Raw genomic sequence first — 108,709 nt, forward strand, 5'->3', positions numbered from 1 at the left:
ATCCTCGGAGTCCATGGACAGGGGTGGGGTAGTGGTGGCGGCCCCTACTAGAATTGCATGCAGCTCAGGGTAGAAGCAGCATGTCTGGGGCTCTGTCCCGGAGCGTCCGTTTGATTCTTTGGTTTTCTGGTACACTTGTCTGAGCTCCTTAAGTTTCATGCGGCACTGTGTTGTGTCCCTGATGTAGCCTCTGTCCCTCATGGCGTCTGAGATTTTTTGAAATGTTTTGGCATTTTGTCTTTTGGAACGTAGTTCTGATAGCACGGATTCCTCTCCCCATACAGCGATCAGATTCAGTACCTCCCGTTCGGTCCATGCTGGAGCACTTTTTCGATTCTGGGACTGCATGGTCACCTGTGCTGATGAGCTTGCCTGGCCAAACAGGAAATGAGATTCAAAAGTTCCCGGGGCTTTTCCTGAACACCTGGCCAGTGCATCCGAGTTCAGAGTGCTGTCCAGAGTGGTCACAATGGTGCACTGTGGGATAGCTCCGAAGGCCAATACCTTCGAATTGCGTCCACACTAACCCTAATTTGAAACGGCGATGTCTATTTCAGCGCTAATCCCATCGTTGGGGAGGAGTACAGAGATCGGTTTTAAGAGCCCTTTATGACGAAAAAATGGCTTCGTTGTGTGGACGGGTAGAGGGTTAATTCGGATTTAATGCTGCTAAATCTGACAAACTCGTAGTGTAGCCCAGGCCTCAGAATATCCAATAGACATCCCAAGAGAGTGCCCTAATCATAGGGCTATAGGCTCAGTCTCTCTCCAACTGGAGTTGTTCCACTTTGTATTAATAATATTAAGGGGGGGGGCAGAGAGAAGGGGAGAGAGCATTCATGCAAGGGAGAACATTGTGTCTATAACCCAGTGATCAGGATACTCAACAGATGTGTGGGAGATCCCAGTCCAAGTCTCTGCTCTGAATTAGCCAGAGCAGGGACTTGAACTTAGATCTCCCACAACCCAGCTGAGTGTCCTAATCACTGAACAATTGGATATTATGGAGGTGGGGTGTGTGCATGCCTCTCTCGCTTGAAATTCTATCCTAGACAAATGTTTTGTTGAAATCAATATGTTTCCACAAAAAGTTTTTGGTTTTGACAAATTGGATTTTCCTATGAAAAATGTTTTGTAAAAAATTCCCGAGTTCTAATCCCAGCCTTCTTTCTCTCTCCCTATTTTTAAAATTATGTTGTTGGATCCATCTTTTCTACTGGGCTCCATAAATCCACTTTAAAACTCAAACACCTAAATTTTATATTGCACTCTAAAGTATATTCAAGCTCCAAGGCTCAAGATTTAAAGTGAAAGTGGTCAACTCCCTGAGGAAAAACAGGTGAACCACATAATAGACTTTATTGAATAGGTAAAAGTAACAAAATGCCAGAAACTTGTGAGGATTCTCAAGAAGAATGAATTTTAACTATGAATCTTGACGGAACCTTTATTCACCCACTACTGGTAGTTATTCTCTCACTACAGGTTTTATTTTTTCAGCTTTAAGAGTTGAGAGTGTGTTTAGTGCTCATAACAATAAAGACTAACAAAACCTTGAGACTTGGATAGCGCAGAGAGGATTGTGCCGCAAGCTGCAGCTGCAGCAACATGCAGGGCATGCACACAGCAAGCACATCCAGCCACTGGATGGAAGAACACTAATTATCCAAGTCTGTTCTTGTGTCTGCCCTTTAATAGTCAAATACAACAAGTTTGAGTAATTTATACAGGTTGAACCTCTCTAGTCCGGTACCCTCAGGACCTGACCGGTGCCAAACCAGAGAATTTGCTGAACCACGGGAGGTCAATATTGTAGTGTACAGGTCTCTTTTTATTTTTATCTCGCTGAGGCAAATAAACGGAACAACGCTTGCAACGCTGCCTAGCCAAGGCTTACCAGCTCTCTTCATAACAAAGTGTTAGTGTTATTACACACTTTTACTGTATTGGCATTCTGACTTATGTTAAGTAGTTCCTTATTACAAACAAACAAAGTTCTTTACAACATCTGAAAACAGTTTCCTAATAAAATAATTTGTAAATGAATATATTTTCCTGTAGATTTCAATACATACATTTACAAAGAAACCAAATTCTGATGGAAAAATTACAGATGCAAAAATATCAATGAAGGAAGATATATAACATAACAATATTAAATAGGAAATTACTTTCAACGTACGTCTTTGGGAAATGTAGGTAAGAGATAGGTTTAATAAAGGGGGATGGAATAACTTGCTCTTGGGTGTCACCTTGTATTTCATTTAGAAGTGTGGTTGTGCAGCCTAGGAAGAAGTAGAAGTAACAGTTGCTGAGGTTTCAGACACCGATACTTTGTTCTTTTTCCTCAGTTTACTTTTCACTTTGTTCCATATGTTTATTTCATACATTTGCATTATAAATGCAACAAAGATGATGCCTCCTACTAATACAGCTGTTACTGTGCTAACAAGATATCGTCCTGGGAAGGCCAGAGGAGCATCATCAACATAAATCTGCAACAGAAAACATTTAACATATCCTTACATTGTCTTAGTCTAACAATTAAAATACTAACACAAAGTTTTAACACTTCCTATTTATTATTTGTTAATAGTGTTAGTGTCCTCAACAAAGAGAAAGAAAAGGGAGATTGTTCCCTGGGAGCAGAAAATCATAGGACCCAGTTCTGCTCCATTGAAATCAGCAGAAGTTTTGCCATTGCTTCAATGGGACCAATGTTGGGGATTAAATTAGACAAACTAAAGAGTTCAGATATAATATTTTGGACTATATAAAAGTGGTCTAACTTCAGATTATGCACATGCCTTCTTACTTTGATGTAACATATCCTGGGTCTGATTCATTCCTGACATGACTCCACAAAAGAAGTTATACCAGGGATGAGTTTGGTTAGTATACTCTAGACTATCATCTTCTGTGAAGCATTATTTTGCATTTGTTATGCTCAGGACAGTCTTTTGTACAATATAAAAGGAAATACTTTTCTCCTACAGAGAACACTGATTTTAGATATTATTATAAGGACCATTAAGTCCTTTAATGCAGTGGTTTTCAAACTGTGGGTCACAACCCAGTACTGGGTCATGGAATGTAAGGCACTGGGTTGCGGCGGCTCTGGTCAGCACCACTAACCTGGCCGTTAAAAGTCCTGTCAGCGGTGCTGCCCAGCTAAGGCAGGCTGGTTCCTACGTGTTCTGACACCGCGCTATGCCCTGGAAGCGGTCAGCAGCAGATCTGGCTCCTAGGCGGGGGTGTGTGTGCGCGAGTGTGCACGCATGTGTGCGCGCGCACGGGGCTCCACGCGTTGTCCCACCCCAAGCACCAGCTCCGCACTCCCATTGGCTGATTCCTGGTCAATGGGAGCTGGATGAAGGCAGTGCCTGCAGGCAAGAGCTGCGTGGAGCCACTTGTGGTCCTCCGCCTAGGAGCCGGACCTGCTGCTGGCTGCTTCCAGGGTGCAGTGCAGTCCGCAGTACTAGGACAGGCAGGAAGCCTGCCTTAGCACCCCTGCTGCACTGCTGATCGGGAGCCACCCGAGGTAAGCCCACACCCCAATCCCCAGTCCTGAGCCCCCCCAAACCTGGAGCCCCTTCCTTCACCCCAAACCCCTCATCCCTGGCCCCACCCCAGAGCCTGCACCTCCAGCCCAGATACCTGACCCCCTCCCACACCCCAACCCTCTGCCCCAGCCCTGAGCCCCTCCCACACCCCAAACCCCTCTGCCCCAGCTCCACTGGCTCACGGGCATCAACAATTTTCTTCAACTAGGTCGCCAGAAAAAAAAGTTTGAAAAGCACGGCTTTATTGAATGTAATTTGCCATGGCTATGGCTGTAAATATATTCTAGCAATTGCTTCCGTGAAATAAGAGTCCACACTTTAAAAAAAAAAACAAAAAAAACAAAAAAAACACAGCAATCCTTTTACATAAAACTCCATGCTTTCATCCTTTTACTAGTTAGTTAATGTTTGTTAAGATCTTTGAAGTTGTGAAACAGTCTCTCTTAAACAAGTATAATATTTCTTTACACTCATCTCTCATAAAAGTGGTTTCCTTGGCTAAATATTACATTATCTCTTCTTTCATCATCAGCTTCCTCTTAGAAATTCTGCTTAGCCTATGGTTCATCTTGACCAGCTACATAGAGGTAAAATTACATTTTGACATGACCCTACTAGGACTTTACAATGTGTTACCTATCTTACTGTAAAAAACATACCTATTTTTCCAATGCGTCATTGATGCCTATCAAATCCAAACTATAATTCTTAAAGTTATAAAAGCTGTTGCTATCTAATCTGCCCACGTAAGTATTTCTAACACACTCATGACCATAATATCCAAGCACAAATTTATGGTTAGTAAATAAAACCATCTTTCTGGGTATTCCATCCCTGAAATTGCTTCATTTCTCTAACCATCTGCATTGGAAGACCTGCAAAACTGCCCTAAAAACTTAGTTCTTAATCAAGCAGTGCCATGAACTGAACTGCGTTAGGAACATAGCAACAGATTGTACTCATGATCTGAAACCCTCTCTGCTTTGCCCTTTCTTCCTGACTGTCATCACCACCACCACCAGCCTCCTCATTGCTCACCAACCTGGTCATCTTTGATTCTTTCCTTTCTCTTAACCTGCACATCAAGGCTATGTCCAAACCCTGCCACTTCTGCCTCCATCACATTTCCAAAATCTGAACATTTCTTTCTGCGCTAATGCTCTCAGCATCTTCCATGTTCATTACTGCAATCTCTTTTTCTCTGGCCTCCCTCATACTCAAATCAGCCCCCACCTCTCCCCAGTCTGTACAAAAAGCAACTGCTAATGTCCATCTTCCTTGGCCACTGCTTTGACCACATCATCATCCCTTCTTTGGATCCTTCCTACCATGGGGCCCTCACTTACAGGGGTGCTGGAACAATTTGTATAGTGCGGGTGCTGAGAGCCATTGAACCAAACTGTCAACCCTGTATATGATGGAAACCACTTCAAGCCAGGGGGTGCAGCAGCACCCCCAGCACTCCTAGTTCCAGAACCTATGCTCACTTAGCCACTGAATCAAGTTCAAGTTTCTTGTTCTTCCTTTCAAGACCAGCTATGGATCTCCCTCTCCCTACCTATCTGCTCTGGTCTCTGATTGCATTACTCTCTGCCTCTTCCAGTGATGCCAGCTTCAATGTCTCATTCAGCTTGTCAGACAGATTTCTATACACCGTCTTCCATTTTGTTCTTTAAACAGGGAATGCTCTTCCTGAGCTGATTCATAAAGCCACTCCTCATCCCTTCTTACAAATCTCTCTCCTAGACCCATCCCTGTCACAACACCTACAACAAATATTCCAGCATAGAACAGCTAGGTTCAAAACTCGGGGGAAGCACAGTCAGACGATGGAGTGGGGATGTGGGGGAATGTACTTTTGTAAATAAAAACAATTATGTAGAATTTCTGCAGAATCATAGAAATGTAGGACTGGAAGAGACCTCAAGAGGTCATCTAGTCCAGTGCCCTGCCCTCAAGCCAGGACTACGTAATAACTAAACAATTCCTGATGGGTGTTTGTCTAACCTGTTCTTAAAAACCTCCAGTGATGGAGGTTCCACAACCTCCCTTGGCAATTTGTTCCACTGCTTAACTACCCTGACAGTTAGGAAGATTTTCATAATGTCTAACCTAAACCGCCCTTGCTATTACTTCTTGTTCTATCCTCAGAGATTAACTAGAACAATTTTTCACCTTCCTTCTAACAGTTTTCAAGTACATAAAAGTTTATCATGTCCCCCTCAGTCTTCCCTTTTCCAGACTAAAGAAACCAATTTTTGTCAATCTTTCCGCATAGATCATGTTTTCTAGATCTTTAATCATTTTTCTCTCTTCTCTGGACTTTCTCCAATTTGTCCACATCTTTCCTGAAATGTGGCACCCAGAACTGGACACAATACTCCAGTTGAGGCCTTATCAGCATGGAGAAGAGCAGAAGAATTACTTCTTGTGTCTTGTTTACAACATTCCTGCTAATACATCCCAGAATGAAGTTTGCTTTTTTTACAACAGTGTTGCACTGTTGACTCATATTTAGCTTGTGATCCACTATAACCCCAGATTCCTTTCCTAGCTAGTCATTTCCCATTTTGTATTTGTGCAACGGATTCTTCCTTCCTAAATGGAGTATTTTGCATTTGTCCTTATTGACTTTCATCCTATTTACTTCAGACCATTTCTCCAGTTTCTCCAGACCATTTTGAATTTTAATCCTATCCTCCAAAGCACTTGCAACCCCTCCCAGCTTGGTGTCATCCACAAACTTTACAAGTGTACTCTCAATGCCATTATCTAAATCATTGATGAAGATATTGAACAGAACTGGAGCCAGTGGGACCCCACTTGACATGGGCTTCCAGCTTGACTGTGAACCACTGATAACTACTCTCTGGGAATGGTTGTCCTACTAGTTATGCACCCACTTTATAGTAGCTCCATCTAGATTGCATTTCCCTAGTTTGTTTATGAGAAGGTCATGCGAGACAGTATCAAAAGCCTTACTAAAATCAAGATATACCACATCTACTGCTTTCCCCCCATCCACAAGGCTTGTTACTCTGTCAAAGAAAGCTATTGGGTTGGTTTGACATGATTTGTTCTTGACAAATCCATTATGACTGTTCCTTATCACCTCCTTATTTTCTAGGTGTTTTCAAATTGATTGATTGATTATTTGCTCCATTATCTTTCCAGGTACTGAAGTTAAGCTGACTGGTCTGTAATTCTCTGGGTTGTCCTTATTCCCCCTTTTATAGCCTGGCACTATATTTGCCTTCTTTCAGTCCTCTGGAATCTTTCTCATCTTACATGAGTTTTCAAAGGTAATTGCTAATGGCTCAGATATCTCCTCAGTTAGCTCTTTGAGCATGCTAAGATGTATTTCATCAGGCCCTAGTTTAAGACATCTAGCTTGTCTTGGGGTATGTCTTCACTACCCTCTGGATCGGTGGGCAGCGATCGATCCAGCAGGGATTGATTTATCGTGTCTAGTCTAGACGTGATAAATCGACCCGAGTGCTCTCCCGTTGACTCCTGTACTCCAGCACCGTGAGAGGTGCAGGCAAAGTTGATGGGGGAGCGGCAGCAGTCGACTCACCGCGGTGGAGACACCATGGTAAGTTGATCTAAGTACGTTGACTTCAGCTCCTTTATTCACGTAGCTGAAGTTGCGTAACTTAGATCAATCCCCCCCCACCCCCACGAGTGTAGAGGAGGGCTAAGTAATTTTTAACTTGTTCTTTCCCTAGTTTAGCCTCAGATCCTACCTCATTTTCACTGATGTTCACTATGTTAGATGTCCAATTGTTACTATCCTTTTGGGTGAAAACTGAAACAAAGAAGTCATTTAGCACTTCTGCTATTTCCACATTTTCTGTTATTGTCTGTCCTTACTCATTGAGTAACAGGCCTACCCTGTCCTTGGTCTTCCTCTTGCTTCTAATATATTTGCAGAATGTTTTCTTGTTGCCCTATATGTCTCTAGCTAGTTTAATCTCATTTGGTGCCTTGGCCTTTTAAAATTTTGCTTGTGTTGTGTGTTCATATTCCTCCTTTGTAATTTGACCTAGTTTCCACTTTTTGTAGGACTCTTTTTTGAGTTTCAGACAATTAAAGATCTGCTAGGAGAGCCAGGATGGTCTCTTTCCATACTTCCTATCTTTGCTGCACAGCGGGATAGTTTACTCTTGTGCCCTTAATAATGTCTCCTTGAAAAAGCACCAACTCTCTCAAACTGTTTTTCTCCTTAGACTTGCTTCCCATAGGATCTTATCGACCAACTCTCTGAGTTTGCTAAAGTCTACCTTTATTGTGGTGTTTTCCCTCCTACCATTCCTTAGAATCATGAACTGTACCAATTCATGATCACTTTCAAATTTCCACTTTCAAATTCTCAGCCAGTTCCTCCCTATTCGTCAAAATCAAATCTATAACAGCCTCTCCCCTAGTTGCTTTCTCCACCTTCTGAAATGAAAAATTGTCTCCAGTGTATTCCAAGAACTTGTTGGATAATCTGTGCCCTGCTGTATTATTCTCCCAAACAGATGTCTGTGAAATTAAAATCCTCCATCACCACCAAGTCCTGTGCTTTGAATGTTAGTTGTTTAAAAAAAGTCTCATCCACCTCTTTTTCTTGAATAAGTAGTCTATAGTGGACCCCCTACCATGACATCACCCTTGTTTTTTTTAACCTCTTTTACCCAGGGACTTTCAACAAGTCCATCTCCTGTTTCCATCTCAAACTCAGTCTGAGTGTATATATCTTTGATATACAAGGTAACACCTTCTTCCTTTTTCCCCTGCCTGTCCTTCCTGAGTAAGCTATACCCTTCTACACCAAATATTCATGTGTATTATTTCACCAAGTCTCTTATATACACCCTCTCTCCCCTCCCTTAATATATCACTTGTCTTCTTTGACTGTGGAGCAGGGATTATGTATCTATTGAATAGATTTGTATATCACTCAGCATAATGGAGCCTTGATCCTGATTTGGGCCTCTAGGCGCTAATGTTGCCCCTCTGTAAGATAGGGATAATGATATTGACCTTTTCTTAAAGTGCTTTGATATCAGCTGCCTCAGCAATAGCATTCCACTTGGAGGGCTCTCTGCAGATGTGGGCATCTGCAAGTGGGAATGTAACCCCTGTGTCTAATAGGGAGATATCTCTTTAAAAGACCCATTGCGGGAGGTAGGAGTGAGTTGTGTCTGGGTCATTGTTGCTAGGCAGATTTAGCACTCCACATCCAGAAGCTTCTGGATTTGGGTGTGGAAGTTTTGGGTATGCTCCAACAGGTTCCCTGTTGCTGGGGTCAGACTCCATGAGGGCAAGCAGTCAGGGCAGCTGCTTTACAAAGGGACATGTCCCCTGTGTGAGCTGAGAGAAGCTGAGCCCAGGAGTAGAAAGCAGGCTGTTGCAGCAGGTTAGTGATATTGTTAATCCTCAAACAGGGAAACATGGGCAATGTTAATTATAGCAAATTAATTATAGGAAATTGGGAGGGAAAAATAACTTCTATTTTAGTTGTATGCTTTGAATGTTGTTTTGATTTTAGCCAAACTGTTCTAGTTAAATTGTCTCAACTAGTCTGATTCACCAACTTTTCTTTAAATGTAGTAATGGGGAAAGTGTCATTTATATTTTGCTATTCTCAGTTTTGTATTTTCTTTTAACATGGTTTTCTTTAAATCTATACACTTAACTGAGTGATTGGTTAATCAGTTAGCTGACTAGCTAACAGTGCTTTCAGCAGAAGAAGAGTCTGCATAGATTCCAACTAAGATTCCTAGAAGCAAGTGGAGGGATGTGTAGATTTGGTGATTAAAGACTGAGACTTAGGTGAACTAAACCTAACCCTTTGGGGACTGAACTGTTCCAATCTTAATTTGTTTTCTTTATTTATGTTTATGTATAACTGTGAAGATAATGGCTATTTTATAATCCACAGACATGTTATGCTGTAAAAGTGAGATTATTTGTTTCTTTATCATAAGATTTTATAAAGTTATTTAATTAAATTCATTTCTTTAGTTCCTTTTGGGACTTGAATGTGGGGAGATTCACCCTTTGCAATCCTTGCTGAAAATCCTTAGAGACTGAACTCTGGGTCTGTAGTTACTTTTCTATGGGAGTTGGGGTTTTTAGGCATTGGAGAACGGCAATGAAGTGAACTCTAGCCCACCCAAGGGTTACAGGAAGGGGACTGGAGATTGTTTTAATTTGCATTCATTAACTTTCCATGTCTTTTGTAATCCCTTTTGAAGTGTGAATTCTGGGAATGGATAGGCCAGGCACCATACTGATCAGGGAGCCAGGACAGAGTGGCAGGAGTCTCAGACCTGTTGCAGAGAAGTAGTGACTTAGTACGGATGGGACAGTGTTACCATTCAATATCTGCTTTCTTCCTCTGGCTTAGGACCACCAAAAGTGGAATGGCCAGCTATATCAGGAAGCTGAAACTCACTTTTTTTGCCAATATCTACTTCCTGTTAATTTGCTCAGTCACTTGGAATCTGGTCATCCTCAGCTGCCATCGTACAATTCCTATATACCTCCTTTGGAGAGCTGCAAGGCCCAGCAACTTCCACAAAATGCTGTGGAAATTTTGGACTCCGGGACACATCTGAGGAAGACCAGTTGTGTGAATGGCAGAATGTGGGGGCAGTATCCCTGTTCTACAGAATGTGTAAATCCAAGTTTAGCAAGTACACCTTTTGTGATAGCTCTTGTCTTTCATTTGAAATGCTGTGATCATTTTTTTTAAAGTGACATCTGTTGAAATTATGGGCTATTTACTGTACCTGAAATTCATCAAGTAGATTACAAAAGGAGACTCCAGGAATAGTTGCTACCCTGAAATGAAAAAGCTCAGACCCCTGTGAAAACAAAACAATAGCAGCATTGATGGAATTTTTGTTTTAAGAACAAAATTTGTTTCATTAAAGAAAATACATATTGAAGGCCCTGTTGAGCAGAAACATGTACAGAAAGCATTTTCAGCTGGTTCCTTGAAACTCTTTTGCAGTTTTGCATGCAAAGTTGGCAAAAGTAAGAGCAACTAGTGAGGGACAAACCTATCTTGCTTGCAGATCAAGTAAGGCAGGGGATTAAATTGGGGCCATCGGGGGGCCAACAATCTTCCTCTAAGTGTGTGATTTCTTGATTGTGGTGTGCATCAACCTTAAATTGATAAGGACTGGGGAGCAGACCATGAGGAGCGCTACTGCAAACTGCATGTTTTCTCCATAGGTTGCTCCTAAAATCCAGAGGGTCATCTTCATTTCCCTCCTTATCAGAGAAGACTCAGCAGCAGGACAGCATGGGGGCAAAGGGAACAGAATACTCTTGCCTACTTCCAATTCCACTTCAGAACAGCTGATGTGGAAATCAAAAGACTGGGTATTTCCAAATCTCATTAGCATACTAGAACAAATTAGTGTTTTTTACATTTTGAAGGTGCAGAGGACATGGGTTCTGCTGCTCCAAAACATGTAGAGCAGATTGCTCTCAGAAAGTGGCATCTCTAAGTGGATTTACTCGGAAATTAGGCCATAACTGGTCCCCTGAATACTTCACTAGGAGACGCCAATGTTGGTTTCTAACTTCTGAAAGAAGTTAAATGAAAAACCAAGTGCTAAATTTAGCCCTGGTATAAATGGCCATAAGTTCATTGGAGTTACACCTGTGCTGAATTTGGCCCATAATCTTTCATACAGAAGAAAAGCGTAGGACTCTCCCAAACACACCAAAATCTTTCAAAATTTAATTTTTAAGCAGTGCTTAATATTGTTTATTTTAATATTTTGATTGAAAACTTTAGAAGAAAGCAAAAAAGCTAAAATACGCAAAGCATATTTTTAATAAAATGCTACTGTATTTTAATAAAATTATTTTAAAAAGCATTTTGGAAGAAAGGGCTGCTAGAGTACTAGAAAGGAGAGTGGTTTGAGCATTTTCCATCAGAATGATTTTTCAACTGAAAACAAAAATAAAATATTATGCCAATATTTTTGATTTTCCATAGAAAAAATGAAATGACATTTTTTGGAGTCAATTTAACCAGATTTAGAATATTTTGTTTACTGAACTGACCCAAAATGTTTCACTTCAGATCAGTTAATAAAATATTTAAACTGCATTTCCCTAGCACTTGGCCTTATGGGAGTTGTAGGCTGGGTTCCCTGGAAGACTACATCTCCCACAATGCAATGTGGATCCAGCTCACCGAGCTAGGGAAATGAATTTAACGTTGATCTGACTTGAAAGAAGCTTTCGGGTCATTTCAGCAAAACCAGATGAAACATTTAGACTTCAGAAATGTCAAATGTTTTGATTCTATCAAAAATGAAAAATGTTGAAATGAAACATTTTGAAATTTCTGCAGTGAAAATTTTCAGAATTTCCATTCAGCAAAAAATACAGAAATATCAATGTTTCAGCCTATTTTAGGATTAAAACAAATGTTTTCAAAATTTTAAGGCCAGAAGGGACTGCTGTGATCATTTAGTTTGACCTCCTGCATAATACAAGTCATAGAACTTCCCCCAAAATTTCTTATGGGATGGAACTGAAATTCCAAATTTTGCTCAGCTCTAATATGCAGTTTTGATATTTAAAAGTTTAGGCAAAATATTCCAAAGTGGCTTCTAAAGACTATACCCAGAATTTTGTATACCAGGAGCAATTTAGAGGCTTACTAAAACTGCTTAGAAAACAATCTATGGATAGATTAGATTAGATAGATAAAATAGATTAGATTGATAGATCAAATATGCCCTTATTTAGTAATCAGTATTTTTTCCAAAGGAACATATTGGTGACTGCATATACAACAGGCTGGTTAAGTAAGTGATGGTAAGATCTTGAACAAGACATATAAAGTAACAGTCAAAAGGATCATATGTGAAACTACCACCAAATACTTTCTCTACTATCTAAAGTATCAGCACCTTTAAAGGCTACATATGGTATGTTCATAAGGTATAAAAGACAGTTTATCCAAACTACAGATGGGTCTGATCTATGAACTGGTGTGCTTGGATCTGGGTTTTATACAGAAAGGAAGTTTGGATTCAGATCAGAACTTCCTCAGAGTTGAATGGTGTTTGGATATGTAGTTTCGATTCATGCCCATTTTTGTCCAAAATATTTCATAGATTCATAGATATTTAGGTCAGAAGGGACCATTATGATCATCTAGTCTGACCTCCTGCACAACGCAGGCCACAGAATTTCACCCACCACTCCCACAAAAAAAAAAAATTATTATTTATTTTTATCTGAAAAAAAACCCCAAAAAACAAAAGCAAAACCACTTACATATATGTTTAGGGCTAGGGCTTCTGGATTATACAGTGTATTGTTGAGTTTATCCGCTAAATATTCTCTCATTTTTAACATGCTTGGTGTTTCGTTGGTACCTGTAAAACAGTAGAATAAGTCAATTTTTTCTTTCCCCCACATTTTTAAATAATTCCATTTTCTATATTACAGGTAGTTGGTAATATAGGTTCTGTGACTAACAGACAGCCAAGGGAAGAGGAGTGTTTTAGCCCATTTAGTCTAAAGGCCTACCCTTTGTGAGATGGTGAGAGCTTCCTGTGAGATGCTAAATACCATGACCTTCCATTAAAGAATGGGAGCTGGGGGCACTCAGTACTGTGAGAGGTTCTCAGAATCTTGTAGGATCCAGCCTTTATGTAGTTTTGATCACTCACCTATCCTTGAGTTTCTGAGCATCACAGAGAAAGGATAATCAGCACAATTTTTAGCCTCCTTGCTAAAAATAAATAAATAAATAAAAATTCTCCCTTTTCTTGAAAAATTTCCCTGTATCCACAAAAACATACAGACTGGGGATTCCAATTATATAATATTACAAAAAGCAAAATAAAGGAACATACTTTAAGGTTGCTGTGACAGATAGTGCAACTGCATGCAATATCTTTGGGGACCATATTGTATTAAGTTTACAAATGTTTATGTATCATTGTAGGCCAAAGATTGTATGCAACTCCATGGGGCAAGATTATCAGAGTTCCTCTAGGAACTCAGAACAGGTGTGTGTGTGAGATCACAACAGTCCCACAGATTGTAAACAGCTCCAGAGGAGTACTCTCTAATGGGGTGGTTTGCATATACTGGTTTAGGGCTGAGTTTAAAAAGACTTGTGTGTCTCTCTTGCATTTAATTCAAAAAATGGTCAGGACCTTGGGTCCTAGAGAGGACCCCAGCCCTTGCTGAAAAGTTGGAAAGACTTTGGCTTACTAGGGCCCCATAAAATTGCTAGTTGATTCCTGGAACGTTCAGTGCGTGTTTAAATCTGTTCATTGATTCTGTATATGTTTTGTCTGTGATACTTTTGGCTAAGAATAAATGTACTTTGCTTTGGAAGAGCTGTGTGGTCACTGGTAAAAACATTGTCCTTGGACAATGCTGGCCATTAGGTGACCTGGCCTGCTGGGGATTTCATAGTGGATGGCATGGGCTGTGCAGCCTTAAAACCCTTTGTCAGGAGGGAGAAAGAGGCATCAGTTTCCACCTCAGAGACGTGATGGCTGGGAGCCTGAAATCTTACGTGAGTGCTCTTGAGGGACCATGGAGCGGAAATACAGGTGCAGTTATCCTGAAACTCTGACAGTTGCTACAGATGACAACTTCAAACTAGAGGGTTATTGTCAAGGTTCCCTCCCCACTCTGAACTCTAGGGTACAGATGTGGGGACCTGCATGAAAGACCCCCTAAGCTTATTCTTACCAGCTTAGGTTAAAACTTCCCCAAGGCACAGATTTCTTTCTTGCCTTGGGAACCAGCTTAGGTTAAAACCTGGTACGCTGCCACCACCAAGCGATTTAACAAAGAATCCAGGAAGAGACCACTTGGAGAAGTCTTCCCCCAAAATATCCCCCCAAACCCTTACACCCCCTTTCCTGGGGAGGCTTGAGAATAAACAAGATGAGCATAAACCAGCCTTGGATTTTTAAGATCCTAAAAACCCAACTAGATTCTTAAAAAACAGAACTTTATTAGAAGAACAAAACAAAGATAAAAGAAACACTCTGTAAGATTAGAATGGAAGATAATCTCACAGGCAGTCAGATTCAGAACATAGAGAATCCCTCTAGGCAAAACCTTAAGTTACAAAAAGACACAAAAACAGGAATACATATTCCCTCCAGCACAGCGAATTTACAAGCCAAAACAAAGAAAACCTAACGCATTTTCTAGCTAGATTACTTACTAACTTTACAGGAGTTGAAGGGCTTGCATCCTTGATCTGTTCCCGGCAAAGGTATCACACAGACAGACAAAAGCCTTCCCCCCCGCCCACCTCCAGACTTGAAAGTATCTTGTCCCCTCATTGGTCATTTTGGGTCAGGTGCCAGCGAGGTTACCTTAGCTTCTTAACCCTTTACAGGTGAAAGGATTTTGCCTCTGGCCAGGAGGGATTTTATAGCACTGTATACAGAAAAGTGGTTACCCTTCCCTTTATATTTATGACACGCCCCGCAAATCACAGATAGGGTGAAACACTGGCTGTGATTTCTTCCTGGAGCTCTAGGAAGAAACAGAGTTAATAAGACACATACATCTCCACATATACTACATCTCCACATATACTACAACTTGTATAAAGACTAACAATATTTTCCGCATCTCAAGGACGATTTTAGCCAGTTGATTCTGGGAAGCTTTCATGGGAAAGTGCATCAGCCACTTTGTTAGAAGCTCCTGAAATGCGTTGTGTGTCGAAATCAACATCTTGGAGAGCTAAACTCCACCAAAGAAGTTTTTTGTTATTTCCCTTGGCGGCATGAAGCCACTGTAGCGGAGCATGGTCGGTTTGCAGGTGGAAACGCCGTTCCCAAATGTATTGGTGTAGCTTTTCCAGAGCGTAGACAATGGCGTAACATTCCTTTTCACTGATTGACCAGTGGCTTTCCCTCTCAGACAGCTTCTTGCTGAGAAACACGACAGGATAGAATTCTTGATTTGGTGCTTCCTGCATTAAGACTGCTCCCACACCACGCTCGGACGCATCTGTGGTTACTAGGAAAGGTTTGTCAAAGTCTGGGGCCCTTAGCACAGGGTCAGATATGAGTTTCGCTTTAAGCTGGTTAAAGGCCTTCTGACACTCTTCAGTCCACTCAACTGCATTTGGCTGTTCCTTTTTGGTTAGGTCTGTCAGTGGGGCGGCGATTTGTCTGTATTGTGGTACAAATCGCCTGTAATATCCGGCCAAGCCTAAGGAGGATTGGACCTGTTTCTGTGGCTTTGGGACAGGCCACTTTTGGATAGCATCCACTTTGGCCTGTACGGGGTTGATAGTTCCTTGACCCACGTAGTGCCCATCTTTAAAAAAGGGAAGAAGGAGGATCCTGGGAACTACAGGCCAGTCAGCCTGACCTCGGTCCCTGGGAAAATCATGGAGCAGGTCCTCAAGGAATCAATGCTGAAGCACTTAGAGGAGAGGAAAGTAATCAGGAACAGTCAGCATGGATTCACCAAGGGCAAGTCATGCCTGACTAATCTAATTGCCTTCTATGACAAGATAATGGGCTCTGTGGATGAAGGGAAAGCAGTGGACGTGTTGTTCCTTGACTTTAGCAAAGCTTTTGACACTGTCTCCCACAGTATTCTTGCCAGCAAGTTAAAGAAGTATGGGCTAGATGAATGGACTATAAGGTGGATAGAAAGCTGGCTAGATTGTCGGGCTCAACGGGTAGTGATCAATGGCTCCATGTCTAGTTGGCAGCCGGTATCAAGCGGAGTGCCCCAAGGGTCGGTCCTGGGGCCAGTTTTGTTCAATATCTTCAAATGATCTGGAGGATGGTGTGGATTGCACCTCAGCAAGTTTGCAGATGACACTAAACTGGGAGGAGAAGTAGATACGCTGGAGGATAGGGATAGGATACAGAGAGACCTAGACAAATTGGAGGATTGGGCCAAAAGAAATCTGATGAGGTTCAACAAGGACAAGTGCAGAGTCCTGCACTTAGGACGGAAGAATCCAATGCACCCCTACAGACTAGGGACCGAATGGCTTGGCAGCAGTTCTGCAGAAAAGGACCTAGGGGTTACAGTGGACGAGAAGCTGGATAGGAGTCAACAGTGTGCCCTTGTTTCCAAGAAGGCCAATGGCATTTTGGGATGTATAAGTAGGGGCATTGCCAGCAGATCGAGGGATGTGATCGTTCCCCTCTATTCGACACTGGTGAGGCCTCATCTGGAGTACTGTGTCCAGTTTTGGGCCCCACACTACAAGAAGGATGTGGAAAAACTGGAAAGAGTCCAGCGGAGGGCAACAAAAATGATTAGGGGACTGGAACACATGAGTTATGAGGAGAGGCTGAGGGAACTGGGGATGTTTAGTCTATGGAAGAGAAGAATGAGGGGGGATTTGATAGCTGCTTTCAACTACCTGAAAGGGGGTTCCAAAGGGGATGGCTCTAGACTGTTCTCAGTGGTAGCAGATGACAGAACAAGGAGTAATGGTCTCAACTTGCAGTGGGGGAGATTTAGGTTGGATACTAGGAAAAACTTTTTCACCAGGAGGGTGGTGAAACACTGGAATGCATTACCTAGGGAAGTGGTGGAATCTCCTTCCTTAGAAGTTTTTAAGGTCAGGCTTGACAAAGCCCTGGCTGGGATGATTTAATTGGGGATCAGTCCTGCTCTGAGCAGGGGATTGGACTAGATGACCTCCTGAGGTCCCTTCCAACCCTGATATTCTATGATTCTATAAGGTAAGTCACTCTGTTTAGGTCTATTTGACACTTCTTAGCCTTAACGTTAGTCCTGCCTCCCTTATGCGCTCAAAGACTTTTTGTAGATGTTCCAGGTGTTCTGCCCAGGAATCCGAAAATATGGCCACATTGTGAAGGTAGGCGACTGCATATTCTCCCAATCCCGCTAGGAGACCATCTACAAGTTTTTGGAAGGTGGCGGGTGCATTCCGCAGCCCGAAAGGGAGCACATTAAATTCATACAGCCCAGCATGTATGATGAAGGCTGACGTTTCCTTGGCAGATTCATCTAGCGGTACCTGCCAATACCCCTTGGTTAAGTCCAAGATAGAGATGCACAGGGCCCGTCCCAGTTTCTCCAATAGTTTATCTGTGCGTGCCATTGGATAGTTGCCTGGGCAAGTTACAGCATTTAAGCTTATGGTAGTCCATGCAAAAATGTATCTCCCAATTTGGTTTGGGAACTAGAACCACTGGAGTTGCCCAAGCACTGCCAGAGGAGCGGATTACACCCACCTGTAGCATATCCTGGACCTCCTGTTCTATAGCAGTTTTAGCCTGAGGAGACACCCGGTAAGGTTGGGCTCTAATTCGGTGAGCATTACCTGTGTCAATGGAGTGGTATGCCCATTCAGTCAGTCCTGGGGTGGCTGAGAACACTGGCTCGTAGCTAGTGCACAGCTCCTTGATCTGCTGTCGCTGCCTACACCCACAGGTCATGGAGAGGTTCACCTCTTCCACGCCACCAGCACTTTTCCCTTCATAGTAGACACCTTCAGGCCACTCAGCATCATCTCCTCCCTGGGCTGTAAACTGACAAACCTTTAATTCTCTGGAATAAAAGAGCTTTAAAGAATTAATATAGTACACCTTAGGCTTTTGGTTGGAGGTGGGGAATGCTATGAGATAATTAACAGCTCCCAGGCGCTCTTGGACCGTGAATGGCTCTTCCCACAACGCTTCCATTTTATGGGCCTGGAGCGCCTTTAAGACCATGACCTGGTCCCCTACTTTGAAGGAACGCTCTCTGGCATGTTTATCATACCAGGCTTTTTGCTCTTTTTGAGCATCTTTTTGGTTTTCTCTAGCAAGGGCTAAAGAGGTTCGGAGGGTGTTTTGTAGGTTGGTTACAAAGTCCAGAATGTTAGTTCCTAGAGAAGGTGTAAACCCCTCCCATTGCTGCTTCACCAACTGTAATGGCCCCTTAACCTCACGGCCGTATACAAGTTCAAATGGTGAAAACCCTAAACTGGGATGTGGTACAGCTCTGTAGGCAAAGAGCAACTGCTGCAACACTAGGTCCCAATCATTGGAGTGCTTATTTACGAATTTAAGTATCATGGCCCACAAAGTTCCATTAAACTTCTCTACCAGGCCATTTGTTTGATGGCGGTAAGGGGTGGCAACCAAGTAGTTCACCCCATGAGCTTCCCAAAGGCTTTCCATGGTTCCTGCCAGGAAATTAGTTCCTGCATCTGTAAGGATGTCGGAGAGCCAAGCTACCCTGGCAAAAATGTTTGTCAGTGCCTGGCACGCACTTTTAGCCCTGGTGTTGCTTCGAGCTACTGTTTCCGGCCATCGGGTGGCAAAATCCATGAAAGTCAGTATGTACTGCTTTCCTCTTGGGGTCTTTTTCGGAAAAGGACCCAGAATATCCACAGCTACTCACTGAAATGGAACCTCAATGATGGGGAGTGGCTTGAGAGGGGCTTTGACCTGGTCTTGGGGTTTTCCCATTCTTTGGCACACCTCACAAGACTGGACGTAGGTAGAAACATCCTTGCCCATTCCCTCCCAGTGGAATCACTTTCCCAAATGGTCTTTGGTTCTGTTCACCCCAGCATGGCCAGTAGGATGATCGTGGGCTAAGCTTAAGAGCTTTACCCGGTACTTAGTTGGAACTACCAACTGTCTCTGAGGATGCAAGTCTTCCTGGTGTCCACCAGAAAGAGTTTCCTTGTATAAAAGTCCTTTTTCTACAACAAACCTGGATCGATTAGAAGAGCTGAGAGGCGGTGCGTTGCTCCGTGCCACAGTACAAGCTCTCTGGAGGCTTTCATCTGCTTCCTGTTCGGTCTGGAACTGTTCCCTTGATGCTGGAGACATCAGTTCCTCATTGGATTGTGGACCTGGGCTTGGTCCCTCTGGAAGCGATGCAGGTGATGGGGCTGTTTCCGTTGACTGTGACCCGCTCTCCGCTGGTGCACTATGTTGGGGTTCAGGCTCCGGCTGAGCCTCTTATGTAGGGTTATCGGCTGCCAGTGCAGGTTTGGTGGGGCCCTCTGGTGTTGGGGTTGCAAGCACTGGATTCAGTGCTGGCAATGGTTCTGGTTGTTCCACCGGTTCCAGTTCTGGGACTGGCTCTGTCTGGGTCTCTGTGACTGGATCCACTACTGCTGTTGCAGATGTTGGCATGGGGTCCGGTTCCATCACCTCTGACTGGGTCCTGGTAGAATTCTCCAGAACAGAGCTAGGTGTGACAGCTTGCTTAGCCTGGCTGCGGGTGACCATTCCCACCCTCTTGGCTAGCTTCACATGATTGTCCAAGTCTTCCCCCAACAGCATGGGGATGAGATAATCATCATAGACTGCAAAAGTCCACGTTCCTGAGCAGCCCTTGTACTGGACCGGCAAGTTGGCTGTAGACAAGTCAAAAGAGTTTGACTTGAAGGGTTGAATAGTCACTAGGACCTCTGGGTCGATTAAATTGGGATCCACTAAGGAAGCGTGGATAGCCGACACTTGTGCTCCGTTGTCCCTTCACGCTGTAAAGCTTCTTCTCTCCCACACTCACAGTTTCCCTCTGATCTGAGGGTATCTGGGAGGCATCTGGGCCTGAGGACCTTTGGTGGGACCCTGGTGTAATGAACTGTAATCTGTTGGGGTTCTTGGGGCAGTTGGCCTTTACATGCCCCGGCTCATTACATTTAAAACATTGCCCAGCTGACTGGTCACTGGGGTGAGGTGGGTTGCTGGAGAACAGTGTGGTGAGACGATAAGGTGTCTGGGGTTTTTCTTGGGGTGTAGTCGGCGCTTTGGGTTGCTCCTGGTAGTAGGGTGTGGTCTGAGGGTGTCCCTTCTGGTACTGCTCAAACTGCGATCAGCGTTGTTTCTCTCTCCTCCCTCCACCCATTTTGTTCTGGTTTGCCCTGCCTCTCTGGTGGTCTGGGACTGCTCATATTGATCAGCATAAGAAGCAAGACTTCCTGCTGAGTCCATTTTCTTATCCCATAAATGCTGTTTTATGTCATCCTTGGACATATTCAGGAATTGCTCCTGTATCATCAAATCCCGCATTCCTCCAAAGCTAGTTACATCCTGTCCTTTGAGCCATTTATCAAACAGATCTGTCATCTGGTTTACACAAGCCACATTACTTAGTCCAGGCCCTCTCTTAAGGGCTCTAAATTTTACTCTGTAAGTTTCAGGCATAACTTGAAATTGTTTTAAAACCAAATCCTTGAATTTATCATAGTCAGAAGCCTCATCAATAGGCATCTTGTTGAATATGTCCAGAGCTCTTCCAGTCAATTTTGCGACCAATGTGGTCATCTTGTGAGCGTCAGAAATTTTATGGAGTGTGCACAGTCTCTCAAAGGTGAGAAAATATTCAGCAATATCACTGGATTCATCATACTTTGGACATAGTCGCTCTCATTTGTGGATTGTTGGGAAGGATTGTTAGGGTTATTCGGTATATTCTGCAGAGCCCTTGCCTTCTCTATCTCCAGCGCATGCTTCCTCTCCTTTTCCCTCTCCATTTCTTTTTCCTCCATAGCTCTCCTGTGGGCAGCCTCCTCTGTCTTAGCCCTGGCTTTTTCTTTTTCTTTTTTTTTTCCTCCATAGCTCTCCTGTGGGCAGCCTCTTGGGTAGCATCTTCTGTCTTTGCCCTGGCTTTTTCTTTCTCTATGTCGAGTCATTTTAATTCGACCAGTCTCTGGTGTTCCTTTTCTTTCTCTTCTGCTTCCAGTCTGGTTATCTCCAGTTTCTGTTGGGCATTGATTTCTGTCATCTTAGCCCCTCTGTTTTTAACCTAGCTATTCTGGAGAGTGAGAAGAAAAAAACCTGGCTTGTAAAATTTGCCGTGCTGTAACCTGATACCTTTGTCTCTGATAGCTGTTCCCAGCCTACAGAAAAATCCTTTTGTTAAAACCACTAACACCTCTGCCCCCAGGCAAAGAGACAGAAAAAACTCTAACTGCTTTCAATTAAAAAAACAAAACAAAAACAACCTCTTCAGGTCTGTGCTTTTGGTTCAAAATTATCTCTGGTTCAAAATGATCCCACCTCTCTGCCACCATGTCAAGGTTCCCTCTCCACTCTAGAGTACAGATGTGGGGACCCGCATGAAAGACCCCCTAAGCTTATTCTTACCAGCTTAGGTTAAAACTTCCCCAAGACACAGATTTCTTTCTTGCCTTGGGAACCAGCTTAGGTTAAAACCTGGTACGCTGCCACCACCAAGCGATTTAACAAAGAATCCAGGAAGAGACCACTTGGAGAAGTCTTCCCCCAAAATATTCCCCCAAGCCCTTACACCCCCTTTCCTGGGGAGGCTTGAGAATAAACAAGATGAGCACAAACTAGCCTTGGATTTTTAAGACCCTAAAAACCCAACCAGATTCTTAAAAAAACAGAACTTTATTAGAAGAACAAAACAAAGATAAAAGAAACACTCTAAGATTAGAATGGAAGATAATCTCACAGGCAGTCAGATTCAGAACATAGAGAATCCCTCTAGGCAAAACCTTAAGTTACAAAAAGACACAAAAACAGGAATACACATTCCCTCCAGCACAGCGAATTTACAAGCCAAAACAAAGAAAACCTAACGCATTTTCTAGCTAGATTACTTACTAACTTTACAGGAGTTGAAGGGCTTGCATCCTTGATCTGTTCCCGGCAAAGGTATCACACAGACAGACAAAAGCCTTCCCCCCCGCCCACCTCCAGACTTGAAAGTATCTTGTCCCCTCATTGGTCATTTTGGGTCAGGTGCCAGCGAGGTTACCTTAGCTTCTTAACTCTTTACAGGTGAAAGGATTTTGCCTCTGGCCAGAAGGGATTGTATAGCACTGTATACAGAAAGGTGGTTACCCTTCCCTTTATATTTATGACAGTTATACACTTTATTGCTTATATAGGCTAAGCTGTATACCGAATAAGAGCAGCATATTAAACTGCTAGGATATGTGTGCCACCATAAAGATTCCTCTGCCTGCAGCACCAAATGGGAACTCTGAGGGGTGGATTTTCCTCTCACTTACACAGTGGAAATCAGGCTTTCAGGTTTTCTGATTTTCAATAGGGTTCTTCCCTCTGATGGCTACAGCATTCCCTGAAATGTTGGAATTGATTGGCTATGTGGCAACACAAACCTTCAAACCAAAGCTTATGTGATTTCTAAGGACCCAGCAGGATTGTCTGTTGAAGCAGGTGTGGGAGTGGCAAGAATGCAGTCTCTGTCTTGAACCTGAATGTCCTGGCCTCGTAGAGCACCACCCTCTGAGGATCCCACGTGCTTTCCAGGCCTGAGGGAATCCACCCTGCCATCCATGTAGGTGGGGGAAGGGATAGCTCAGTGGTTTCAGCATTGGCCTGCTAAACCCAGATTGTGAGTTCAATCCTTGAGGGGGCCATTTAGGGATCTGGGGCAAAAATTGTTTGGGGATTGGTCCTGCTTTGAACAGGGGGTAGGACTAGATGACCTGAGGTCCCTTCCAACCCTGATATTCTATGATTCTAGGCCAACAGGAGATAGGAAAATAAGATTCATTACAGACAGTTCCTGCTACTTTGAGCCCTCCTGCTCCTCAGTCTGTCCCTGATCTTCCCACCACTCAGACTTGCAATCTCCATGCTGCCTTTTACTCCATCATGTCACCTAGGGCTAGGCTGCTATTGAATCCTCTCTGTTCTCCATCCCCACCCCTCAACCTCTGCTCCCTGTCTTGGTCATCTCTTCATTTGAGTCCTGCAGCCCTCTCTTCTCTGGCCTCAGGGCCTCTGCTCTTGCTCCCCGCAGCTTAGCTAAAATGCTGCTGCTAAAATTACCTTCTTCCCTTGCCACTCTGCTCATGCCACTCATTTTTTTTAGATCCCTGCACTGCCCTCCCTGGCACTCCTGCATCAAGGTCAGACTTCTCTTCACCTGCTAGGCCCTATCCAGCTCCACTCCCTCCTGCATCTCCTCATGCTCCCCCCTCACTCACCCAAGCCTCTCTCCTTACCACCCCTTTGTATCCTCCCCATCACCTCTATACCCCCTTCTGTGCAGAAGTCTGTCCGTAGTCCCGTATGTCATGTGACTGCACCTCCTCCTTTTACACCCTCCTCCCTGGAGCTCACCACTTCCAACAGTGCCTCTGGAGAGATTCTTACATACATTGTTACAGACAAGCAAGAAGAAATGCCAGAGAGTTGAGTGTAAGCTGCGTCACCTGATATTTCTCTCAATTTCTTTTAATTTATAATACGGTGCCTCAATTTTAATGAATAATAATAATATTTTTGTTGCTCATTAGGAATACATGCTTCTTTATAGACAAAGAGAAAAATATGGTTCCTGCCCTGAGGAGGTTAGAAAATAAATTATATTGATACTCCAATGAATAACAACAAATCATAGTGAAGTAGGAAAGCAAGAGAAATAACAGAAAACAAGGGAAAGGGAATAATATTCTTGAAGGAGCATTATTTTATTATTTATATACAACAGTTCTCAATCAATGCTCAGAAGGTTGGTTCCCAGGTATTTTGCTACTATATATGGCCCAAACAGAAATGATTTATGGCGATTTTGTTCAATTGTTTCTTTTAGAAATGGTAATGGATTAACCTAGGCAGCATATATGGTTGATTATACTCTGGGTCCTAATTTGGACAAATTTAAATCCTTCTGTTCTAATATTATGAAGGTATTTTTTATTTGATTACAATTGCTCTCAGAGAACCAAATCAGAGTCAGGACCCATTGGACTAGGCACAGTACAAATACACATAAAGCCAGCGTCCCTGCCTTGAACAGCTTGCATAATTTTTAAATTTGAAGATCCATGGGTGAAATCCTGGTCTCATTGACGTCAGTGTGAATTTTGCCATTGACTTCTATTGGATCAAAAATTCAATAGCTCCAACCCTGCAGTACCTTGTTCAAGTAAAACTCCCATAGTCTTCAATGTGTCTGTGGAAGGAGACTGCCCAATTGGGTCCTATGAGACATTTTAAATGTTAGGGGGTTGAATCCTGCTCCCATTTAAGTCAATGGTAAACGAGTGGAAAGAACCAGCAAACCAGCCTGGCTGGGGTTTTATATTTTCCTCTTGCATCTTTTACCCTGTCTTTTTAACAGTGGAACGTCTTGGCTGAGAGAAATCAGACAATGCTCAGTATCACAACCCTCTGCTGTCCTACTTGACCACTGAGACAGATCTGGTACATACATCAGGGTCTAAGCAGGAGTCCTTGCCTGAATCCATTAAGAAAATAGATGAGAAAGGAAAGGTAAACTTCCAGCAGAAATGCCCATTTAGAGAGAATTTTTACAGATCTTAACATTTGTTCTTAGCCTTGTCTGTTATCAAAAAAACTTTTCTGCAAATCCTTTATCCATACCTGCAACTTCCCAGTTTGTCCTATGGTTAACCTCTGTGACTGTTACAAAAAAAGGAGATACCAGTGGTATATATTCATTCTCACTGTCAACTCTGAAATGGACTGGAAGTCTTGTAACTGGATACTTCATCCTCAAAGCCTAAAATTGAAGGTGCATATTACTATTTAGTTAAATTTAAAATAAGATTGTGTTGCTTCTTTAATTCACTCATTAAACATTGAAGCCTCACCTTAATGAGGGTGTCTATCCCATTCAGATGAACAAAGGTTAACGGGTCTGAGAGCTCAATTAGCCCACCCTGATGCACCTGGAGGATCTGTCAGAGTTGATTTGTTATTAGACCAAGCTGGGGATAAGCAGATAAAAGAAGGAACTGAAAGCTAGCAGGGAGGATCCCAGACAGAGAAACCAGGAGAGAAAAGGTAGTGAGTTCTCTCTGTCTGGGAAGGGCATGGGGAAAGCAGATGGAAAAATCTACACGGATGGAATTAATCCCAGCGGTGGACCCTGGAAAGGCAGCATGGCACAGAGGAGTCCTGAAGGAGCGGTGCTCAAGTAGAGAAAGAAGAAGCTGGGAGGGCCTAGAGAGAAGCTAGAGGCCTGGTTAAACAGAGGAGAGGCTGTGTTACGCTCAGGCTGCTGGGAAGCAGCACAGTGGGAATCAGAGATAGGATGTGGCCCAGGGAAATAGCAGAATGGCTGAAGAAGACCTAGGTACTTAAGACAGGGTCCTCTAGGCCAGAACACAGAGTTGAAGGTGGGCTTGAGTTCTCCAACCAGCCCTGAAGAAGGCATGTACAATCCTGATCCAAGGACTGTTTAGCCCAGGGTAGAGCCGAAGATGGAGCGTCAAGAAAGAGCTAAATAGTAGCCCAAGAGGGGGCAAAAGGATAATTTATATTACAACCATTTTGGACTTTCAGTTGTACTTTTGTTACACCAGAAGGGGTGCAATTAAAATGTGACTTGGCCAGAGGATGAATTGTGAGATGAGACCACCACAGGACCAGAATGACTGTTGGCAGGGGAGCACTAGAGCAGAAAGAGCTGCGACATCATGCCCAGCTAGGAGGGGGAGTGTTAACAGAGAGTCAGCTCTTCCACACTCACATACCTACAATGATGAGCTGGGATGTCTCCTTAAGAGTCAGATTTTTTGCCCCTGTTTCATCCACACAATTCTTACTAAAGTCAGGAGGGTTGTCTAGACATAGCTAAGGGCAGAATTCAGTCTTAATAAACATTTATTTTCAAGCTTGTCTTGTTACAGTTCTCACCTTCTCCTTGCAATCTGAGAAAGCAACAGAAGAGGAAAGTTTCTTGTTGTCATCGCAGTTACATTCTGCTCGAGTTGACTTGTTAGCACACTGCTTGTAGGCTCCAGAATTCTGTAGATGGGACATAAAAACAGTTTAACTCACTTTCTTACCTACATTCTGAAAACCTTTTTTTTTTGTTTGTTTTTTTTAAAAGAAAGAACATGAGTAAACAAATGCAATTACTTATCTGGATTTATTGGAGAGATCTAAAATGTAAACGTGTCATTTGCTAGAGACCAACCTGGGTATTAGAGAAGGTCAAAATTCAGAATTTCAATTCTGTGGGAAATTCTGAGGTTGCAAAATATGGTTCCATCTCATACGGTTTTGAAAAAAATCAAAATCTCAGAATTTTCCCTGAAATGCAATATTCCAAAAATATTTAATTAATGTTTAATTTCATCTTAACCATATCATTTTGGCTTTTATGTTACATTATATGAACTAGAGCTGGTCAGGAAGCGGAATTTAAGTTTTTTAAAAGTTTTTGAGTTTGGGGAAAAAATGTTTTGTTCTATACTAGGACAAAAAGCCAAAATTTTTTCACAAAACTGAAATCCTGTGATATTTTGTTTCAGAAACATTGAAAAAATGAGTTACTTACCTGAGCCATAACTGTTGTTCTTAGAGATGTGGGGGCAGATGTGCATTCCACTCAGATGTGCACATGCCCAGCATGCTGAAGACAGAGAACTTTGTGCATGTGCTCTCATGCCTTTTTCTGGCCTCTCCCAAGGCTATTTAAGAATGGAACTGCCCTGACCCTCCTCAGTTCCTTCGCACTGGAAGGGATAGAGAATATGCCATGGACTACCCATCTGCATCCACATCTCAGAGAACAGTCACAGTCCAGTAACTAACCGATTTTTCTTCTTCAAGTGGTTGCAGACATGTATTTTGCTCACTTGACTCACAAGCAGTAACAGAAGGGGGTGGGATTCAGAGACTATTTAAACAGCAACTGCAGAACTGACTTTCCAAAATTTCTATCTAGCCTAGATGCAGTCATAATAGGGTAGCGTAGAGTAGTGTTTGGTAAAGGTATGCACAGAAGACCAGGTAGTGACCCGGCAAATGTCCAATATGGAAATGTCACTAACAACCACGACTGAAGCCACTTGGTTTCTTGTCGAATGAGCCAATATCCTTTGTGAAGATGTGGCCCATTGAGGGGCCTTCACAAAAAATCCTCTCTTCTTTGAAAAGAACTCTCATCTCAGGCCTGACAAACTCACTAGACCAAACACGTCTAGAAGAGCATTTATCCATAGGGATAACCTGCAAGGCATTTACAGATAGCTTGTAACTAGACCAATAATCACTGAGAGAAGTATGTATGGGTAATATTTAAGGAAAATGTAACTATATGGAAAGCATGCTTTATGGTCTTGGAGTGAAGTTAGTTACCAAGGGATAATATGTCTTCGTGAAGGCACATTCAAACAGGTGGGAGCTTTCACCCCTCCCTGGCTAGCCAGTGATGCAAGGCAACTATCAATGGAAAATCATCAGAGACAATGGTAAACAATTGAAACCACCTAGATGTAAAAAGGAACATTACAACAGACAGGGGATCACATTGCCTAGGAGTAGAGACAAAAGACTATTTCAGTATAACACAGATTAGGAAGAGGCACTGTGGATTCATTCACTGAGGAAACATCTTGTAGAGCTGGGGTGTTTTCATGAAAGACTGGATCCTGGTTCTTGTAAAGCCACCCAGTTTTGAACACTGGCGTTTTCTGGCAATTTATCTATAATTTTAGACATGGCGTTCCAATTTAGGAAGGCATATTTCAATAACAGTGCCTGCTGATTACCAATGTGCATCTGTAATGACAAGGTAGAATAAATATTCCTTCCCATTAAATCTAGCCCTTTAGACGCCTTATCTTCAGGCATCAGCTTGAATCTCTCTCGTCTCAACCTCCCATTTGCAGCTATTATGAGGAGAAAGTTTGGGGTGGAATGGGAGTAGAAGCTCTCAAAGCCTTGCTTAGGGACATAATATTGCTTATCCATATGCTTCGTGTGTTTCAAAAGAGCTTCATTTACAGGGAGAGCTCCTGCAGCTAATGATTGGAGAATGTCCATCAATTTATGGGTATTCTCCTGAACAAACTCTGTCTAAATGCCCAAGGCTGTAGTCATTTGCCTCAGCAGATCCTGATAAGACTTACAGTCTTGAGCAACATGAGAAGACAAATATGACATTGTGGAATCATCCAGTGAGGAAGGAAGAGGAGCAGTGGAATCTCCTATGGCAAAACTTGCTCCTGCAATATTGGTTCAGACTATAATAACTCAGAGGGAGCATGAGTCTCCAGTCTAGCTGAGTTGGGAAGTGGGACAATAGGAGGGTTCAGTGACTTTGCTCTGCAATGAGCAGAGGATCGGGTCCTTGAAGATTGAGAAGCATCCCAAAGGTCACCCTCACTGTAGTAGAGAGGAGACTAATGAGCTCTTCTGGGTTTGTTCAGCACTAACTAGGCACACCTGTAAGGCTTGCTGTGCCTGGAAGAGAGGAGCTTAAAAGGGGAAAACAAGAGAAAGACATTATAAATAACTTGAAGTGGAGTCTGGTGGGAACTCAGGGGAGCCACAGGGGCCCAAGCCCCTACCCTTACTGTGGGAATGGTGCTGGTTCTGGTAACAATAGTGATTCCCTGGAGGCCTCAAAGACTTTCAAGATTGGTACCTGGAGAACAGAGAGAGGCAGTAGAGGACCTTGAGCTCGAACGCAAGGAATCTTCCAAATAGTCTGATGACAACAGAGGAGCCACCCCTGTGGAGTCAGCAAGCACTTCAAAACGTGGGCCACACTGGTATTAAAGATGGTATGGTAACCAGCACCTTGAGTACCGGTAGGGATACTGAGGCTGCACAGACAGTTGGCACTGGAACGAATGTTAATATTGAACCTGTAGATCTGGTCTGCACTGAAACTGCACAAGGCAACATTGCCATCAATGCCAAAGGGATCTCTTTGTACCAATAAAAGGGACTGATTTTGCCTCTGCACACTGATTTTTAAGCAGTGCTGAAGGCATCACCAACAACAGAGCACAATCTGAGATCAGTTCAGGCAGTCCTGAGGCTGCAGAAGAAACCACCACAGCTGAATGCTTGTATTAAAGGAGAGACAGAGACAGAGAAGCAGAGCAAATCTGAAGCTGCTCGATAAGCCCACAGAAGAGGGAAAGATAACTAACAGGACATTTTTCTTTACTTTGCTGTTTTAAGTCTTCCAGGGCTGGAGCTAGGAAACAAAAGCAAAAACATCCTAGGAACAACTTGGGTTAGCCCTAAAAGAAATAACCACCCAAAGCAGTGCAGACCAAAGCAAGTTCATTTTCATCATCTGAGTCAGATGCCACCTGCAGAAGGTTGATTTTCTTTTTTGGTGGTTTGGATTCTGTAGTTTCTGCATCAGAGTGTTGCAGCATTATCTCCCATAAATGTAAACAAACTTTTTTGTCTGAGTAATTGGCTGAACAAGAAGTAGGACTGGGTGGAGTTATAGGGTCTAAAGTTTTGCATTGTTTCGTTTTTGAATGTAGTTATATAACCAAAAAAAATCTACATATATAAATTGCACTTACACGATAAAGAGATTGCACTACAATACTTGTATGAGGTGTACTGAAAAATACTATTTCTTTTGTTTGCCATTTTTACAGTGCAAATATTTGTAATAAAAAATAATATAAGTGAGCACTGTCAACTTTGTATACTGTATTGTACTTGAAATCAATATATTTGAAAATGTGGAGAAATATCCAAAAATATTTACTAAATTTCAATTGGCATTCTATTGTTTAACAGTGTGATTAACTCAAAATAATTAATTGCGATTTATTACTTTGAGTTAATCATGTGAGTTAACTGTGATTAATTGACAGCCCTAATTTATAGCGTGGGATACAAACATTACAAGATTAATGCAAGAAGCAATTAACAAGCATTTTAGAGTCTAAACACAGCCTTACAAGTTTAACACCCGTCTTGAATAATACTAACAAACATGTAAGTTGGTCTGGATTCCAGCTATGAATTTGTCAGTGCTCAGCTGACACCTACAGCCTTGGCAAGAGCTGGCACCAGTGCTAGCAGCATCACACTAATTAACTAGTAAGAGTACTACTACTATTATCTATAACTACTTAGCGTTCACAAAGAAGCCACTGAGACACCAAAATGTGACCATGCTGAATGCTATGACTCAAGCTGTGGGGAGTGTCACCCTTAAATAGCTTTGAGAAGGACCAAAAGGAGGTGTGAGGTGCATGTGCTGCCTGACAGGTGCTGCTCAGCAAAGTTCTCCCTTTTTGGTGTGCTGGACGCATGCACACCTGAGTGGAATACATCTGTGCAACCACTTGAAGAAGAGCATAGTGTTTCCAAAACAAAATTTATTCCCTAGAATCCCCCACTGTAGAGAAGCTGGGGATGCTGGAAGGTCTGCTAGTGGCTATTGAAATAGACATGATCCTTGTCAGTTTCACTTCTGCTCACCATTGAATAGTAGCTGTGAAACTGACCAGACCTGTCATGGAGAGCGAGAGAGACCCCCATTCCCACCCTACAATATCCAACAGACCAGTAACTGGGCACTCACATGTCCCTGTTCCAAAGCAGGCAGAGTAGGGACTTGAACCACATTCTATGTGAGTGCCCCAACCACTTGGTTACTCTGGGATGGGTCTCTTCCTCCATTCACCTCACCTCATTTTTCATCAGAACTTCCATCCTGGATCTGAAAAACCTTCCCAACAAAAATTTAATCAAAATGGATATGCTTCTGAGGAATTGACATTTTCCATTTAAAAAATGTCCAGCAGGTCTAGTGCTATTCAGTTCCCACTGTCCTTCCTCTCTATTGTTGCAGAATCCACAGTTGTACACCGCAGTTTCCATCAAAGTATGCTAGTGGTGCTATAGTGCTCCACAAGCCCTGCTGTAGATCCGGTATATAGGAAAGAAGATTTTACCCTGAGCAAGATGAAAAAGATGAAGCTGGCATATCACTAACTGTCCTGTCTGTAAACTTACCTCTCTTTGATCTTTTGCAGTATTGATTATTTAAAGTGACTTATAGAAAACTGAACAGAATGTACAAAATGAACAGTATTGAAAGCATGCATGATCCCAGAACATTCAGCAGCAGTGAAATGATTACAGAAGACTTACTTTTGATCCTTCAAAATAATCTCTCATTCTAGGTTTGCTGGGGTCAGCATTATAGAAGTTATCAGTGAGTGGAAGAGCTATTCCCAGTTTAGATGGAGGCCTGTAGTTTACCTGTGTATAATACAACAGAAGAGAGATGGATATGGAATAAATATACATTCAGATGTAGTCAAAAGGATGATACAAGAGTTTCTTAACATCAGAATAACTGGCAGAAGAAATGCATATGGTATTAATACCACAGAGGACACAAAACAGACCTGTTCATTTATTTTTATCACATTTCCATGTCCACTGTTGTCCCAAATGGAAAAGTATCTATCTCCTTAAAATATATGTATTATAATGCTTAATAAAATGAATTATAAACCAAGTGGACTCAATTTTCAAACATGGGCATATAAATGGAACATTCAGATCCTATATTTGAATGTTCAAATTGACACACACACACACTTGACATGTCTATATGCTGATCCTCGTAAGGGATTTGGTTGTCTTATTTAGGCATCTATGTTTGAAATATGGGTCTAACAATATGCAAAGTTTTGTATACTTTGTATCTTAAATACAATTAAGATATTACAGAATTGTCCAATATTAAGTCTGATCTAGAATATTTCACATGATTAAAAAGCCATGTTAGAAAATGAACCATTCAGTCATATGAATTGGCGATGTGTATAAGATAACCAATGTTAAGAAAGAAGTATTCAGTGGTCAAGTTAATAATACCATAACTCAGTGACTTGGTTCTCTGTCTTGCCCCTCTCCCTGCTTCCAATCCCATTTCAGAGCTCCTGTATCTGTGGGGTTTAGGAATCTTGAGAAAAAACAAAATATTCTGGAGGAAAGTAGAAGCCTTGAAATCATAAATTAACATGTAGTGAGAGGATCTGCATGATTGGAATGTTAAAAGCAATGATTATAACCTATTTAGAAAACACTGAGTGGGCAAAAGGGGAAGGGAGTGGTTTTGTATGCTAAAAATGGCATTACCTGTTTCCAAGTCACTGACAACTTGGAAAAAAATGCTCTTGAATGCCTAGAGATCAATGTCCTAGCAGATGATAATGCACAAGATAGGATACTAATTGGTGTCTGCTTCAGACCACCAGATCACACTAGAGAACAGGATGACCTACTCCTGTAGTGCCTATCTACAAAGTGTCTGGAAAAAAAGATGCGAGTTTCATGGGGAACTTCAATTTGAGTCTCATGCTACCAGTACTAAAACATCCTTGGAATATCTAAATATTATAGATGACAATTGCTTAACTCAAACAGTGCTGCATACAACATGGGGGAATTCTATGTTAGCCCTCATCTTGACAAATAAACAGGGATTGATTACAGAACTAAAAATTAATGGAAGCTTAGGTACAAGTGATCATAACTTGATCATATTTGCAATATGCAACAGAAAAAAAGTCCAAATCAGTAAGACTTGGTGCTCGAAAAGGAGCAGTTTCACAAAGCCGAAAATAATTATGAACCAAATCAGCTGGGAGGAAGAATTTCATCAGAAAAAACAATGATAATTGGAAATTGTTTAAGAACAATTATATATTAAGCAATTCCCAATTATTGTTGTTTTTTCTGATTAAATTCTTCCTCCAAGCTGACATATATAACAAATGGAAGAAAAAGGAAGTCAACAGTAATAAATATAAATCAGAATCTAAGAATTGTAGAAAACTGATAAGGGAAGCCAAGGGACACAAGGAGAAATTTATGGCCAGCAGAGTTAAAGACAATAATACAATAAGTTTTTTTTAGTAAAAAACTTCTTAAGAACAAAAAGAAACCTAACAATGGTATTAGTCCATTATTAGATGGAAATGATACAATTATTAATAATAATGCACAAAAGATAGAAGGATTCAATATATATTTCTGTTCTGAATTTGGGGAAAGCAGATGATATTGTCATATCATATGATGATAATGATGATACTATTTCCATTCCACTAGCATCTCAGGAAGATGTTAGACAGCAGCTACTAGAGTTAGACATTTTAAAATCAGCTGACAACTTGCACTGAAGAGTTTTAAAAGACCTGGTGGGGGAACTTCCTGGACTGTAAATGTTGATTTTCAATAAGTTTTGGAACACTGGGAAAGTGGCAGAAGAAAGCTAACATTATCCCAATATTTAAAAAGTGTAAATGGGATGACCTGGATAATTATAAGCCTGTCAGTCTGACATCATGCTCAAATAAATTGGTTAGTCTCTAAGGTGCCACAAGTCCTCCTTTTCTTTTTGCGAATACAGACTAACACGGCTGCTACTCGGAAACCAGTCTGACATCAGTCCCAGGCAAGATAAAGGAATGGCTGATACAGGACTTCACTGATAAAGAATTAAAGGAGGGTAATATAATTAATGCCAATCAACACGGGTTTATGGAAAACAGATCTTTTCAAACTAATTTGATTTTTTAAAAAAAAAAGAGATTACAAGTTTGATTGATAAAGCTAGTTGTGTAGATGAAATATACTTAGATTTCTGCAAAACATTTGAGATGATACCATGTGATTCTTTGTTTAAAAAGAACAGAATGATATAAAATTAACAAGGCACACATTAAAAGGATTAAAAATTGGCTGATTGATAGATCTCAAAATGTAATGGTAAATGGGGAACCATCATGAAATGGATGTATAGTGCGGCCCCTCAGGAATCAGTTCTTGGCCCTATGCTATTTAACATTTTTATCAATGACCTGGAAGAAAACAAAATCATCACTGATAAAATTTGCAGATGACAGAGAGATTGGGGGAGTGGTAAATAATGAAGAGGACAGGTCACTGCTACAGAGCAACCTGGATCATGTGGTAAACTGGGTGCAAGCAAACAATATGAGTTTTAATATGGTTAAATGTGAATGTATACATCTAGGAACAATGAATGTTGGACATACAATATGGGGGACTCCATCCTAGGAAGCAGTCAATCTGAAAATATATGGGGGTCATGGTGGACAATCAGCCAAACGTGTCTCCAAGGTGAAGCTATAGCCAAAAAAGATAATACAATCCTGGTATGCATAAACATGGGAATCTCAAGTAAGATTAAAGAGGCTATTTTACCTCTGTATTTGGCACTGGTGTGATCACTGCAGGAATACTGTCTCCAGTTCTAGTGTCCACAATTCAAGAGGGACATTGATAAATTGGAGAGGGTTCAGAGAAGAGCCATGAGAATGATCAAGGGATTAGAAAACATGCCTTACAGCGGTAGCTTCAAGGAGTTCAATATATTTAGCTTAACAAAGAGAAGGTTAAGGGTGACCTGATCACAGTCTGTAAGTACCTACATGGTGAATAAATATTTGAAAATGGGCTCTTCAGTCTAGCAGACAAAGGTTTTACATGATTCAAAGGCTGGACGTTGAAGCTAGACAAATTCAGACTGGAAATAAGGCGTAAACGTTTTTGGAGTGAGAATAATTAACCATTGGAACATCTTATCAAGGGTCATGGTGAATTCTCCATGACTGGCAATTTTTAAATCAAATTTGGATGTTTTATAAAAAGATATGCCTGAGTTCAACAGTAATTATTTTGGAGGCGTTCAATGGCCTGTTATACAGGAATTGAGACTTGATGATCACAGTGGTCCCTTCTGGCCTTGGACTCTACAAACATTTTGATTTACTCAGCCTAAACATACTAAATATTGATGGCATATTTGTAACAAAATATTATATTTTTGGATCCAACTTTCAAGCCCTGGACTCTAATTTTACACACACATTTTTGTGCACAACTAAATCATCTACAAAAATATGTTGACACCCGGTTATGTATTCACTTCAACTTTTGTGCGCAAATAAGCATGCATCCACTTTTTCTTGTGAAATCAGTGTCTCAAAAGTGGTTTCACAAAATGGGAAGCTGAACATTACTCCCTTTGGATATAAGTTTGCTTACTACTTATCTTTCTTACCGGCAACTGTTTTAAGAGTTTGAAACCATATGGGTCTTTTGGGTCCCCATGAAGCCAATTCTGGGCAGAGATTGAAACTGGAGAAATGTAGTGCATTGATTTACTGTACGAACAGCCACTCTTCAGTGTTAAGACAATTGTTGACACACCACAAACAAGTGATGCTTTTGTGAGAACAACAGCTATTGAAGATTTACCCTGTGGAAGTTCATATGGTAAAAATAAATGAGTACATCCAAAACATATACAATATACCATTGCAACAGTGGTGGGCAAACTGTGGCCCAGGGCCCATATTCAGCCCTCCAGATGTTTTAATCTGGCTCTGTAGCTCCTGTCAGGGCCTGGGATCCGGGCTTGCTCCGGCTCCTTTGCATAGGGGCAGCCAGGAGATCCCACATGCTGCCCCCAACCCACGTGCCGCCCCCGGAGCTCCCACTGGCTGAGAACCACAGCCAATGGGAGCTGCAGGGGTGGTGCCTGTGGATGGGACAGCGCACAGAGCAGCCTGGCTGTGCCTCTGTGTAGGAGCCGGAGGGGGGACATGCTACTGCTTCTGGGAGCTGTTTGAGGTAAGCACCTCCCAGAACCTGTACCCCTGACCCCCTCCCATGCCCCAACCCCTGCCCCAGCCCTGATCCCCCTCCTGCCCTCTGAACCCCTTGGTCCTAGCCCAGAGCACCCTCCTGAACCCCCATCCCCAGGCCCACCCCAGAGCCCTCACCCCACCGACACCCCAACCCTTGATTTCATGAGCATTCATGGCCTGCCATACAATTTCCATACCCAGATGTGGCCCTCGGGCCAAAAAGTTTGCCCATCTCTGCATTACAGTGAACATAGAAAATAAAGCTAGAAATAGCCTATAGCTCAAACAGTCTTCTTCGGAAATGGTCTGTACCATTAGACACAGCAGTGCTTCATAATTTGTTCTGACTGGTTTGCTGGGTGGAGTTCAAGGGGATGATTTTAACCTATATGACTTGATACCATTTTTCTGGAGACTTTTGTATTAATTTAGATGGAATATATGGGGCCAAAAAGTCAAAGTTGTTAACATGACCCACTCACCGTTCAACATTAAACAGTTTTAAACAAGGTTCGGGATTTGGTATACAGAGACCTCAGCCTGCTTAGTACCAGGGCAAACACATTACAAATCCTTTTTAACCTTTTATTAAAAATACAGAAACAGAAGGGAAAATAGTTAAAGCATTTGAAATGTAAAGCATTAAATAAAGGTTTCCTTTTAACAACATCCCTTGTTCCCTTTCCCTTTAGTGGGGGAGAATCTTTAGAAGGACCCCCACCACCTTTGTCTGACAGTCCCTTAGATGGAATTAAAGATGGTAATAATTGTTCTTTTGGAGAAAAGAGAAGAACTTAGTTGTGATGGGTTGGAGCTGTTGTTAAAGTCCAAACCCCTTTCCTAGGAGACAAAACATGACAAACACACACAAGAAGGAAAAGAAAATAACAGTAAAGATGGAAAGTGCAGCTTCTGTCCCTGGTGTTGAATCTCACTTGCAACCACACTGCTGAATAAACAATCTTATCAGCCACTTGGAGACCTGGCATACTTGTTCCCGTACTGGACAATGTAGGATATTGCTTTTAACTGCCTTTCTACACAAAAGCTTATAGCAATGTTGCAAAATATATAGTCCCAACTGGCTAAACCAAATGCTTATTCAAGAGAAGAAAAAGAAGACAGATGAAATTAATGAAAAGATTTAGCCAAAGCCGGTGGAAGTGGTTTTGTCATCTGGGTCCCTCTCTCTGGCCCAGTCTGGCCAGGACATCTCAAGATCAGGCTGACAAAAGCACAATGGTGTCACGCTAGATTCCAGGAGATGGTGGGGATAGCACCCATGATGGTGAAAGCTCGCTCCTTCCTCTTTCATAGAATCATAGAAGATTAGGGTTGGAAGAGACGTCAGGAGGTCAGCTAGTCCAACCCCCTGCTCAGAGCAGGACCAACACCTACTAAATCATCCCAGAGAGGGCTTTGTGAAACCAGGCCTTAAAAACCTCTAGGGATGGAGATTCCACCCCCTCTCTAGGTAACCCATTTCAGTGCTTCACCACCCTTCTAATGAAATAGTTTTTCCTAATAGCCAACCTAGACCTCCCCCACTGCAACTTGAGACCATTGTTACTTGTTCTGTCATCTGCCACCACTGAGAACAGCCGAGCTCCATCCTCTTTGGAACCCTCCTTCAGGTAGTTGAAGGCTGCTATCAAATCCCCTCTCATTCTTCTCTTCTGCAGAGCAAACAAGCCCAGTTCCCTCAGTCTCCCCTCGTAAGTCATGTGCCCCAGCCCCCTGATAATTTTCGCTGCCCTCCGCTGGACTCTCTCCAATTTGTCCACATCCTTTCTGTAGTGGGGGGCCCAAACCTGGACATAATACTCCATATGTGGCCTCACCAGTGCCGAAGAGAGAGGGATAATAACTTCCCTCGATCTGCTGGCAATGCTCCTACTAATGCAACCCAATATGCCATTAGCCTTCTTGGCAACAAGGGCACACTGCTGACTCATAGCTAGCTTCTCATCCACCGTAATCCCCAGGTCCTTTTCTGCAGGAACTGCTGCTTAGCCAGTCGGTCCCCAGCCTGTAGCATGCATGGGATTCTTCCGTCCTAAGTGCAGTACTCTGCACTTGTCCTTGTTGAACCTCATCAGATTTCTTTTGGCCCAATCCTCCAATTTGTCTAGGTCACTCTGGACCCTATCCCTACCCTCCAAGTATTTACCTCTTCCCCAAGCTTAGTGTCATCTGCAAACTTGCTGAGGGTGCAATCCATCCCATCATTCAGATCATTAATAAAGATGTTGAACAAAACAGGCCCGAGGACCGACCCCCGGTGTACTCCGCTTGATACCAGCTGCCAACTAGACATCGAGCCATTGGTCACTACCCGTTGAGCCCGACAATGTAGCCAGCTTTCTATCCACCTTATAGTACATTAATCCAATCCATACTTTTTTTAACTTGCTGGCAAGAATACTGTGGGGGACCGTATCAAAAGTTTTGCTAAAGTCAAGATATATCACGTCCACTGCTTTCCCCATATCCAGAGAGCCAGATATCTCATCATAGAAGGCAATCAGGTTGGTCAGGCATGAATCGCCCGTTGTGAATCCATGTTGACTGTTCCTGATCACCTTCCTCTCCTCAAGTGCTTCAAAATGGTTTTCTTGAGGACCTGCTCCATGATTTTTCCAGGGACTGAGGTGAGGCTGACTGGTCTGTAGTTTCCCGGGTTCTCCTTCTTCCCTTTTTTAAAGATGGGCACTATATTTGCCTTTTCCCAAATGTCCAGGACCTCCCCCGATCGCCATGAGTTTTCAAAGATAATGGCCAATGGCTCTTCAATCACATCAGCCAATTCCCTCAGCACTCTCGGATGCAATAGATCTGGACCCGTGGACTTGTGCATGTCCAGCTTTTCTAAATAGTCCTTAACCTGTTCTTTCACCATTGAGGGCTGCTCACCTCCTCCCCATACTGTGTTGCCCAGGACAGCAGTGTGGGAGCTGACCTTGTCTGTGAAGACAGAGGCAAAAAAATGATTGAGTACTTCAGCTTTTTCCACATCTCCTGTCACTAGGTTGCCTCCCCCATTCAGTAAGGGTCCCACACTTTTCCTCACCACCACCTTGTTGCCAACATACCTGTAGAAACCCTTCTTGTTACCCTTCATATCCCTTGCTAGCTGCAACTCCAGTTGTGTTTTGGCCTTCCTAATTACACCCCTGCATGCTCGAGCAATATTCTTAACTCCTCCCTACTCATCTGTTCAAGTTTCCACTCCTTGTAAGCTTCCTTTTTGTGTTTAAGCTCACCGAAGATTTCCCTGTTAAGCCAAGCTGGTTGCCTGCCATATTTACTATTCTTTCTGCATGTCTGGATGATTTGTTCCTGTGCCCTCAATAAGGCTTCTTTAAAATACAGCTAGCTTTCCTGGACTCCTTTCCCCCTCATATTAGCCTCCCAGGGGATCCTGCCTATCAGTTCCCTAAGGGAGTCAAACTCTGCTTTTCTGAAGTCCAGGGTTCGTATTTTGCTACTCTCCTTTCTTCCTTTTGTAAAGATCCTGAACTCAACCATCTCATGGTCACTGCTGCCCAGGTTGCCATCCACTTCCCCTTCCCTTACTGATTCTTCCCTGTTTGTAAGCAGCAGGTCAAGAGGAGAACAGCCCCTGGTTGGTTCTTCCAATAGTTGCACCAGGAAGTTGTGCAATTACAGTTACTGGTACAGTTGTGCAGTCAGCAATTACTGTGTTCACTTCCGTCCATCTGAATTCCCTCCCTCAATCTTATTTTTTTGAAGAACACCAAAAGGGATGACAGGTGAAATAGTCCATCCCCTCATTATTTTGTCCAATAGGACTAATTTCTGACACACGATTTTGGTTAATTGATTTCTGGTTCCACACTTCTCTTGGTTACCATGCATGATCTTAATAAAGTCCCTGACTTAGATCAGTAGGCCTTTTTGTTTGGACTAATTCAGTTTGTCTCCCTTTTACACCTTTCCCATCAATATTTGTATAGCTTATTGTGACAGTTTATGAACTTGCACTCACTTCTCACAGTTGAGCTCACAATTGTGATACATGTATATGTTTAATTATCACAACAGCTGCCTCTCTCTACATGTAAAAGGACTATGGTTGTGATCAGCAGGGTACTCAAGCTATCTGTTTTAGACAGGAAGGGGAACGGTGGGGGATGGCAGGAAATGCTCTGTGAGGCATCCTTGACTCAGGAATTCACTCTCCCACTTAATCTACCACAGCCCATGCTTGTTAATTTTCCGGACATGCTGTAAAGGCCATTCTTTTTGAACCAGGATACTTTGGGGAAAGGGGTGAGCTAGGATTATGACATGATAAAAGAGGGGATGTTCTGATTAACAGAATTAATGTGGGTACATATAGCATATGAACTTGTGTAGACAAGTCATTATCTCACTAGTGCTGATTTTATTTTAACGTGCTTTTGTTGTGCTTGTGAAAGAGCCCACAGCAATGGAAGGGGCAGTGAAAGAATAAAAAGAAAAACTTTACAAAGGGGTAAGTTTTTCTTGAGTTGCTCCACATTACCTGACAAATACTGCCTTTACCCCAACACCAAACACACGGAAAGGAAAAAAAGCGAGTGTCAAGGTGAAACCTGATGGGTTACTCTCCCATCATTAATCTAAGATTTCCATGCTCTGGCATGGCAGTGTCACTTCCCCATGGGGCATTCACACTAATATTAATCGGTCCTAAAGCCTACATTCTGATCTCCATTAATCTTTCACACCTCATAGGCAATATGCTCATGTAGACCCACAAACAGACAACTAGGATAACAAGGTCTCTGCCCTGAGGAAGTTAGAAAATAAACTGTATTGATAATGAATAATATGAATGAATAACGAAGTACACTGTGGGCAGAGATGTAAGGAAGAACAGAAACAAGTGAAAAGGAATACTGCACTTTGAAGTAATTTTATATTATATATACTAGATAGATAGATTCTTGAGCTATACTCATTCCATAGGTGGAACTCACAGTGACATGTATGAGAACTTCACACAAGGACTGAGGGTCAACAGGCAATAGATATTCACAAAATTTTGATAAAATGTTGAAAATGTTTCATAGCAAAGTCCTTTAACAAAGATATTCTACATGACCCAGTCACTACATAAGTGTAAATTCTCTCAATGTATAATCATTTGCTCTGTCCCCCTTTATCAAAACTCTGCTAAATAAAAAATGAAAGATACTATTGTAGGAGCCGGTATGTTACTCACTACTTGTCTACTCTTACTTGTTTGAAAAAACTGTTAGTGACAGAGAATTTCATCGTGTAACTATCAGTGTCATCCCAGTAATCGTTTGTCTTCACTTTAAATAGGGATGGATTTCCAACTACTAGCTTCATTAGTGGCATGTGAAAGATTGGATAGGCTGTGAAATCAAGCACAGAAATGAAGATCATAATTACTTGGAGCCACGTGCTCCCTTACTATAGGAAAAACTCAAGTGAGGAACAATTAAGCCCAAGACTCAAAGTTTGAACTCGGAGTTGCCACCTAATGCTCCACTCAAAGGGAAGAGATTTGTGTCCATATGGAGTGAACAGGGAAGAGTTATCCCCTACTCACAGCTCTGTATGTTCTCTTCCTCAACCTTAGGAGTTGCTTCTTAATTTGGCCGAACAGGTCAACTAACCTGTTACTGTAATGTGTCCTCACACAGATGAGTGCAGATTTTTGTGGGAACCATATCTCAGAATTTCCTGACTTTTTCCTCTCTGGCCTCCCTGCATCTCATCCCACTCTTTCCAGTCTGGGCTGCTGTTAAAATCATCTTCCTGTCTCACCATTCGATCATGTCACTCCCATTGTCTTTGAATCAGACTTCCTCTCACAGTCTAGCTTCTCACCCTCATTCTCAGTGCTCTGGCACAATTCTATGCTGGCCTGTATCTCAGCTCTCATTTCTCACCAATATCGTTACCCTCAGCAATGCAGCTTTGGTATGCTTCACCCACCTTGGCCTTTGCACCTTTTTCCATGCCACCTTTTATGCTTAGAATATCATGCTTCTTGTTATTTTCCAAACAATCATTCTTCATTCCATTTCTTTGTTAAAACAGAATTCTGCCACAAAGCTTACCAACATTAATCCATCAATGCAATATGTGTGTGTTAAAAGGAAGAACTCTGCATCACTTTGAAATTTGACCGTCCTCTGCTAATATATTGCACTATGATGGGATTTTCAAAAGCACCTAAGTAATTTAGGAGCACAAGTCTCATTAAATTTCCAATGGGACCTGTATATCTCTCGGAGTGCTTTGGAAAATCCCACCGGATGTTACGTACCCCTAATTAGGATGTAAAATCCTTGCCTAGGTACTGTGCTGCTCTTTGTTTTGTACATCATCAACCACATTATCATATGGTTAAAATTTTCAACCTGGGATTGAATTGCAGATTTAGGGTCAAATCCTGTTATGAAATACACCCATGAAACTCCATTCACTTACATAGGCATGTATGGGAGAGATCTATACCGGGGATTCTTATAGTTATTTTTTTAATGGCTTGAGCTGGCAAACATTTATATATGTAAGTAACATTATTTATGTGAGGACGCTCTTCACATGACTGAAGCTACTTCATGTGCAGGAACCAGTCCTAAAGTACTGACACTAATTTTCTAACACTCTCATCAGTGGTTAATTTTCTTTGATTCTTACTGGGCATCAAAAGGCAGCTAGTCCCTGAGGATAGACTATGCCCAGCTCCCTTGGACCAAGAAGGTGAGTCTAATGTACCCAGTTAAAGAGGGCTGAGCTACCCCTGTACCTATAAAGGGTTGGTAGTGGGCAGGAAGAGGAGGGATTGGTTGACACAGGCTGTGCCTGGGGAGGGAGAGCCACACTGGAATACAGAAAAAAGAAAAGGAGTACTTGTGGCACCTTAGAGACTAACCAATTTATTTGAGCATAAGCTTTCGTGAGCTAATGCTCAAATAAATTGGTTAGTCTCTAAGGTGCCACAAGTATCTCCTCACTATATTTTCCACTGAATGCATCTGATGAAGTGAGCTGTAGCTCACAAAAGCTTATGCTCAAATAAATTGGTTAGTCTCTAAGGTGCCACAAGTACTCCTTTTCTTTTTGCGAATACAAACTAACACGGCTGCTACTCTGAAAACTGGAATACAGCTAACTCCTGGTAGGTACCCTGGAACAAAGTAGGGGTTGGTGCCCTGAGGCTGCTCAGAACTGAGAGCCTGACAGAGGGCCCTGAGAGGGGTGGAGCAGCAACCTGAAAGCAAAGACTGAATTAAAATTGTTTTTCTGTTTATTTGATGGTTTCTATTAAGAAAGTAAGCCTCCTTGCAAGACAATGGGCATGGCAGCATATATTTTGGAGGTGGGGAGAAGCCTGGCCCAGCGACACTGGGGATTAATACAAAAGTGGAAAAATCACCCATACTGTACTGTTTACATGAAAAACTGTGTTTAACCATTCTGGCCCCTGGTACTTCATGTTCTCTTTCCTGTTATTATTTTATTCCATTGGTTTGATTTAGTCATACATCTATTTGGCCAACTATTTTAAAAGTATGGTCCAAAAGTCAGGGTATCATCTGGTGCTTATATGTAATTGAAAAATCAATGAAAACACATTTTAAAAGAAAAAAATCAGCTTCACCTTTGCATTAAATTTCTTCAACCATATTTCTCCAAGCATGTCAAAAGCTACTTGTCTTTGCTGAGAACAGAAGGCCAGATCCAACGTTCATTGAAGTCAGTGGAAAGACTCCCATTGACTTAATGAAATTTGGATCATGCCTTAAGTCTATAGTGTGACATTGCACTCCATTTGCTTTATGAAAATATGCTTATGAATGTGAATATAATATAACTGGAATATGCTTTATGCAAAAGGCCTCTTGTAAGGTATCATTACAAAGCTTATAATCTGCTGAGTGTGTTCATCCTAGTTGTATGCATGTATCATTCTTGTATCTGAATCTTGAAATATGAAGTATAACTCTGAGGTCCTATTGTAATTATACAAAGTGTGGGCCATTAATGGTGGTTTAGAATCTTGATGGCTCCCATTGACTAGGACAATTGGTTGTAAATGGCTTATTTACCTGCAAGCCTTCCTGTGTACATTTGAGCCAGCCCATGGGTCATGAAGAATGAGGTCTCACAGGGACATGGGATCATGTCAGCTGATAATGAAATCCATCTTAAATCTAGTACTTTTCCATTTAGAAGGAGGGGTGGAGACTCAGACAAAATATTCCCACCTTGTGCCAAAGCTATAAAAGGGGGTGGAGCAGGACAAAGGGAGGGCCAGTCAAGAGAAAACCCCTAGTTAACACCTAAGATGTCTGCTGGAACTAACAAGGACTGTACTAGGGGAAAGGATTGGGCCCAGACTACGAAGAAGTCTAGTCTGTGAAAGAAGCTTATTGGAACATCTCTGAGGGCAAGATATTACCTGTAATCAGTTTCTTAATGTATTAGGCTTAGACTTGCACGTTTTTGCTTTATTTTGCTTGGTAACTTACTTTATTCTGTCTGTTATTACTTGGAATCACTTAAACCAGAGGTGGGCCACATCCGGCCCGCAGGATCCTCCTGCCCGGTCCCTGAGCTCCTGGCCCGGGAGGCTACCCCCGGCCCCTCCCCTGCTGTCCCTCCCTCCCTCCCCTGCAGCCATGTGGCCAGTGTAATGCTCTGGGCGGCTGGGCAGCGTGGTTGCAGAGCGCGGCCTGACCCAGTGCTCCGGGTGGCGCAGCTGTAGCGCCACCAGCCACTGGTGCTCCAGGCAGCACAGTAAGGGGGCAGGGAGCAGGGGAGTTGGATAGAGGGCAGGGAAGTTTGGGGGGTGATCAGAGGGGAACAGGGGGTTGAATGGGGGCAGGGGTCCTGGAGGGGGGGCAGCTAGGAAGAGGGGGGGGTTGGATGGGGCGGCAGGGGGCAGTCAGGGGCAGGGGTTCCGGGGGTGGTCAGGGGACAGGGAGAAGGGGTGGTTGGATGGGGCAGGGATCCCCGGGGGGCAAGTCAGGAATGAGAGGGGGGGTTGGATTGGGCGGCAGGGGGCAGTCAGGGGTGGGGGGTCCAGGGTGGTCAGGGGACAAGGGGTGGCGGATGGGGTAGGAGTCCGGGGGGGGCCGACAGAGGGGTTGGATGGGGCAGGAGTCCCGGGGAGGGGCCATGAGGGGGTAAGAAGCGGGGAGGGGGAGAAAATCGGATAGGAGGCAGCGGCCGGGCCATGCCTGGCTGTTTGGGGAGACATAGCCTCCCCTAACCAGCCCTCCATACAATTTTGGAAACCCAATGTGGCCCTCAGGCCAAAAAGTTTGCCTGCCCCTGACTTAAATCCTACTTTTTTATACTTAATAAAATCACTTTTGTTTATTAGTAAACCCAGAAAAAGTGATTAATACCTATGGGAGCAAACAGATGTGCAAATCTCTCCATCAGTTTTATAGAAGGCGGACAATTTATGAGTTTACCCTGTATAAGCTTTATTCAGAGTGAAATGGATTTATTTTGGGTTTGGATCCTATTGGGAGCTGGGTGCTGGAATCAGGTAACCTGCAGAGCTGTTTTCACTTAAAGCCTACAGCTTTGGGGGTGTGGCCCGGGCCCTGGGTCTGTGTTGCAACAGGCTAGCATGTCTGGTTTCACAAGGCGGGATTCTGGAGTCCCAAGCTGGCAGGGAAAACAGGCTCAGAGGTAATTTTAGCACATCAGGTGACAGTCCCAAGGGGGTCTCTGGGACCGAACCCTTCAGATATAGGAAGTTTTAAGTTTTAAAATTAACCCAGTCATGAGTGCAAAGAAAAACCATCTGTCAAAATGTTGTAAATGTTACAATGGCCATACTAAGGTGCTTGGCTTTGGGTGTGAGGAGAGAGTGGAGGTAAATAGAATATGGTTCAAAAATTTCCTTTTGTCCAAAAACAACCATGTATAATTTCAGTTTATAATTCCACCAAGTGGCAGGGGCTTGAAATGTAGGACATTGTCTTCATTGGAGTTACTCCAAATTTACATCTAACTGAAATCAGTATCTGGCCATTATCATGTAAAATTCACCCAAACCAGCCTCATATCTATTTTACATTTTGTGTTCAGACTATATAGCTCAAGAAATAAACACAAAATTCCAAATGTCTCACCTGTATCAACAGGGGTTACTCTGAATCCAAAATTGAAGGTTTGGGTAAGATCCAAGTATTTAATGGCATTCAGTGGTAGATCATCATCAAGCACTCGTACCCAGTATCTACAGGTGCCTACTATAATCTTCCATTTTCTTCCATTCGTAGTGCCAAAGTCATACACAAACCACATGGCTGAGCCAAAGGTTCTGTTGAAAGGCACTCTCTCAGGCATGGTAGCATCTGCTAAAGCAGTCAGATTATCCAGAACTTCAACAATCAGGAAGCTGCTAAAGCCAGGAATCACCACAGTCTTCTCAATATCAGAAGATTTAAATGGAGTAGTAACAACGTTCGGCCTACCATTATAATCTAAATTAAGAAAACAGAATAATTACATTTTCTGTTCAATAATTTTTAGCATGCAAATCTAGGGCCAGATTATGGCACCCTTCGGCCTGGTCTACACTACGAGTTTATGTTGGATTTAGCAGCGTTAAATCCGAATTAACCCTGCACCCGTCCACACAACGAAGCCATTTTTTCAACATAAAGGGCTCTTAAAACCGATTTCTGTACTCCTCCCCAACGATGGGATTAGCGCTGAAATTGACATCGCCATTTCGAATTAGGGTTAGTGTGGATGCAATTCGAAGGTATTGGCTTCCGGGAGCTATCCCACAGTGCACCATTGGGACCGCTCTGGACAGCACTCTGAACTCGGATGCACTGGCCAGGTGTACAGGAAAAGCCCCAGGAATTTTTGAATATCATTTCCTGTTTGGCCAGGCGAGCTCATCAGCACAGGTGACCATGCAGTGCCAGAATCGAAAAAGAGCTCCAGCATGGACCGAACGGGAGGTACTGGATCTGATAGCACGGATTCCTCTCCCCATACAGCGATCAGAACTACGTTCCAAAAGACAAAATGCCAAAACATTTCAAAAAATCTCAGACGCCATGAGGGACAGAGGCTACATCAGGGACACAACACATTGCAGCGTGAAACTTAAGGAGCTCAGACAAGCGTACCAGAAAACCAAAGAATCAAATGGACACTCTGGGTCAGAGCCCCAGACATGCCGCTTCTACGCTGAGCTGCATGCAATTCCAGGGGGGGCCGCCACCACTACTCCACCCCTGTCTGTGGACTCCGATGATGGGGTACTCTCCACCATGGCTGATGATTTTGCAAATGGGGAAGATGAGGAGGAGGAGGACGAGCTTGGGGAGAGCACACAGCACACCGTTTTCCCCGACAGCCAGGATCTTTTTATCACCCTGACTGAAATACTCTCCCAAGCCAACGAAGCTGGAGAAGGGACCTCTGGTGGGTGTACCTTTTTAAATATAATACTTGTTATAAAAGCAAGCGTTTTTTAATGATTAAGTAGCCCTGAGGACTTGGGATGCATTCGTGGCCAGTACTGCTACTGGAAAAGTCTGTTAACGTGTCTGGGGATGGAGCAGAAATCCTCCAGGGACATCTCCATGAAGCTCTCCTGGAGGTAATTTAAAAGCCTTTGCAGAAGGTTTCTGCGGAGAGCAGCCTTATTCCGTCCTCCATGGTAGGACACTTTATCACGCCATGCTAGTAAAAAGTAATCTGGTATCATTGCATGACAAAGCCTGGCAGCGTATGGTCCCGGTGTTTGCTGGCATTCAAGCAACATCCGTTCTTTATCTCTCTGTGTTATCCTCAGGAGAGTGATATCGTTCATGGTAACCTGGTTGAAATAGGGGAATTTGATTAAGGGGACATTCAGAGGTGCCCATTCCTACTGGGCTGTTTGCCTGTGGCTGAAAAGAAATCCTCCCAGCAGTTAGCCGTGCAGTGGGGGGGAAGGGCACTGGCGCTGAGCTGTTTGCGTTTGGTCTAGCAGGGATCTTCCCTGATACCAGCCAGGTGGTGGGGGAAGGGGAAAAGCGATCATCCCAGAGAATTGGATGGGGGGAGGGGGTTAGTTTGGTTTCTGCTGCTGCACGTTAACAGGAAAACTGCAGCACTAAATGGCCAACTCAACGGGCTTTGCTTGGTATGGGAAAGGAGGGGGCTGCTGTTATGAAGGTTGCAGAAGCTGAAAGACTATGGCTTACCATGGCTGCCTGCAAGCCGAATTCTGTTGCCCGGCCCTGCGTGTGTGATCTCTAACACCAAAGCCGCAGGCACTCAATATAAGATGCAAAATGCGACCTTGTATCAAAATCACATGTGCTATGTAATGTGAATAGCGTTGTTCACCGTGAAAGAGTATAGCCATTGTTCTGTAAAACGTATCTTTTTAAATACTTCACTCCCTTTTTTTCCTCCAGTAGCTGCAAATGTTTCAAGCCTCCCTCCTCTGTCCCAAAGGCTATCCCAGATAAGGCGGCGAAAAAAAACGCACGCGCCATGACATATTCTTTGAGCTCACGCAGTCATCTGGCACTGACAGAGCTGTGTGGAGGGACACAATAGCAGAGTACAGGATGGTGGCCGATGAACGTGAGGAGAGGTGGCGGCAGGAAGATCAGAGGAGGCATGAGGAAACGCTGGGGCTACTGTGGGATCAAACGGACATACTCCGGCGTCTGGTGGAGGTTCATGAACGGCAGCAGGATCACAGACTGCTGCTGCAGCCCCTGCTTAACTGCCCTCCCTCCTCCCCAAGTTCCATAGCCTCCTCACCCAGACACCCAAGAATGCGGGGTAGGAGGCTCCAGGCACCCAACCACTCCACCCCAGGGGACAGGCCAAGCAACAGAAGGCTGGCATTCAACAAGTTTTAAAGTGGCCTTTTCCTTCCCTCCTACCCTCCTTCCACACCCCACCCAGGCTACCTTGTGAATTATCTCTCTATTTTTATAATCAATTAATAAAGAATACATGTTTTTTAAATGACAGTGACTTTATTTCCTTTGCAAGCAAGCTGTGATCAAAGGGGGGTGGCTTACAGGGAATTTAGAGGCAACCAAGGGGGCGGGTTTTCATCAAGGAGAAACAAACAGAAGTGTCACACAGTATCCTGGCCAGTCATGAAACTGATTTCAAAGCTTCTTTGATGTGCACCGCTTCCTGCTATGCTCTTCTAACCGCCTTGGTGTCTGGCTGCGCGTATTCAGCGGCCAGGCGATTTGCATCAACCTCCCATCCCGCCATAAACGTCTCCCCCTTATTCTCACAGAGATTGTGGAGCACACAGCAAGCAGCAATAACAATGGGAATATTGGTTTCACTGAGGTCTAACTGATTCAGTAAACTGCACCAGCAACCCTTTAAACATCCAAATGCACACTCTACCACCATTCTGCACTTGCTCAGCCTACAGTTGAACAGCTCCTGACTACTGTCCAGGGTGCCTGTGTACGGCTTCATGAGCCAGAGCATTAAGGGGTAGGCTGGGTCCCCAAGGGTAACTATAGGCATTTCAACATCCCCAACAGTTATTTTCTGGTTTGGGAAGTAAATCCCTTCCTGCAGCCATTTAAACAGACCAGAGTTCCTGAAGATGTGAGCGTCATGAACCTTTCCCGGCCATCCCACATTGATGTTGGTGAAACATCCCTTGTGATCCATCAGTGCTTGCAGCACCATTGAAAAGTATCCCTTGCAGTTTATGTACTGGCTGCCCTGGTGGTCCGGTCCCAAGATAGGGATATGCGTTCCATCTATAGCCCCACCACAGTTAGGGAATCCCATTGCAGCAAAGCCATCCTCTATGACCTGCACATTTCCCAGAGTCACTACCTTTGATAGCAGCAGCTCAATGATTGCGTTGGCTACTTACATCACAGCAACCCCCACAGTAGATTTGCCCACTCCAAATTGATTCCCGACTGACTGGTAGCTGTCTGGCGTTGCAAGCTTCCACAGGGCTATTGTCACTCACTTGTGAACTGTGAGGGCTGCTCTCATCTTGGTATTCTTGTGCTTCAGAGCAGGGGAAAGCAAGTCACAAAGTTCCATGAAAGTGCCCTTACACATGCAAAAGTTTTGGAGCCACTGGGAATCATCCCAGACCTGCAACTCTATGTGGTCCCACCACTCTGTGCTTGTTTCCCGGGCCCAGAATTGGCGTTCCATGGCATGAGCCTGCCCCATCAACACCATGATCTCCAAATTGCGGGGGAACGCAGGTTTAGAGAAAAGTGTGTTCATGTCCTCATCACCACGCTGCCGTCGCCTCCTCGCCTGGTTTTTCAGGTGCTGGTTCTGCATACACTCCACGATAATGCACGAGGTGTTTACAATGGTCATAACTGCTGCGGTGAGCTGAACGGGCTCCATGCTTGCTGTGCTACTGCATCTACTCCTGCTTGGGCAATCCAGGGAAAAGGGCGCGAAACGATTGTTTGCCATTGCTCTGATGGAGGGAGGGGCGGCTGACAACATGGCTTACAGGGTTGGCTTACAGGGAATTAAAATCAACAGAGGGGGTGGCTTTGCGAGAAACAGAATGGCCCCCTCAAGGATAGAACTCAAAACTGGGTTTAGCAGGCCGCTGATTTCACGGAAGGAGGGAGGAGAAAATGAATACAAAACAAATCTGGTCTATCTTGTTTTGATCCACTTCATCTATCTTTATACATCTTGCTGGCAGCAGACTGTGCAGTACGACCGCTAGCCATCGTTATCTCCTGGGTGCTCGGCAGAAGACGGTGCAGTATGACTGCTGGCCATTGTCTTCTGCTGGCTTCAGATTAAAAGACAGTGCACTGCCGGTAGGACTGAATCGCCATGAGACAAAACTTAAAAGGGAAATGACCTGGCTGAGTCACTCCCATGTTTGCCCAGGCGCCCCGATCTCATTGAGGTTGGTTAAAAGAGCACCCAGGACTACGTCGACAACGGCTACCAGTCATACTGCACTGTCTGCTGCCAAAAGGCAATAAACTGCTGCTGTGTAGCAATGCAGTACCGCATCTGCCAGCACCCAGGAGACATACGGTGACGGTTAGTTGAGCGGGCTCCATGCTTGCCGTGGTATGGCGTTTGCACAGATAACTCAAGAAAAAAAGGCACAAAACGATTGTCTGCCCTTGCTTTCACGGAGGGAGGGAGGGAAGGCGGGCCTGACGATATGTACTCAGAACCACCCGCGACAATGTTTTAGCCCCATCAGGCATTGGGATTTCTACCCAGAATTCAAATGGGTGGTTGAGACTGCGGGAACTGTGGGATAGCTACCCACAGTGCAACACTCCGGAAGTCGACGGTTGCCTGGTACTGTGGACACACTCCGCTGACTACATGCACTTAGAGCATTTGTGTGGAGACACACACAATCGACTGTATAAAAGCACTTTCTACAAAACCGACTTCTATAAATTCAACCTAATTTCGAAGTGTAGACAAGACCTTACTCAAATTGAGCAGTACCTTATTCCTTCACTGGTATGACCATATGAAATTAACATATTATTCAGTGTGACTCATGGTGTCAGAATCTGGCTCGTAATTTCAATAAAGAATGCTCATAAGTAATAGTTTAGAAATAAAACCTCATATTGGATTTCAAACATCTGTGTTAGTTATAACTGTGACACATTTTATTAAACATAGGCTCTGATTGTGTGAAATGCCGTGTGCCTCCTTTTACCATGACATAAGAACTGCACTACCAATTCTACTCCAGCACGGGGTTTTGATCCCGAGGAAATCCTTGGGTGGTTTGTGTACAGCAGTAGGAGGCAGCATCCAGCCCTAGGTTTACAGAAGGGCATTTTTGGGTGGGTAAATTTTCAGCTTTCAGTATTGATACAAATGACCATTTCTGGAATAAGTTTAAGGGTGGCAATACACTCTCTTTCAGTGGCACCATTTCAATTGCTTATAATTTATTGTATATAAAATTTCTTTAAGTATGTCATAGTCATTTTTCCTCTTGGAAAACTAAGTCTATGGCATTTCTTAAAAAAACAAAACAAAAAACCCCCCATTTTGAGTGGAGTTCAAGCTAGACTCCATTAAAAAATTATATATCTATATCTATATTAAAAAAAACAGACACTTTTTTCCATGCTTGTATAACTCCAGGGCAGTTCTTCTGAACTGGTTGTAAAATTTCAGTTTCAGCCTGAGGCTGAGAAAAAAACATGTGGACTTACAGACTCAAAGGAAGTCTTTAGAGGGAGTGAAAATTGGGGTTTAGAATACAATGGCTTTTCAAAATATGTTAACGGTGGATGTAATATTGCTCATTTGGCTACTCTGAAAGAAAAATGAGGAAGTCTGCAAACAACTCAGAATTCTCAGCACGTTTGTGCTTGTAACACTCTCTCCCTCCACTCTTTATATGTCACTTGTGTCCTTAGATCTTCAGGGTTTATATATCTTCATATGTGTTTGTATATCATCTAGCACTATGGGGCCTTTGGACACTACATAATATAAGCATTACATATGAATATTTCTTACCAATAATTAACAATGAAGGAAGAGAAAATTGTCTCAAATTTTGTTAAAATACAGTTCTGATTTCATTGTTAAATAATGGGTATATATACTTTTGTTCTTCTTGAGTGATGCACATGTGCATACCATATCTGAGTCCTAACAGCGTTCACCATCACCAGAGCCTAAGAAGAAGCATAAGAAGCAGGGGAGACTGTTGGCACTGAGGTCTACTAGGCATGGGGATAAGAGTAGAGTGCAGTCTAAGTACTCCTCTGCTTTGGTACCGCAGAAGATGGAACCATTGATTCTGGTGCCTAGGGGGGTGCCATCAAGTCCGAAGCCAGAAGGAACTCCTTCCACATCCGTGGCACCACACTCTGACACTATCTCAGCACCGGCCATGCCGGAGGCATTTGTGGTTGCAAGGGATCTCCTGATCCTGTCGGTGCCAATATTGCCAGCAGTACAAGAGCCAGTGCTATTGGTGCTGTGGACACAGGAGAACTAGCAGGATCATAACAGAGCGCGGTACCATGCCAGCCTCATGTACCCCGGATGGCTCTTACTTTGGTACTGTGAATGAGAAAACCCATGATGCTCACTTCTCTATGGACCTCTCCTCCTCTGCACCAATTGCTGGCACCATCTGGAATGGCACCACTGTGGTCAGCGAAAGGAGAGTCCTCTTCTTCCAAATTAGAGGCTGGGTCTTACATTTCCCATTCTCAGAGCTGCTCCTGCTCCCCCTCCTCTAGATGTTTCCACCCTTCCTTGCTACACAGGTCCTGAATTCTCCAAGTTAAAGGATTTGGCCCTAAACAGTAAGCTCTTTGGGGCAGGGACTATCATTTATTTTGTATTTATACAGAGCCTTGCAGAAAGTAGCTCAGTGAGGTTGTTGCTTTTAGGTGCTACCACACTATAAATGTTAAGTAATAATAAACCCATATAATTGTCCCCCAACTTTTCTATGGAAGGCAGATATGTAAGTAATGAAATAAGTTATCAGAGAAGGCAGATGGAATTTAAAAGTTGATAACTTGAAATAAAAGTGAAACTAGCAAGTTTTAAATTATTTTTTTAATCCTATTAACTAGAAATACCACTATTAGAGAACATTAATGTATGGCGTTTTGGGGCAGAGAATAGAGCAATTTGAAATCGTCACCTGTCTGATATTCAGACATTTCAGATTTTGGAAAAGAAAGGAGATGTTCTCTACCTGTACAGTAACTGGAGTTCTTCAAGATGCATTGTCTCTATGTGTGTTCTGCTTCAGATGTGCATACACCCAGTATGCCTGTGGTCGGAGATTTTTGCCAGGAATAACTAACTGTTTGGTCCACACATGCATCCTAGTTATCATTGTGCTCCATTCCAAGGGTATAAAGGGCAGTGTTGCAGGACCAATCGCCACTCCATCACAGTACCCAGCATAAGCTAAGGACTCTGAAGCAGAGGTGAGGGAAGATGGGTAGAAGAACATCAACAGGGACAAGACATCTTAAAGACTACCAGTTACTGTACAGGTAAACTCTCCGAGCAATTGTCCCTATGGATTTTCCACTGAAAGTGCCACCCAAGCAGTAAACTAATTATGGAGAGGGTGTTCAGCATCCTGTCTAGTACAAATGAAGTACTGCCCTGCCAAAAGAGGATTCCAATCCAGAAGTCTCTAGACTTCTAGCCTACTGCCTCGAGAAGGTATGAATAGAGCCCCAAATAACCTCTTTACAAATATCTATAATAGAGATACTTTTCAACAAGGCTGCAGATGTAGACTGAAGTCTAGTGGAGTGAGCTCTAAGAATAATCTGGGTGGGGAGGGGTCTAATGTCATGATTTTATAACATGTTCTTATTCACCCTGAAACCCACTTCAATACTCTGAGTGGAAACAGGTGAACCTTTCTGCAAATGAAATAAAGAACATCTGGGAGGTTCTTAAGGACTTTAGTCTTTGGAAATAAAAGGCTAATACTCTCTAATGAGTGAAATCTTGCTTCTTCAAGATTGGCATGAAATTTAGGGTAAAATATTGGTCATTGAATATCTTAAGCTAGAATTTGGATACTATTTAGTCTTAGCTGACATAGTAGCTACTAGGAAAGATGTCTTCACTGCAAATGTAGAAAAGAACGTCTTGCTAAAGCTTAAACAGGGGACTCAAGTGCTAGGAGGACCAAATTATGATCCCAAAGTGCAGGTAATTTACCTTAATAGGAAAAAAAGTTTCTGTAACCACTTGATAAACCTATGTCATTGGGCGAGGGAAAAAAAAAAAAATCAAGAAACCATCTAATGAAGGGGAAGCTGCTAATAGCTGCCAAATGCACTCTAATTGAACTCAGTGACAGCCCCCTATTTTTTAGGAATAAGTAATCTAAAACATGAGATAGCTGTGACTCAAGAGGAAGCAGACCAAATGTAGAACCTCTTTCATTTCCCTTGTAGAAGGTTTTCTGCTGTTAGAATGTCCTGTACTATAGAACCATGGAGACTGACATGAGGGCATTTGCTGTGGGTGGAATTGTTCATCCCTATCCTGCCTGGACACCCAAGATACCCTTTCTGACTGATAGTCTAGGAAGGGACTCCTAGGAAAATAAGGTAGTGTGTTCTCATCTCTGTGTTGTGAATCTGATAAGAGACATCAAATTCAAAAGTGGGGCATGCAGTAGAAGGTGGAGTAATTTGTGGTAAAGTCTAAACTATGGTCAGTACTGAAGATTCAGTTGGTTTTGATGACAGTCTTGTGACTCATATTGACAGGTGCATGTCTCCTGACAAAAGAAGGGATTTCAATTCCTCTGGAGATCCTGGGGTAGAATAAATCTATCTGGTGCTGGTGTCAATTGAGGAGAAGGCACTTCTATATTAATCCTACATGGAAAGAGGTAACTGGTACTGGTAGTGGAATCATTGATTTAGCCAATACTGAATAACTCTTCAGAACCGACCACTTTGCTGGTGCCCAGGACTTGCTTGCCTGTCAAAGCAAAGACAAGGACTCAGAGAAGAATTTGAGATATCTAGCCATGAAGAAATAGAAAAGAAATTCAGTTTTACACTTTTGGAGAACTAACCCCACTGAAATATGAATTCCTTTATCTGCAGGTTAAATATAGTGTACATTCAGACAGCTAGAATGGGGAATTTGTAAAAGGTCATATATAACAGGTTATCTTCCAAAAAAAAGGACCTCATTACTGTACAGAATCAATAGTATCTGTAACTTACGTTCAGGAACAAGCTGAAGCTTAACTTTGGTGATGTCTGGCGCCTTCAGTACATGTAAAGAATTACCTACAAAAGGGCTTCTACCTTCAGATTCAAAGGGAAACCTCTCCAGAATGTCTACGACGACAGAGGATAAATATTGTGGAGGATATCCATGATGGAAAACATTGACTATTGTAGCTGATCCGAATGGCCTACATGGGCAGGAAGCATATATTTGTTATGACATTAGACAATTGGCTAATTAAAGAATTTACACATGCTTAAGTCCAACCCTATTCACAATCCTACTTAAGCACATACATAAATCGAATTGACTTCAATAGGATTTAAGCATAAGTTTAGACAGTTAAGCATATGTTTAACCACCATTCCTGAATGGATATGCTTTCATGAACTGGGGTGCTAGTCAGGTCTATTAGAGTAGAAATTACCCATGTCTGTTTCCAGCACAAAGCCAGAACAGTTGGACTGTGTACAATGTTGGGTGCGAGTTGCAGAGATAGAATTCACTTCCTAACCTGCAGGCAGGCTGTGGAGCTCCAGTGCAACCCCTCTGAAGTTGATATTCCAGCCCATGGACTACAAAAACAGTCACTGCCACTCTGTTCCTCTTCTACTATGTTCCTGCCTCTGGAGGACTTAGTGCAGAGGCTCTCTTACGATGGTAGCTGTTTTCAATCACCATGTTGTTTTAACACACATGGTGCTAAAAATGCTGCCAGAGCCAGAGAAACATCTACACTAAGGTTCCCCGTGGTCCCAGCACTACTGCAGCTGAACTGGTCTTAGAAATGGTAGGAATTTTTTTTGTAACAACTCCATAATGTAGACAAAGCTTGAAGTAAATTCTTGGTGCATCAGAAAGCTGCAGCTGAAAAAAATCAATCCAGATGCAAAGGGAAAGAAGAGTGAAAGAGGCTGTACTGATGATTTCTACTGTTATTTCTGAAGAAAGACAGGTGACTGCTGGCAAGGGTAGAGTGGGGAAGCTTGGTTTGCTTCAGAGCTCAAAGCATATTTAAAATATAACTGCTGATTGACACAGTTGATTTGTTTCTTTACCTATGCAGCCCTTTGCCTGTCTGCTGAGACAAGCAAAGAGTTGTACTGGTGGCGGTTTGTGTCAGGTGGGTGCCTGTTCATTAGTACTGCCACAATGTACTTCACACAGCAATCAGAAGGTAAGGTTTAGCTCATTAGACAGAGAAACTGTTTCTAATGATATTGAATACTCTAGTAGACATTTATATACAACACAAAGTCAACACAGAATTAGGTTATGACTGTCTGCTGCTGTGGAAATGAGGCACTGGGCTGAAGAAGCAGAGCTGATGTAAACTGGCAGAGCAGTATTAGGACATTTTCATGAGCATTACATTCATTTGCAAAATTTAAAACCAAAAATAATCAGAAGCAATACAGGAACTAGACCAAAATGAAGCTTTATGTGGTCTCAACTATCTCTAAAAACCCTTCACACCAGTGTTGGGCTGATTTAACACATGACGTTAGTGTACACAAGAAGGAAGTAAATAAAAAGCTGCAATAAATCCAAGCTCCATTAAAACACACACACACAAATGTAAGGGCTAGATACTACAGTCCTAAATCAAATAAAACTACCACTGAACCCTCACTGGACTTACTCGTCTCCTAGTAAACACCGCTTCCTTCATGACTTTGCTATTTTATCTAGACTGTTTGCTGCCGTCGTTGCTTCACTGGACAATCAGAGGGCAAGTGGGTCAAATTTCCAATGTTTGCTGTTAACCATCTGGCAAAGAAAGGCTTTCCAAAGGCCACTGAGCATCTATTAGACTTCAGTGCAAGCTTTGCTTGCAGACTGGACCCATCCTTTGCAGAATGGAAAAAGTAAAAATTGACAGAAAAATCTATATTCAGCTAAAATCTGCCCTTGGTTATACCCAGGTAACCCTATTAAAGCCAGTAGGTTTGCAAAGTATGATTGAGGGCAACTCTTTGCCTAATGTTTCCACATTCCTAAAATGATATTTAAAACATTTTAATAAAATACAAACTATGAAAAAAAGTATTTAGCAATGCCCTTTTAAATGATTAAAACATGAAAATATTGAATGCTCTTTGATACTAATAATATATCAAGAGTTAATCTATTTACCTATATTGTAACACTTTGCCTTTGTGCAGATCAGAAAATCTTGACTTTTGAATATTTCTTGATTTTCCATTCAATGGGATATGTTCAAAAAATACCATTTGCTGTTCAGTGATGTATTGTGGAGACAATGGGCCATCAAAACCTATGTCATCCTCCTAGAATGAAGGGAAAATGTTGGTGATTATCCTTTTTCTTTTTATTGTTTGCCTAAACAATGTAAAATAGAAAATTGAGCTGATGCCTTGAAAACTGATTAAAAGACAAATTAGTAAAATAAGCACATTTAAAATCTGTTTTTTCTCCTCACATAAAATGTTACAAATATTTTCTAACACCTACAGGACTCTCTAAAAATAGATACTACCCCATTAAAAAGGCAACAGTAACCAAGCTTAAGAGAGTGGTATTTGAGGTACAGCAGTCATTTCCTTTGCTAAGTAAAGGGAAAACTGCAGCATCCGAGATGTGTAACTGTCGGCAAATGTTTTTAAATGGCAACAAAGGTATTTCTTTTGAGTTCACTGATTTTTTTTAAATAGTAAGAAAAAAACCCAGTAAGTACAAGGACTATATTATTGGACAATTACTTGTTGCCCATTTGATTTAACAGGTATTATGCCAACTTCTTACTGCATCATTATTAGCACCTATGGACCAGGGTCACATTTCCTGCAATATTTATAATTGAAATGTGATTATTTTTTTAGGTTAGCCATGTTGCTTAGGCCCATAGACTGATCAGATTTTACCTATGAGTGACTAAACTCCACTCAACCTCCTGCTTCTTATTCCCGCATCATGCGCTTCTCTCTATTACTGTGAAAGAAAGCTCATTTCCTCATAGTTCTTACCTTCATACCTTCTCTTCTTTTGGTATTATTCAGTACATTATTTTGTCTCACCATATGCATGGGAATTGCTCTGCTCACTTAAGTAAAATGTTACTATTTAAACTCAAATTCTACAAAGCATTGACAAATAATTTGCGTGAAAGATACTATATAAAAAGAAATGCAATTTACCAGCACCCGCTCTATGTGTGAGCAGCACTGGGTGATTCAGCTCTCTTCCATTTAAGGTGAAATCCACTTATGTGTGAAGGGCACACTCAAAGCCCTCTGCTCTATTCAAGCACAGCATTGCACCATCTGCTAGTGGGGAAATGCCTGTGCAAACTTGTGCTGAACCCACAGGATGGTCAGACGACGCTGTTTGAGATGGAATGGAGAGATGGACTACTAGATCCACACTCAATTGTGCTCAGCATAAAAGAAAGAAAGGTCTGTGACTTATTCCAGGTTGTGGACTAGAAATACCCAAACAGGCGCTGCACAGCATCCTTGCAGTTGTCCATCCACCTCCTCAAATGAAACCCAGTTTCCTTGAACTTTGTGCACTGGGAGGGAGGAGTGGTTTTAAAAGTATTCTACAACAGTTTGATAATTTGGTTATACAACTAACCTGCATTAGAGTGATAACATCAAGCAGTCTTATTTCCAGACTATCAGAGACTGATTCATTCAGAGAAATTATATTTAAAGACCCCAAGTGGTCGTAGTACAAATTGAAAACATTGTGTGCTGATGTCGTAAGCTTTGTATATCTTTCTAAACCTACAGAGAGAGAACATAGGACAACAAGTTGAAAACGTGCACCTGCACAAGCAAAACTTGGTAGCATAGTGAGTTTACGTTTATTGCAATAGGGCTGAAGGGTGCTGCCGGCTTCTGAGGGAGCTGTGATGGCTCAGGATGAAGCCTCTGTTTTCAAAAATCTTTGAAGAAACAAGCTTATGGTAAGTTAATAAATAAAAACGGTTTAGAGCAAAATCACAAACAAATGTAATTGAATGATTATCTCCTAAGGCACATACTATTTAAGGTCCTGATCCTGCACTGAGCACTGGGATAGGCCCTTGTGTCCATTATCGTCAAAGAGGTTCTGCCTGGGTCAAGGGATCCATGCATACATACTCATCGCAGGCTCAAAGCCTCAAGGCTCAGTCCTGCAATGAGTTAAGTCAATGACAAAACTCTCACTGACTTCTATCATAGTGTAGAGCATACCATTATTGATGCTCAGCCCAATCAGATTATCTGCTTTGCAGTTTTAGATGTGTATGTTAATGTTAGTAACACAAGGAGTTTTCCAACCAAATGACAGTTCATTCAAAACTTAACAGAAGATATGAATTGAATACATTATTTTTTGTAGCAGTTTAAAAGATTTCTTGAATCCCGTCAGCCAATGTACTGTAAAATAATGTAACAAAAAACTAGCTTTAATTGTTTTTTCCGGAGCATGGTTAGCAAAGCAGCTGCCCTGGGTCAGTTCCTGACCACTGCAGAATTAATTCTGAATTCCTCACCTGCCTTAGCAAAGAAGATGCTTCCCTTGTCTGTCACAAATGCAATTGAGTGACTATAAACACATGTATTTGTTTTTATAACTATTTCATTCTCCAGAGTGATTAACAACATAAAAGTGTTGCCTCCATCCTCAGAAAACCAGACCTATGGAAAAGAAACAATTGTGACTGTTGAACTGCTATCTGCATTCACAGCTTGTTCATAGAGTATTATAGAGACAGAATCTTTTTCAAATTAACATTTGCTGGAAATAATCAAAGTAAACACCCCAGCCCCACAGTTATAAAAATGCAATACATTTTATTGCATACATACATGAGTATTACAGAAATACCAAGCTGTCTCAATATCTACAACTTGATGTTTTTAGAAAATAACCCCTATCTGGTATTACAAGGTTTCCCTGTAACTAAAATTTGTTCATAATTAACTATAACTCACTACTTGAGTATTTCCTCCCTCCCGCCCCAATTAAAGGCCTATCCTTACTTAAGATGAGCAGTACCTCACTCCACAAAGTCACACGTGATTTAAATGAGACCATTCACAGACACTGTTCAGTAGTAGCAAGGGCTGCAGAATGAGGCCCTGTGAGAAAAGTTATTTCTTCCCACAGTTAGAAAATGCATGACAGTTTCTCATTTTCATCTTGCTTCTGCTGCAGTCGATAGGAGTTTTACAAAATTTCCTCAAGGGGAACAAAACTGGATCTTTCATTCCTAAAAATCACCATTAAAATTATACTTCACTTCCATATATATTCCCATAAATGCACACCTGGCTTCCATAAACATAGAGAAAGTGACTTCCTGGATGAAAAAACATTCCAAAAGGCAAAAACGTAGGGTCTGGAAACCAGAATACTGGAAATTTTGTTTGCCTGTTCAATTTGTGGTCTGTTATCTTGTACACTGAGACCACTGCTTTATTCTAAAGAGAAAAAAAATATTAACTATAGACATGTACAATTTTTGCACAGTCATTAAAACACTAGCATACAGAATATCATAAGAGAAAGAATGTATAGCACATTTAAGTAGTTATAAATTTATGTCATACACAGTAATACACAGAATTTAGAGAGAGAAACCTGCACATTATTGTGTAACTGGGCACAAATTTTTGCTTTTCATTGACTGGTCAAATAGAAACATTCCCTAATTTCTTGTAATTGAAGGGAAAGGCTTTTGTGGCATTTAGAAAAGATTAAAACTTAAGTTCTGAAGAGGGAGAAAAGGGGTTGTGAATAAAGCAGAGTACTCGGAACCAGGAGAGCTGGGTTTCCAGCTGTGCTGCAAGACACCCTGGAAACTGCAATAAAATGTTAGATTTTCCTCATCAAAATATAGTTGCTCATGAAGAGCCATTTGCACAGATAACCTTTTTCAGTGCAACGCACCTAAAGAAGGACCCATTTTATATACAGAAATAAAGGAGAAATATACCTTTACTACTTCACACTTCTGTAGCACATTCCATGCAAGGATTTCAAAAAGGGCCTGCAAACACTAAGGTGAAGTTCATCCTTGTGCAGAAGTCCAATACCAAGCCAATGCACCACTTCCATCCAACACAGGCCTTGCCCTGGACTTCTGCACAGGGGAGAATGTCACTGTAGATTAATAAATTTTTATTATCCTCATTTTACAGATGGGGAAACTAATGCCTAGAAAGGTGAAGTGACTTGTCCAAAAAGCAAACCCGTGAAAGAGTCAGGGACAGAACTCAGATCTCCTAAGTTTCAGTTCCCCTCCTCTAATAATCACTGATACAGTTTGGCATCCTTTATCCAAAAGCCATGGTCTTGGACAGAACAACAGAATGGCATGGAAGGATGGGCAATGTAATTTAAATTATAAATTAAAGTTCAGATGTGTTAGGAGGCAGAAATTATGCCTGCGGTTCCATACTGTACCTGAACATTTATAAGACCTATTCCAGTGTTCTGCTGATAGTCAACAAGAAATGCCACTACTCGTCTAGAAAGTGTCTTTCCACCATGAAATCTACGGGGTAAGCAACTGTACCATTCTGTATATGGATCATTACTATAGAAACAGGTAGATGCCTAAGAGGAAGGAAATATGGGATTAGGAACTCAATATGGTGAAAGTTTGTATGGGTTTTTATATAGTGTATCATAAGCTTGGTTTCAGAACAAAATGGAGGATCAGATCCTCAGCTGGTGTAAACTGGCTCAGCTCCATTGACTTCAATGGAATGCTTGTGAGCATTAGACTAACAAAACTGCACAAGCCTTCGCACAAATCCCTTCAGCAAGACCAGATTTAGTCTTACTCGGGTCCTGGATTTCTTCTTTTGGGCAGAAACTGACAACCATCTGAAACCAAGCCTACCTCTATATTGGATCTGTGATATGGACAAATGGGAACTAGTAAGTAAGTGGAAGTTAATGAGAATTTTCCTGGAGGATTAAGGAAGCGGCTCAAGTAAACAATTGCAACTTTAGACCCTTTGATCTTCAACTAGATCCGCGTAGACAGCCCTGTGTGCCCATGTGGAGCCTAATTGACTTTAGTGGGATCCACATTGGTGCTGGGGCCACCAATGTCACCCAATGGAAGTATCAACAGGGTCATAGTATGAGCTAAATGTTATTGCATATTAATTTGGAAAGCAATTTTAAAGCTAGGAAACTAATTAGGGGAGATATAGCGTGCCAACTTTTTACTAATGAGCTGTGACATCAAGACTTTACATGTTCAGACAGAAAAATGGCAAAGAAATAGGAAGTTAAAAAATATAGACTGATATCAGTGGGAATACTGTTGCATTAGCACTGCAGTTACGATCAACCAATGCAAACCTTACCTGGTTTACTGCACTACCATACCTGGCTTAATGTCTTATCTTTGTTGAACAAGAGGCTAATGTAATCCACTAGGGGGAAAAAAAAAGGTATTATCTAAAAGTCAAAGTCAGCATGAAATAGCTGTAATATAGTTTTATAAAAAGACCAATATGGTTTCATCTTTATGGGACAGATTTCCCAGAATCAGGGCCAGTTCTTCAAAACAGCTAAGTACCGAACATACTCAGCACTTTTGAAAATAAAAGCTTATATCAGCTCATATAATGTGTGTGTATGCGTATGAATATAAAAAAATAAATAAAAATGTTATACTCCCCACACACCACCAACTCTGTTCCTTATTCAGAGGGGGAACCTGTACAAGCTGATTTGGGTTTAGGCAGGCTGGAAAGGGAACTATCACCTCTGTGGTATGTGCCACATTTCATCCAACTCTATAGAGACTCTTCCATGGGTTCTCTTTAGGGTTCCAGTTCCACCTGATTCTTCGTCCCACCAGAGTCTAGGTAAGTTACATTGTGTCCCCCTCCACCATTTGAAAATCCCCTTCAGGGTTCTGGTTAAATAACGTCTTTGGTTGAGGGAACTCCTAGAAGGCTGCTGGGAGTTTGGCTCTGCACTAGTGGAGAGACAGGAAGCCTTTAAGTGGCAGTCCCTCTCCTCAGGAGAATTCTTCAAAATCTGTGAGTTTGAGGATCAGAGCAGTAAAATAAAGAAATTTGTATTTTTTAGATATGAAAAGTATTTTTCAGTTGACGGATAACCGGAAAGGCTATAAATGAAAAAGTGAAAAGCTCTGTTGCTAAGCTAGAATCTCCTACAGCTAAGCCTTCATTTCACCAAGTGAGAACAGGAAATGGCTAAAAGGTCACACAGCACTGCTAAAAGACAGTTAGCTACATGGGGAGCAATTTTAGGATAATTGTTTCTTTCATTTCCCCTTGACGAAGAGGTTTGGAGGGGACGTGGATCTACAAGAAGATACTGTACGGTAGAACCTCAGAGTTATGAACACCTCAGGAAAGGAGGTTGTTTGTAAATCTGAAATGTTTGTAACTCTGAACAAAACATTATGGTGGTTCTTTGACTTAATACAGCTTTGAAACTTTACTATGCAGAAGAAAAATGCTGCGTTTAACCATCTCAATTTAAATGAAACAAGCACAGAAACCGTTTCCTGACTTTGTCAAATCTTCTTTTATTTAAAAAAAAAGTTTAAGTAGTTTACGTTTATCACAGTACTGTACTGTATTTACTTTTTTGTTGTTGTCTCTGCTGCTACCCGATTGCATACTTCCGGTTCCAAATGAGGTGCGTGGTTGACCAGTCAGTTTGTAACTCTGGTATTCATAACTGAGGTTCTACTGTATTCTGTTCCATACCTCCTGTTTTAATCCTTTTTCCTCCACTCCCCTCTCTTATGCTAAGTAGTCCACTGAATGAATAAAAGGAGAACTGGGAAATGATAACCAACTGAACAAACAGGTAAGGTAAATGACAAATCTGGTATATGGACAAGCTTACTCTATAGACTGCATTTACATGGAATAGAGTTTGTGAACTGGATTTGTGGAATGCTGATTTCAATCTGCCTGTGTAAAATAGCTGTAGCTCATGAAAGCTCATGCTCAAATAAATTGGTTAGTCTCTAAGGTGCCACAAGTACTCCTTTTCTTTTTGCGAATAAAGACTAACACGGTTGTTACTCTGAAACCTGTTTACACAAATACACCTGTAAATAGTTTAAACCAGTGTGTAATCGTCTGGGTTAAATTTTTGCTCCCTTTTCAAAGCTTGAGTGAATGGGCTTTACACAGGGAGGTGGGGAAGAATTGTCACCCTAACCTGGAGCCAGGTTTCAGAGCAGCCACTATGTGCCACTACAGCAGTGTCTGGGTTATAAGAGCAGCTGCTGCTTGTTCTGTGTCCACTAAATAGCGTTCTGATCAGTGGATCTGTGAAGTCTATAGATTCACTGCCCATCCCAGCAGGACCGCTGCATTGCCTTGCAGAGAACTGCTGCACAGCGATGCTGTAGGGCACTGAGAAGGCACAGGTTTCTCTTCCATGCAGCCTCTCTACTGCCTATCCCTCATGCAGCAGGAGAGGTTACTCACCTTGGGCAGTAACTGGAGTTCTTTGAGAAGTGTGTGCCTCTGTGGTGCTCCACTTTAGAGGCACATTCGTCCCTGCACCTTCGGTTGGAGATTTTTGGTAGCAGTGGCTGTTCTGCCCACACATGTCCTACACATCCTTGTGTCCTGCATCGAGGCTATATAGGTCTATGTGGGCAAGCTGCTCTCATTTCCTTCTTTATCACAAAGGCAGCTCCGAAGCAAGGGGGGATGGATAGTGGAGCGCCCACGGGGACACATATCGAAGAACTCCAGTTACTGTACAAGGTGAATAACATCTCCTCCTTCGAGAAGTGTCCTTGGGGGAACTCCAATTTAGGTGACTCCCTAGCAATAACCCTTTAAGAAGGTGGGAGTTTAAGAACAGAGTCCACCACTGAAGAAAGAACTGTGTTGCCTACTACCCCATCTGATCTTGCAGCATGATTTAGGGCATAGTGGTTGGAAAACGTTTGCATCAAGGAACATGTTGCAGCCCTGCAGATTTCAGCAACCAGAATGTCTTTGAGTAGAGCTAGAGATATAGACTGTGACCTCGTAGAGTGTGCAGTCACTTTTAGAGGAGGTGTAACCTCAGCTAATCTGTACAGGCAATAATACATCCAAAGATCCACTTACAAAGTCTGTGAATAGAGACAGTTTCTCCCTCAGACCTATTTGCAGTAGAAACAAAGAGTCTAGGGGACCTCCTGAATGGCCTAGTTCTATCCAAGTAAAAGGCTAATGTCCTCTTAACATTTAGTGCATTAAAAGCAGACGACTGTGTAGACTGTGGCTGAAGGGAAAAAAAAAAAGAAAGGTGAATAGTTTGGATGATATGAAATTCAGAAGACCCGTTAGGTAAGAACTTTGGATGAGGTCAAAGATTACTTTGTTCTCCAAGGAAAAGGTAAGGGAGCATCTGCCATTAGAGACACCCGCCACCCCAACGTTTAGAGTAGAAGTGATGGCCACCAAGAAGGCAGCCTTTGTAGACGGATGTAGCAGCGAGCATGTAGTTAATGGCTCAAAGGGTTGTTTCATGAGACAGTTAAGAACTAGGCTGAAATCCCAAAGCTATGTAGGAGCTCTAATCTGCAGAAAAAGATTGATAAATCCTTTTAGGAATCTCGCTGTGGCTGGATGAGCAAATATTGAAAAACCTTCGACTGGCACATGAAAAGCTGCTATTGCCGCTAAATGAACCTTGATGGAAACTCCTAGGAAGGCCTGAATTTTTCAATTCCAGTAGGTATTCCAAGATTGAGGAAACAGATGACTGAACAGTAGAAAGATGGCACCGCTTCTCTATTTCTGAAGAAAAGTATGTCTAGTAGATTCCTTTCTGGTATTTAACAATATCTTTTGTACTTCCAAAGAACATGTGATCTCTAATCTTGAGAGCCCACGGAGGAACCAAGGTTGCAGGACATTCAGATTGGGGTGAAGTGTCTGACCCACATCCTGAGACAACACTCGAGGTTTGATTGGGAGCTGCCATGGAGTGTGAGAGATAAATTTGATGAGGTAAGGAAACCAAACTTGTCATGGTCAAGTTGATGGAACTCCTTGCCAGAGGATGTTGTGAAGGCCAAGACTATAACAGGATTCAAAAAAGAACTAGATAAATTCATGGAGGATAGGTCCAACAATGGCTATTAGCCAGGATGGGCAGGGATGGTGTCTCTAGCCTCTGTTTGCCAGAAGCTGGGAATGGGTGACAGGGGATAGATCACTTGATTACCTGTTTCGTTCAATCCCTCTGGGGCACCTGGCATTAGCCACTGTTGGAAGACAGGATACTGGGCTAGATGGATCTTTGGACTGACCCAGTATGGCTGTTCTTATGATGCAATCAAAATGACTTTGGCTTGGTCCTGTCTGATCTTGATAATGGCCTTTAAGAGCAATGGAGTTGGAGGATATGCACAGAAAAGACCCTTTGTACATGCAAAGAGGAAAGTGTCTCCTAGAGGTTGGTGATTGAGTCCTGCCAGGAACAGAATTTCCTGCTCTTTGTGTTGGCTGACGTGGCAAGAAGATTGATCTCTGGAAATCCTCAAGCTACAAGTATTATGTTAAGGATTCGAGAGTTCAGCTCTGTGATACATAAAAAGGGGGGAGGGTAGCTCCCTTTTATGGACACCCAGCCATCCAGTTAGCTACAAAAAAAATCCCTCTTAGTACAGTAACTCCTTTCCTAACGTTGTAGTTATGTTCCTGAAAAATGCAACTTTAAGCAAAATGATGTTAAGCAAATCCAATTTCCCCATAAGAATTAATGTAAATAGGGGGGGTTAGGTTCCAGAGAAATGTTTTTCACCAGACAAAAGACTATATATGTAAAGGGTTTAAATTTTTTTTTTAATATATATATAGATATACATATATACACACACACTATAAGTTTTAAACAAACAGTATAATGCTCTACACAGCAATGATGATTGTGAAGCTTGGTTGAGGTGGTGAAGTCAGAGGGTGGAAGAGGGTGGGATATTTCCGAGGGAATGCCTTACTGCTAAATGATGAACTAGCACTCGGCTGAGCCCTCAAGGGTTAACACATTGTTGTTAATGTAGCCTCACACTCTACAAGGCAGCAGGAATGGAGGGAGGGGAGACAACATGGCAGACAGACACAGAGACACACACCCTGTGTGTGAGAGAGAGAGAGATGCGCATTGCCCCTTTAAGTATGCTGACCCCACTCTAAGTACATTGCCTTTTTAATTAGATCAGCAAGTTGAGGCAGCAGCTGCTGCCAGCAAGCTGCCTCTGTCCTGAGCCCTGTCGTGTCCCCCCTGCTCTACAGAGATGGGGTAAGCGGGGCGCAGGGGGGAGGGGGACACCCTGACATTAGCCCCCTTCTCGCACCCACCCTGCACACCAAGCAGGAGGCTCCCGGGAGCAGCTCCAAGGCAGAGGGCAGGAGCAGCACATGGCAGTGTGGGGAGGGACAGTTGAACTGCCCAGCAATTGATAGCCTGGGGCGGCTGCCACACAGGGAATTTAGGGGAGCGGGAGGCTGCCGGTCCACCCTGGTTCCAAGCCCCCACCACTAGCTCCAATTGGCTGCTCTTCCTGCAATCAGTGGATAAAGCAGGCAGCTGCCAAACAACGTTATAAGGGAGCATTGCGCAACTTTAAACAAGCATGTTCCCTAATTGATCAGCAACGTAACAACAAAACAATGTTAACCGGGACAACTTTAAGTGAGGAGTTACTGTAGTTGTTCTTTACTTGCTTTACCTGTAAAAGGTTAAAAAGTCTCCCTGCATAGGTAAAAGAAAGGGAGTGGGCACCTGACCAAAAAAGAGCCAATGGGAAGGCTAGAACTTTTTAAAACTGGGAAAAAACTTCCCCTTTCTCTGTCTCTGTTGTTCTCCCGGAGAGAAGGGAATGCAACTATGGTGTAAGAAGCTTGGGGACAGGTATGAAAAATCATCTGAATCATACCTAGAAACTACTCAGTTGAAACCCCCAGATATGTAAGTAGATCAGGAAATGTCTAGGAAGACACAGTTAGGTTTATTTCTTTATGGCTTGTGGACTCCTCAGTGCTAACCCAAAATGCTTTTGTTTTGCTCGTAACCTTTAAGCTGGTCCTCAAGAAGGTCATTCTTGATGCTGAATTTTTGTAAGTGGGTTTTTTATATCTAGCAATAGCCTGAGTTCTCAATGTATTTTCTTTTTGTTTTTAATAAAATTTACCTTTTTTAAGAACAGGATTGGATTTTGTGTCCTAAGAGGTTTATGCATGTTTAATTAGCTGGTGGCAACAGATGATTTCCTTTGTTTTCTCTCTCAGGTCTTCCCCAGAGGGCGGGTGAAAGGGCTTGACAGTACCCCACAGGAAGAAATTCCCAAGTGCGCCTTCCAGGGTTCTCAAAGGGGTTTTTGCACTTGGGTGGTGGCAGCATCTACTCCTCCAAGGTCAGAGAAAAGCTGGGGGTTTAATACAAGCCTGGAGTGGCCAGTATTAATTTTTAGAATCCTTGCGGGCCCTCACCTTCTACACTCAAAGTGCTAGAGTGGGGAATCAGCCTGGTAAAGCTCCCATATGTAATTTAGGGAGAAATGTCTGCTCAGGTCGTTCACCATGGTGTTTTGTATACCCAGGAGATAAAAAGCCAAGATTGGCTATGCACCAGTTCCAAAGCTTTATTGCTTTGGTGCAGAGTGAAGGGAATGCACTCTGCCCTGATAATTGATATAATACATGCATGCTATGTTGTCTGTCATGATCTTGATAGATTTGGTTTTGAGTAGGGGAAGAAAGCGGAGGCAAGCATTTCTGACCACCCTTAATTCTAACAGATTGATGTGCAAGGGCTGTTGCTGTTGTGATCATTTGCCTTGGACTGTGTGGGACCCTAAATGTACTGCCCATTCCCAGAGGGAAATGTCCAATGTTAATATGACTACAGGGGGATTCTGGTTGAAAAGGATTCCTCCACAAACTTTGGATGCATTCATCCACCAGGTGACTGACTGTAGGACCTGACTGGGTACAGATACCAGACTGAGTTTGTTGGGTACATTAACAGTCCTGAGACACCAGGATGTAGCATTTTTGTTATCAGCCCTCTTGCATGTGGGAGGGTGGGGATGTTGGTGGAGTTTGCCAGATGGACTTGGTTGGCTCCAGGAAGGCTTCATTAATTGGCAGTGCCATCTGTGCTCAGGCAGAGCTGTGCAATATGTTCAGGAGCTTGTGATGGGAATCCTGGACATCTTCTGGTGGATTTTACAGAGTGTCAGTGACCCACTTCATCAGGTCCTGGAATGATCTAAAGCTGTCAGCTAATGATAGTGATGGTGGGACGACTATTGACTGACACATCCAGTGAGGATGAGATGTTTGAGTTGGGGGTCACGGCCTTGTCTGCCCCTGCCTCTTGCTCCTCAAAGGTCTCCTCACGCTCAGAATGGGGAAAAGGGATGAATAATACTGGGGAACAAGATCTTCTGCGTTCCCTGTGGGACTGAATTGAGGCCACTTGAAATTGCTGGCAGTACTCTGATCATGGATTACAGTAAAGCCAATGAGGGAGACCTTAAGGCACAGAGGGAGGAATCCAGCGCTGGTCATTTCAACTGTTGGAAGGCAGGGGTCTGGTGTCCTGTGTCTGTTGCGTCTGCAATCGGGAATAACTTCTCCTGGAATGAATTGGAGAAAGTTCAGAGTCTGAGTCAGAATGCTCCTCCACAGATTGTATCGAACGTGACAACTCCTCCTCATGGATAGTCAAAGATGTAGGAATCCAAGAAACATGAGCAGTCAGTGGCCTGGCCAATTTCAGTACTGAGAGGCATCCAGAGCTTGCAAGAAGAGGAGACTCAGGCTCATCTGGTACCATAAGGTCTTTCAGCTACCAGAATTCCTGCAGTAGAACAGAACTTGGTACTGGCATCAATGATATTGCAGAGGCCGCTGTGCGAGGCACTAATGGTGGCACTAAGGAGGTTGAAGATTCAGTCTCTTGTTAGTAGTAGTCTTTGATACCAAGCCCTTAAGCAAGAAGTATGGGACTTAGCTGAAGACTTAACATGCTTAATACTCGGAGCTTCACTAGCACTCCTCTTGGGGCCTGAGGTCTCTGGGGACCGGATCTTCTTTAATGATGAACTCTCCATTGTTTTGCTCCTCTTATCCCCTTCCTTATACTTGGAGTGGGAAGCTCTAAGTACTGGCAGTGTAGTAATCAGTACTGTACTCAAGGAGAGCATAAGGATACGGGGGCTAAAACACTGGTTTGTAGAGCCAGTGATGGCTGATGTTCCCACAGGGCCACCAGGACCCCAGGAAGCACTGTGGAGAATAGTTGCCACAGGAAGTACCTCCCAAGGGAGCCAGAGTGACAGTACCTTGCGGCCCTCTGATTGGCCAGTCATCCTATTTAATTCTGGAGAATGCCCCAGGAAGTTGTCTGGGCAACATCACAGCTTTTGGGCCTGCTACGACTCTGGACCTCACATTGTTTCCTGAACTCCAGCCTCCGATTTCAGCCTGACTCTGACCCTGACTCTTGCCTGGTATTACCTCTGATCTCCGGGCTCTGATCCTAACCTCACTTTGACAGAGATTCTTGCCTAATGAACCCAGCTTTAGCAATTCCTGTGACTCATGCTCACTGACTACAGTCCCTGACACTTGTGGACGCCAGCCCAGCTGTGACTGCTAGGCCAAACTGCCTAGCCCTGGTCCCTTACAGAGAGTGTTGGAGACCGGGGTTTTGTTGCTGTGTTCCCGTTGGAAGCTCTCGATCACTGTGATCTCAATGACGATGGGGCACTGACAGACAGAGGATCCCTGTACAGGGGGTTTTCTGTACTTGGGTCCAAAGCCAGTCTTAAGGCATGCTCCATTATTAATAATCTCTACTTAATTTCCCTGTTTTTACAGCATCTTCCCTTAAAAGAAAAGCAGATTTTACACTTGCTGGGAATGTGAGACTCTCCAAAACAATGAATGCAGTGGGAATGCCTGTCACTAACAGGGATCGCTTGTCAACAAGAGAGGGGCCTTTTACATCCCAGGGAGCCCAGCATCACCAACAGAAGAAAAAGTTGTTCAAACCCGTCAATAGGGGAAAAAGAAAAAAAAGTGCGTGTGTGTGTGCGCGTGCGCGCGCATGCACATGTACATATTTTAAGAAAAAAAGAAAAGAAAAGAAAACAAACATTCCAACTATCAGGTACTAAACCTACTATGACTCAGAACTAACTATAAAGCTAAAACACTAATAAAAGTGTGTGTGTGTGTGGGGGAGAAACAGGAACACATTAAACAGGCACATACTAGACTCCATCTCTGGATGCAGGTGGTTGAGAAGGAATTGAGGACGGTTTGCCCATGCAGCCTTGGTATGTGGCACAAGGATGTGTGAGCACATGCATGGGCAGAACAGGCACTGTTACCAAAAATCTCCCATCAAAGGTGCAGACACACATGTGCACCTAAAGTGGAGTATCCACAGGGACACCACTCAAAGAAGAACCACAGCACTTCTACTGTTTTTTAGCCTTTTTCATGGGTGGATAAGTTGTGGGAGAATGGTTGGGGGATCAGCCCGTAAACTAAAGACACTTTATAGTTAAGGCTGGGATTTTCAGAAGATCCTAAGGGAGTTTGGTGCCCAAATGCCATGGAAATTCAGTGGGATATGGATGCCTAACTCCCTTTGGCTCCTGTGAAAACCCCAGGTTAAGTGATTAACCCGAACACAACTCAGTTCCTAACTAGGCTTTACTATTTTTTCCTTTTCTCCCATTTCATAGATTTAAAAATTTTTTACATCTGAACTTCTCACCTTCATAGCTCTCTTTGTTAGCTAGACATTGCACATTATACCATACATTTGCTCTGAAATAATCATCCTATGAGAAACAGAGGGAAATACATAATTAAAATAATTGCATCCCTTTGTGATATAATTTTTCTGTACATAAATAATAGCTTAGTTTGCATTAAAGAATCCTGCAAAGACACTGGAAGGTGCAAGGAGGGTTGGGCTTGATCAATAACGTAGATAAGAATAAATACAGGTTGATGGAAAAAGAGGAGTTGGAGAATACAGCCACTTCCTGAATCTCCAAGTCAAGAATAAGCAAGGCCTGAACATAAAGCTGTTGGAGGTGTAATTTTTCGAACAAAGTCTTGATAAGTGGTAGTTATTAAAAGATCCCATGATAATGCTACTCAGTGTCCACAGCCAAGTTCAAATCTGAGAAAGTAAATTGTGCGTGCCTACAATTCCCTCTGCTGTATTATTCTTAGTAGGCTGGCCTAACTTAAAATGATTTTGTGAACGGTTAGGCAATTGTGGTTTTCTAACCCAGAAATTAAAAATATTTCTGTGGTTTTTTAAAAATATTAATTCATTGGAGTAAAGTGATCTTATACTGTAAACACGGAAAACAAACAGAAAATTAAGAAAACTGCTTTTCCAAGATTCTCACCCTTTCAAAGCCACAGAAGCTCGGTTTGGTGAACTAGGGAAAAAAGAAAGCAAAAAATTAGTAATACTAGTATGTTATCATGTAATTAAAGATCATCATAATGCATGTGCACCAGGGGATGAAATTAAGATTGCACACACAGCCTTAATTTTGGTATTTACTAAATGTTGAATGCTTGACTTTGCAACCTTAATAATGTTCTTTTAGCATAGTTTTTTGTATGTAATATACATATTAAAATAATCAATAGGGGAGGGCATTTCTTGGCAATTCATGAACAATAATATTAAGCATATTCAAATTCTCCAGCCAGTCATTAACAATCAACAAATGCTTTTCCTATCACTTATTATTAAATATGTTCATGATTAACAGAAATGACAGACAGGTCTGAGCTCCAGAGTTCAGATCCCAATTTGGTTTTGAATTTCCTCAAGTTGTTGGGACATTTGAATCCAGGGTTTTGATTTAGGCCTCTCTCCAATATAAACTGATTGAAAATCACTGGCTATCCAGTCTGCAATAAGTTGTAGAAACATGAACATTACAAATTATTTAAAAGTTAATAGGATTTGTTTTGACAACTTGTAATTAGGAGTTTTTAATTATATAAATATTTCAGTTACAAATCAGTCTAATTTTATTCTCATAGCTTCATTTTGTAAGTATATAGAAGTACATGGAGCCAAATTCTGTTTGCAGCTACACTCACACAAATCTCTATTGATTTGCTCAGGTGTAAATAAGGGCAAAATTTGGCTAGTGACATGTACTTTGAGCTTTAAACAAGGTAAATTAGTAATCACATCAGGTCAAATCCTTAAATCTTAATCCATAAATCCTTACTCAGGCAAAATTACCATTTAGTGAGCGAGTGTGACCCTCAGAACCCACAATGCCTACTGACAAAGGGTTCGCTGCTCTGTAACGGTAACTCCTATCAAGCCTGATGCACTCACTACACCTAACACACTGCTTCCATGGTATTTATCCATAAATAGTGTTGTTTAAGGTATTAAATAAAAGCCAGTGACACACTTGTCATTAATATCATTGTGAAATGTATGTACTGACACTGTATAAGGGGTTATGTATACATACTGAAAATATATTGTAAAGTCTGTAACAAGGCAGAGTTAACAAATGGGTTTTCTGCCGGACAAAGCATGCCTATTCACCTATCCCTGTCTCTGATGTAAATTAAGCATGATGAGGCAAACACATATGGTGAAGCTACGTATACATTCCAAATTATCAGAGACCTGTGAAGTCAACAGGAAAGGAGCACCCAGGAAAATGAACAATGGAGAAGTGTTTTATCTGGGGATGCACTTCAAAAGAATACACTTCAAAGGTTTACTGGACTACATCTGGGGGAAAGGGACAACAGCTTTTTATCCATCACTGAGGGAGCAAAAAGGACAGCACATTTTGTATTCATAAAAAGTGGATCCCAGCCATGCTGGGTGGTGGTGCTGGGAAATTGTTTTAGGTGAGAACCTACTTCAGACAAGGATTTGAGCTTGTTAAAGTTAAGTTTAGACTCTAAGAAGCATCTTATACTTCTGTTTCCAATATTCTTACTCTCTACTCATTTGAGTCTTTGAATCTCTGCTCTTTGTGAATAAACTTAGTCTTGTTTTTATTATAAAAATACATCTCACTGGTGTGTTATTAAGCAAAGTGTTAGGTAAATCAAACAAGCTGATGTGTACTGTATATAGTTCCCTTTGGTGACAGCGAACCTGATAATTTCTGAAAGTATCCAATGATGGGGCTGAACACTGCAGGGGTTGCTTTTAGAGGGACTGAGGAGCTGGGGTCTACCTTTTGTTACCTGCAAGGCAAAGTGGTAGAGCTCTAAGGAGACTGTTTGAGTAGCTAACAGACTGGTGGTGTCAGGGAGCAGACAACCAACTCAGCACAAGCACGTCTCTCTCGCTGAGGCAGGGGTGGGGGGTAACAAGGTGACTCTCAGTCCTGGGTACCCTGAGAAAGTGTCACTGCGTGGAGTTAAAAACAGATTTCAGAATTTGGTCCACTGTAAGCAGTTAGGGACATAATGAAACAAGTTGCTTATAGAGAATATATGTGTGTGACTAAAAGGATTGAGCCTGCTGGTAAGGATTAGTATCTTTCACTTCAGTGGAACTATTCACATGCTTAAAGTTAAGCATGTGCTTAAGTGCTTTGCTGGATGAAGACCAGAAGGCTCAGCATCTTGCAGCATCAAGTTCTAAGTGATCAACCAACCTTCCACTTACTACTAGCGCTGATCAAATGAACGGTACTTGTGGCACAGCCAATGATTTGCAAAGGAGGATCCAATCCTTTTGCTGTGGTGGCAAAGCAACTCTGGTCAACCCATCCATATGTGGGTTTCAGAACATACAAGTTGGCAAGTCCATTGAAAACCCTGGCTTCAGACTAATAGAGTAAAGGAACTTCTTGTATGGATAGTTTAAATTAGATGACCCAAAAGATCTCTTCTGGTGTTAACGTTTATTAATCTAATAAATAGTTAAAAGGAGCATGACTAAATGTTCTACATTTCTCACAAAACATTTTTACAATAAGATTACTCTACAAATTAACTGTTATGCTATGGGACAGTTGTATTTCCTTATTCTGAATTTTAACAATCCTGCATTTTCCTTTATTCCTAATTTCCTAATCTCATGTTAAAAGGCTAAGAAAAACATAATCCTGCTAGTCACACAAGTTAAAATCTCCCTTACCTATATTTCCATGAGGATTCTCTATAAATAACTGTGCACAATTGTGCAAACTTATTTGTCTTAAACTTTGCAAATATGGCTTAAAAAGTTAATTAATGTAAAAGAAAAAACTCACATACATTTAAAATCCTTCCAGATGGATAGCGTAGATCTTGACTGATAAAAAGGCCCAATGTAGTGAGGATTATTAAATGATTATTCGTTAAGACTATATTCACAAGTGAAAGGCCAGCACAGTCTAATGGAAGAGAAAAAACAGCATTATGAATAATCACTGCTTCGTTTGCTTTGTGCATTCACACCTGTCATGACTATAGTCTACACGCAAGCCAAAGAATCACTTAGCCATTCAGAACATTTGTGGGTATCATTACAAGTGCTTGGTTCCTTTCTGGATTCAGCATATAAAATGAGACATTTTTACAAATCATGTAGGTTTCAGAATTTGACACTAACGCTATTTAGCTGGACAGCCTGAACCTGAAAATAAGACCAAAAGGATAGGTAGTGTGGAAGTAGGGTTGTGTTTTTGCTGCTACAGAATAGCTTCCAAAAAACATATCTTTCTTCCCATAGGAACTGAGGATTCCTTTTGCCTTGCAGGTTATAGCATGGACTCTTTAAGTAAGTCTCTAGTTCAGCTCAGCACTCACCCAGTACTTCAGATCTCACAAAGGACTGGGAGATGGCCCTTTCCAGAGCACACTTTCCACTCCAGTTAGCCAGGAGGGACAACCGTGGCAACTCTGTAATGTCCTTTTCTTCTCTCTGACAGGGTTTAAAGCATTACCTGTGATATTGACCTTTTCTCTTGTCTGGATTGAGAATGTAGTGAAGAAGGGAACCAAGACTGTTTCAAATTAGGTTCTACCACTTGCCACTGATCTAAGCAGGCCTTCCTTGTCTATGCATGCCTGCTATATATTTATAAATTTTGGTTTTATTATTATTTCTTAAGTTTTTTAGTTTTATTATTGACAATTACATACACATGGTGGTATATTTTGATGTAATTCAAGATGATCTCTACTGACCTCAAGGGGAGCAAATGTGGGTTGAAATGGGTCAGGGCATCCCATCAGCGTGGTTCTGTCAACAAGTCTAAGTGCAGACTTGAGTCTCTCACATGACAGTGTCATGAATGTACCACCCAAGCAACCAAGAACACTGCGCTTGTTAAATTATTAAGAACAAGAAGGAATTACCATCGTCTAGGAGACTACACAGGCTGTCTGTCATATTGAACCACTCTGTATCTCGAGATATAAATCCAGAATTGGTAACTCCTAAATAAACTCCTAACAAAAAAAAATAAATAAAAATCAAGATTGATGTACCGATGAAAGAAAAACGGACAATCTAAAAGCAGATTTTTCACAGTTAACGTCAGACTTGTTTTGTAAAAGTATCTTCTGGTACAATCATATGAGGCCAAATCCTATACTCTTCACTGCAGGCTTGGAAATGCGGTCTTCTATTGATCATTTCAATACAGAAACTTCTTGGTAACTTTTGAGTGAATGAGAACTGAGTAAGGACTCTGGGATCTGGCTACAGATATCCAAAGGTGTTTGAAACTCCATTGTCTTTGGTTTTGAACTACTTTTCAGAGCTTTTAACTTGAATTTTGGGTCTTAAACCACAAAATCAAAAGTAAAGTTCAGTTGAAACTGCCAAGTTTTACCTGTTTTCATACTGTGATTGGGAAACCACAGTGTCAGAGGGCTTATTCCTTCACCCACTTACTTCCCTGGTCCTTCTCGCATGAACAGAGAGCAACAATACCCGAAGTCCAAAGGTGCAAACAATTCGATGTTTATTGGGGTGAACTTCCAGCAAGCATGATTCCAGTTTCCTTCCTTAGTGTCCCCCTTCCCAACTCTGACACCACAGAGCCTTACACCTGTGTCCCTGTTCCCATTCCTGCCCTTAGCCAAACATGATTCCAATTTCCCCACCCCCATCCCCTGTTCCCATTTCCCCCTTTAGCAAAACATGAAATAGAAGGACCCAGAGAAGGAGATCTGTCTTTTTTCCCTGAAAGCTCCTTCTTCCCACTGCCATCCAATGTTTTACCAGAGGAAGAGGACAAGTCCTTCAGCACAGGAACATCAGAGACACAAGTGGAAAAGGCAGCAGGAGCACTTTCAGATGAGAGTGCTCAGATGTTTCTGTTCCTGGAAACCCAAGATCCATGATCAGAGGAAGGATGCATCAATCTCTCCATCAGAAAAAGTTTTATCTGAGCTCCCTGGCCCTTTGGTTGTCTTTGAACATGACTTACAGCTGACACATGATGTGCCCTTCCCTTAGACACAATAGCATCTAGGATGCCCATAGTTTAAAGGCATTATGGCCTTATACAAAGGGCAATTCTTAAAGCCTGGGATTTATGATCAGACAAAGTGACTGAACTCAGTGCTGAAAGTACCTCCCCCAAGCAAAACAAAACATTTCTTCACAAAGAGATGAAAGGAAATGCAATATAAAAAAGAAAAAACACTATCCTAATCACTAAGTATGTGCTAACTATCAGACTACCTAGGACTATTCACATATACAGAAAAAGGCCACACAACTCAAAAAAAGGCTTGGACACTGCAAGTTCTGACTGACCTGTAGCCACAGGTGGTGAGAAGGAACAGAGGGGTGGATCAACTCTTTATGCCCTTGGTTGGAGGCACGAAGACACGTAGGGTGCAAGTGTGACCCCAGAAGACTGCTGAGCAAAAAAATTCATCTTGATAACCAACACTGGAATATATGCAGACAAGCAAGTGCAAAACCACCTCTCATCTCTTACCACTCGTGAGACTACCTGTTTTCATGCTTCTTCCTATGTCTGAAATAGATTCCCTGATCTAGTATGCCTTGAAAATTCACCTTCCTCCAAATCCCTACTCAAAATGTATTTATTTCAGCAAGGCTTTCACTCATCCCTGCTCTCAGACCTCTCTTCATAATCCCATCATCTACTCTATATTATGGTTTGAGCACAATGGACTGAATCTTGAAGTCTCTACTCAGTCAAAACTCCTGCGTATGCCAAAAGGAGTTTGATCTGAGTGAGTAAAAAGCAAGTAGTAACTTCAGGATTCAGGCCAATATGTATTAAAGAGACGCATACGAGGGCATTGCTAAGAAGTGTCAGGACAGGCAGGCAGCCGGCTGTCACTGGAGCAGGAGCCCTCTGTCAGAACTACCAGGCAGCTGGGAGTATCCCCAACAAGGTAAAAAGAAAAGGAGTGCTTGTGGCACCTTAGAGATTAACAAATTTATTTGAGCATGAGCTTTCGTGAGCTACAGCTCACTTCATCGGATGCTTGCAGTGGAAAATACAGTGGGGAGATTTTATATACGCAGAGAACATGCGGATGCATTCAGTGGAGTGATGTTGAGCAGACTGGAGTGGCTGCTTTCATTAGCAGCCTCTATAGCTGCCTTGCTGTCATCTAGTTAAACCTGGCTTGTGGATTGGCTAGACCCTTAGGACTCACAGATAATGATCTCAGATGACTTGTGAGGCTCAGAACATGCAGGCTCAGGGATAACTCATCAGGCTCAGAACACTCATCACAAGAAGTGAGCGAAGACAATTTTAAAAATTGCTCTATCATTTTGCTTTTCTGTTGCTTTCCTTCCCTCCTGTCCTACCTCTATTTTGTTCATTTGGATTCTCAAATCTTTGGGTCTGTGAATTTATCATTTTACATGTCTATAAAGCCTTTGATACCAATGGTGCTATATAAATATTAAAATCAGCGTACCCAGCTCTAAAATGGATCATCATTTGGTTTGGTAGCTTTTCCAATGATGGTGTGACAGACCAGATTACCCATAAACTCTGCTGCTTTTTCCAAACAGATATAGCTAAACAATAGTAAGTTACTGAATAGCTCTATCTTTTCTTTGGTTTTTGTTTTACAAGATTACTGTTAAGCAAGTTTGTACTGGTTTTTACTTTTCAGCATTTCCTACATCTACCATTAGATGGCAGTGCTCACTTTTATTTGCACCTCCGTCCTAGTCTGTCTGAGATATTAAAGCCAATTTCACTATACTGTACAACAGAGTATAAGAGTGATTTTCTAAATGTGATCAAGTTTATCAGGACCAAAAGACATCTAATAATAGAAGGCCATACTAAAATCAACCAATGGTCCATCCTCCAGCACAGGTTCATTGCTGGCTTCTTCAGGGGAAGGTTTAAAACCTTCATAATTCAACTAAGTGTGCAACACTGCCCTATTGGGAATTATTTTCCTGAACCCAAATGATGAGCAGCATATATCTGGAAGCATGATACATTAGACAGGATACCGGACTGGGGGACAACTTTGGTTTTGTTTCCAACTTTACCATCAATTTGCTGAACGATTGTGGTCAAGTTACATCACTCCTCAGTGCCTCAGATTGTTTTTACAGCCGGAAATCTGAGGCACTGAGACCCACAAGTTATTTATGTGTTGCATAAAAAAGCATGTCAGAGTGCCCTCTTCTGGGAATGAGCAAAACAGAAATGCCCAATTAAGACTTTTCTATACCATTCATTAAGTCAGGTGACAATCCTATTTCCATTTTTCTTCTTTCTCCTCTAAACAGTGCTGGCCTTTTAATCTCTCTAAATGTCTCAATTTCAGTTGCTTTTTTCCAGACCTCTTCTCTTTCTGCTTTGCTTTTTTGAAATGAAGGAATGCACCCTAAGCTCAACAGTCAAAGTGAAGAGGTATCATTGATTTGCATAATGGAAACATAGTATTTTCTGAAAGGTTTTTTTTTCATCTTTTGGCTGTGATTGCACACTGGGTCAGACAATGTCACTGAACTGTCTAATTTTGGAAGGAAGGGTACAGATGTTTACATAAGGTAATGCAAAAGGTTCTATTTATTTCAGAACCTGGGAGAGTATGTGAATAGTACACACTGTTCAATCCAATGTACATTGCCTTGCACTGGTCTACGGATTTATGGTGAATATATTCAAACACACAGATACACAACTTACCATGTACTGTTTCGTTGCATATAAGAGCAATTACTGCCACATCGTTAGCACAGGGGCATTTTGACACTGTGATATTTATTACATTGGGTATTAGAGCATTAATTTCAGTAGAGTGCATTAGTTTGCCAAGACTCCATTGAAGAAGAGGCTCTGCAGAAGAAAAAAGTCTAGATGTTCAAAATATGCCAAACACTGCATGTTTATTTAACCATCCTTACCACCTTTATATTTCATCGATAAACAGAAGACAAATATAATTCGTTATAAGAGGCTAAGTAAAAAATGAACCTAAAGTGCCTTCACATTTGGAGTGCAATAGAGAAAGAACGTGCATGTGGACAAGTGCATATGTAAGGGCTTGCCTACACTACAGACGCTACAGTGGCACAGCTCCTGCACTGCAGCTGGGCTGCTGTAGCATAGACACTTGTTAGCATAGACACTCGTGTTTGTTTTAAACCTGTCACAGTGACAATGGATTTTCCCCATCACTAGAGTAAATCCACCCCTATGAGAGGAGGTAGGCAGGTTGATGGAAGAATTCATTCATTGACCTACCAGAGTCTACACTGTGGCCTAGGTTCGGCTTAACTATGTCTCTCAAGGGTGTGAAAATTTTTAGGTGTAGACCAGGTCTAAAATGAAGGATGCCATTGAAATACGAAATATGTTAATCACATGAAAAAGAAAGTACAATGGCAAAAAGCGCTTGCATGCAGCTTAGTGAAGAATGCATATCCTGCTGCTTAAAATAAAATTATGCACACAAAACAATGTTAAAAGAACATTATTGAGATTGCGAAGTCAAGCACTCAAGAGTTAGGAAATACCAGTGCAACCTTATTTCAGCCCCCTCTATGCATTGACAGTCTTTAATTGAATGCTCACATACTATTTTTTCCACACCCGCTTCCAGTCTCCTTTCCCAGCCAGTCCCAGTTCCCCCTCTTCTCACCCCAATTCCTTGTCCCCACAGCTTTCTTGCCCAGCCAGGCCCAGTTATTCCTTCCTGACTCCTCATCCAATCTGTCTCCCCACCCCTACGCAGACTCTCAGTTCTCGTCTCCATCCCGGGGTTCTTCATCCAATCTGTTGTTCCTCATCTCAGTCTCCATCTAGCCAATCCCATTTCTCTCCCCACATCCCAGCTCCTTGTCAGAACTCTATCCCTCTTCCTCCCCCACTGATTCCTACTCCCAGCCTTCCCTTCCCCCAGCTTCTTGTCCATCCTCAGTATACCCCTACCCCAGCCAAATGGGTCCCAGCCTCCCCTCCTGTTTCCCTCAGTGGCTCCCAGTCTTCTTCCTCCAACTACCATTCTTAGTTTCCTTGCCCAATCAGTCCCACCCTCCCCTCCCAAAAGCTGGTCTCCCCATCTTCTCTCTCAGTCCGTTCTAGTCTCCCCTTCTGACTCCTCCTCAGTTTCTCGCCCTTCTTCAGCTCTAGTCTCTCCAGACTTCCTTCCAATAAGAACATAAGAATGGCCATACTGGGTCAGACCAAAGGTCCATCAAGCCCAGTATCCTGTCCTCTGACAGTGGCCAATGGCAGGTGCCCCAAAGGGAATGAACAGACGGTTATCATCAAGTGATCAATGCCCTGTCACCCAATCCCAGCTTCTGGCAAATAGAGGCTAGGGACACCATTCCTGCCCATTCCGGCTAATAGCTATTAATGGACCTATCTTCCATGAATCTATCTAGCTTCCTTTTGAACCATGTTATAGCACTGGCCTTCACAACACCCTCTGGCAAGGAGTTCCAGAGGTTGACAGTACGTTACGTGAAAAAATACTTCCTTGTGTTTGTTTTAAACCTCCTACCTATTAATTTCATTTGGTGGCCTCCTGTTCTTGTATTATGAGAAGGAGTAAATAACACTTCCTTATTTACTTTCTCTATACCACTCATGATTTTATAGACCTCTATCATATCCCCACTTGGCCCTGGTCTACAGGTCAAATTTAGCAGTGTTAGATGGATTTAACCCTGCACCTGTCCACACGACAAAGCCATTTTTGTCGACTTAAAGGGCTCTTAAAATCGATTTCTGTACTCCTCCCCGATGAGGGGATTAGCGCTGAAATCTACATCGCTGGGTTGAATTTGGGGTAGTGTGGATGAAATTCGATGGTATTGGCCTCTGGGAGCCAACCTAGAGGTTCCATTGTGACCGCTCTGGACAGCACTTTCAACTCAGATGCACTAGCCAGGTACACAGGAAAAGCACTGGGAACTTTTGAATTTCATTTCCTGTTTGGCCAGCGTGGCGAGCTCATCAGCAGAGGTGACCATGCAGTCCCAGAATCGAAAAAGAGCTCCCGCATGGACCAAACAGGAGGTACTGGATCTGATCGCTGTATGGGGAGACGAATCCATGCTATCAGAACTCTGTTCCAAAAGACAAAATGCCAATATATTTGAAAAAAAATCTCCAAGGGCATGGTGGACAGAGGCTATAGACAGGGACCCGCAGCAGTGCCGTGTGAAAATTAAGGAGCTCAGGCAAGCCTACCAAAAAACCAAAGAGGCAAACGGCCACTCCGGGTCAGAGCCCCAGACATGCCGCTTCTATGCCCCTACCACTACCCCACCCCTGTCCATGGACACTTGCAAGGGGGGAGTCTCACGCAACAGGGATGATGTTTTTGGGGATGAGGAAGATGAGGAGGAGGAGGAGGAGTAAAGCGCACAACAGGCAAGCAGAGAAACCGTTCTCCCCGACAGCCAGGAACTGTTTCTCACCCTAGAGCCAATACCCTCCCAAGGCGGGCTCCTGGACCATGAAGCCGGAGAAGGCACCTCTGGTGAGCGTACCTTTGTAAATATAATACATGGTTTAAAAGCAAGCATGTTTAATGATTAATTTGCCCTGAAGACTTGGGATGCATTCGCGGCCAGTACAGCTACTGGAAAAGTCTGTTAACATGTCGGGGGATGGAGCGTAAATCCTCCAGGGACATTATTAAGGGGACATTCAGAAGTGGCCATTCCTGCTGGGCTGTTTGCCAGTGGCTGAAAAGAAATCATCCCCGCTTTTAGCCACGCAGTGGGGTGTTCACGCTGAGCTGTTCACGTTTGTCTGGCAGGGATCTTCCCTGATACTAGTCATGCAGTGGGAGGAGGAGTGAAGCGATTATCCCAGAGAATTGGGGGTGGGGGGGTTAGTTGGCTTTGTGCTGCACGTTAACCCAAAAACCGCAGCCCCTCCTTTTAAATGGCCAACCCAACGGGTGCTTGGTATGGGAAAGGAGGGCGCTGCTGTTTGAAACCATTCCCACATGTTAGGAAGGTTGAAGAAGCCAAAAGACTGTGGCTTACCCATGGCTGCCTGCAAGCCAAATTCTGTTGCCCGGCCCTGCGTGTGTGATCTCTCACACCAAACCAGCAGGCCCTCAATATAAGAGGCAAAATGCGACCTTGTACCAAAAGCACATGTGCTACGTAATGTTAACAGCTTGGTTCACTGTGAAAGAGTCTACCCATTGTTCTCTAAAATGTGTCTTTTTAAATACTATTCTCCCTTTTTTTCCTCCCATAGCTGCAAATGTTTCAACGCTCCTCTTATCTCCGTCCCAGAGGCTACTGCAGATAAGAAGGTGAAAAAAACACACTCGCGATGAAATGTTCTCTGAGCTCATGCAGTCCTCCTGCACTGAAAGAGTGCAGCAGAATGCGTGGAGGCAAACAATGGCAGAGTACAGGAAAGCAGAAAATGAACGCGAGGACAGGAGGGACGAGCAAGAGGAGAGGTGGCAGCAGTGTGATGAGAGGAGGCAGGAAACAATGCTGAGGCTACTAGGGTATCAAACTGATATGCTCCGGCATCTGGTGGAGCTGCAGGAAAGGCAGCAGGAGCACAGACCGCCGCTGCAGCCCCTGTGTAACCGCCTGCCCTCCTCCCCAAGTTCCATAGCCTCCTCACCCAGACGCCCTCCACCTGGACTGCCCAAGCAACAGAAGGCTGGCATTCAATAAGTTTTGAAGTGCAGTGTGGCCTTGTCCTTCCCTCCTCCCCTCATCCACAACCCCACCCAGTGCTTCCCTCCTCCTGCACCCCTCCCGAGCTACCTTGGCAGTTATCCCCCTATTTGTGTGATGAATTAATAAAGAATGCATGATTTTGAAACAATGACTTTATTGCCTCTGCAAGCGGTGATCGAAGTGGGGAGGGCGGTTGGCTTACAGGGAAGTAGAGTGAACCAAGGGGCCGGGTTTTCATCAAGAAGAAACAAACAGAAGTGTCACACCGTACCCTGGCCAGTCATGAAACTGGTTTTCAGAGCTTCTCTGATGCACAGTGTGCCCCGCTGTGCTCTTCTAATTGCCCTAGTGTCTGGCTGCGCGTAATCAGTGGCCAGGCGATTTGCCTCAACCTCCCACCCTGCCATAAACATCTCTGCCTTACTCTCACAGATATTGTGGAGCACACAGCAAGCAGCAATAACAATGGGAATACTGGTTTCGCTGAGGTCTAACTGAGTCAGTAAACTGCGCCAGTGCGCTTTTAAACGTCCAAATGCACATTCTACCACCATTCTACTTTTGCTCAGCCTAAAGTTGAACAGTTCCTTACTACTGTCCAGGGTGCCTATGTATGGCTTCATGAGCTATGGCATCAAGGGGTAGGCTGGGTCCCCAAGGATAACATTTCAAGGGGCATTTCAACATCCCCAACAGTTATTTTCTGGTCTGAGAAATAAGTCTCTTCCTGCAACTATTCAAACAGACCAGAGTTCCTGAAGATGCGAGCATCATGTACCTTTCCCGGCCATCCCACGTTGATGTTGGTGAAACATCCCTTGTGATCCACCAGTGCTTGCAGCACCATTGAGAAGTACCCCTTGCGGTTTACGTACTGGCTGCCAAGGTGGTCCAGTCCCAAGATAGGGATATGTGTTCCGTCTATTGCCACACCACAGTTAGGGAATCCCATTGCAGCAAAGCCATTCTCAGGATAATGCATGAGGTATTTACAATGCTCATAACTGCCACAGTGACCTGAGCGGGCTCCATGCTTGCCGTGGTATGGTGTCTGCAGGAGAGCAGAGTTGCAGTGGAAGCGGTTGCTGACGACGAATACCACGAGAATAGATATTTATAGAGAATGACGAGATGACCTGTGAGGTGGATTCATGAGAGCAGAGTTGCAGTGGAAGCAGTGGAGGACAACTTTTAGCACCACGCACATTTCCCGAGGAAGAACACATGTACCCGGGAGCCCATGACAGACAACATGGAGAAACTCGCTATTGAGACAATAGCAGCAGAGCAGAGTTGCAGCGGAAGCGGTGGATGACTACCATTAGCAGTCCTACTGCACCATCTGCTGAAAGCAGTATGGCGTCCGCAAGGAAAAAAGGTGCAAAACGATTGTCTGCTGTTGCTTTCACAGAGGGAGGGTCGACTGACGACATGTACCCAAAACCACCCGCGATAATGTTTTTGCCCCATCAGGTATTGGGAGCTTAACCCAGAATTCCAATGAGCGGCAGAGACTGTGGGAACTGTGGGATAGCTACCCACAGTGCACCTCTCCATAAGTCGATGCTAGCCACGGTAGTGAGGATGCACTCCGTCGACTTAATGCGCTTAGTGTGGACATACACAATTGACTGTATAAAATAGATTTCTAAAAATCAACTTCTATAATATTGACCTAATTTCGTAGTGTAGACATACTCTTAGTCGCCTCTTTTCCAAGCTGAAAAGTCCCAGTCTTATTAATCTCTCCTCATTTGGAAGCCGTTCTATACCCCAATCATTTTTGTTGCCCTTTTCTGAACTTTTCCCAATTCCAATTTCTATTTTTTGAGATGGGGAGACCACATCTGCATGCAGTATTCAACGTGTGGGCGTACCACAGATTTATATAGAGGCAATATGATATTTTCTGTCATATTATCTATCACTTTCTTGATGATTCCCAACATTCTGTTCATTTTTTTTTAAACTGCCACTGCATATTGAGTGGATTTCATAGAACTATCCACAATGACTCCAAGATCTCTTTCTTGAATGGTAACAGCTAATTTAGACCCCATCATTGTATATGTACAGTTAGGATTATGTTTTAATGTGCATTACTTTGCATTTATCAACATAAAATTTCATCTATTTTGTTGCCCAGTCACCCAGTTTTGGGAGATCCTTTTGTAGCTCTTCTCAGTCTGCCTGGGCCTTAACTATCTTGAATAGTTTTGTATCATCTGCAAATTTTGCCACCTCACTGTTTAACCCCTTTCCAGATAGTTTATGAATATGTTAAATAGGATTGGGCCCAGTAAAGATCCCTGGGGGACACCACTATTTACCCCTCTCCATTCTAAAAACTGACCATTTATACCTACCCTTTGTTTCCTATCTTTTAGCCAGTTACCAATCCATGAGAGAACCTTTCCTCTTACCCCATGACTATGTATTTTGCTTATGAGCCTTTGGTGAGAGGCTTTCTAAAAATCTAAATATACTATATCCACTGGATCTTCTTTGTAAGCATGCTTGTTGACCCCCTCAAAGAATTCTAGTATATTGGTGAGCCATGATTTCCCTTTACAAAAACCATGTTGACAATTTCCCAACAAATTAAGTTCATCTATGTGTCTGACAATTTTGTTCTTTACGATAGTTTCAACCAATCTGCCCGATACCAAAGTGAGGCTTACTGGCGTACTCCTTTCCCTCCCCCTGGTCTAGATTTTGTCCCCTTTGCATTCAGATCAGATGGCTTCCTCCCCCACACTACCTGGGTGCCGGCGGAGGGGAAGGTGTCATTGAGAGCACAGGAGAGACGAGCTCTGTAAGCTCACTTCCAGTGCATAGCCCCACCCAGGACCAGAACAGTGTCTCCTTCTGAGCCTCTGAACTGAAGCATACTCATTTACTCTGTGGGTATGGTGTATGTGTAGTGCATTCAGCACTAGGAGCTGTGAGGGGGTGGCACATGCTCAGTGAGGATGGAATCTCTAGATCCAAACTGTTAAAAGCCAAGAAATCTCTACTGAGGATGTTTCAGAGTAGCAGCCATGTTAGTCTGTATTCACAAAAAGAAAAGGAGCACTAGTGGCACCTTAGAGACTAACCAATTTATTTGAGCATAAGCTTTTGTGAGCTACAGCATCTGATGAAGTGAGCTGTAGCTCACGAAAGCTTATGCTCAAATAAATTGGTTAGTCTCTAAGGTGCCACTAGTACTCCTTTTCTTTTTACTGAGGATGTGCAAACTGTGATTTTTCAAAGGTATATAACTTGTTGTGACAGGATGCTATCAGCAGCACCCAGTTTACTGACATTGCAGCAGCCTGCTGCAAGCCTAGCTGAGGGCAATTACACATTCTCTGGGGATTGTGAGCACCTGGCTGACAATCACTGAGCTAACAAGGTAACTGGGAAGAATATAAGGGGAGGAAACAGGAAGCCAGGGGAACTCAAGGGCAATGCGAGAAGAGCTCAGCTCAGAGGGTGAGCCAGGGCTGGGGAGCGAGGGCTGCAGGGAAGCTGGTCCTTGTTATTAGCCTGTGTTGCATATTCTTGTGAAGAAAGAGGGAAATAAATGCACACCTTGGTGAAAGATAAATGGCATGGTGTATGATTGTGACTATGAACCATCTGAACTGGCCAGGCAGTGAGGTTCACCAGGTAGTGATGGAGGCACTTCGAGTAGATTTTCACAGGGTCAGGAAAAACCACAAGGGGTTGGCCTGACACAAATTTTAAGTCCCTGTTCCAAAGCAGGAGGGCTGCTAGATCATTTCAAAGTATTTTTTAATGGGGAAAAACATATTTTCCTCTTAGCCTTGTTCTTGGAAACAGCTGAACTATATTGGCTGAAATTAAAAATATATCAGCCTGAGGCGGACACCAGATATAGAAAACTTCAGCCCAAACCACTGAAATTTCACAAAGTTCTAAGCAACTGAAAACTGAAAAAAGGAGATTTTTCATGGGAAGTATGAGCAGCCTTAATTAGGCAGTGTTGCCAGCTCCTCCAATAATAACCATGTTACAAGACTATAGATTTGATAAAGAAATTAAGAAGGCTCTTTAGTTTGCTTTACAGAAGGGATATAGTTTTCTAATAAAATTAACTGAAAAAGGTGCACTGATCATCTTGTTATATCCTTCTACAGACAGAACTTTTTAGATGAACTCTGTCCTGTAGTGATGTTGTACAATGAACTATATGAATATGATTAAGGCATTTTAGCATTTGTAGCCCCAGATTAGAAGAAATTGATTTTTAAAGAATTTTTTCAGTTTTTCCCTAATGGTGTCACTACAGGGCAGAGTTAGGTTACTTGTGTGCTTTAGCAGTATGTTTCCACATCTTAAAATGTTTAGATTTAAGTGTAAGCTTAACTCAGACTAATATCTTTAACTCCATTTTACCAGAGTTTTTATTTTATTTTATTTTTTTAAGAATCCTACACGATTCTCTTTCTAAAATGTTTCTTACCTCTAAAAACATCTAGTAGTGTTCCTTCAGTACTAAACAGGTTTAATCCATGATGCATGGTGAATTTTACAAACCATTCCTCTGTTGGAGCAATATCTGGTTGAACATAAAGTGAATACAAATGGATACCATTTAGAGTCTTATAAAAACACAACAGAAAAGTGATTCGCACAGAAGGTTCTTTGTTCATACTTCAGGCTGCCTTCATACAATGGTTTTCCCATAACTTGAATTCACCCAAACTGAATAACTTCCCATGATACCCTGTTTATAAAAGAACCAAACAATTCTGAAGCCCTCATTCAGCCAAAACTCTCATTGAAGTCAATGGGAAGGTCTCTTAAATAAGTACTGAATAAAATTGAGTAAAGCGCATCAGGATCTGGTCCAAAGATCATTCGTTATGTGACTTCATTTCTCAACATCTCACATAAAAAGGTGACCTAATACACAGAATATATAAGATGTAGTATATCTGGATTTTTAAAAAGCTAAAAGATACGTCTAACTGACTCCTACTCAAAATATTTATCTGCGTTGTCTTGGATACAAACACTACCACACAGAATGAAAAAGAGCTGAAGGACCACCAACTAGGAAACTGCTAATATACAACACATAGAGCTATGTGGCTCTCTAGTCTGACATGGGTTTATTTAACATCTTTATTAAATAAGTGATAGTGGGAGTAAACCAAATAATGAAATTAACAGATTATATTACATTAGGAGGAACTGTGAACGCCAGTGACAGCAGAGAAATATTCCTGCATATATTAGAAAGGAGGACAGAACATAACAAAAGGATTCAGATTGGGGAAGTGAAAACCAATACAGAGGAGGAAAAACAAATAGGAAAAACAGATATGCAAGGCAGGGAATGAACATGGAAAGCCGTAACTCTATAAGAAACAGAGGTGATAATGGACAACAAACAGGAGTTTCCAATGCAATATGCCAGTGTAATTTTGGCTACGAAGACATGAAATCTCAACCAGGGAGAAGATAGTCATTGGCAAAGGTTATTCAAAAATAGGTGCCTAAAATTAGGCACCTAAATAAGTCTGGGCTGATTTGTTAAGTGATGAGCACCTTCAGCTGTCACTGAAATTCATTCAGAATTGCATAACTCAATATCAAAAAGATATTAACAAATTAAATGAAGGTGAAGAAAATAAAAATGATTAGATTTGTAAGGAAAGTTTAACAAGGCTAACTATTTACAGAATGGGTAAGAGATTACTATATGGGGACATGATCTATAAGCCTATAAGGGGGGCCAAGAATGAAAAGGACTTACATAGGGTGGTACAAAGCAGCAGCATAGCTAGGACAGAAAAACTGGGTGAGCCCTGGCTTTTGGGTGGGTGGGCAATGATGGGCAGATGTGGGGAGCAGGACAGGAAGGACCGGGGGGGGGGAGGGGTGCAGGAGGGATTCCATGCCCTGGAGAGGGGGAGGTGGGGCACAGGAGGGATAGGTTGCCTTGGGGAGGGGGGGCATGAAGGGGAGGGACTGCAGAAGGGATCCAATGCCCTGGGGAGGGGAGTAATAGGGCTAGGGGAGTCTGCCTCCCCCACCTTCCTTTACCGCTCAGCAGGCACCCAGGATGCACAGGCTGTGGGGTGTGCCCATAGGGTGGAGGGGGGGCCCGCTGGGGCTCGAGCTCTGCCCGCCCCTCCCAACCCCGGTTTGGTGTCATGTTCTCCTCCTGCTGGTGCCGCGGGCTGCTGTCCCAGTCTCTGGCCCCAGCGCTAGCGCCCCCACCCCCATGAGGCAAAGAGCAGGTAAACCTAGTAGTAATGGGATGAAATTAAGAAGAGGAAAACTTCAGTTGAAGTTGAGGGAGAACATGGTGATAGTGATATATATGTAACTAAAAATATAGTTTTTACCTGTATTATATGCAATATTTCTTCTAGGGATATCAATAGTCCAGGTAGACTGATTTTCTTCCTTTCATTAAAAAAAATCAATGCAATATTTTATTTCTCTGTGATTCTAAGTCACACATTTTATTTTTCCTTTTTTCCCATTATTTTCAAAGGGTGTCAAAAACTTTGGGTTAAAATCATCTGTGATGAAATGGAAGCACTGCAATCACACAAACGGCTGTCAGATTTTCTCTTTTATGGTACTTATTCATTACAATTCACACTTTATATCAATACGTAGATGATGGCTAAAACTCATTGAAAAGAATAAGCATGATTCCATTCCTCACCGTGAAGCCATGGCAGAGTGAGCTTGGCCCTACAAGTAATTACCCAGGGTTCAAGCTGAAGCATGCACTACTATGGCTTCCCTGCTCCAGTACCCAAATTAGCAAGATTAAAACTAGCTCAGGTACGTCAGCTCGAGCTTCAACCACACCCTGTGACTACAGTGTAGGCATGCCTCAGCCTATATTAGGGTGAAGTTAATGGTGATACACCAGGATGTATTTGGCTCATTTGGATCCTTTATCCTTTGCTTCTACCTCATTGAATCCTGGTATCACACCAAACCAGTTCTTCCAGGTGAAGTGTGTAGGATGCATGCAGCTCCATGTGAAGCACATGCTCTTGATCAGTCAGTGAAGGTTGCTCAAAATGCCCACTGCTTTTTACAGCTAGTGCCTGATGCTGCTGCCTTTGTAGCACCCCCACCCCTGAACACAAACAAAAATTATAGCCTGCTCTAAATTTCAAAGGTTTTTCCAGTGTAACTATATCAGCTGGGGGTGGGTGATTTTTTTACTGATATAATTGTACCAATCGAACCCCAGTCTGGACAAAGTTATATGGATATAAAGGTGACTTATAGCAGTATAAGTAATTTCCTTTCCTGTACAGAAATAAATTATGCCAAGATAAAGGACTTTCATTCTGGTATAATGGCATCCAACACTAGGGGGAGTTATATCACTTGAACTATACTATGATAGGAGGGGCACTCACTTCCTGAGAGACTCCTAGCGGGCGGGTGTAGTAATACCACCTTTTCCTGCTCCTGGAACCCCACGTAGGTTGCCAGCCTCATTGGACAAATATTCAGTGATGCAGCCCTCTGGCCAAGTCCCATATTCAAAATGCACCACTTCTGGGGCAGCAAAGAGTTCACTAAACTGCCTGCCCCCACCAAGGTCATCAGCCCCATCTCCGGGTCCTCTAAATTGAGCCCTCTGCTTGGGCTTCTGAAGAAGCCTAGTTCCCTTCTTAGACCTTAGGACACTTTGCCAGTGGGGAACCCAGGCGCGCTCACTAGTCCAGGTTCCAGCCCAGGGACCCTATCCACAGCAGCCCCATATAGCCCCTCCATATAGCCCCTCCTTTAATTAGTTGCTGCTGTTTTCCCTGGGCCTCTTCCCACTTGGTCCCTTTGTCTTCACCTGTTACTGTAAGGTTACAGTTCTCAGGTCCTCCCTTTTCCCCATTTCAGCAAATGCAGCCAGTCAAGCTCCTTTGGGAAAAGAGGAGCACCCTTCCTCAGCCCTCTGGTCCCAGCCAGGAACTGGCCTGCTAAGGCCCTGCAGCTGCTTTTACCTGAGCCTGCTGGGTTTTGATTAGCTGTTCCTTGCAGCCTTTGTAGACAGGCCTGGAGGACCCACTTCTGCTGCTCCTTTCCTGGGGCAAGGTGTAGTAGGACCACAGGCCCTCCCGCAGGAGGCCACAAAGGCCTGATGCCCCCTTCACATATACTGATACAGTTACAGAATAGTGGTACAACTTGTGTGTGTAGATAAGGCCTTAGTTAAAGCTCTGAGGATGGCTTGAATAGGTAGCCACAGCAGGACTAGCATTCAGATCTGATTCAACACTGCTGAAATTTCAGACTCTCTCATCAACTGATGTCCCAAAATGGAGGAAATAAGATTTTGTCATATTTATTCTGGGTTGTAATGCACTGTTCGTTCATGCTTTGCAGGCATTTTAGAAGTGTAGGGAAGAAGGGTGGCATCCAGAACCTGAATTTCTGTTTGTTCTGGGTTTAACTCTAATTCCTACCTGCCATTAAAATGGTGCATTTGGAATAGCTTGAAACTTTGAAAGGTTGCAGCATTTCCTTTCTCTGTGCAGATAAGGCTCTGTCATTCCATCCAGATCCCAACCTAGTGCATTTCCTTCTCAATTGGTTTGAAGCTTGCTAGTGGTTTGATTTGCTGGCCTGTAGCTAGCTCTTCTAGGTTCTCCTGAATGTTGCTTTGCCTCCTGTTCCTCTGCCCATGCCTCCCTATTTGGTGCCCCCTCTCTCCACCTACCTCTCACATTCCATTCCTTACTGCTCCAAATTACACATCTCATATCTCAGAAATAGCCCAAGCCACCACGCACCTGACCCCTTAGCTGCAACTACCATTTCTCCCTACTTCATTCCTGAACTATAAAAAGGTATCAGGTATGAAGGGGTTACATTGAACTCAGCCTTATTTAAGTGCAGTTCTTCTGTATTTGTATCTAATTCTGACAAATGCAAAGGTAATCCAACAGCCTGGTAGAAAGGAAAAAGGGCTAAATGAGAGGAACTGGCTAAAATTGCTTTTTTACACTGTCCAGTGCTTGCCAAATTACTGTTTATCAAACATGCATTGAAAAAGAACAAAATGTTACCAGTTTCATTCTGAAGTAGAAGATCCCAGAATAGGTACTGTTGAAGATCTGAATGCTGGGAGCAAGCCCTGATGAGGTATATTGCAGAAGAAGCCTTTTTCTGTTCTCCAAAGTATCCTCCTGATTTACATTATATAAATGACAGCTGATTTTCTTTGAGGAGGAAAAAACCCACAAACTTTTAGCAGGGGAACACCTTTCTTCCCCCAACATGCTGCAGTTACCAAAATGATCAAACACTCAACAGGCCAATTTAGGTGGATTAATTAGTGGGATTAGATTGCATATATCAATTTGCCCTGCAAATAAACATATTGTAAATCCATGATCAGCTAGGGCTTCACAGTTATCACTACAATGAAGTTCAGCATGGCTGTAATGTGCAAGTCAACCGTGGGTATAGGAATAAGATTCTTTAGTTCCAAAGGCACAGTCCCCTACCACTTGAGCTGAAAGAGAATCTTCATTAATAGTTATCAGGATAGGGTCAGTTGACGAGTTCTGATTCTGTCAGTAGAGGTAATTACAATGTAATTAAATACAAAACCCGATATTATTACAAAGTTAATTTTCAAAATGTGGCCTCTGCCTATCTGTGTGAAAGCAACTTCACATGCACCATCACTTCTATATGTAAGTTTTACACTACAGCTATGATTTTTATGCACTAACTGTAAAAGGAAAACAAATTTATGCATGCAAGTCTGAACAATCAGGGTCATCCAAATGTGCAGGCAAATGATCAAAATTTACAAGTGATAGTGTGCAAAAACTACAGTTGCAAATGATTGCAGGTGCACAATTACACACTATAAAGTACAGGCTTGAGTTTAAACATCAAGATCTGGCTGTAAGATTTTGAAATCTGGAAAGCTTGCCATTGATGCATAAGACAGAACAGAATGCAGGTCTGCAATTAAGTAGTCTTTGCAGCTGCAATAGTAGAAAATGTGTATTTGCCTATGAAATTCAAATGTACGTGACTCCAAATATATTTTAAAAAGAGGTACTGTATATGCAGTATATCAATGTGCCGTTTTTAGTGTCACATTGGTGATTGTGATGGGGTGGCTGCCCCTTATTGGCAGAAAAGCGGTTAAAAGCAGCCCTAGGGAGGCAGCTAATTAGAAAGGGGCTGAGAGGAGCAGCCAATCATGGTCCAGCAGGCCCATATAAGAAGGGCAGCAGACAGGGGAACTAGAGAGAGTTCCAGGCTGGCTGGTAGGGCCTGCAGGCTGAGGCAAGAGCAGAAGAGGGTGCTGGAGCTGTATGGGAAGTGGTCCTGGGATAATGGACTGTAGCTGTCACTGAGGCAAGTGGCTGGACGGAAACTGCAGGTCCCCTGGAAGAGGAGAACCCAGAGTGTGACACAGCTGGAGGGCAGTGCCATGAAGAGGATGCTGTGGTCCTGGGAGTGACATGGGTCCGGGAGCAGAGGTGACAGTGGGCGAGATACCACCAGAAAAGAGTGCAGAGCTAATTCCCAAGACAGCCAGTTGGATGTGCTGCAGTGGTGAGTTCCACCCTGTCACAGTGACCAAAGTTTGCTTTTGCATAGAGAAAGAAAGAGAGAGAGAGAGAGAGAGACAGACAGACAGACAGACAGACGGAATAGTTCTCCTGGGTTAATTCCAGTCTATTGTTAAATATATCTATTAGTAAAAATACTCCGATGAAGAATGGACACATGACGAATACTCAGATCATTTGGTCATTGAGATGTTAGGTAAGAGCAGTAATTTGTTTCAACTCTAGGGGAAATTAGCTTTTTGAATGGTGTCATATCATCGCACTCTTCAATGCCATAAGTCAACTCTAAAATCTAATTTGTTACCTTGAGGTCATCATTTAATCAAGCTAATGAGAATTATTTCACTTTTAATTAAGTCCTTATTATACATGACAAGTTTACATATATGGTAACTCCTTCAACTCCTAAGAGGAATTAATTCACAGTCCTTGAATTATAATAAAATAGTAAACCACAGTGCTGTACTTTTTATCTATATGCATTGAACTATTACAAATATAAAGCTTAATTGGGAACTTACCAAATTTTGTGAACCAAGGTACAATTTAATGACTTTGGGCTTTGGGCTTGCATCATCTAATGGTTCAGAATAGCAAGAGAAACTTGAATTCTCCTTCACTGAGGGAAACAAAAATATAGTTTAATCATTAAAATATCCTTTATAGAAATGTCTGTTAAAGCTAAATATTAATTTTGGAAAGGAAAAAGGCAGTGTACTAAGTATAAGGAAAATTAGCAAGCACATTATAGAAAAAAATTATACTCATCTATCAGGACCCGATCATAGAAATGTAGGACTGGAAGGGACCTTGATAGGTCATCTAGTCCAGACGAGCTGAGGCAGGACCAAGTAAATGTAGACCAGGCCTGGCAGGTGTTCGTAAAAACCTCTAATAATAGAGATTCCACAACTTCCCAAGGTATGTGTTCGAGTGCACCTCCCTTAACTTTTAGGGAGGTGGTGGAATCTCCTTCCTTAGAAGTTTTTAAGATCAGGCTTGACAAAGCCCTGGCTGGGATAATTTAGTTGGGGACTGGTCCTGCTTTGAGCAGGGGGTTGGACTAGATGACCTCCTGAGGTCCCTTCCAACCCTGATATTCTATGATACCTTGACAGTTAGAAAGTTATTCCTAATGACTAATCTTTGGTGCAGTTTAAGACCATTACTTGTCCTGTCCTCAGTGGTTAAGGAGAATAATTTCTCACCCACCTCTTTATAACAACCTCTCACATACTTGAAGACTGTTATCATGTCTCCCCTCATTCTTCTCTTTTCCAGATTAAACAAATCCAGTTTTTTCAGTCTTTCCTCATAAATCATGTTTCTTAGACCTTTAATCATTTTTGTTGCTCTCCTCTGTACTTTCTCCAGTATGTTCACATCTTTCCCAAAGCATGGTGCCCAGAAGTGGACACAATACTCCAGTTGAGTATCAGTGCTGATCAGAGTGTAAGAATTACTTCTCCCATCTTGCTTTCAAGACTCCTGCTAATACATCCCAGAAGGATATTCATTATTTTTCCAACAATATTACATTGTTGACTCATTTAGTTTGTGGTCCACTATAATGCCAGTAACATCATGTGACTATTAAAAGCAATCTTTAAGGCTCTAGTTCCGGACACAAATTTCAGAGTTCCTGCTGATTTTCAGGTATGAATTAGAAAAAGTTCTACAGCACTCTTTTTGTCTGGCATTTCTACAACACTTCCCCACAAGGGTATCTGAATGATTAACATGGTAAATTAAATCTGTATATTTTTGCCCATAATGGACATTCATATTGGATTCTACTCTTTGCCACTCTCGGAGCTCTGCTTGGTTAGGCTGTGAGTGTGTGTGAGAGTCCAAAGGCACTGATTTTGAATGAAATACCCGAGCCAAAGTCTGACTGCTTTGAAAGAATATGGCCAGATGCATCTTTTTGCAAAAGCTTTCCCATCATAATGAACAACCACGAAATACTCACAACCCAACCAAGCAGGCGTTATTTGAATCTCTCACTAGCTACTGTTCTGGGCATTATCTGTCTTCTTCCAGCAGAATACAGTTTTCTCAGGGTGATGTAGGTAGCTAGGTATTTTGTAATGAAGCTGGGTTGTGATCCGTTGATGGCTTTGTAGAACAATGCTAAAGCTGAGAAATTGGCATTGAAAACAATTTTGGAGGGAGAGGGGAATGCAGAAATCTGTCGTGTGATCTCAATGGCTTCTTCTGCTGAAAAGACAGGCTGCTTCATTCTCCGCAAGCTGGAGTTTCAGTATTACTTCTACCTTCAACTCTAGGAGCAATCTTACATTAATTATATTGGTTGTGACAAACGCATGGATTGTTGTTGTCACGTCTTCATCTTAAAGGAATATGCGCAGTCTTCTAGCAAGCTGAAGGTGGAAGAAAGCATCTCACCTGTGTCAGTATCTGGGCATCCAGTGTGAGTGACGAATACTGGTATTATCTATCAACTTCATGAAAAAACTTGTACAGATACAGACAGACATCATCTTCCTTTCCAAATGCAAACAGATGGACATCATACCAAAAGGACTGAAGGTAAAAAATCCATTACAATCTACATACCACACAGACTATGCTGACAGCTTGTGCAACACACTCTCAAAGAAACTGCGGAACCACCTGATCAACATCCTCTACAGCAAACAGGGAAAGATTAAGAATGAACTCTCAAAACTGGATACTCTCATAAAAAAAACAACCTTCCACACAAACTTCCTCGTGGCTGGACTTTACAAAAACTAGACAAGCCATTTACAACACACACTTTGCTCTCTACAAAAGAAAAAGGACACTAAACTATCTAAACTACTACATGCCACAAGGGGCCACAACAGTGGTTCCCTTAACCCGCTCAGCAATATTGTTAATCTATCCAACTATACTCTTAGCCCAGCAGAAGAGTTTGTCTTATCTTGGGGCCTCTCCTTCTGCCTCTCCACCCCCATGAACATGATACAGTTCTGTGGTGACCTAGAATCCTATTTTTGACGTCTCCGACTCAAGGAATATTTCCAACACACCTCTGAACAACATACTAATCCACAGAGACCTTCCTACTAAGACTACAAAAAGAAGGATTCTGGGTGGACTCCTCCTGAAGGTCAAAACAACAGACTGGACTTCTACATAGAGTGCTTCCGCCGACGTGCACGGGCTGAAATTGTGGAAAAGCAGCATCACTTGCCCCGTAACCTCAGCCGTGCAGAACACAATGCCATCCACAGCGTCAGTAACAACTCTGACATCATAATCAAAAAGGCTGACAAAGGAGGTGCTGTCGTCATCATGAATAGGTCGGCATATGAACAAGAGGCTGCTAAGCAGCTCTCCAGCACCACTTTCTACAAGCCATTACCCTCTGATCCCACTGAGGGTTACCAAAAGAAACTACAGCATTTGCTCAAGAAACTCCCTGAAAAAGCACAAGAACAAATCTGCACAGACACACCCCTGGAACCCCAACCAGGGATATTCTATCTGGTACCCAAGATCCATAAACCTGGAAATCCTGGACGGCCCATAATATCAGGCATTGGCACCCTGACAGCAGGATTGTCTCGCTATGTAGATTCCCTCCTCAGACCCTACGCTACCAGCACTCCCAGCTATCTTTGAGACACCACTGACTTCCTGAGGAAACTACAGTCCATCGGTGATCTTCCTGAAAACACCACCCTAGCCACTATGGATGTAGAAGCCCTCTACACAGACATTCCACACAAAGATGGACTACAAGCTGTCAGGAACAGTATCCCCAATAATGTCACGGCAAACTTGGTGGCTGAACTTTGACTTTGTCCTCACCCATAACTATTTCACGTTTGGGGACAATGTATACCTTCAAATCAGTGGCACTGCTATGGGTACCCGCATGGCCCCACAGTATGCCAACATTTTTATGGCTGACTTAAAACAACGGTTCCTCAGCTCTCGTCCCCTAGTGCCCCTACTCGTGCTATATTGATGACATCTTCATCATCTGGACCCATGGAAAAGAAGCCCTTGAGGAACTCCACCATGATTTCAACAATTTCCATCCCACCATCAACCTCAGCCTGGACCAGTCCACACAAGAGATCCACTTCCTGGACACTACGGTGCTAATAAGCGATGGTCACATAACCACCACCCTATACCGGAAATCTACTGACCACTATGCCTACCTACATGCTTCCAGCTTTCACCCAGACCACACCACACGATCTATTGTCTACAGCCAAGCTCTACAATACAACCGCATTTGCTCCAACCCCTCAAACAGAGACAAACACCTACAAGATCTCTATCAAGTGTTCTTACAACTACAGTACCCACCTGCTGAAGTGAAGAGACAGATTGACAGAGCCAGAAGAGTACCCAGAAGTTACTTACTACAGGACAGGCCCAACAAAGAAAATAACAGAACGCCACTAGCCGTCACCTTCAGCCCCCAACTAAAACCTCTCCACCGCATCAAGGATCTACAACCTATCCTGAAGGACGACCAATCACTCTCACAGATCTTGGGAGACAGGCGAGTCCTTGCTTACAGATGGCCCCCCAACCTGAAGCAAATACTCACCAGCAACCACACACCACAGAACCGAACCACTAACCCAGGAACCTATCCTTGCAACGAAGCCCGTTGCCAACTGTGTCCACATATCTATTCAGGGGACACCATCATAGGGCCTAATCACATCAGCCACACTATCAGAGGCTCGTTCACCTGCACATCTACCAATGTGATATATGCCATCATGTGCCAGCAATGCCTCTCTGCCATGTACATTGGTCAGACTGGACAGTCTCTACGTAAAAGAATAAATGGACACAAATCAGACGTCAAGAATTATAACATTCAAAAACAAGTCAGAGAACACTTCAATCTCTTCAGTCACTAGATTACAGACCTAAAAGGGGCAATTCTTCAACAAAAAAAACTTCAGAAACAGACTCCAATGAACTGGAATTAATTTGCAAACTGGATACAATTAATTTAGGCTTGAATAAAGACTGGGAGTGGATGGGTCATTACACAAAGTAAAACTATTTCCCCCCCCAAAAATAAATTTGTTAGTCTCTAAGGTGCCACAAGTCCTCCTTTTCTTTTTATTGGTATTATAGAATCTTTGTAAAGTGCTCAAATGCTGTAGTGATCCGCATGGAAAAGATCAAATGAGATTGAACAAAGGAATGGTTTGGACCAACGTGCATAAAAATGTTACGGTACCTCGCCACATGATATAAGACAGTGCTTTGTGTAAACAGGGGAATAGTCCCGCTATTGTGGGGAGCTTTCCTGGCTTCTGCACTACCCCGGTGAAGTGGGCTAGCGAAAGGATCTGAAGTCCTCGCTCCCACTTCCTTTACCCAGAGGCCTCCCTGCCCTTAAGGGCTCCCCTTCCACTCTCCTGTCTGGCAGAGTCCTCGTAAAGCCAACAAGGCTGGGTCCAGGACTCCTGGGGGGCTCGACCCCCAACCCTGCTGTGGTCACCTAGGACAGGGGCTAGGGTGTCCCCACTCCGGGGTACTCTCTGCACTGGGCACTTCTCTGACCCACTTACCATTACATACAATTTAAAGCAAATGCAAGTTATTTAATCAACAATTAATTTTAAAAATAAGGGAAAATGGGAAAGGTTAAAGGAAACATCACCCCGCTCTGTGGCAGGGAAACATCACAAACAGTGTCTCTGGAATGTCAGGGCAGTTCACAGTCTGTTCCTTGTAAGTCCCAGGCCTCCTTCTCAGGCTCTGGCTGTACTGCAGGGATGCTGTGTGTTGGACACTTGCTCTGGTGGTGGCCACACGCTCTCAGGCTCTAGGTGGCAGGGCCCTTCTTCCCAGCGTTGCCCCAGCCCTGTCAGGGTTACCAATCCCCCTCCGAGTCTGGCCTGCAGAGAACTCCTGGCTGAGGCATCTCCCTGTGCTGGGCCCGCTGCCCAGGATCCCCCCTTGCTCTCCCCAGCTGCTCATGACACCCGGCTCTGGACTGCTCCAGCTTCACTCTGCCTCAGCACGGCTGCTGCTCTGACTCCAGCTCCCTGGGCTGCTTCTTTGGCCCCTCTGGCTCTGGTTGCTACAGCTCTCCACCCAGGACATGTCTGCTCTGCAGGCTGCTTCTGTGACTCTGCTCCCAGCACTGACCTGCTTTGTGGGTTGCTTTTCTGGCCCCTCTGGCTCTGGTTGCTGCAGCTCTCCTCCCAGGGCAAGTCTGCTCTCTCTGAGGTGTGCTTCTGGCTTTGGGGCTGCAGCTCTGCTCCCAGGACAGGGTCTGTTCTCTCTGGGCTGCTTTTCTGGTCCCTCTGGATCTGGCACAGCTCTGCTCCCCAGCTCAGCTTGGGCCCCTGCTTTCTCCTTAGCTCAGCCCCATTCTGTCTGACCCAGGCAATTCCAGCTGACATGGAGGACGGGACCCCTCTGGCCTCCTGACTCCCTGATTAGCCTGCCCGCCCTGTCATTCAGGCTGACCTGGAGCACTGGCCTCGCCTGGGGACTGTCAGTCTCAGGGTCCTGATTTCCCATCGACCCTTCCCCTTTTAGTACTGGGAGATAGCCAACCAAAACACTCCCACTGAATGTTAGTAAGGGGGCAACAGTCCCCTTACATTTGTAAGTCATCATGGGCATAGGATATGGATAGTTTCAATATTACCACTTTACATCTCTGAACGTGAGTCCATAACTATTCACATCCTACACTGATTACCAGTAAGTTAACATATCTGAAAGCCCCCTGATAGAGCTATATCACAACTTGCCTTCCACATTATAAGTGATTCCTGAAGATAGATTAGGCATCTTTAAAATTGTTCCAACTGCAATATATAAAACCAGCGAGTCCATCTGTTTAAAACAAAACAAAAACAACCACCCTCATTTTATAATCTAACAATATATTATGAGAATCTTACTATATCAGATCTACAGAAACTGAGGCCATTTCACAAAAAATTATGCTAGAGACTTCCAAGACTCTTGGCTTCTACTCCCTGCTCTGGCACTGGCTTTTTGCCTGATCTTGAGCAACTGGTTAGTCTCTAAGGTGCCACAAGTACTCCTTTTCTTTTTGCGAATACAGACTAACATGGCTGTTACTCTGAAACCTATACTTTTCCTTATAATTTGGATTACGCTACCCATCCTGCAATGCCCCACAATACAATTCTCTCTTATAGAAAGAATGCTGCAAAAGAGGCTGTGCTAATTGAAGCTAGGGTCTGTTTAACTTTTGCCACTGACTTCGCTTCTGTGCCTCAGTTTCCCCAGCTGTAGAATGGGAACTCACAGGGGCATTGTGAGAACTAATATTTATAAACCACTTTGAGACCTTGGGATAGAAGATATTCTATAAATATACAGCATTTAACTATCCAGATTTCCCAACTGTTGATAATTCCCTTTTATATGTCTTGATCTTTTCTTCTTTAGACTGTACCCATTTGGCTCACTTTATTCTTGTTTTTTTGTGTATTCAAGACACTGCATTTCCTCTGAGTGCAGCTCTAAAACAGTGAGCAAAATAGACCCAGTCCTCTCTTCCCCCAGCCCGACACTGGTCTCTTCATCATTGCTTCACCATCTGCGTGGCTTTACTGTCATGCCTATCTTCCGCAGCAGCCAATCAGCAGTTCCTTAACCCGGGACTAGCTTCAGGGTTCTGAAGGATGGCAGTTGGCCTTTCCAACTGTCCCCTCAGATAGTTGAGAGGCAGCCCTTCTGCTCCATGCTTCCATGAGCAGCAGGCACAGGGCTCTCAGAAATCCCTGCCAGTGAGTACTGAAGTACAGATCCTGACTGGCATGGGGCCATTATGTTCACCCCCTTTCATATAATTGACAACAGGCTTGTCTTAATTAATGTCTTTATTACTGAGTTAACAGGGAGCACACGCTAATCTACACATTGGTTCTTATCCTGTAACACAGGCTGCTCCTGCACCAGGCCAGGAGCTGTTTCTTTCCTTTTATAATTAAAACAGACACACTGCATGACAAAGAGAGAGCTAAAAACTTAGGACAAAATTCTGCTCTTGGATCCACACGATGGCTCTCTCGACGGATACTCTGTTCTCTCTGCCTGCTCAAAGCCCCTTACTCTGCTCCAAGAAATAAAGAAAGCAAAATTCCTCAATGGGGAGGAAGGACAATTACAGTTAGATTGGGATCACAAAGAGGAGTGAATCATTAAATCATCCCCTCCCCAATCCACACAAGAAGGGGGAGTGAAAGAGACCTGATGAGTTTAAATAACTTGATGTGAGGTATAGGATTTCCTGATCTGCTCCTGAAAGTTACTTTATAAGCAATTGCACATGCTGCAGCAGCTACTTCAAAGCATGATGAGTCCCTTGACAAGGAAGGGTAATCTAGTGAAGGGAATGGCATCAGGCCCTGCAGACTAGAATACAGCTAACTTATCCAAATAAATTGCTAATGCGTTCTTCCCTTATTTTGGGTTGCGGTTCATTCCCCCTTGTTGTTAACATTAATTGGTTTGACTATCTAGTTACCTTTGACATTTTTATTGCTCTTATTTTTCATGCCTTACTTTTCAGGTAGCACTGTACCCTTCAGAGTATTATTGTGTCCCTGCCTTCTCTGATTAGTATTTAAATCCTCTTTTCTAATTCAAGCACTGCTCCCTACACTTCAGGTCCCAGATAAGGAAAAATAGAAAGGAAACCAAACTGTCAGCCCCACCTGCACTCAGCATATAGTCCCGGTACTTTAGGGAAGTGTCTCTATCCCCTTTTGGCTGGAGCCAGCAGGGTAGGTCTGTACTCCTTTCCAGCCTTCTGAGCTGGGTTGGAGCCTTTTCAACCCTGTCTCCAGTTGGGGCATGCCCTGCAGATTGGGAGGGGTGGGGCTAGCCAGGCCCAGTAGTTCCCTTTAACCCCTTCCATCCCAGTGTGGGGTTTGTATACCTCAACACAGCCAGGTAAATTGATTTATGTAAGATTTTTTCCCCCCAAAGTTTACTCTACAACTAACTCTGGTACATCAACCATTGACTTCTTTTGTGCTAATCCAGAATAAGTGTACTGACCCCATCATATTAAAACTACTGTATACAATGGGATTTCCTTTAAGTTTTGAGTTTATAGGCACTCAAATTGTCTCCTTGGAATAGAGAACAATAGCAGATGACTCGTCTCATGCTTAGGTTGTAAACTCTTTTGGATAGGAACTTTTTGTTCTGGTTATCCTATCTTCTATTTTCAATTAAAAGAATTTTCCCATCCCAAATCTGGAAAGTCAAAATCTTGAAAATGTTCATGATCGAAAACTGAAAAAAAAGAGTTCAGTGTGCATCAATGTTTTGTTTTGAGAATTACAAAACATTTTGCTTCTAATTTGAAGATTTTTTCCCCTTTAATTTTTTCCAAAACATTTTTTCAGTCTACCTAATTTAATTTGAAAACAAAATCAGTTTGAATTGGAAAACTGGAATTTTTCATTTAGGAAGCATCAAAAGCAGAAGGTGTAAACAATTTTGATACTTTTTCTTTTTCTTCAAGTTGGGAGATTCACTGAAACCAACCCTGTTTCAAAAACAGACAGATTTGCATTTTTTGAATAAAATGATTCGCTGAAAACTTCCCAACCAATTCTATAACAGTTATGTTTTTAGATTGTAAATTCCTTGGGCAATACAAATAATAATCCCATAGTTAATTAAACGAAAAATTCTGAATGCAGAGTGGATGCCCTTAAATTTGAGTGCTCATTTTCAGGGAAGCTCAGGAATTCTTCAAAACAAAATCAGAAATGGGCCTGAAATGGAACAATGGGTCCAAAAACTCTGATCCTGATCCAGGTCCAAATTTAAATTTCCCCTGCGTTCTCTTCTATGAGCCAAAACTGGAACACCGTCTCCAAACATTTCCCAACTTTGGCATTACCTGAACTTTGTGTATCAGACACTCCAAGACTGATACACAAACACCTCTTTTCCCTCCAGAATGATCATTAAACAAAGATTTCTTTGGGGACCGGTCTTCTCAGACATAAATCCAGTTGTAGATATTAAGGATCAAGAGAGACTGATTTTTGCTAGCCTATTTCACCTATTCATAGTGGAGAAACCAGCTTCCTCAACCTGAGCAAATCTTGAAGACACGCACCGGTACTGGAATTCCACAGCCAGAGCTAGGCGGCCAATTTTTGTGTAGTCTAATCTCCATTACAAGAGGTTATAAGGCTCTGTCTTGCACTGCTGGGACTGTTTTATTTGGCTATGAGAGGACATGTAAATCACAGCCCCGGGGCAGCTACTTCGGCAGCTGGGGGAGGGTGAGGCGCGGCAAAAGGGGCAGCGCTTTAACATCGCTGCCCCTTTTGCGCCTCCCATCTAGGGTGACCAGACAGCAAATGTGAAAAATCAGGATAGGGGTTGGGGGGTAATATGAGCCTATATAAGAAAAAAGACCCCAAAATCAGGACTCTCCCTATAAAATCGGGACATCTGGTCACCCTACTCTCATTGGCTGCCTTACCGGGTCATCGCTGCCCCTTTTGCGCCCCCCCCCCCCACATTGGCAGCCCTGCTGGTAGGGACCTGGCAGCACTGCCGCTCGGGGGCGCAAAAGGGGCAGCAATGTTAAAGCGCTGCTGCGGCAGCGCTTTAAAGTCAGTGGTATGGGCTGGTACTGGCAGCTACCTTTTACCTGTACGCCGTACCGACCTGTACCCCCTTACTTCCACCCCTGCTCATTTATAATATTATACTATATTCCACAATTTTGTGGCTGGAGAATTTGCAACAGCATCTATTCATTACTGCAGAATCACTTATTTAACAAAACAAATTTCTAGTCCTTAAGGCTCTGAAGAAAAATGACTTGCCCCATAAAGTCTGACTCTGAAAATGAAAGTTAATATTAAATGTCATCTTGTAGCCTCAAGACGAGCAGTGCAAATTTATTAATTGGTACACCAGCCTTTGTAAACCTGAGCAAACACCCTTAGCAAACACTTCATGCAAACTCACTGGTAAAGATAAACAGTTAAACAGATTTATTGACTACAAAAAGATAGATTTTAAGTGATTATATGTGATAGGCAAAAAGTTAGAGTTAGTTACCAAAAGAAAATAAAACATAAGTATAGTCTAAACTCTCAACCCTATTAGACTGGGCAACATCTAGATTAAGCAGTTTTTTTTTCTCACCCCACGGGATATTACAGTTCATAGTATCCAGGTTTCACTCCTGAAACCTGGGCCGGTCCCCTCTGTTGGAGTCTTCAGTCTTTGAGTGTCTTTGTTGTTTGCAGCATAGGTGGGGGAAGGAGAAAGGCCAAGCATGTGCCCACTGTGTTCTGTTTTATACCCTTAGTCCAGGGGTGGGCAAACTTTTTGGCCCGAGGGCCACATCTGGGTATAGAAATTGTATGGCAGGCCATGAATGCTCATGAAATTGGGGGTTTGGGTGCAGGAGGGGGTGAGGGCTCTGTGGTGGGTCCAGTGTGCAGGAAGGGGCTCTGGGCTGGGGCAGGGGGTTGGGATGTGTGTGTGGGGGGTGAGGGCTCCGGCTGGGGGTACAGGCTCTGCGGTGGGGCTGGGGATGAGGGTTTGGGGTGCAGGAGGGTGCTCCAAGCTGGGACCAAGGGGTTCAGGGCATGGGAGGGGGCCAGGGGTGCAGACTCCAGGCGGCGCTTACCTCAAGCAGCTCCCAGAAGCAGCGGCATGTCCCCCCTCTGGCTCCTATGTGGAGGCACAGCCAGGCAGCTCTGCACACTGCCCCGTCCGCAGGCACTGCCCCTGCAAGTCCCATTGGCTGTGGTTCCCGGCCAGTGGGAGCGGCAGGAGTGGCACTTGGGGCGGGGGCAGCATGCGGAGCCCCTTGGCTGCCCCTACATGTAGGAGCCAGAGGGGGACATGCTGCTGCTTCCAGGAGCCACTCAGAGTGGGAGAAGCCCCCAACTCCGCTCCCTGACTGGAGTGCCGGAGTGGGGCAAGCCCCAGACCCTACTCCCTGGCAGGAGCTTGAGGGCCAGATTAAAATGTCTGAAGGGCCGAATGCAGCCCCCAGGCCATAGTTTGCCCACCCCTGCCTTAGTCCATGTGCTTGGAGAACACAAGTCCAGGCATGTCTGGTGGGTATTGCGGAGTCACAAGGTGAAGCAATACCCTGGTGACTCTCCTGTGAGTGAGTCACTGAATTGTAACTCCTCTGCTGGACAATTGCTGGAGATGTCTGTTCAGCACCCACCTGGGTGTTGGTTACCTCCCTTGATATTTTCTCTGGAGAGCTAGTATCTGGGTGCCTCCCAAACCCACAGCATATTTTAGTGACAACCATACAACACATTCTCATAACTTCATATGCATTAATGATATAAATATTTAGATAGAAAAATGACTTTCAGCAGATCATAACCTTTCCCCTGATACCTCACATGGCCTGCTATATATGCAATATCACAATTATCTATACATGAGGAATATGGGGGTTACAGGATGCTCCCCCAAGGTATAGAATATCACACTCTGAAGCACCTGGCATTGAAGAATAAATGGACACAAATCTGACATCAGGAATCATACCATTCAAAAACCAGTAGGAGAACACTTCAATCTCTCTGGTCACTCAACAACAGACCTAAAAGTGGCAATTCTTCAACAAAAAATCTTCAAAAAGAGACTTCAACGTGAAGCTGCAGAACTGGAATTAATTTGCAAACTGGATACCATCAGATTAGGCCTGAATAGAGACTGGGAGTGGTTGGGTCTTTACAAAACCTAAACTTAATTTCCCCAATACTAATTTCTCCCTACTGTTACTCACACCTTCTTGTCAACTGTCTGTAACGGGCCACTCTCTTACCACTTCAAAAAAGTTATTTCTCCTCCCTTGGTATCCTGCTGTTAATTGATTTATCTCGTTAGACTGACCTCACACTTGGTAAAGCAACCCCTATCCTTTCATGTATTTATACCTGCTCCTGTATTTTCACTCCATGCATCTGATGAAGTAGGTTCTAAACCACGAAAGCTTATGCCCAGATAAATTTCTTAGTCTCTAAGGTGCCACAAGGACTCGTTACTTTTGCTGATACAGACTAACACAGCTACCACTCTAAAACCTATCGGAAGACAGGATCATTGGTCTGACCCAGTATGGCCATTCTTATGTTTTTATTGCAAAATATAGATCCAAGTTGCCTCTGATACAGGGGACCTTGGTCACGGTTTCTCTGATATGTAATAAAAAGCTAGGATGTACTTGTGGGGGGAGGGGTGGAACAACGAGAAAACCAGAAAGCCTAATATTTTGG

General features: G+C 42.9%; 1 protein-coding gene across 1 annotated transcript; it reads right to left on the bottom strand.

Moving 5' to 3' along the window:
• Positions 1–2,285: 2,285 nt before the first annotated feature.
• CATSPERB (cation channel sperm associated auxiliary subunit beta) lies at positions 2,286–102,275 on the bottom strand. The gene is made up of 26 exons (XM_043549755.1): positions 102,191–102,275; positions 95,951–96,048; positions 93,900–94,052; positions 91,206–91,266; positions 89,312–89,407; positions 80,858–81,007; positions 77,058–77,150; positions 75,972–76,090; positions 73,115–73,147; positions 72,466–72,532; positions 63,058–63,104; positions 62,119–62,271; positions 60,981–61,133; positions 60,203–60,347; positions 59,296–59,447; positions 57,835–57,989; positions 55,692–55,885; positions 46,095–46,448; positions 41,203–41,342; positions 35,367–35,564; positions 31,415–31,525; positions 26,183–26,293; positions 24,905–25,043; positions 12,864–12,964; positions 10,346–10,420; positions 2,286–2,495 (listed from the first exon to the last, which is right to left on the bottom strand). Exons 1-26 carry the CDS (start codon positions 102,273–102,275, stop codon positions 2,286–2,288), a joined length of 3,393 nt encoding a protein of 1,130 aa, XP_043405690.1.
• Positions 102,276–108,709: the final 6,434 nt, after the last annotated feature.

The sequence above is a fragment of the Chelonia mydas genome, chromosome 6 (assembly GCF_015237465.2).
Source record: "Chelonia mydas isolate rCheMyd1 chromosome 6, rCheMyd1.pri.v2, whole genome shotgun sequence".
Taxonomy (NCBI): domain Eukaryota; kingdom Metazoa; phylum Chordata; order Testudines; family Cheloniidae; genus Chelonia; species Chelonia mydas.

Excerpts from the sequence above, each read along its gene's own strand:
- CATSPERB (XM_043549755.1), bottom strand. The coding sequence starts at position 102,275 with ATGGACTCGCTGGTTTTATATATTGCAGTTGGAACAATTTTAAAGATG. Across the intron at positions 89,408-91,205 it reads AAATATTGCATATAATACAG|ATATTGCTCCAACAGAGGAA; the intron begins GTAAAAACTATA and ends ATGTTCAACCAG. Across the intron at positions 57,990-59,295 it reads ATGTTATCACTCTAATGCAG|GAGGATGACATAGGTTTTGA; the intron begins GTTAGTTGTATA and ends CCTTCATTCTAG.